Source organism: Polypterus senegalus, chromosome 5 (assembly GCF_016835505.1).
Source record: "Polypterus senegalus isolate Bchr_013 chromosome 5, ASM1683550v1, whole genome shotgun sequence".
NCBI lineage: Eukaryota > Metazoa > Chordata > Cladistia > Polypteriformes > Polypteridae > Polypterus > Polypterus senegalus.
This window is the reverse complement of record NC_053158.1, coordinates 145,568,095-145,712,273: the sequence shown is the minus strand read 5'-3', so window position 1 is coordinate 145,712,273 and position 144,179 is coordinate 145,568,095. Positions and strand designations below refer to the sequence as shown.

General features: G+C 39.1%; 1 protein-coding gene, 2 long non-coding RNA genes and 1 pseudogene across 4 annotated transcripts; 2 read left to right on the top strand and 2 right to left on the bottom strand.

Moving 5' to 3' along the window:
- Positions 1 to 3,542: 3,542 nt before the first annotated feature.
- On the bottom strand, positions 3,543 to 25,983 carry LOC120529560 (annotated as a pseudogene).
- Positions 11,907 to 29,187, top strand: LOC120529562. Its single transcript, XR_005633771.1, has 3 exons — positions 11,907 to 11,986; positions 22,351 to 22,725; positions 29,066 to 29,187. It is a non-coding gene; the product is annotated as an uncharacterized LOC120529562 (long non-coding RNA).
- Positions 29,188 to 32,410: 3,223 nt separating this feature from the next.
- LOC120529558 (leukocyte elastase inhibitor-like) lies at positions 32,411 to 113,037 on the bottom strand. 2 transcript variants are annotated; one of them, XM_039753455.1, is made up of 7 exons: positions 112,939 to 113,037; positions 55,516 to 55,700; positions 54,466 to 54,603; positions 52,147 to 52,264; positions 43,865 to 44,007; positions 39,820 to 39,987; positions 32,411 to 33,285 (listed from the first exon to the last, which is right to left on the bottom strand). In XM_039753455.1, exons 2-7 carry the CDS (start codon positions 55,678 to 55,680, stop codon positions 32,881 to 32,883), a joined length of 1,137 nt encoding a protein of 378 aa, XP_039609389.1. In that variant the 5' UTR covers positions 55,681 to 55,700; positions 112,939 to 113,037; the 3' UTR covers positions 32,411 to 32,880. The 2 variants fall into 2 exon arrangements, with proteins under 2 accessions (XP_039609389.1, XP_039609388.1); XM_039753454.1 differs by lacking the exon at positions 112,939 to 113,037 and adding an exon at positions 70,949 to 71,059.
- LOC120529559 lies at positions 111,315 to 129,708 on the top strand. The gene is made up of 3 exons (XR_005633770.1): positions 111,315 to 111,354; positions 113,721 to 113,784; positions 129,679 to 129,708. It is a non-coding gene; the product is annotated as an uncharacterized LOC120529559 (long non-coding RNA).
- Positions 129,709 to 144,179: the final 14,471 nt, after the last annotated feature.

Genomic DNA, 144,179 nt, shown 5'->3' with positions numbered 1-144,179 from the left:
AGCTAAATTTTTTAATTAATTTTTACTTGATAAAACGAGCGATGTCTTGCAATACAAGTAGTATGGATACACTTTGTCTGCTGAGCGTCATGTTAGCATAACTGAGCTGATGGTTCTTCTCTCTCGTGCGCATCTCTCCTTATCTCTCTCGCTCGCGCACGCATGTCTCTCTCTCTCTCTCTCTCTCTCCTCTTGAGGGCAATCATCTCCATGTCTTTGAACTGTGGGAGGAAACCGGAGCACCCAGAGAAAACCTACACAGACATGGGAAGTACATGCACACTCCACACAGGGAGGACCCGGGAAGCGAACCCAGGTCTCCTGCGAGGTAGACTACTGGACATATTTGCTTGCAGTCTGCTGCTTATTCATATTCTACAACGTGTTTATTAACTTCAGTCATTAAGATCGATCTGCTATTGGAAAAAGAACACGTTCTGCATTTTGGAATTGGAAGGGGACAAATGAGTTATATTGGGCCACATTCATTTTCATAATTTCTAAGACCAAACTGGGCATGCTTTTAGTGACTGTACAATAAATTATAACACGTGGTGGCTGAAATTTCAGTGACTCTGCTGGGTCACACTGTCGTGAATATTTTCTTCAATTTATTTAACTTCTACTTTTATAATGACAAACCTGTGGTCTGTTGTATTTTTGTTTGCCATAGCGTCTCAATCTCTCTTTTGTCATGTGTTTTTATTAGAGCTTGCCAAGCTGCTGATATCTATCTATCTATCTATCTATCTATCTATCTATCTATCTATCTATCTATCTATCTATCTATCTATCTAGCTGATGCCACCCCTTTTTTTATCTCATCTGGCCCACTTTTGACTCTTGATGCACAAAAGGCCTTCGACCAGGTGAAATGGGGATTTCTGCAGCAGGTAATTCACTTAATGGGGTTTGTGACAAGTTTCATTTGTACGATCAAGACTTTATATTCATCACTCATGGATGTGGTTCTTACAAATTTAAATATGGCTTGCCCCTTCCAAATCTTAAAGGTGCCAGGCAGGGATGACCCCTTTTTCCTCTTGCTCTTCAATCTTTCCTTTGCACCCTAATTAATAGCCTTAGTTAATCACCCCAATCTTGTTGTATGGCTCTCACTACAAAATATCAGTATATGCAGATGATATTCTACTTTTCCTGGATGATGCCCCTAGTGATCTCCCACACATTCCAAAATTACATTCAGCTACTTTCTTTCAGGTAACAAAATCAACTGTTTCATCTCTAAATTTTGTTAGTAAAGACTATTCCTTTCTCCCATACATGCCCTTTTTACAACTTCCCTTTACTACAAGACACCATTAATCTTAATTATGAACACTCTATAATGTGACAAAGTCTCTGACTTCATGGTCATCTATGTCATCATATCTAGAATATCTAGATTGTCTATTATTAAAATTAACATAGTTCTCCACCTCTGTTTTGTTAGTGCAATGCTTCCCCCAATCAAATACTTCCTCTGTAACAGAAAAAGACATTGAAAGGTGAAGTTGGAGTTTTTTGCTGGGTATTGAGCTATACCATTGGTTTTTGACACTGTGTCCAGTCTGGCAATGGATGTCCCCCTTGTCTAAAACATCCTCAAGGCTACTGCTAGAGTCAAACAGGGTATCTCAGACTTCTCTTCTCCCTTTTTCTGGTGTTAAACCTAGGACAATATATAGCTCACAGCAAATTATCATTTACCATTGTGGCTTCTAAAGTGTGCAGCTCTATTTCTAGAATATTACAATGTTCTAATCAAATCAGATCAAATGTTCCATTATGTTTAAGACTAGAGGGGTATGATGCATCGAAATATCCTTGGTATTGGTTGGTAATGACTTAAAAGTGCATCAGTCAAAGTACCATCAATTGAATTTACTTTTATAAAGGTGTGCTTTAAAAATATGTTTTAGAAGATAACAGTGCCTTTCTACTAAAATACATATTATAAAATTTCAGTATCCTGGATGTGAAAACAAAAATGAAAAAGTGTTCAGTTTCCATTAAAGCAGTTATGGTATTTGAATTTGTTTTATTTTTTGAATCCACAGATAAGGTACTCGCCTGTCATAATGTCAAATAAGGAGTGCATGGTATCATGCATTATGGAGATGTCTGATAACAAGTCTAGTAATAAACATCATTGTCATAGAGAACATGTAAATCTAGAAAAAATCAGCAGTGCCTACAAGAAAAACAAAGAACAAGATTCAGACGTGACTGCCATAAAGATTTAATATATGAGGGGGTGCATTAAAATTTAGTAAATCTGTGAAAGTGCAAAAAAGTAAACAGGAATTGCAAAACCCTGTTCAGAACAATTTGGTTCAGAGGGAAGGATGAATGTATCCTATTCATCAAAATGGAGTATATAGGTGGTATAAAATGACAGCACAGAACAGCTATTGGTAAGAAGGCTCATTAACACCTTTACTTCCTTAGACGTCCGATAAAACTGATTTCTCCATGTGTTCTCACTAACTTTTATGAGTGTGCAGTTGAGTTCACCCTTAGTGGCTGCACAACACCCTGGCTTATGGCACGTGCACGGGTTAAGATTGTAAAGTGCTAAAGATTTCAGATGGTACAGATTATTATTGTTCAGGACACACATAACACACACTGCCTCAGAAAGGGAAATTGGATACTGTATATTAAAGACATCGGACATTTTGTACGTTTGCTTTTCTCAATCTTTACTTATTACAAACAGAATAGAACCATTCAAATGTACAGATCTAATTTCAAAAACAGTTTCTATATACAGATTGTAAAATTACCAGACAGTCATAATAACAATTGCTCTACATGTTGTTCAATGTGTATATTGTATATAACTTTATACGTGCGGCTTTGTAAAGATAATACTGTATAATAAAAACAAGCACAAAAGGAGGACAGTATGTTTGACCAGAATATGACAAAAAATGAATGATCTCTTACCCTTTGCAATTCACTGTTTATATATTTCATGTCATTTAAAGTTGTGGATTTCTTTAGTTTGGCTGACATGACCTTTCACAAAGACACTCTTGAAAGGCTTGATTTTAAAACTTCATCTTCTAATAGTTATGATATCAAAAATGTGCGATGGGGGATTTCAGCAACAAAGTATCAGAGGCTTAGAACATCATAAACATAAAAAATAGAAATCATTTCCACCATAATGTAACTAATTTTATTTTTCATCAGTACAAACATGTCCACTAGTTAGTACATACTAATGATGACAAAAGGCTTAAAGTCTGTAAAACTACATAGACAAGAATTTATATGCAATAGGAGAATTACATTGTTTTAATTCAAGAAAACATATTTGCTATAAGTTGGACAAGCTTTAGTTAAAAATTAAAAAATGTTTATATATCTTTGTTTTATTGTAAAATGCAGTAAAATAATTAGTCAATAATTCCACATCTGTCTTTGTTACCTTCTTTTCATAAATGCATTTATCATTATAGTCCTGCGGTGGGTTGGCACCCTGCCCAGGATTGGTACATGCCTTGTGCCCTGTGTTGGCTGGGATTGGCTCCAGCAGACCTCCGTGACCCTGTGTTCTGATTCAGCGGGTTGGAAAATGGATGGATGGATTTATCATTATACACCTATAGGAATGAATTTTAACAGAATTTACCAAAAGGCACATTTGGAATTTCCAAAAGCCCATCAATTTTTTTTTAACATCCGTTACACACAGACAGACTCGACAGGATTAGGCAAATAGAAAATATTATATATAAACCCAGTATAACTTTAAAAAATCATGTTTCTGGCACTTTAAAATGTGGAATATTGATTATGCCAGAATTGCAGCACTGATAAAAAAGACATTTAGAGAAAGGTAAACATAGTCGTTCAGGGAGAGCAAACTCTGCCAGAGAAAAGAATGGAATTAGACTTATTGTGCCTAATAAAGAATATGAATGGGTGATCAGCTTTAAACACTTGTGGGTTAACACAACACGTGGGTTTTTAAAATTACGCCAGTAGCCGCGGCTGCAACAGTGCCTTCTTCATTCACATCCACAAAAGCCTTGTGAATCCCCTCTGACACGTATAAACCCTTCAGTGCTGGATATTCCACTCAGGTCACATTTACTGGTGTGAAAGACATCCGTCATACCCATACTTGACAGATATTTTTTAAGATTGTATGTTTCCTCCATCTTGAATCTTGGCAGGTACAAATTCATTTTGGTGTAATGTAAATTCTCCTTACTGGTCCACTTCATAAGGTTTTCATAAGTAAGTTGTTTTTCAATCTTGGAGAGAAAAAGCAAAAACACATTTGGCCCAAGAACAGCTATAGTACACTTGAAAATTGGAATTTTAAATGCAGGGTTTTAAGGTTGGAGACTTATTTTTCCTGACCCCTTTCTACTCATTAAAAAATACATTATTAACTTGTCCTTATAATTCTTTGAAAAAGTGTTACATCAGTGTCAATATTACTCAAAAGAGCAGGATAATGGCATCATGCATCTCTCCATCGCTAACCACTCAAAAATGGATGTAATAACTATTATGTCATTACATTAGCATTGCACTATAAATTATGCAACTGTATTATTAATGTAAAATGTTAAATTGTGTAAAGAGATAAACCAATCTAAAGCTGTGGTGCCTTCAATTGACAGCTTTTTATGGTCAGCTGTTAGTTTCAAGTCTACAATGGGACTGACCTACAGCATCTGGGAGCTCGACTGCATTTATTTATTAATTTTTCCCTGGAAGACACAGTTCATATTGTATAACCAATTAAATGAGTGATCCAAGTTAAAGACATTATAGAAAATAAAGCTGAAATCAAAACCAACATTGAAGAGTAGGTTAAGAAAAATACAAAAATCTAATTTTGTCTTGTTATATATTTGAATCATTTGATATATACTATAAATCCATGCAACCATTTTATGGATATGGTAAAGGGTCAGCGAACACCAGCCAGTGAGGTAAAAACATAAATTTAATAAAAATGAATGGAAATTGGCTTATAGGGAAAATAGAAAAGATGAATGTACCGTGAACTGGTGGCAAAACTTTTTACTTGACATTTTTGTTTCATCAAGATTAATTTTATATGCATTAATTATATATATATAGTAGTATATATCCCACTGTATATATACTGTATAGTATATACAGTATATATACAGTGGGATGCAAAAGTTTGGGCAACCTTGTTAATAGTCATTATTTTCCTGTATAAATCGTTGGTTGTTACGATAAAAAATGTCAGTTAAATATATCATATAGGAGACACACACAGTGATATTTGAGAAGTGAAATGAAGTTTATTGGATTTACAGAAAGTGTACAATAATTGTTCAAACAAAATCAGGCAGGTGCATAAATTTGGGCACCACAAAAAAGAAATGAAATCAATATTTAGTAGATCCGCCTTTTGCAGAAATTACAGCCTCTAAACGCTTCCTGTAGGTTCCAATGAGAGTCTGGATTGTGGTTGAAGGTATTTTGGACCATTCCTCTTTACAAAACATCTCTAGTTCATTCAGGTTTGATGGCTTCCCAGCATGGACAGCTCTCTTTAACTCACACCACAGATTTTCAATTATATTCAGGTCTGGGGACTGAGATGGCCATTCCAGAACGTTGTACTTGTTCCTCTGCATGAATGCCTTAGTGGATTTTGAGCAGTGTTCTGGGTCGTTGTCTTGTTGAAAGATCCAGCCCTGGCGCAGCTTCAGCTTTGTCACTGATTCCTGGACATTGGTCTCCAGAATCTGCTGATACTGAGTGGAATCCATGCGTCCCTCAACTTTGACAAGATTCCCAGTCCCTGCACTGGCCACACAGCCCCACAGCATGATGGAACCACCACCATATTTTACTGTAGGTAGCAGGTGTTTTTCTTGGAATGCTGTGTTATTTTTCCTCCATGCATAACACCCCTTGTTATGCCCAAATAACTCAATTTTAGTTTCATCAGTCCACAGCACCTTATTCCAAAATGAAGCTGGCTTGTCCAAATGTGCTTGAGCATACCTCAAGTGGCTCTGTTTGTGCTGTGGGCGGAGAAAAGGCTTCCTCTGCATCACTCTCGCATACAGCATCTCCTTGTATAAAGTGCGCCGAATGGTTGAACGATGCACAGTGACTCCATCTGCTGCAAGATGATGTTGTAGGTCTTTGGTGCTGGTCTGTGGGTTGACTCTGACTGTTCTCACCATTCGTCGCTTCTGTCTATCCGAAATCTTTCTTGGTCTGCCACTTCCAGCCTTAACTTGAACTGAGCCTGTGGTCTTCCATTTCCTCAATATGTTCCTAACTGTGGAAACAGACAGCTTAAATCTCTGGGACAGCTTTCTGTATCCTTCCCCTAAACCATGATGGTGAACAATCTTTGTCTTCAGGTCATTTGAGAGATGTTTTGTGATCCCCATGTTGCTACTCTTCAGAGAAAATTAAAGGAGGAGGGAAATTTACAATTGACCCCCTTAAATACTCTTTCTCATTATAGGATTCACCCGTGTATGTAGGTCAGGGGTCACTGAGCTTACCAAGCCAATTTGAGTTCCAATAATTAGTTCTAAAAGTTTTGGAATCAATAAAATGACAACGGTGCCCAAATTTATACACCTGCCTGATTTTGTTTGAACAATTATTGCACACTTTCTGTAAATCCAATAAACTTCATTTCACTTCTCAAATATCACTGTGTGTGTCTCCTATATGATATATTTAACTGACATTTTTATTGTAACAACCAACGATTTATACAGGAAAATAATGACTATTAACAAAGTTGCCCAATCTTTTGCATCCCACTGTATATATATATAAAACAGTGGTACCTCAGTATACGTCCTTAACCCATTCCAGATCCTTTGACTTATACCAAACAGGATGCATACCAAACAAATTGTTCCAATAAGAAATCAAGGGAAAATGATTAATCCGTTCCCATGAAAAAATATCCTATTGTTATTGGCATATTAAACATTGATGGGGTTGTATAAAATACTTTAAACACTGCTTAATACTAAAATACATAAAAAAAAGCAATTAGATGAAATAAATGAAAATTTAACCTCAATTTACTTTTTAATAACGTCTTTGTTTTTCATAATCCGTTGTTCTCGGCATACGGTATGCAGCAGCCATGTCCCACATACATATGCCACCTTCATACTTTTCAACAATCAATTCAAATTTACGCAAAAAAACACAAAATCACGTGAAAATTCACATAGAGTTATAGAGCAGGTTGTTCACTGAATGCTAGCAACTGGCGTACTGATGCTCGTGGGTAGTCGTGGCTTTGTCTCAAGAGAGGTAAACAAGTGTAGCGCGCGGGTTGTTCACTGAATGCTAGCAACTGGTGTACTGATGCTTGTGGGTAGTCGTGGCTTTGTCTCAAGAGAGGTAAACAAGGGTAGCGTGCGGTGTTCTAACATGCGAGTCGTATTCCAAACGAAGGTCGTATACCAAGCAAAATTTTTCGCGTCCAAACAGGACGTATACCAAGTTGGACTTATTCCAAAGCGGACATATACAAAAGGTACTACTGTATATATGTTTCACCGACAAAAGCGTGATAGACATATGAGCCCCGACAAAACCGTGCCGACAAACTCGCTAACTGGTTTTCGACAAATGCAAGCCGACAAAATCGCGACAACAAAATCGCAAGAGAGGCCAAAAGAGTGGGATGCGTACGTGCGCATTATGTACACATTATGTGCTATGTAATAACTATATTCAAAGATGCTAATTGCACTGAGTTTTGTTCCTCTGGAAGATGTTGGGTCTGCTTTCGATGAACTGAGCAAGAGTAGACCCAACAATCTCCAGAATGTTTATGATTACTTGGTAGGACAATTACGTTGGTCGATTGAGACGCAATCGTATACAAAGCGGAATTACCAGCAGTCAGGCAGCCAGCAAGTCTAAATATGCTCAACTATCAAGACGTCTTGCTGCAATTCTTCCTACATATGCAGGGCGTGATCTTAAGGACTATCTGCGTGCTGTGTCTCATAATATTGTCTTCTAAAATAAACATTATTATATATGCTTTAAACTACTAATTCATATTTAATGAAACTTTTGTGATTTTGTCGGTGCGATTTTGACGCTGCATTTTAATGGCCACTATTTTGTCGGTGCTCATATGTCTCTCGCGCAAATGTCGGGTCACTCATTTCTCTAGTAGTGTAGGAAACTGGAGCATATGGCAGGAGGAAACTATATTTCCATCAACAATAAACTTCTGTTTGTCCCAATCCCATGGACAGTCAACCATTGTTATAGCTTCTTAGATCACTGGAATTAATTTAATACATTATAACTTCATAGGCGTGTTTGTTCTTAAATTAATGCTAATGTTATGGTGAATCTTTTGGCATTATTTTCAGAAAGGCATGTTTCTGTTGCATTATCTCCGTAAAAATCTTTCTTTAATTAGGCATTTTGATGAGACTATCCCAGGTACACTTTCTCAGGGTAAAACTGTGGCTTTTATGATGTATGAAATGTGAGAATCCCCTTCTCTTTATATTTCTTTGGAGCAAAATGGAAATGGTGTTAACTCTTTTAAAGATTTTATAGCCACACATTGTCCCAATTCAATAACTGATGACCTCTGACCTTTGAAAGGATATGTTTGGAGGTATGGGGGAAAATAAGCATTGCGGTCTTTCAGAATGCACATACGTACATTTCTGCATTCTTTATTTTGCTGATTCTTAACTTTATTCTATTTTGTTAACATATATAATTTTAAGTTTGCTATTAATAAATTGCCAGCTCTCATACTGGTTATCTACCTGCTATCATTGTAATTAATGCTGAAAAGGTATAGTCCATTTTACTGTGGCCACACACTGGAAATTTGTCTTTGAGGTTCACACCCTTGGTCAGTATTCTTTAATAGTTAGGCTTTGAATTAAATGTAACACACCTTAAATTATGCTGTCTAGCCTCTGAGGTTTTATTCTTAAACACATGCTTGGAATGACAGTTAGCCCTTGAGGTTGCATATGAAATATTATTTATGCAAGTCACACAAAGATAGCTATATAGCCTCTGAGGTTTTATTATAAGCTCATGCTAGTCAAGCAACACTTAATGTCTGAGGATACATATAAAAGGTTATTAGTCATAGCTGTGTTGTTTACTAGGGATATAGATAGAAATTTATATAATGTCATTTGCTCACAGGAGGAAATTTACTTTTACATTTAAACTAAAGTTTTGCAGACAATAGTAAGTCAAGCTAACTCAAATATTACAGTAACTTATAACTAATTTATATCATATAAAATTGGTGTTTTAGACCAAAAGCAATAAATTACAGTCAGATAAATGGTCTGTGCTCCTATTCCGTCACTGATTTGGAGACAAGAGGCTGTAGTGACACTTGTGAGTAAGAACTTAACATTTGTCTAAAATCATGAGCAAATAAAACACCTACAGTAGATTTTAGAATTCTGTGATTGATATGTTTTACTGTATGAATGGAATCCTTAGGGGAATATTATGGATAGGCACATCAGATACCACTTCTCTACATTTTTATGTACAGCTTTTGTAGTGTGAATAAAACAAACTATACCAATTATTTCTAAAACAATTAAAAATATACAGTAGATGCATAAATCACATATATGATGTCCACACCAGCACAAAGACAGAACCTGTGTAATAAAGCATGAAGTAGTCCATAATGCATTCTCACCTCTTCAAGTCCAGTGGATTCATCTTCAATATCTTTGGGCAGCAGGACAAACATGCTCAAATCTCCACCAAGATATGGCAACTCAATAATTTGAGCATTTACATCAGGCAACAAAGCATAGTTGAATTTTGCTCTCTTATACATCAACATCACAGTCTTAGTGTCTTTCTGGGGAAAAATCACAATGAATATTAAACTTGTTAGTAAAGATATATGTAGTGATGAGAAAGTATAGCCATTAAATATTCAGAAGAAATATGATAAATATTTTAAAGACCTTGATGACTGTATCAGTAGTAGTGTAAAAACTTAAAATGTCTTCATTATAAGATCATCCTTTCAAAATAGAGGATTTAAATGTATTCTCCAGGTGATTCAGTTATTTCTCATTATTGCCAATGATAAGTGTCACAATATAATTTCAATTATTACTATGCTCTCTTTCCAGGCTTAAAGAGTAGCTGATGGGATATGAGAATTTAAATTATATTTGGGAACACATGGCTGATGTTAAAGCCACTAGATTTAGAGTATACACTGTATTGTACACCGTTATGTTAACAACAGTCCATGTATATGTAAGCACTTAAAAGACTTGTAACGTTCTCCACAGAGGATGATATAATCCCACAACTACCAAAACACCACATTTCTCACACCAGACAACTATTCCAGTATATTCTACCAATATGCTACTCCAATGGTCTTCTTAACTGGCTCTGAACCTTTAGGACCATATGTTACCTTAACAAAATTAAAACTATTAATAGGTATTAATTTTAGCCTGGCATTGTTGGCAAGAGTTTAGTAATTTTGTCTCAAATTCCAATCCCCACTGTATTATCAGGAAAGTCATTAAATTTAATTTAAAAATGTTGCTGCTTTACCTTGTTGAGTCTGAATTGTACTTCTTTTGTGTTATGAATTCTGAACTTTTTTTGCCAGTCCCCCTTGAAGTAAATTGCACTCACAAGAAAAAGTTTTGTCATTGGGTCTACAGCTCCTTCAGAGAGCATGTTTACAATCTTTCCTGCATGAAATTAACAAGTAATTAATTATTACAAAAGGTGTATTAAACAGAATATTTTAAATAGGACATGTTGAGATGATTAATTTCATTGCTTTTTCAAGAAAATATCTATTTCTCTATCCAAGCAAAAATGAGTTTATTATATTTACAATAAAATAATTTATAAGATTCACAGCTGCTTGCTAGCAGTATTGTCAAACCACCAATTAAGTCTTGTCTTGGTAACAAAGTCTAACTGATTTAAATTCAATTACATTTTCCCTCAATAAAAATGAATGTATTATGTTTCAGTTCTATCAGGGTTAAAGAAAAAGTGGGAAACACCTAACTTCAGATTAATGTGTAGTCTCCATTGTACAGTACAATTGTTTGTCATTGATGCTGAACTCAAAGCTAAACTAGCTTAGAAGGATCTAGAAGCCTACAGTGGCAGAAAGCTAGTACTCTAGACAATACACTATTACACCGGAAGGTACGAGTGCTAAATGCACATATCTCCCAGAATATATCTGAAGTGCAAAGACAGATTTAGGACATAAGCAAAAGCAAGGAAAGTTCTGTTTTTTCCCATTACTCCTTTGATGCAGGACAATACTACATCTCTTTGCTAGTGTAAGCTTGAGAATTTCCTTTCCATTTTCCTTTTCTTGAATGGAGAGAAGCTTACTAATAGATAGTCTTGGAAAAACAATTTTTTGCAAAAGAAAAAAGGAATAAATACTGTGTGCCATCCGTAAAGCGTCTTATAATTAGTTCATTCATACCAACAGGAATTGTTAAGCTTTGTTAACATATATATTGACCAATGAAACTTTTGAGAATTATACTAATATAGATAATAACTTATGATGGAGTTTCCCAAGAAAAGTGCTAGTGTTTTTTGACTGTTATAAGTAATTAAAAATGTTTACTTTAAACATAATTGTTTTATCAGTTTAAAACACAAGCTGAAGTACTGATTAACAGGATGTATTCATTTTGTTTATTTTTAAAAATATGAAAAGTTCAATGTATAGTTGTCAGTACAATAATGTACATTGTTATATTACAATATATATTGAAACCAATTGCTAGATTTTAGAGAGAGAGTTACATATTGTGAGAGAAAATACTATACCTTCTGTCTTTTTCTCCACCCAGGCATTAATGTTTTGCCTTGCTGATTCTGAAGAACTGATGAAGTCCACACCTTCAAGTTCAGCTTGGTACAACTTACTAGTTTCATCAAGGAAGCTCTGCATAAAAGGGTTTGAATTTAAATTTGTTATGTGATATATCCATTTTGGAAATGGTAAAATACTGTATGTTTGATTGGAAATTTAATAGACAAAATCTCAGATGACTTGCTGTAAAAAGTGACATATTTCTCTTACTAAATATTGCTTTACTGATATTTATATTTGTATGAAGCAAAACCCCTGTTTCTTCCTTCTTGGCCACTCTTTCTGAAAATTTGTATAGCTGCTAAATCATTAGTAATAACGAGACTGTGTTAAATATAAAAATGGTCAAAGTAGTATAATTATCAACCAAAATAATGACAATCATGAGTCTTTTCACAAACAATTAAGTCTGTGAAAAAATGTAAGTAATGCTAGCTATATACAGTGCATCCGGAAAGTATTCATAGCGCATCACTTTTTCCATATTTTATTATGTTACAGCCTTATTCCAAAATGGATTAAATTCATTTTTTTTTCCCTCAGAGTTCTACACAAAACACCCCATAATGACACATCCTTTGCAAAATACTTTCTCGATGAACCTTTGGCAGCAATTACAGCCTCAAGTCTTGAATATGATGTCACAAGCGTGGCACACCTATCCTTGGCCAGTTTCACCCATTCCTCTTTGCAGCACCTCTCAAGCTCCATCAGGTTGGATGGGAAGTGTTGGTGCACAGCCATTTTACAATCTCTCCAGAGATGTTCAATCGGATTCAAGTCTGGGCTCTGGCTGGGCCACTCAAGGACATTCACATCGTTGTCCTGAAGCCACTCCTTTGATATCTTGGCTGTGTGCTTAGGGTCGTTGTCCTGCTGAAAGATGAACCGTCGCCCCAGTCTGAGGTCAAGAGCGCTCTGGAGCAGGTGTCTCTGTACATTGCTACAGTCATCTTTCCCTTTATCCTGACTAGTCTCCCAGTTCCTGCCGCTGAGAAACATCCCCACAGCTTCATGCTGCCACCACCATGCTTCACTGTAGGGATGGTATTGGCTTGGTGATGAGCGGTGCCTGGTTTCCTCCAAACGTGACGCCTCGCATTCACACCAAAGAGTTCAATCTTTGTCACATCAGACCAGAGAATTTTGTTTCTCATGGTCTGAGAGTCTTTCAGGTGCCTTTTGGCAAACTCCAGGTGGGCTGCCATGTGCCTTTTACTAAGGAGTGGCTTCCGTCTGGCCACTCTACCATACAGGCCTGATTGGTGGATTGCTGCAGAGATGGTTGTCCTCCTGGAAGGTTCTCCTCTCTCCACAGAGGACCTCTGCAGCTCTGACAGAGTGACCATCGGGTTCTTGGTCACCTCCATGACTAAGGCCCTTCTCACCCGATCGCTCCGTTTAGATGGCTGGCCAGCTCTAAGGAAGACTCCTGGTGGTTTTGAACTTCTTCCACTTACGGATGATGGAGGCCACTGTGCTCATTGGGGCCTTCAAAGCAGCAGAAATTTTTCTGTAACCTTCCCCAGATTTGTGCCTTGAGACAATCCTGTCTCGGAGATCTACAGACAATTCCTTTGACTTCATGCTTGGTTTGTGCTCTGACATGAACTGTCAACTGTGGGACCTTATATAGACAGGTGTGTGCCTTTCCAAATCATGTCCAATCAACTGAATTTACCACAGGTGGACTCCAATTAAGCTGCAGAAACATCTCAAGGATGATCAGGGGAAACAGGATGCACCTGAGCTCAATCTGGAGCTTCATGGCAAAGGCTGTGAAAACTTATGTACATGTGCTTTCTCAATTTTTTTTTATTTTTAATAAATTTGCAAAAATCTCAAGTAAACTTTTTTCACGTTGTCATTATGGGGTGTTGTGTGTTCTGAGGAAAAAAATGAATTTAATCCATTTTGGAATAAGTCTGTGACATAACAAAATATGGAAAGAGTGATGCGCGGTGAACACTTTCCAGATGCACTGTAATACTGGTAGATTTAATGACTGACCAATGCAGGTGAAAACGAAATAGAAATAATTAAAAACGTCAAATGATGTTGTAAACAAATGCACACAAAGTCAAAGGCAACAAAAGATGCTTTGTATGCTGTGAGGAGCAGACTGAGAGAGCTGGCAAGAACAGATTTTGTGTTTTTAAATAAAAGATAAACACTACATTAGACGGAGTGGATTTGAAAATGTCTAGATGGATGAACAATGTAGTGTGTTATATGGCAATTATAGAGTATGAAGAGTCATAAAAAGAAAATCGAAACTACAGAGGGAGCATTGGTGAATGAAAGGCCAAGTGATTGTTGTCTTTACATTAATGGGTTTGGACTTTAATTATTATAGTAAAATATTATATTCTGTTTTCAACTTATATTCTGTTTTCAATTTTTACTTTACATTGACAACTTTACTACTTAACTGTACACCAATGTATTCACTGTCTGGAAGTTATTCTGTTATATTTACTTCCAAAGTTCACTATTCACATTAAACCCCACTATTGTGAATCTGTCTAATTTGAGCCTTGTGTGCTGTACCACACTTATCCTCCTGTGCTTTCAATCTACTGCCATACACTTGGCTCCTCAGTACAAAAACACTTGAAAAATTGATGACGATATTAAAAGGATGCAAAATCAAACTGAAAATGTAAAACATAAAGAAAGGTGTAAGAAAAACATACTGGGAAAAGAGTAACAAAAAGAGGAAATGCAATAAAGAGATGAGATTTACAATAAATAGATATTATATAACTGTAGAAAAGTAAGGCAAGAAGATATAGTACAAAATATACATACTGTAAGAGACTTGAGAGGCAGAACAGTGCCAGATATTGTGTTAAGTTTAAATGTAACAGAGTTAAAAGAAGAATTAAGATACTGTATGCAAGAAAGGGAAAGCTCACAAATTTACAGTATGCAAGCTTTAAATTGTTTTTTTTTAGGGGAAACAATAAAGACCCTTTTTATGATTATACAGAAACATTAAGAAAAGATAAATAAAATAGTTCTTGAATACATATAAAATGTTAAAAAAGGCTAATAAAAATGAAATGCCAGGAATGCAAAACTATCACAGACAATTATAAATAAAACTATGATATCGCCCAAGAATAAAATATGTAAAGACTACTATTTAAATATGGAGATTACAAATTATGTAATATGATAGGCAATAGAATTTGGCAGTATTTCCTAGACATAGTGCAGTGTCACAGGCTTAGGAATACTGCAATCCTGAGTCTGGGGAAGCAGACTATGATTACACTACAGAGCAACCATTTGTACTCTTCCATTACAGCAGAGGGGACTTTAACCTAAAGAAATGCTGCTGAGCCCGCTTCCAACCTTTGAAAAATCTCTAAAAACTTCTCACACAACTTTCATTGAAACTCATCCTCCAAATTGTGTCTTGTAGTTATGGGTTTATAGAGTTATTACTGTCACATGTACAAAGTACAGTGAAATTAGTGAGTCTACATGTTGTCTTCACATTCATTTTTCCACCTGAGCCCAAACAATGTAGGGCACCCAGATATCAGAAAATTGTCCAGGAATTACATCTTTGATGAAAACCCAAGATGTCAGGTAGTTGGATCAATGAGTGACATAGGTGCACTAGTATAGCCATAGAACAAACTTAACTAGTTCCGTTATTTGTTTATTTGTTTATTTTTTAACAATTGCCTCCATTCAGGATACCCAATCGTTTCTGACATTTTGGCTTTTTACTTTTTATTTATTAATTTTTTTAATACAAGTTTGTCAAATACATTTTCTATGTACTGTAAGCAAGTACAGTATGTGGGTGGCGTGGTGGAGAAAATTTACTACTTCTGCATTACAGCTCCAGCAGACTGCCAGCTTCGGTAAGATTATCGATGCTAACACACTTGTTACATAAGTAATTTCAAAGAATGCAACAAAAAAGTATACATAGCACTTGATTTCATATTTAACAAGTAATAAACCATCATAAATCCTGCCAGATCAAAATTGCTAACATCCACATAATTTGCTCTATTTTGACAGTAACTTCACACAAAGTCAAGTTACAACACAGCTTTGCTTTATAATGTGTCTGTGTACTTACTTTTGCAAAGTGAAATGTCTTTTCTCCAAATAAACGATTGGCCATGTGTAGTGCAGATGTTGATTCCTTGTTGTTTATAATGGACATCAGGTTGCTAAATTCAGAGTGTACAGACTCTTTGATTTTGCTCAAATGTAATACCTAAAATACAAACAAAAGATGCAGTGCCAGTTCACAATAAGATGATAAAAAGATGTAGAGGGCTCTTCAGTGAGATGCCATAGTGGAACCATTTCTGGTATCCAACAGAACCATCCACCTGAAAGTTCTATAAAGATAAATAACATGCTTCATAGATAATCATAATTTGATGGTAAAAGATTTGCAATAACCATCATGAGTTCATAGTTTTTAAAAGGCTCTTGCTGTATACAATAATGCAGGCTACGTTCAGGATTTATTGATCTATTAGTATTCTGCTGGTAAGCCAAAGAATAAAAAAATGTATTTGCAAAGAACCCTTCCCTGAATTAAATATTTCTTTGTCAAGCAACAGTTTTACCAGAAACCACACTACCCAGCAAAGTCCCATTAAAGAAGTATTGTATACTTTTTAAGAGTATATGTAAATATTGCATCATATACTAGCATATAGTACTGTACATTAGAAAGAGAAATGGTTAACAAAACAAACAAACACAGTATCAAGTATAACTACAACAGGACATTTTTTAAGGATTCCAAGTTACATTTTATATTTTCTTTTGTGTGCATTTTATTTATTATTTATATTGAGAAAATAATCAAGTATACACTTTTTGGTGTTTTTTTTTTTTGAAAAGGCTGATATTGTTTTCAAGACCGTTTAAAAATGATTTAATTCTGGTAATCTCAGCATTGAATGCTAGGCTGTGCCATGTAACAAAGGACAAGAGGAGGATAAATGCATGTCGTCTCAAAGTTTGTTTTAAAGTATTATTACTGCTGAGAATTCTGAATTTCAAAATACAAATTCTGATTCTCATGACTAAAAATGGGTTTATGTGCTAGCATTGAACATCCTTCATGCATACTCACCTGTTCCATCTGTGCGGCAGTGTTGCCTCCTGCCCCCTAAATGCACCATAGTAAGAGCAGTGGAGATGTTTAATGGTGAGAAGAAGACATTACCACTCTTGTCAATCTCACTTAACTTCTTAAACAGGTCCAGGGAGAACTGCAAATTTGCACAGCACAGAGTCTCCATAACTTGAGGTCACAGCTAATCTGTCAAATAATGCAACACAAAGAAACTTGTCAATTGTCAATTATTTATTTTTTTTTTGTTCTGTACAGTTTGTCAAAAATGCATAACAAAGAAAACAAACTCGGACATGTCTTAAAGTGGAAATCACTAACAAAGGCTGGATAAAAAAGAGTTAATTGATGAATTGTTCATGTTTGGGACTCACTGTGATAAACATTTAACTGACAAGGACATTGACAAATCTCTGTTTGGCTTCATAGAATGGCATCTTCATAGTGAATCTGCTGACACCATGAAATAGCTCTTCATTCCTGTGTACAGATACAGGAAGATATCCTGCAGTATCTTTTAGGAACTGGGTGGATGAACCAAGAATTATATACCCAAATAAAATATGCCATTAGTTAATTATGTACCAATACAGCACGTGAACAAATCATGACCAACTCATAGGAGGCTCTCCCATCGACTGTCCATTTGTTACCGACCTGCTGTGTAAAATATCAACACAATTAATGCTCAATTAATAATATCTAAGTTCTTACACTATCAATTAACATTTCTTATGTGAAAATAGTGTTTCTTTGAAAGAATTTACTTGATATATTATCGTGTACTTATAATATTTCTTTTAATTTTGAACACGTTAAATTTTCTAATAAACATCATTTAGTACTGTATCAGTTGCATTTTCACGGAACAAAGAGATTCAATCAGATTCTTGTTGACCTTTAAAAAAATAAAAAATTACAGAAGTGAGAAGTGGAGTAGTCAGTTTGAGAAAATATAACAGTTATAATATTTACAACTAAAATGAGGTCTACAATTACTGTAAAGAGTACTTATAGAGAATGTTGAAAAATGTATGTCATACATTGAATCAGAGTTTGTAAATGCTGGGTGAATTTAATGTTTCCTAAATCTTAAAAACCATATGTCTTGTGCTAGAAGTGTTGTAAAAGTTATTATGTTATAGAGATCACAGAATAATAGTACTCCATTCTGCATTATTCCAAAAAAGTGCTCCTGGACAATGGGGTTCTTTTGTAGTCATATTATTGATAAATCAATAGGCCAAAACACAAGTCCAGTAGTGTATGGACTAAGGGCATAATCAGAGCATGTGTCAAGAGGAAGCAAATGAAGACATTGCTTGCGATTAGTGTACATGTTTTTCAGGATGTCAATATAGATGTATGCAAAGTATAATGTATAGCTAAATTAGCCCTTGTCTGAAACAAATTGAACAACAGTATATTTTGTCGATTTAAAGCCTGAGGCTCTAACTGTAAGTCTACATAATAAAATTATAATTGTGTTGTCACCAACACTATAAGCTCTTTGTTTGGCTGGCAGGTTAAATATAGAGCTATACTAAAATCACAATGTATTTTTCATTAATCCATCCATACATCCCCTTCCGCTTATCCGAGGTCGGGTCGCAGGGGCAGCAGCTTAAGCAGAGAGGCCCAGACTTCCCTCTCCCCATGCCACTTCTTCCAGCTCTTCCGGGAGAATCCCAAGGCGTTCCAAGGCCAGCCGGGAGACATAGTCCCTCCAGCGTGTCCTGGGTCTTCCCTGGGGCCTCCTCCCGGTTGGACGTGCCCGGAACACCTCACCAGGGAGGCGTCCAGGAGGCATCCTGATCAGATGCCCGAGCCACCTCATCTGACTCCTCTCGATGCGGAGGAGCAGCGGTTCTACTCTGAGCCCCTCCCGGATGACTGAGCTTCTCACCCTATATTTAAGGGAAAGTCCAGACACCCTGCGGAGGAAACTCATTTCAGCCGCTTGTATTCGCGATCTCGTTCTTTCGGTCACTACCCATAGCTCATGACCATAGGTGAGGGTAGGAGCGTAGATCGACTGGTAAATTGAGAGCTTTGCCTTACGGTTCAGCTCCTTTTTCACCACGACAGACCGATGCAGAGCCCGCATCACTGCGGATGCCGCACCGATCCGCCTGTCGATCTCATGCTCCATTCTTCCCTCACTCGTGAACAAGACCCCGAGATACTTGAACTCCTCCACTTGGGGCAGGATCTTTCCCCCAACCCTGAGAGGGCACTCCACCCTTTTCGGCTGAGGACCATGCTCGGATTTGGAGGTGCTGATTCTCATCCCAGCCGCTTCACACTCAGCTGCGAACCGATCCAGAGAGAGCTGAAGATCACGGCCTGATGAAGCAAACAGGACAACATCATCTGCAAAAAGCAGTGACCCAATCCTGAGTCCACCAAACCGGACCCCTTCAACACCCTGGCTGCGCCTAGAAATTCTGTCCATAAAAGTTATGAACAGAATCGGTGACAAAGGGCAGCCCTGGCGGAGTCCAACTCTCACTGGAAACGGGCTCGACTTACTGCAATGCGGACCAAGCTCTGACACGGTTGTACAGAGACCGAACAGCTCTTATCAGGGGTCCGTACCCCATACTCCCGAGCACCCCCACAGGATTCCCGAGGGACACGGTCGAATGCCTTTTCCAAGTCCACAAAACACATGTAGACCGGTCGGGCAAACTCCCATGCACCCTCCAGGACTCTGCTAAGGGTGAAGAGCTGGTCCACTGTTCCGACCAGGACGAAAACCACACTGTTCCTCCTGAATCCGAGGTTCACTATCCGACGGACCCTCCTCTCCAGAACCCCGAATAGACTTTTCCAGGGAGGCTGAGGAGTGTGATCCCTCTATAGTTGGAACACACCCTCCGTCCCCTTTTAAAGAGGGGACCACCACCCCGGTCTGCCAATCCAGAGGCACTGTCCCGATGTCCATGCGATGTTGCAGAGGCGTGTCAACCAAGACAGTCCTACAACATCCAGAGCCTTAAGGAACTCCGGCGTATCTCATCCACCCCGGGGCCCTGCCACCAAGGAGTTTTTTGACCACCTCGGTGACTTCAGTCCCAGAGATGGGAGAGCCCACCTCAGAGTCCCCAGGCTCTGCTTCCTCATTGGAAGGCATGTTAGTGGGATTGAGGAGGTCTTGAAGTACTCCTCCCACCGACCCTAACGTCGAAGTGAGGTCAGCAGCGCACCATCCCCACCATATACGGTGTTGACACTGCACTGCTTCCCTCCTGAGACGCGGACGGTGGACCAGAATCTCCTCGAAGCCGTCCGAAGTCGCTCTCCATGGCCTCTCCAAACTCCTCCCATGCCCGAAGTTTTGCCTCAGCAACAACGAAGCGCGTTCCGCTTGGCCTGCGGTACCTATCAGCTGCCTCCAGAGACCCACAGGACAAAAAGTCCTATAGGACTCCTTCTTCAGCTTGACGGCATCCCTCACGCCGGTGTCCACCAACGGGTTCGGGATTGCCGCCACGACAGGCACCACCACCTTGCGGCCACAGCTCCGTCAGCCGCCTCAACAATAGAGGCACGGAACATGGCCCATTCGACTCAATGTCCCCACCTCCCTCGGGACGTGGTTGAAGTTCTGCCGGAGGTGGGAGTTGAAGCTACTTCTGACAGGGGACTCTGCCAGCCGCTCCCAGCAGACCCTCACAACACGCTTGGGCCTACCAGGTCTGACCGCATCTTCCCCACCATCGAAGCCAACTCACCACCAGGTGGTGATCAGTTGACAGCTCCCCCTCTCTTCACCCGAGTGTCCAAGACATATGGCCGCAAGTCCGACGACACGACCACAAAGTCGATCATCGACCTGAGGCCTAGGGTGTCCTGGTGCCAAGTGCACATATGAACACCCTTATGCTTGAACATGGTGTTCGTTATGGACAATCCATGACGAGCACAGAAGTCCAATAACAAAACACCGCTCAGGTTCAGATCGGGGGGGCCATTCCTCCCAATCACGCCCTTCCAGGTCTCACTGTCATTGCCCACGTGAGCATTGAAGTCTCCCAGCAAAACGAGGGAATCCCCAGAAGGTATGCCCTCTAGCAACCCTCCAGAGACTCCAAAAGGGTGGATACTCCAAACTGCTGTTGGCATACGCACAAACAACAGTCAGGACCCTTCCCCACCCGAAGGGGAGGGAGGCCACCCTCTCGCCCACCGGGTAAACCCCAATGCACAGGCTCCAGTGGGGGCAATAAGTATGCCCACACCTGCTCGGCGCCTCTCACCGGGGGCAACTCCAGAGTGGTAGAGAGTCCAGCCCCTCTCAAGGAGATTGGTTCCAGAGTCCAAGCTGTGCGTCGAGGTGAGTCCGACTATATCTAGCCAGAACCTCTCACCTCGCGCACTAGCTCAGGCTCCTTCCTCTTCAGAGAGGTGACATTCCACGTCCCAAGAGCCAGTTTCTGTAGCCGAGGATCAGACCTTCGGCCACCACCCAACTCACACTGCACCCAACCTCTGATTTTTCATTAATGTAGCACAGATTTGATGGAAAGTGCTCTATTCCTATGCCTGACTTCTTTTTTAAGGACATTCAAATATCTCATTGTATTGCTTCACGTTTCGCAAAAGGAATATTAATAACTCTGAAAGATGCTCATCTCATCTCTATTCACACAAAAATCCAGAATACATCAAATAACCATCTAAGACAAATACTTCCGTGAGCTATCTAAAGTGACTAATAATTATGCACTGTGTTCTATTGTTATTTTCACTATTATTTCCATCCATAACCCTGCCTCTTCCTGTCAAGACTGAATAAAATCTGGCACCACACAAGATAACAGTCAGTTTAGACTCATGTCTGAGAAGACGTTACTAAATAGCATATGCTGATACAAAGACTAGTCATTGTTTTTCCAAATTTTCAACATCTGTAATATATGGAGCTCACCAGCAGGTGTCTCAACACTCTAACTCTGTTGGTTCTTTTTCAAAAAACTGTGAAGTTAAAATGCCTGTGGCTGTGGATACTTGGAAACAAATTTGAAGTTACTACGCAATCAGCTATTTAGTCTGAGATTCTCCCTGTGTCTGGGAAGAGTTTACATGGTCAAAAGTAAAAACTGAATCTTAAAACTAGGTTACAGCCATGATTTAACCAAGATGGGTTTAGTTTTCTCAGCCTTTTCAAAACACCTCTTTCTTTAGTTATATGATGGTCTGCACATACACTGTGAAACATGCGTGAATGGGAGACAACTTCGGGGCTTGTCAATTGGTAATTCCACCTCAAACCAAGAGTTGGTGCTGTCTTGTAATACTTCTTCTCTCCTTCCCTTTGCAGATCCAAAAACCAACATCACATGGTATATGACATTACTTCCAGATGTGGGGCTCTTGGACCTCACCAGACTTCATAACTGGCACCACCACCATCTTTCTCCAGTCTAATTAAAGACTTGTGTATAAAGTTGTTCTACAAGGACACGTAATTCATGTTTGTTATTTTCTGTGCTACAGCTGGCCTGACAGTGTCCTAACCTTTTGTTTGTGTTCTTGTTTCTTTCTGCAACATGCAAGCTACAAAGGTATTATAAAGCAGAGGTGTGACAATGCATGCTCCCTCTTCTAATTTGGGAGCCTCTTGAACCTGACACTGTAGACAGTCATGACTGGGATGAGCTATACAAGTGAGGACACCACAAGAAACAAGGGGAAGGTGCAAAGTGCTTTTATTAAAAACAATCCAAAATCAAAGTATTCAGAAAATGTAGCGCTCCAAACTATCAATAAATAATCATAAAAAAAATGTTCTTGTGGAGGTTAAAATCACAATAAATAAATCCATTAAAAACGAGGTTAAAAACAACTGGCAGGAACAGTGCTTTTTAAAAACAAGCTCCCTTGCTTATCCAGTGCGGGCCTTACAGTAGAGGAGTCGCCCTAACAGCAGACGCAGCTGACCTTCCTCAGGTCTGGTTGCCTGCCGTCCCATGGCTATGGACAGGTTCCCTCGCTGGACCAAGACTTGGGTCCCAAACGGCCAGGGCTCTCACACTGGTGCTCTCCTTATATGGCAAGTTGCTTCTTTTACGCATATCACTCTGCTTCCCCAAGTTTCCCAAACAGAGTGAACACTCCTACAGCCCCCGGGCACCAACCTCTCACTCTACTTTCCAGCTGCCTGTCTTCTCTCCCTCGACCCCGCTCCCTTCAGCTCGCTCACACCAGCTTACCACTACTCCTTCCGCCTTCAGCCTTCTTCTCTCTTTAACTTCAGTTCATTTTCATTTCTCAATCCTTTTTTTTCTTTTTCACACTTGCGTTTCCCCTTTTAAAATGGGGACGTGGCACATCTGTGTCGATCAGTAGCTCCTGGCACCAAATAGGGTCACGGATGATCCTACACCTGTGCACTTAATGTAGAACTGCCCGCTCCCGTATCGCGCCCGGGAACTGCTCTTGCCACACTACCACGCTGCCTCCTACCAAGACGATTATTTATTTCAAAAGATGCCAATCAGCCAAGAGGCAAAAGTATTGACTTGGAACTCTGATACTTTAGGAACTACAGCTCGATCTCACTTGAGTGTGCTTTCTTGTCATGTACAAAAGGATTTAATGGAAATGGTTTATTTACCAATATTTTAGCAAAAAACTAAACATACTGTATGTTAGGAAAATTGTCAGCATATGACTGGATGCCTGACATTTGGATTATGCAAGACAAAATAATAATAATAATAATGATAATTTGGATTTGTTTTATGGATGTTTTGATATTGTCTCCAGTTACACAAAATGGGTACTCATTTAAAGCCCATTATATCAGGAATTTTGTTATGTCATTTCTCCAAGAAAAGATGAGAGTTAAAGTTTTTACTCAGCCATCAATACAAACAATGCGGGGGTGAGTAACAGATTCTTTCAATACTGAATTATGTACTTAAGGACTGAATTTTTTTCAGAAGCCAGAAAGTAATTCTTCATACAAAGGGTCATGCAAATCTAGTACCAAACTAACAAGTCACACAGTTGAAATAGAAATCTTGATTATTATTTCAAAGGATCTGGATGTGATTTTAGGTCAACTTAGCTATTAGCTAATTAAAAAAGCTTGATGTATGGAATGGTTTCCTCTAGTTTGTCAAACCACCTATGAGCCAGCAATACTCCCAACAGATTCAGGCCATACTTTTTTACTGACAAAAAAACTGCAGAGTTTTTGCTTTTGCTACCATTTTTAAATACTGTACATTCATTACAAATAGTAGTTGTATTAATACTGTTATTTGTACACTATATAATGAAATTCTGATCTTGGGATGTTTAAATTAGTTTTGCTGTGTGAAGCATTTACTTTAATGTGCAAAACGGGGTCACAACTGCCTGGGACCAAAGGCAAAATGTAAGCAATCTGGGCTGACAACAACAACCAACATTCATCAATTATGTTCAATTGTAATCAAAGTATAAATTAATCCTAATTTAGCATTCTTGTCAATAAATGACCAACACCCAGTTCTGGCATTGTTGCTTGAGGAAAAGGGCAAAATAGTTCTAAAGATCCATAACTCTCAGCAAATGCTCATTATGTTTTACATCTCTCAAGAACCCTCTTCCCGTGTATTTGTGTGGCTCCGTCTGAACTGACATAAAATTCCTACCTTAAGCCCTATTTGTCCTATCTGATTTTTTAATGTATGTGCCTTTATTTGTGTTTGTTTCAACAGTTCCTACATCCCTTACATTATGATTGTAATAATTTCACAATGTTGTCATGAAAGCTTGATCCAAAATAGATCTGTTTGCTCCCATTTTCCCATATACACTTCTTTGTAATTTTGTATTGTAACTATTTGAGTTTTACAGCTCCTATAGGTACAGTGATTTTAAAAGTTGTGAAGTCTACCTTGTAACATCCCAGGGTATTCTCTCAGTTTTTTAGTTATAGCTGAATTTGATTTTATTGTACTGACTGCAGTTTCACAGATTACTGTTATCTTATTTGTGCTGAAAACTTTGTAATGGTGGCATGAAAACAAGAAGTGACTGAAACAAATGAGCACTTATTTAGAGCACACTTTTGACACTTGCCTGTCTGTACACCATAAGATGCTAAAGTACATTTATAAAGCCGTCACTCGTAGTACAGTTAACTTTCGATTTGTAAAGACAAAATACACATTATTATTTAAAAAAAAATTCTCGTTTCACTAACCACTTTTTAAACATGCAAAACATTCTCAAAACCTCTTTATAAAAAGACCATGAAATTCGATGTGCAAATTAATATAAATTAATAGTGTTGCCCTGTACTAATTCTCTTTAGAAGCTGCAAGCTCTGTAAAGTTCACGTACAATCTGCTTATAGCAAACAAAAAGCAGCTCCCTCCCTTGTCAGTTTCTGTGGTCTTTGTGGGAGGGAGAGAAGGGGCACCGAAACGTGTGACGTTTACGAAACAGGGCGGGGTTAAACTGTTAACTCAGTCCATGTTTAAGCAGGCCCTATTCCGATGATTGGTCCGTAATTGCAGTCGAGTAAAAGTTCATGACGTCGTACACTGCAGCCTCAAGTAGATATTGCTGCAGCAAGATGTATTAACCTCCTAGCAGATGATGTTAACATTGCAGCCATAATGAGTAACATTTTTTAACTCTTTTTAATTGAAATAGAAACGTCTCATTTCTTGAAACGCATAGTAATAAATAAAAAGCTGAGCGCTTCTCTTTGACCGTTTTAAAATCATTTCGTAATGTTGCATGGATATAGTCAGTTTGATTTGTTAAAAATTACTTATATAATAGAAGTTTGTTAAAATGAACCACATGTAAGCATCCGTAAAACATGTATATACTTTTAAAAACGTACCAAATTGCAGAAATGCTTACAGCTGTGCACACTTTACCTCGGTCGATCTGTTCTGTGCGGTGCTCTCTCCTGTTCTCTCTCCCTCGCATTTGATGTCCGGCACAGTTGTGGAGTAACATGGCCACGCCTAGCGACGCATTAGACCATCCCACGGATTAGCGAAACCTATGGATGTTGCAAGAAACATTTCTGAGGTTTTTTTATTTCACATGCATTTATTCTCATGAACGGTTTAATGCGTGATGGATGCAATCGTTTAGTAGCACAAATACACTATAAACCGGAGCTGCGATTGCTGCACATCAATTTAGCAAATAATGTGGGCGAGGTGCAAAGGTCTTGCAACACAAGTCACATTGCTTATTTAGGACGAAACATAAGCGCTTAAGTATCAAAAGTTAAATATAAATTTGATTTCAGTTTATGTTAACAAGACTTTTTTCACTTTTGTATATACAGGTGTCTCTTTGTTCGACATGTAATTGCTTTCCGATTTTTTTGATCAAATAAAAAATTGATCACAAAAGTTGGAAGCCTGTATTTATTTATTGTTTCTTTTCAATTCCAGGTTTCAGAACAGCATATAAAAGGCCTTATTAATCCATGAGAAGCCTGTGAGGCTGCTTAATAACGTGTAAATTTACGTGCAGTGTAACCAGTGCCACCCCTAGCAAAACTGGGGCACTAAGTCGAATGTTCCTCACGCCCAGTGGCGGTTCCAGACCAAATATACCAGGGGGCCAGGGTGGAGCCAGTGTTTTTTCATGGGGGCACAGAACATCACCGTAAGTAATTAATAAAAATTTTACCTCGTCAGTACAGGGGCCATAACAGGGGCCAGGGCAAGTTCTACAGGGGCACTGGCCCCTGTTGGTCCCCGTCTAAAACCGCCTATGCTCACGCCCCACAGTAAATTCACTGCATTAGTATTTCTTATAACATCTTTAATTTGAACAATACATATGTAAATAAAGAAACAAGCACACGTCACAAACTTAACTCTAATTTTTACATCAAATACAAATACCATTTAAAATAAAAAAATCAAAAATTGAAAGTGAATGTTTAGGGGTTTCTTCAGTCTCTTTGTTGCATATCACAGTAGCACAAATCCATATTTTCTGAAGGCAAAATCATATATTAGGTCATTACATGACAGCTTCTGTACGAGTTCTGAGTTTATGCTGATGATCACTATGCTGCTTATACATTCTTGTGCCATGGATACCTCACGTATGTCTTAATGATATTTTGAAAAATGTTACTGGAATTGTTGCTGCAGTCTGGAGGACAACCCATAGATTTGGATTTCAATAATATTTAATGGCAATGATATACCAGTTTATTTGTTTTCTTTATAAATTAAGGCCTAATTAGTAATAATAATAGTAATTATAAATATCCAGGGTATCAATGTGCTGTTACTCTTCGTTTAGTTGATTAAACCAACAGTATTACTTGTGAAATATGGTACAACAACAACAAAAACAGTTTTAACACTGCTACTCATGCTACTATTAGTCGATGTACTACTACTACTAATAATAATAAAGATAATAATACAAAATACAACTATTACTAATATATATTAATGAATTAATTAATGAAAATGAAGCTGAATATTTAGATGTTAAAAATGAGCATGTGAATATATCACCTACACTTGTGAATTCACCCACACTTCATTTTGATCTTCCACTGACAGCAGATAGCAACACGACATTAACTAAATCAGTAATGCTAGCGGGCAATAAAATTAACCTACGGGGAGGTCAATCTAAGTTAATTTCTTTTTTTTTTTTTGTATATGTCAAAGTTACTTGTGTGGAGCTATCCCAAAAATTCTGCTAATAATGAACTAGTAAGCAAGAGAGCCAGTGTGTTGGTGAAATTAACAAATGTGTCCTCAGAGCACACTCAGAGCACTTCTTATGTCAGCCAATATTAGCAACCTTTAACAGCATGTATAGGTCCTGAGATCAATATGTCGATATTAAATAGTTCTCATGCATGTGACAGCAAGCTAATATTACTTCAGATAATGTCTGTTAAACACTCAACATCAAAATTTTTTACACTTAATGATACTTCATTACTCTGGTAAAGCACTAGCTTTATTGTAGCGGCAATTGATATAATATTAGCTAGTGTGAAGGGCACTGCCCAGGAACCTCACCCAGCCAGGATACCCACAACATGGAAGGACATGGTAAGACAACTTGTACACAGCCTTGTCTCCCTCAGGGTACTTGATGGCAGCCCCCTGGTTTGCGGCATCGCTACAGATTTACTAAGGACGCTTGGAGTTTATTGGCTCAGCCCTGTTGGGTTCTGTGGGTGGTGACTGGGAAGTCCTACTTCATGCAGTTCCAGCCTTACCTAGAAGTACTCCCAAGCTAAGCTTTGGGAACACCGGAAGTACATCTGGGGATTATATAAAAGGGCCTGCCTGCCGTAGCTCTGGGAGCCAGAGCCTGTAGGAAGGACAAAGCTTGTGGAGGGAATGAGGAGGAGGCAGGGACAGAAAGAGAGAGAAAGAGAAAACACAGAATGATGCTTGCTGTGTGCTATTTTGCTTAATTGTACTTGTGGCTGTGGCATGGGAAACACTTACAAGGGAGTAGTTTCCCACGATAGAAATTATTTGTGCCTTTACACGTGTGTTCGAGCCTGTGTGTGTCAGGTGTTTGAGTAGCTGGAGCGCCAACTGCTGTCCACACTAGCTTACAAGAAGTTAGAGAAATTTAGATTGCTAAATAGGACTAAAAGTGCATTATGAGCTGCTCATTAATCCTTTGAATTTTTTTTTTATTCTGTACTTCCAACTGGTGTTGACTTGAATTCATCTTTTTGCTTCTTAATGGAAAATTATTACAACTGGTGACTGTTAGATCCTCAAATGACTGTCTCCTTAGAATTCCAAGAGCAAAACTTAAAAGAAGTGGTGAGGCGGCCTTCTGCTGTTATGCACCTAAAATCTGGAATAGCCTGCCAATAGGAATTCTCCAGGCTAATACAGTGGAGCACTTTAAAACACTGCTGAAAACACATTACTTTAACATGGCCTTCTCATAACTTCATTTTAATTTAATCCTGATATTCTGTATGTTCAATTCATTTTAATAACTATTCATGGTGGCTCTAAAATCCGTACTGACCCTTACTTCTCTTCTGTTTCTTTTTCCAGTTGCTCCAACATTGATGGACTACAAACCAGACGTCTGCATGATCGTCATCAATGAGTCCTTCCATGAGAACCCTAAATACAAAGAGGACTGTTTCATTTATGTTATTTAGAATGCCCAGAGGGGAATGGGCGGTCTCGTGGCCTGGAACCCCTGCAGATTTAATTTTTTTCTCCAGCCGTCTGGAGTTTTTTTTTTTTGTTTTTTTCTGTCCTCCCTGGCCATCGGACCTTACTCTTATTCTATGTTATTTAATGTTGACTTATTTTAATATCCTACTATGTCTTTTTTTTATTTTTCATTATGTAAAGCACTTTGAGCTACATCTTTTTTATGAAAATGTGCTATATAAATAAATGTTGTATTGTATTGTATTAATGATAATTAATTAATTATGAATCATGAAATACATTTAACCCCAACAGAGGCAAGTTACTGACCTCCAGGGCTCCACTCTGTTTAGTTGTTTGTTGCTTTACATTATACATCAGTGATGTTTGGTGATACGCCTGGTTAAATTATGGTTAAGATTAGTGTTGTAGGAAGAGTTATCTGACTCAAGTCAAGTAAACCATGCAACAAAAACATGCAATGCACTTGGCTGTCTAGCAGAGCTTCTGAATTATAGAATTCTGCTAACCTCCAATGGGGCCAACGCTTCAGTCCTCTGATCACAGGCCCCACACAGATTGCATGATCTAAGTGTAGGATGGGTTGGTTCTGAGTGTTACACATAACACAGCATAATATTTTCAAATCTGATTAAATACTAGTCAGGGTCACAGAGTGACTGGTGTCTATCCTGGCAGCACAGAACCCTCTTGTTCACACATCCCAACGCTTAATGAGCCAGTTTAGAATACCCACTTATTGTATGTTCTTCACCTTAAGTGATTCCTTCACAGTTTTGTGAGAATGCTCAATGGTTAGGTTGATGACCTTATAGTTAATGGAGAATTTATTCAAACTTTCAAATTTCCTCCTTTGAATTCTCTTTGTAGTAATTTTTGTTGCATATCAAAAAAAATCTTTAAACAACATGAAAACAAAATCTTTAAAACTTATTGAATATGTAAAGTGGTGAGATTTGTAGGTTTTATCCTCCAGAGTTTATATGCATTCAATTGAGTTTAAAACCGGAATTCACCTATGATGTTGTTTCCTAGTTATGACTTTATGTAATGATTTTTCACTCCTTTTACTTATTTACAGGCATAGAAATGTGTTTATGTGTTACATGGGTTACAACCCAAATCTGTGTAGACCAAGGGGGTATTTTTCATACGTGGATTACTCGTTTAGCCGGACGTAATTGTTGACAATTTGGCATGATCCTGGATCTGTCAGTTTTTCGAAACTCTTGCTGGATGTGTTGTCATAGCAGAAGATCCAAATCCTCAAATCTGCTCGGAGCAGGTTTGTTCTGTGTAAACAAGGATTAGCTCACACACGTAATCAGTGTCCGTGCATGGAATTCATTCAGTCATGGCTTTGCTGTTCATAAATGAGCTACTAATTAATATCGCTGCGTTAATTATTAGAAGAAAATTTCATATAGAGAGGGTTTTGCGCGATCGGCAAGATACTTTATTGCGCCCGGAGGAAATTCTTTTTGAAAGATACCACTTTAGCTGAGGGGGAATATTGTACCTCAAACATTTATTAGCACCATATATTCGAAGTCAAACAAGGCGAAGTCGGGCTCTCACAACCACACAGACAGTATGCATTGCTTTGAGTTTTTTTGCAAGTGGCACTTTTTTTATATACTGTAGGATATGCGGAAAATCTATCTAAAAGTGCAGTTTGCCAGGCAATTCGTAAAGCCTGTCTGGCTCTGAAATATTTCCTTCAGGTTTTCATAGTTTTTCCTGGACACCTGCGTGTGCAGACAATAAAATAAGCGTTTCATGCCATTGCAGGTACACAGGCAAAAACACCCACAGTTCCATAAAGAATCTCACAATCAGCCTAACATTCTCATTACCCAGGATTTCCAAATGTCTGAAACTGGTCAGAGTGGAGTTTGATCAAACATTATTTGGAAAATGTACCTCTCCTCCTGATTAATAATCAGACAGTGTCTTCATAAAATATTTGACCTTCGGCAATATCTCGTTGGTCAGGCACAAGTTCTAGGCATATGATATTCCCTGCAACTCACCCAACAACAACAACAAAAAAAATCCCTTAGCAAAGAAACAGGGCGATGGGCATTTTGCTGGAGAGTCAACTCTTCCGCAGGGGTTAGGTCTGGACCGCGTGGACCTCCACCTGTTTTTTGCTTGTCTGCCTTCTTATTAGCTTTAAAATTAATGTTTTTTTTATATTATGCATGATTCTTTATGTCAACAATTCTTTAAATAGTTATATACCAACATTTACCAGTTTGAAGTATATTCTTGTACTTCACTTTAACCTGTTCCCATGTTCTCCTTGTGCTCACGTTTGATCTGGAATTATGACATATTAAATAATAATTAATCTGACACATAGGAAATGGAACGCTGCATTCAGTAAGTACAATGCACACTACTTAGAGTTTAATTTGTCGGCCACCTTTTGCCAGCCGTCTTTTCTGGTTTGGGCTGCTTTTGCAGTGTTACCCCTTGTGCATATTAAATCTTGAAATTCTTCATATCCTTCGAATAAAAGGTCCTGCTCCGCTTGTGTGGAAAAAAAAATGCGCCCGTTCTTTCATCATTTTGTTACAGCCTATCAAAGACTTGCTGATCATGTTTTCTAGACTCAATATATATATATATATATATATATATATATATATATATGGGCTTTTCAATCAGCACGGGCGCGCACATTCATCTCGGATGATTAGATCCAGCTAAACTAATGTACTACATGGCTGCATTTGAAAATCTGACTTACCCCGGATGAGCTTCACCAGCATTAACTCATCCAAGATGAGGCATCTGATCTCGGATGATTTAAGCGATGTACGGAAAATACCCCCCCAAGTCATCATAGAGGCAACAGAATAAAAGGTTGCTAATTGGGACATATCTTTATTTTTGATTTCAGGTAACCCCTTAACTCTTTTTTTTTTTCCAAACAGCAAAAACTTTTTTTTTGTACTTTGTTAATTAACCTTTTGCTCTCTCTTTTTACTTTGATTCTTTGGTTCTCATCTGATGGTTTTAGCCCTTGATTCATTGAATTCCCAACTTTCTCATCTTGTGCTATTTGTTTCCACCTTAGTATAACTGCCTTCAACACACAGATACCCTTATAAGACATCATTTTAAATTTCTATTTCCTAATAAATCAGAGTGGGTGAAGAGGTTTAGTAACATAAAATGAAAAAAACAAAGGAAGAAGGAGAAAAACTGATCATTCCCATCATAATGTCTTTGATTTTATTTTTCTTCAATTTAAACATGTCTTCTTATTAGTACATACTAATTCTGCAAAGGCTCAGTTTCTATAAGCTAACATCAGTGAGGAGTTATATGCAATAGAAGATATACATTGTTTTAATAAAAGAAAATATATAGAATATATGCAGTTGTTCTTAAACTATTGTTTTATGTTGACTGCAGAATATGATCTTAGTAATAAACCCATCTCTACCTGAATTGCCTTTTACTTTTAAACAGTTTCCAGAAATATGTTTAGCAGAATTTACCAAAATTCATTTTCTGGATTGTTCAAGAACTGAACAAATTGTTTTCAGTATTGTTAGGTAGTGATGGTTTTGACAGGAACAGAGAGATAGAAACAATAATAATATAACCTTGGAAAAACTTTAAAACAAAATGAACTTAACCAAATCATTGGAATGTACAATAGATGTAGTTGTTTACGGAGTGCAAACTTTTCCAAAGAAAAGAATGGAATTTGATGGGTTTTGCTTAATAAAAAATATGAATGGATGATCAGCTTTAAACTCTTCTGGGTAAACATAACACAGAAGTTTGAATTTCACAGCAGTAGCTGCAGCTGCAACAGTGCCTTCTTCATTCACATCCACAAAAGCCTTGTGAGTCACTTCTGACACGTATAAACCTTTAGCACTGGAAATTCCACTCAGGTCACATTCTCTGGCATGAAAGACATCTCTCATACCCATACTAGACAGATGTTTTTTAAGATTGTAGGTTTCCTCCATCTTGAATCTTGGCAGATACAAATTCATTTTGGTGCAATGTAAATTCTCTTTACTGGTCCATTTCATAACATTTTCATAAGTAAGTTGTTTTTCAATCTTGGAGAAGGAAAAAACACATTAGATCTATATACCACTGCAGTACACTTACAAAGTTCATTTAATTGCACAGTTTTGAGGTTGGACATTATAGTCTTAATGCTACACTATTATCATCTAACTACCATTCGGCTCATAGACCTTTTCTTCCAAAGCAAGTCAACTGTAGAGTGTTAATCCAGAGAAGTATGCCTGAACACTCCCAAGAATACAAACAGTTGTTCTTCTGATGATAACGTGTGTTAAAAAGGGTTTGTTTCTAGAGGTTAAACTAGTATTGAAGGCTATGTTAGTGATATTTTTCTTTAATAATATGTTTTGTGCTTGTTTATGGAAAAAAAATAGACTGGCAGATGTGGATATAGATAAAATACTTTTTTTACAATGTATATATTTTGCAAAATGTACGCAACATAAAGATAACCATGTGATAAAAAAATATGTGGTTTAACAATCATGCAGTTTACTTTTTGATATTAAGACCAGGGGCCTCATGCATAACGGCGTGTGTAGAATTCACACTATAACATGGCGTATGGACAAAAGTGGAAATGTGCTTATGCACAAAAAAAATCCAGATGCATAAATCTGTGCGAACGCCAGCTTCCACGTTCTTCCGATACATAAATCCCAGTCAGCATGAAAAGTAACGCATTTGCACGCACCTGCTGCCCCACCCCAACTCCTCCCAGAATTACGCCTCTTTGAATATGCAAATCAATATAAATAGCCCTTAAGCTCAGTGTTCTGTAAAAAGGCAATGGCAAAAGTACGGAGGGAATAGAAGAATTGCAGCGAATACCAATTGGAGGAAAGGAAAAACATACTATTTGTTGGTTTAAAATCTTATCATCAATCCTCTTCGTTCCTTGTGGGACATAAGGCTTCAATGAGCTCCCTCTATTGCATGCGGTCCTTTGCAGCATGTCGTGCTTCTCCCCATGACAGGTTCATCTTTTGAAGCTCTTGTACCACCGTTCTACGCCAGGTGTTTTTGGGTCTTCCAGTTTTTCTTTTTCTAGGTGGTGTCCATCTTAAGGCAACTCTTGGGATGCAGTTTTGCTTCATCCTTAACACATGTCCAAGCCATCTTAAGCATCTTATTGTAATGTCCTTGGTGATGCATTGATTGCTTGTTTTCCTGTATAATTGTTGGTTTGATATTTTGTTGGGCCAAAAGATCTGGCAGATTTGTCTGTGACATCTATTATGGAAGACCTCAGGTCTCCTCATGCCTGTACTGACCACACGCCAACACTCTGAACCATACAGGAGGACAGACTTTACATTGCTGTTATACGGGAGCATCTTTGTTTTTAGGCTGTACTGTTTAGACCTTCAGATGGAACGGAGTTGGGAAAAGGCACCCTGAGCCTTTCCCAGTCTTGCTCTAATGTCTTTATGGACAGCGCGGTCCTTGATGATAAGGCTGCCAAACTTGAGTGGTGCTCAATTCACTTGGATGGGTGCTGTGGGGATAGAGTTTATGCACATCACTTGGATTTTGGAGGTGTTGATGTTCATTCAGGCCTGTCTGGCATATTTGTGAAGCCTAACAGTTTTTGATTGCATGTTGGAGTGGTTTGTTGAAAGGAGAGCAAGGTCGTCTCAATTGGTCGTCTTCCAATTGAGAGGACAGGGTCCATTGGATGCCTCTGGGTTTATCTGCTATTGTGTTGGTTGTGATCCAGTCTATTGCAAGTAGGAAGAGGATGGAAGAGATGATGCACCCTTGTCTCACTCCAGACTGTACAGAGAACCATTCAGTGAGAGTGTTGCCCATAAGGAAACTACACTAAAATTTTTCATAGAAGATTTTTATGATTGTAATTATCTTATTTAGGATTCCATAGTACTGGAGTATCTTCCAAACAGTGTTATGATGGACATTATCAAATGCTTTCTTGAAATCAACAAAGTTGATGTACAGAGGTGTGTTCCATTCTAAGCACTACTCTAGGATGTTTCGCAGTGCAAAGATCTGGTCTATACATCCTCTTCTTTTCCTAAAGCCTGCTTGTTCTTGTCTAAGCTTGGAGGCAATGGCTGGCTCCATTCTGTTAAGGAGGACTCTGCAGAACACTTTGCTTGGAATGGACAGAAGGCTGATTCCTCTCCAGTTGTCACAGTTTTTGGTGTCACCTTTCTTTGGGATTTTGACAATGAGGCCCTTAGACCAGTCTTCAGGGATAGTATCACTGTTCCAGATGTTTTGGAAGAGATCAGTAAGGACTTTAGTTGATGTTGAAATGTCGGTCTTCAGCATTTCCGCATGGATTGCGTCCAGGCCACATGCCTTGCTACTCTTTAGGGATAGAATGGCAGTTTTAACCTCGGAAAGGTCAGGGGGATTGATGTTGATATCCAGGATGTAGTCTGTTGTTGTGATGTTGGCAGGTTGTTCTAGCTCAGGGTGATTGAGCACTTCCTGGAAATGCTGGACCCATCTGGCTGCTTACTCTCGCTCCGATGAGCAAATGTTGCCGTTCTTATCCCTAATATGGGTACTTTGGCTTTTGTGATTTCCAGAGACGTTTGGTGATCCTATATACAGTCCCCAGGTTCCCCAAGGCTGCGGCCTTCTCTGCTTCCTTTGCCAGGCTTTCTGCAAAGGTCCTCTTGTCTCTCCTTGCACTCCTCTTCACTTTGTCCTTGTTTTTATAGGACAGTTTGGCTTTTTCAATGAGTCGTTGGGACTTAAGACTCAATAGCTTTGCTTTTATCTGTTTTCTCTCCTCAATTTTCTGCCATGTCTTAGCGGATATCCATTCTTTGGCTCCTCTCCGTTTATAGCCTAAGACTTTTTCTGCTGTTTCAGAGTATGTTTTTAATGATGTATCATTTGTGGTTTACAGAGGGCTCTTCTGTTGCAAGGGTAACATCTAGTGTGCTAAAACATTTCCTCAGTTCCAGCACAAATTCCATATTTTCCTTTGAATAATGTAGCTTTACAATATCTAACACCTTCTGCCGCTGGCCTTGTGGCATCGACCTTTTCAGCTTGAGCTTGATGGTGGCATTGAGCAGGTAGTGGTCACTGTAGGCATCTGCACCTCGATATGCTCTCACGTCTTGTAATGACCTGCGCCACTTTCCATTGATTATAATGTGGTCAATCTGGTTGGTAGTTCTTCCATCAGGTGACTTCCATGTGAGCTTGTGGATGTTCTTGTGTGGAAAAATAGTTCCACCAATGACAAGGTTGTTGTTTAAACAGAAATAAACAAGGCGTTCACCATTGTTATTTCTTGTGCCATGCCCATGTGTCCTCATTGCCCTCTCATAGTTGGAATTGTCAGTTCCCATTTTGGCATTCATGTCGCCAGTTATCAGGAGCATGTCATGTTGGGGTACCTTAGAGACTACCATTTGGAGCTGTTCATATCAGTCCTCTTTGACCTCCTCCTCAGCCTCATTTGTTTGTGCGTAGCACTGCAAGATGGTGATTTTGCAGAACTTGGAGTTGAGGCGCACTCTGATCAGCCTTTCACTTACTGGTTCCCACTCCAGTAGGGTTTTGGCTTTCTCTTTGGAGATTATGATGGCTACTCCATGTGTATGGGTGCTCTCATGGCCTGAGTGGAGGATGATGGATCCAACTTGTAGAACTTGGCGTTTGAAGCCCTTACAGTGATTTTCATTAATCCCCAGGATGTCCAGGTGGTATCTCTTCATTTCACTGAGGACTTGTGCTGTCTTGGAGGTCTCAAACATGGTTCGGACATTGCATGCTCCCAGGCGGATCTTGGTCTTTGGCCCAAGCAGTCCCCCCATTGCACACCAGACTTCCCTTCAGCTTTCATCAGGGGTGGTCATACTGCCATAGTGGTGGAGAACTGCTATGGGCCTGTTGTCGATGGATTTGCTCATTGTAGTTTCTGTAATGGTAGCTTTTTACAGGGTGGCGTTGTTAGCGCCACGCCCAACCCCCAACCTGGACGACCAGTGTACTGCCTTTCATCTGGCTACTCGCCTAAGACCAATCTGGTAAAGTTGGACCTACTAGGAGCCAAAGGCTCCTCCCAGCATAGCTCTTAGGGTCTTTGAAGCACGCAAGCCTTTCCACCATGACAAGGCTACAGCACAAGGAGAAGATTTGTTGGTTTAAACAGTGGTATAAACAACAAAAGGAAGGTGATCGAGTGACAAAGAGTGTTGAAACTGGAAAGCTCAAGTTCACAAAGTCGCACAGTGTCCTAAATAAAAAAGAAGTTGTCAGATATTAAAGTTAGCGTGGAAAGGCGAGTCGTTGCCCACCATCGGAGTGTCATATGAAAGCTTATTAGGGTACAGAAAAAAAAAAAAATAATAGGCACACAGTGGGGAGAAAAGCACGAAATGTCAACTTTAATCTCGAAATTTCCACTTTAATCACATAGTTTATTTTGTCATTAAATTAGATCATACATTTCATCTTTAAATCATTTAATTTACTAGTTTCTCAAATCCCATCATAACTAAAGTAGCACGTTAAATGCTTTGTTTTGTATTTTATCTTCTATGTGCTCTGTGTGTGTGAATCAGTACTTGCTTCTTAAACAGCCTTTCTCTTCCTCCTACAGGACACAGAATCCATTACATTCGTGATATTACAGCTCTCTGATTAATTAAAATACTGAGATGTATACTTGATATCATTTTCATGATGATAGGAGTTAAAGCATGTTATTAAACATGGGAACATGGTGGCACAGTGATTGTTCATGCCTCACACAAGATGCTTGATGCGTTTTGCATGACCTTTGATGAAATAATTCCTGTCCTTACTTTTCCTTCTCCAAATACAGAGCTGATTGTGTGGCAATTGGGTAATAGATGTTAAGCCATCTGTAAGCTTAGAGCGCCGATTCTTCAAAACCTTTAGGGAACATTGAAATATCTTCATAGTACTTGTTAAACTATTCTATCCATCTATCCTTCCAGTGTCACGCAAGCCCCAGCAAGAATACAGCGCGAGGCAGGAACAATCCGTAAACGGAGCGCCAGCTCCTTGCTAGTGCTGCGGCACCGTGTCCTCACTTTTAATTATTAATAATATAGATTATTTAAATGAAGTTAAAGTTTTATCTGTATAATATAATAAACATATTTTGCTGCATTTCATCTTAAAAATGATATTGTCATCATATGTAAATATGCGCTTTATAATGTGGCTCAGGTTGTGCAATATTATAACTGTATTGCAAGTTTACAGTGAGGTAATTGTACTTATAAGTACAAAGCATTCTGGAAGGATCACTTGATGGACTGATGAGTGCATTTAGAGTTCTTGGGATGAAACTGATTCTGAACCGCAAGGAAAGGCTCTGAAGCGTTTGCCGTATGAGAGCAGTTCAATAAATAGCATGGCTGAGGCAGCGTGTGCTAGATGCTGTATACCGATAATTCTCTTTCCAGTCAGCTGCTGTAGAGCTGTGATTCCTCACTCAGATACAGTGATATAAATACTCTGAGTGGTGCAGGGAGAGTAATATGGAAAAAGATGATCCGCTGTGGCAAGACCTAATGGGAGCAGCTGAAAGAAGAAGAAGGTACAGTGAGAGGAACAACACTAAATCAGCTATGGTATTTAGAATAGTTTGACCATTCTGTGGACCATTATATTGTTACAGGTTAATTACAATCGGATGCATTAAACTAATAAACAATATGCAGTTAATTTCAGTGTTTTTATAAAGCCGCGTCAGGGATATGGATCTAAAAAAGAAACCACACTGGAACAGTAGCATTGCTTTGATGCTGGGTGCCGCCAGTTTGGAAAACCAAGCCGAAAAGTTAAGTATGCCAGGGTTGGAGCTACCGTGAAAATGTGCGTGGCTATATGGCAAGTTTAGGTTTTATACAGCGCGATTTGAGCGTGGAAATGTTTGTACGCAACATTTTTGTGTGTACGCACTATTTATACATGAGGCCCCAGGTGTTTCTGCAGATGTTTCCATGGCATAGGTAGTCATTTCCATCTGTGCCAACAGGCGTATATACTGAGGTCCACACACACGTTCTCCATCTGATGATCATCAAGGCCAGATTATAACCGAATAGTAGTGAGTAGGATATAGAGAGGGCTTCTTCTTGTATTTTCTGTATGTCCAGGAGGTCATACTTCAGTGGCATCCAAGTAAAAAGACTGATCTCCAAAAAAGGAATCTTTGCAACAGTGTTCAACTTTTTGGGAACCAGGAGGTGTACCTTACCCATCTTTCAACAAAGGTTGCTAATGCAACAGTGATTTACCCCACTAAGTCAAATAAAACCCTAACAGTTTTCTACAAAATAACTGATTCCTTTTGTAATACTATAATTAATACCTGCCACAATATAAATGTCTCTGGGGAATTTTATGGATATGTACATCAGATACCATTTGGTGTATTGTTTCTGTACAGATGGCCTATTGTAAATAAACTGTAACAATTGTTCCTAAATTTATTAAAAATGTATATTATATACATAGAGCACATTTATATTGTCTATATCAGCACTAAGGTTTTACTTGATAAACAAAGCATGAATCAGTGCATAATGCATTCTCACCTGTTCAAGTCCAGTGGAGTCATCTTCAATATCTTTAGGAAGCAGAACAAACATGCTGACATCTCCACCAGCATATGGCAGCTCAATAATGTCAGCATCTACATCACGCAACGAAGCATAATTGAACTTTGCACTCTTGTACATCATCATCACAGACTTAGTGTCTTTCTGGGGTATAAAACACATATAACATTGGCAATGTTAGTAATGGTCTACCTACTGATCACAAAGTATAGAAAATAACAGTTAATAGTAAAAAAAGGAGTTTTTTTAAAGGCCTTGACAAAATTTTCAGTAGTTCAGTAGTAGTGTAAAAAATTTAAAAATTTATTTATTTTAAGATCATCTTTTCAAAATAAAGAATTTAAATGTATGTTCTAAGTGAATTAGTTATTTTTTCATTATTGCTAATGATAAATGCCACACAACAATATCATGTACAGTAGACCCTAGTGAAGACTCAGTTGAGGGTTTGCAGCCTCAATCGTTTGCCGATTGTTTCTTAGAACTTAACTAATAATTGTTAGCGGAAACTGAAAATATCCTCAGAAAATTTATGGCTTTTTTCGTGGCAATACTGCACTGTCTAGAGAACAGGAAGCAACCATAGAGGAAAACATGGCTTGAAATGTTGAAAGTAGCCAATCTGAGAGCGTTGTACTGTACTAGGATTTGAAACTGTAGCTCCCAGCAGTCCCTGCAGTGGCTCTGATTGGTCTTCTGCTGAAGATGCAGGGGCTGTTGGGGTCAAAGGATGTCAGTGCTGCTTTTAAAAAGGGGGTTAGTGACCAAAAATTTTTGTAATTTGTATTTCAACTTCCTGTCTCTCTGCTTGCCTTCTACTGGGTTACCTGTACTTATTCGTTTTGTCCTGGATCGTTTCGTGGTTGGGGTCTGGATTGTCTGCCATCTGCCTGTGTGCATGAGGACTGTAAGTGGATTCATTGCCATCCTGCAAAGAAAGGAGTGCTCCTGAATCCATATTTACCATTTCAGGAACTACCGGTAGGACTATCTTTACATTCCCATTAAATGTGCAGATCTCTGGACTATTTATCATTACATTTCAGCTGTTGCCGTTTTTCATGGACTTCAGTTTGTGTGTTTTGTTGGTGCTTTGTTGTATTTAATGTATAATCTCCGTAAGGGGAACAGGGGTGGAATCGTTGTTTTCATTACTTTCTTTATTTGCTGTTTGATTCCCGGTTTGCTTTGTTTTTGTCTCTGTTTGTGAATGTCTCTGGGACGCGTCAAGGCTGAGTGTGTCCCTGGAATCTCCACCATAAAAATAAATAAAATCACCGTCTTCTCGATGGTGTGAACCTTAGCGGCACCTGACCACTACAGCATTATTCATTTATCCTTGCTGCTGATTGACTGCTGCCCTGTGACGCATCTCCAGCCAATTGTTCTCGTGTTTTCCGTTTTGTTCTTCTTAATCCTTAAACCGCTGCAACCGGCTATAGTCGTTTCCCAGTGCCATTTGCCAGCACGAAGGAGCCGAGTATATTCGGTGACGTACATTCATTGAACGCCGCAACTGACTATGGTCGGTTCCCAGTGCAATTTACCAGCACGCCGGAGCTGATCAGTCAGTGCTGTACATTCGTTGTGCAGCCAGCTCCAGCAGCACTGCAGCCTCACCGTCTCTGGGATTGAGCCGCTGCACTAGACTAGCCTGCCAGAGTCAGCGCTTACCTGTGTGAGCTTGCGGGCAGCCAGTTCAAGTGCAGTTAGCTTGGTGATTTACTGAATTTCATCAAGGGCATCAGTTGCACCTTGTACATATTATTCCAGTAGTTTTTAAAAATAGTTTTTACTGTTCGTTAGCAGTGTGTAAAATGATCAGTGTTGCAGTAATTGTGATTAATTAATTTCATTTTTTCTTTATGAATTGTGACTTTTACTTAAAAAGTGCAGCAAAAAAGTATTTGGCGTCAAGGGATGCCTTAACCCCAAAGTATGTGTCAGTTTAAGGGTTGAAGCCCCAAGATGCCGTCGAAACGCCCTGCACCTTCTAAGGCTTCTGGCAATGAAAATGTGCTTGCCTGAATTATAGTACATATGGTGGTAACATCAGTATTTTACATTCTAGCACTGCGGGTGACAAATCAGTACAGTACTATACAGTATGCAGGTTTACTTTGTCTTTTAGGTAATGAATTAAGCTGAGTTTGAAATTAACTTAAAGTGTGTTGGGGGCATATTTAGGGTTTAAACTATAAAAATAGGCATTTTTTTTAACCATGTCCATAATTTGCAGTTTTTCACAATTTGTGGGTGCTCTAGGAACGTAATCCCCTGCAAATTTTGGGGTGTACTGTATATATAATCTTCTTTTCTTTGTCTGCAGACCCGCACCAGAACCTGCTTCATAATGATGTCACTTCTGGCTCCCAAGATCCCGCCTGTTGAGGACACCACTTCCATTTCCAGTTCACTCAAGATCCCGCCTGTTCCTGTTCTTGTCATATAAATCCACCACCATTATGTTCCGCCTCAGTTCCATTTGAATTTGTTTCTGTAAAGAAGTTTTGCTAATTTTTATTTTTTCTTGAGGTATATGGGGTTTATATTCCACTTTATGCTTGTCACCGAGTCTCACTACCATTACAAAAAAGGGGAATCATACTAAGGTCACAAAAAAGTTCACATTGAAATTCAGAATTCACAAACATAAATGAGCGTTAAATAATCTGTTATTGTTGACAAGAGTTTGATGGTTTTATCTGAAATATCAAACCTGAAAATAATATCAGATGGTCATTAAATTCCATTCCACAGTACAATCCCTCTTAACTGGCCTTGCAATAACCAGCCGACAGATTAACCGGCCTGTTAAAACAAAATAAAATAAATAAATTAAAAAAAATGTAATCCTGAGTTCTTCTTTATATTATATGTATGCACTTCCTTCTTTCCTGGAAGGTGAGAGGTATTTTAAAACAAGCAAACAACAAAATGGTGTTCAAATTAAATAAAGTGCAGTGTATCAAAAGTCTTCTTTAAATAAATATTCCATTAAAACGAGTGAATTAGTGGAGATTAAAATCCATTAGTTAAAAAACAAGTCCTTAAACAACGCAAACAAGGTTAAAACAATGGCTGGAAGCAGTCTCTTAAAATCCAAAGCACGGTGCCTTCTTCTTTCTACCTGGCGGCTTCCCTGCTTCTCCCATCGGGCTTCGCAACAGGGGAGTCGCACTACCTACGGATGAAGCTGCCTTCCACACTGGTCCGGTAGGTCTCCAATCCCTGGTTACATCAGGCTCCATCCGGACCGAGACTTGGGTTCTTTCCCCAGCGGCCAGGGCACTCGCGCTGGGGCTAAACCAGCCCAAAGCCTCCACGACTGCCGCTGCCTTTCGACGGCCAGTTGTCTTCAATACCGGTCATTCCAGCTCCGTGATCGCTCAGCTGGAGCGACCACTTTCTTAAACCCCACAGAGAGTCAACCAAACACTCCTCTGCAGGGGTTCATCTCCCACCTGCCTACCTTTGCTCCATCGAATCTGCTCTCTCGCATGTTCTCATGCATCGGCTTTCCTCTGCCTGCTTCCTTCTCCATTAACCTCCCACTCTTTCCTATTCTCCCCCTAGCTGCCATGCGCTTCTATTTTTCACGGGGACGTGGATCAGATGTGGCAATTAGCAGCTCCTGGGAACAATTACGGATGTGGACGACTCCTCATCTGTGCACTTAAGCTAGGATTGCCCACATCACGAATTCTTCGGGACCACACATACCACTCCCCCTTGCTAATTATGAATTTAAAAAGTGGCTTTTTTGACTTGAGCTGTGGACCCGCTACACCACATTGTCCAGTCGTTGTACAAGAAAAAAAACGGTGTGTGAAATCGTGTATGAAGCCTTGTGGAGTTTCTTCAGGAAAGTTGAAGAGGTACAGTACATACCTTAGAAATATTTTTCTACATGAAAATAGGTATGTGTTGGATTAACAGGTCAAAATGGCAACTGGCCATGGGTCCAGTCTTGAGGTGGCCGGTTAAGAGGGATTGTACTATATTACATTTTATGCTTTACCTTGTTAAGTCTGAATTGCACTTCTTTTGTTTTATCCATTCTGAACTTTTTTTGCCAGTCTCCCTGGAAGTAGATTGCACTCACAAGAAGAAGCCGAGTCATTGAGTCTATAGTTCCTTCAGAGAGCAGGTTTATGATTTTTCCTGTATAAAATGAGTAACTCATTAATGATTTAAAAAGTGTACTAAACAGAACCTTTAACATAGGACATGTTCAGATGCTGTATTTATTTAGTGTTACTTCAAACAAAAATCCACTCCTCCATCCAAAAAGCACATTAATTACAATAATTTACAAGATTCTAAGCTTTTCTTAAACCACCAATTAAGTTCAGTTATTGTTAAAAAAAATAAATAAAAAATTATGTGAATTCAGTTAAATTTTTCTGCACTAAAAGAGTAGACATCGGTTTCAATTCTATCAGGGTTTAAAGGTAGGGGTGTGAAAGTCAAGAAGCATATTCTTGTATATAGTCTACTCTGCACAATACAAGTACTTGTCATTAATGCTGAACCCAACGCTAAACCACCTCAGAAGGATACAGAAGCCTAGAAATAGACAGAGAACTAGTACTGCAGTAGCAGAAAATAGCTACTAGTCTCTTGTACACATATATAAACTTTAAGAATTGCCTGGTTAACCATCTGTGAAAGTGGACACATATTAGAATAACACATTGCTCCTTACATCATGACAGATATAGAAATAAGGAAAAGATACTGTATATGAAAGTGTGCAGCCACTGGTGTCATAGTTCTTTTTAGTTATGTTAAACTAAAAATATGCTTCTTAGTTGCAATTGATGAGTGTTAAATTCTTCATAAACATATTTTCCACAAAAAATATGTAAGGTGTCATGCATTCTCTCTCTTTTTTCTGATCCATTAAAGCAGATATATATTTATAGGGTCCATTCAGAAGCCTGGCAATCCTTGTGTTTAATCTGTGTAAATGTAAGGGGGGATCCTCCCCACCAGGAGCTGCACCAAAACTCTACCAAATTAATTCAAAGCCCCTCTGGTTTGGAATTTCTGACTTGGACGCTGTAATAATGTACTATCCTCTGTGCTAGTACAAAGCAGCTGCTATAGGAAGAAAGCTCCCATTCCGGTCTACCTGTCCTTGGAAAAAGAATAGTTAAATAATGGACAATTTTGGAAAATAATAATTAAAAAAATAGCAACAGAATTTATAGTACATTCCTTCACTCAAGTCTAATATGATTAGTTCATTCACATCAACGATAATTGTGCTGCTACAGCAGCCCGTGTTAATATTGTTATTAAACTGTTTAGTACGTTCCTACCTCCACCCCCATTTAATTAATACATTTGGTATGTCCCTAGCTCCCTTTTGCTATTGGCGCCGCTTTCGTTTTTACTTTAGTTCCCACCATATTGTATTTAGGTTAAGGAAATTATTGTCCTTTTACCTTCAAGTTATCAATGGTTTTACGTCCTAATACTTGTATTACTTATGGCAAGAAATCTACATTAAAGTATACGGACTCTCAGCCTTGACTTCTTGGTGAGTAAACTATCTGTCCACGTTCACTACAACCAGTTGGGCGACGCACACTCCGTACAGATTTGGTCTTGGGAGAGAAGCCTCACTAATACGGCGTTCAGGGACAGAATAGTAAAAGGATGGATTTCTAATGCCTGATCGTGTCAAGCCCGGGGCTAAGCAAAGAACTGTTCCTTAAGTACTTGTCATCGTTATACCTAAAACGCTGAACCCTTTAAACGCTACTAGTCAAGGACAGCTAAAACGGAGACTGTTTTTGTCTTCGTTCAGTTTACTTAGTAATTTTACTTTCAATTTCCATGCAGTTTAAGGGCTCTGTACAAATATCATTGTTTATTGACTCACTGCGTAGCGAAGGAGCTGGAACTTTCGCGCGAACACTAGTGATGGGTCGTTCTTGAACGATTCGTTCATTTTGAACGAATCTTTAATGTGACTCGGGAAGAACCAGTCTCGTAGGAGTGATTCGTTCAGTCGCGCATGCGCATTTGCGCAACTTCCTATAGTTTCTGTATTGGAATTGATTCACTTGTTTCGAGTCTTCGGGTTTTTCGAGTCGTTCATCACGTGACAGGCCCATAAGCTTAACCTATGCAGTCTGAGCCGGAAACAGAATTGAACGAAATGACTCGAAAAATGATTCGTTCATTTTGCTGAACGTGACTCAAAGATCCGAGTCGGTAAAATGATCCGAACTTCCCATCACTAGCCGACACCACTGCGCCGCTGTTTTGCTGAACTTTCCGTGACCCCTGCGTGCTCGCTCTCGGCTCGGCCCCGCCCAGTGCTCCTCATCGCTGTATGTCTCAGCAGGAATCAGCGGATTCACTAGAATTGGAGTCCCAGGAAGCAAAAGGTGAATTACTCCCACCTGAAGATGATATTGGGATAGAAGGTGAACTGTCTGCCCGACCTAAATGCACAGTTAAGCTGTCTTTAAAAATCAGAGAAGGGTTTGAAAGTCAAAGGATAGAAATGTCAAACAGACTTTTAGATTTATGGAGCAGAACTATTCATTGCATTGCCATTGCTGATGATGCCAGTGACAGTCCAGAGCAATTAAAGGACTGGTTTGCAAGATTTAAACATACCTATGATAACTATAAAAGACATTTTGAGAAGTATTATGCCTTTTTGTCAAATATAAACATGGAAGAAGCATTACAGGAGTTAAATAGCATTACTCTCCTTGATCAGCAAAGGCACATCACATTTCTTGAAGTCAAGTCAAGGTTAAAAAATAGGATAAGGCAGTTTAATGATACTGCATCCTGCTATTCTGTCTCGTCTAGGCACTCTAGAAAATCATTTAGATCTCTACGATCAAATTCCCAGAGATCAGACTTAAGCAACCAACTGGTTTTAGCCCGTGCAGAAGCAGAGGCAGCTAAGATTCAGACTACTTTTATTAAAAAGGAAGCAGCCCTTCAGGCAGAAGCAGCTTGCATGCAAGCAGAGGTAGAGGTCCTCCAAACGCAACGAGAGGAGGCAGCAGCTTTGGCCAAATTGAATATTTTGGAAGAGGCCATAGAGGAAGAGGACGAAGTCAACCATCCCCTCAGGTTGACCACCACAGAAGATCCCGTAAAACGAACTTCCCAGTTTGTCTTAGATCAGAATACTGACAATGCCTTTAAGTCCACAATAGAAAGCGTTACATACAATACCCCAGCACATAACCTGCCAGAAGATGCCACACCACCCAGTAGGGAAAACCACTCTAATCCACACCCCATTGCGAGTACCATGAATTCCCGCAAGTATTCAAAACTCATAACACCTACTGATGCACTGCCAAGACCTTTCCCAGATATAGATAATCAGAATTTAGTTAAACCTCCCAGGAAATGCTATATGCTTCCAGAAATTCAGTTTTCTTTAATGAGTCATGTCGTAAGACACCCGGGCTTTGGACAACCTGAGCTGAATCCATCTGCAACTCCATTTACCCCACTAGTACCTAAGCATGATCCAGATGCCATCAGCTACAGTAATCCGCAAGGAATACCTATAGGCATGAAATCAGAAAGAGCTGAAATATCAGACTTTGCAAGGTACATGATCCGCCGAGAACTCATCAATACTGGTCTCACAAGGTTCAATGACCTCCTAGAAAACTATAGGAGCTGGAGTTCCACATTTAACACAGCAATCCACGACTTAGACATCTCACCCATGGAAGAACTAGATCTACTGGCGAGATGGCTTGGCCCGCAATCGACAGAATATGCTAAAAGACTTAAAAATGTCCATATAAAAACAGTCCATCCACAGGCCTCACCCTTGTCTGGGAGAAACTAAACCAAACATATGGAAGCCCTGAGGTCATTGAGCTTTCCTTATTCAAAAAACTACACGACATTCCTAAACTGTCCAACAAGGATGACTACAAGCTTTTGGAACTTAGTGACCTTCTACTTGAACTTGAGATTGCTAAAACAGATCCACATCTACCCGGTCTCAGTTATTTAGATACTGCTCATGGTGTTAACCCCTTGGTGGCAAAACTGCCATATCATCTTCAAGAGAAGTGGACTTTGGCGGGTTCCAAGTACAAGCAGCAGCATCAAGTATCCTTTCCACCTTTCTCCTTTTTCTCAGAATTTGTTAGACAGATTGCCAAGGCCAAAAATGATCCAAGCTTCTCAATGAACAAAGCACACGTGCCAAGCTCAACAACAGCAAGGTATGAGAACTAGAGTGCTAGACACAAGGACCTAAGGAGCACTATTTCCGTTCGTAAAACTGGAATCTCAGACAACACATCAACTGCCAGTAAGGATGTGACAGAAGAGAAAACTGACGATCCCAACCATTACTGCCCAATACATAAAAAACTGCACCCTCTAAAGAAGTGTCGTGCTTTCAGAGAGAAGCCCATGCAAGAGCTCAGGGAATTTCTTCAAAGGCATGAAATCTGCTACAGGTGTTGTGCTTCAATGGAGCACTTTGCCAGAGAATGTAAGGCCACTATTCAATGCTCTGAGTGTGGCAGCGACCAGCATGTTACTGCGCTCCATCCAGATTCCCAAGAGGACTCTATCCCCTTCTCCAGGCATGGCGGGGAGAGCTCTGAACAAATGCCAAGGCCAGTATCATCTAAATGTACCGAGGTATGTGGAGAAGGACTTTGTGGAAGATCCTGTGCCAAAATATGCCTTGTAAAGGTGTTCCACAAGGAACAACCAGAGAAGGCCATTAAAATGTATGCTATTTTAGACAAACAGAGCAATCGTTCACTTGCAAATCCAGAGTTTTTTGACCTGTTCAATCTAAAAGGGGAACTCTTCACCCTATACCCTAGGCACATGTGCAGGCCTAGTGAATGCTACAGGAAGAAGAGCAGATGGTTTTATTGTGGAAGCGGTGCGAGGGAACAGTTTCCACTCCCTACGCTGATTGAATGTGACCAGTTACCAAGTGACAGGGAGGAGATCCCCACGCCTGAAGTAGCACGGTGCCATCCTCACCTGAAGCATATAGCCAACTATGTCCCTCCTCTTGACAAGAATGCTAACATCTTGCTTTTGCTGGGCAGAGACATTCTAAGAGTCCATAAGGTACGTCAACAGTGTAATGGCCCAAATGATGCCCCTTATGCCCAGAGACTTGATTTAGGTTGGGTCATTGTGGGAGATGTCTGCATAAATAAAACACGCAGACCTTGTAGCATCCATTCTTATAAGACAAGTGTGATTGGAAAGGGGCGCGTCTCTTACTTCAGACAATGCCCATGCCACTATTTCGTGAAAGAGAGACCTAATCTGTACACACAGGTATTTGATAACATACAAGAGCTCGGTATGGTTATGCCTGAAGACGATCTTGGTCATACAGTTTTCCAGACCACCAGCGACGACAACAAGGTAGCTCCTTCTGTTGAAGATAAGGAGTTCATCAAAATTATGGACCAGGAATTCTGTAAACATAGTTCTAACAGTTGGGTAGCTCCATTACCCTTCCACAATCCAAGGCCCATTCTTCCCAATAATCGTGAGCAAGCGGTATCAAGATTTGCTTCACTTAAGAGAACACTGAAGAACCAGCCAGAGATGAAAGAGCATTTCATAACATTCATGCAGAAAATACTGGACAACAATAATGCCGAACCAGCTCCACCATTGAAGAAAGGTGAAGAATGCTGGTATCTTCCATCCTTTGGCATATACCATCCTCACTAGCCAGGACAAATTAGAGTAGACTTTGATTCAAGTGCACAGTACAGAGGCATATCTCTCAACAACGTACTTTTAACAGGTCCGAACCTAACTAACAACCTTATCGGAACGCTTATACGGTTCAGGAAGGAACCTATTGCGGTGACAGCTGACATCCAACAGATGTTTCATTGTTTCATCGTTAAGAAAGATCATCGAAACTACCTCAGGTTTCTCTGGCACCATAACAATGACATCAGTGATGAAGTCATAGACTACCGTATGAGAGTCCATGTTTTTGGAAACAGCCCATCCCCGGCAATAGCAACATATGGGCTTAGAAGAACAGCTAGAGAAGGAGAGGAAGAATATGGCTCAGATGCCCGAGAGTTTGTAGAAAGAGACTTCTATGTAGATGATGGACTTAAATCCTTGCCAACAGCCGAAGAAGCCATCGATTTGGTCAAGAGAACCAAACTGCTCTTATCTCAGGCCAACCTTAGGCTTCATAAGATAACCTCCAATAGCAACAATGTGATGAAGGCCTTCCACCCTGATGACCATGCAAAGGATTTGAAGGACTTAGACCTAAGAGTGGATGTACCACCTATCCAACGAAGCCTTGGCCTACACTGGGAAGTGACTTCTGACACTTTTACTTTCCAAGTTTCACAAACCGAAAGGCCATTTACCAGACGTGGAATCCTGTCTGTAGTAAACAGCCTGTATGACCCCCTAGGTTTTGTGACTCCTGTGACCATTCAGGGAAGGGCAATACTTCGGCAGCTCACTGATGGGGAGAGAGATTGGGATGCACCATTACCATTGAACATAAGGCCAAAATGGGAGATGTGGAAGGAATCCCTAAAGGATTTAGAACAGCTTCACATCCCATGTTGTTATTTCTCTGCTTCACTGACATGTCAAAATAGAGAAATCCATGTCTTTTCAGATGCATCCACAGAAGCCACAGCTACAGTGGCCTACCTTAAGGCAACTGATCCTGAAGGACAAACCCATGTAGGGTTTCTGCTGGCAAGGGCCAAACTGGTTCCAAGACCTGCACATACCATCCCCAGACTTGAATTGTGTGGTGCGACATTAGATGTAGAAATGGCCGACTTCCTATTGAATAAGATGGACACTAAAATTGATGTTATCAAATTTTATACAGACAGTAAAGGTCGTGCTGGGTTACATATATAACCGCACCAAGAGATTTTATGTGTATGTTGCCAACAGAGTAGAGCGTATAAGGAAGACCAGCAAACCAGAACAATGGCAGTATATTCCGTCTGACATGAACCCTGCAGACATTGCTACGAGATCAGTCCCAGCTGTTCTTCTCACCAAGTCTTCCTGGTTCTCGGGACAAGAGTATCTATACCTTTTACAAGACCGCAGAAGATGGCAAGTACAAATACCTAACCTTCAAGAAGGGGATTTGGTCTTACTAAAGGATCACCAAGCTCATCGGATCGATTGGCCCATGGGTCTCATTGTAAAGACCATGCCCAGTGATGACGGAAGGGTCCACAAGGTTGAAGTAAAGACTGCCAGGTATGGGACTGTCAAGACCTTCTTCAGACCAGTCACCGAAGTTGTCCTGTTACTTCGTCACAAAGACCAATTCAGTCCCACCATGGCTGATGTACCGTTAACTTTCAGGAGGTCACACCAATCTCTACCATCTTCAGTTATAAAGGTTTTACTTGTGACTATTGAATCTGAGAACTCATTTAAAGGTTTATTGTTGATTGTGGCTGTTGTTGTAATGTTAATATTCAAGATTAATGGTGCTATCTGATGATACCAGACGGGGAGTGTGCTGCTACAGCAGCCCGTGTTAATATTGTTTTTAAACTGTTTGGTATGTTCCTACCTCCACCCCCATTTAATTAATACATTTGGTATGTCCCTAGCTCCCTTTTGCTATTGGCACTGCTTTTGTTTTTACTTTAGTTCCCACCATATTGTATTTAGGTTAAGGAAATTATCGTCCTTTTACCTTCAAGTTATCAATGGTTTTACGTCCTAATACTTGTATTACTTATGGCAAGAAATCTACATTAAAGTATACGGACTCTCAGCCTTGACTTCTTGGTGAGTAAACTATCTATCCACGTTAACTACAACCAGTTGGGCGACGCACACTCGTACAGATTTGGTCTTGGGAGAGAAGCCTCACTAATACGGCGCTCGGGGACAGAATAATAATGCTTCTTTAATGTGGCTATCATGGCATTGCACACGCTTGATCTGGTAAGGCTTTGCTAACACAGAGAATATCTGTGTTAACACATAATTTGGGAAATTATACAAGTGTAGATTCTAATTTAGGATTTCATTAAAAAAGGTGCTAGGGATATTCAATTGCTGTAAATTATTACGTGTATAAATTTCATATTTTCATCATGTTAAAAGACCAAATCAAGTATGAATTAATAGGAAATATTTGTTTTCTGTTGTTTTTAAACATTAGGAAAATTAATTCTATAGTTGTCAATACAATAATCTACTTTCAAGCTCTTATATTACAAAATATATTTTATTCAATGTCTAGATATGAGAAGGAGGTGGTTGCTATCTATACCTTACCTTCTGTCTGTTTCTCCACCCAAGAATTGATGTTTTGCCTGGCCGACTCTGAAGAAGTGATGAAATCTACACCTTCAATTTCTGAATGGTACAGCATCCTAGTTTCATCAAGGTAATCCTGCATGAAAGGGTTGGTATTTCCATGAGGTATATGATATATCCATGTTACAAGTAAAATAAATTTGATTTAAGACACAAAACCTAAACATTATTTTTTTGTAATGGGTGACATTACTGATACCCGTATTTATATAAAATAAAATCAATATGTTTCATGCAGCTCTTTTTGACTTTTCTCTGCTCACTTAAAAAGTCCTGCTGTTGATAAAACTGAATTTATATTTAAAGATGTTGAAAGACAAATCCAAATTAGAAATTCGAAAGTAAGTAAAAATAAATAAAAAACATCAAATGGTGTTGTAGGCAAACACACAACCAGTGAAAGACAACATAAGATGAACTGTACCTGGTAAGAAGAAGTTGGAGAGAGTATAGGTTATTTCATGAAGCTAGCTTATGAAGGCAAGATTTTACTGAGTAATTCCTGCTTCAATTAGCCTCGTATCACAAACGAGTGTCAGTCAGTTCCACAAACCCCAGGTATTTCTGGTTAACTCATGATGGCATAGGTATTCTACAGTTACGTGAGCATTAATGACATTATGCAGTCATGACAAATGACTGTGGAGAACATCTGTCATGACTCAAAAAGCACAGAGGAGACTAGTACATCCACAGATTTAACTCCATTGCTAGACATATTCGTTATGACAATATTAAGCCAAAAAAAAAAAAACAAAATGACTACGCAAATATGCACAATGTTTTACATTAAAGTTTTGTGGTTCCAGTTACAGTATCTAAAATATTACTTCCCTGCTTTGGGGAAATTGGTGTATATGAAGAATGGAATAAATCTGAAATGCACCCAATCTTCTACACAGTCATTCCAAGTACATCTTACTGCAGCCCATGGAACGGGGAGGGCCTAGACATTAGTGACACACAAATCCCAGTGTTTCTTATTTCCACAGATGATGCTGCTGCAATTAGATTAGGTTCTAATTACAGGCTACTGGCAGGTTGTGGCTTAACCAGTAGACTGCAATAAGCTTACAGATATAAATGCTTTACTTGCTTCATCCAGACACATGAATGGAGCCGTCATCTTGGAGCAAACACCTTCTCATTTTAAAGGAGCACAAGCTGTGTCAATTTTACCTGTGTCTTTTTAAATACCTCAGAACTGTGCAGCCTGTAAATAAAAGAGGAAGAGGAACATGCAGACCAGGTAGAAAAGGGCCATTTTTCACAACTGTGTGTGTTTTACGTTTATTACTACTTTTGCATTTTCTATTAACAGTATTCCTTGGAATAGTTGTCAGACTAAAAATAAAGGCAAAAGCAGCAGTATACTTATATTTGGATTTGTATAAAATGTATTCATGCCAAAATAGTTATTAAAGATTCATTGTCTATAAAGATTCATTGTCTATTGTGTGGACATTATAATAACAAATAACATTTTATTTTTAGGTCCTGATACAGCTGAGCTCTGTTTTTTAGTGTTATCATATATATTTACATATTATCATTAATATGTGCAAAAGTATATTGTTTCAAGGATTATTAATAGTTACAAGATTGGAAGAGATTGTATTAAAATTACCTGCTCAAAGTGTAGAGTGACATTTTTATATCATTCAATAATAGTTCTTACAATAGATTGTAATGACCCAGGGGTGTCAGAGATGGAGGAATGATTTTTGCTCTTTGGACAATGTTGGTTATAATTAGCCCCGAATAGGACCACTGGTTTTTTCAGTGGCTGGACCCACTACTGTTATTATCAGCTGCTCCTCCATGTTGCAAATGTTTGCTGTGACTCAACATGCTCTAAGCTCTTTAATCCGTATGCCTGCGCATACTTGCTGTCTCACTTGGGGTTGCAAGCAGTCAGTTTGTCACACTAACACAAGACCAGGGTCCGCAACTGAGACTCACCAGTGGCCACACACAGACCGATGGACTTAACAGCAGGGAGATGCATCTTAAGTGCTTCTTTAAGTGCTCTGTCTGCTGATTAGCTTTTCTAAGAACTCAGATGCTAACACACTAGTTACATTTAAGTGTGTTTAAGAAATGCAAGGAATAAGTATGACGTGCACTTGACTTCTTACTTAACCAGTAATAAGTTATCATAACCTCTGCCAGATAAAACTGCAAACATCCACATCATCTACTCAATTTTAGCAGTATCTTCACACATAAAATCAACTTACAACACAGCTCCAGTTTATAACGTGTTTATGTACTTACCTTTGCAAAGATTAATGTCTTCTCTCCAAATAAACGATTTGCTAGGCGTAGTGCAGATGTTGAATCCTTGTTGTTAATACTGGAGAGCTGGTTGCTAAATTCAGAGTGAACAGTTTTGATTTTGCTGAAATGTAACACCTAAAAAACAAAAGAAAGAAAGAAAGACAGACTGTCTGTGGGTAATAAGATGAAAAAAAATTAAAAAGATGTAGGAATGGAAATAATATAATAATAAACTTATTATTTCTAGATCCAATGCATATTTGTGACAACAAAAGGGAAGCATGGAGAACAGTTTTCTTTTATCGAAACTCAAAGAGAATGCATTCACTAAGTTTTTATATTTTTATTTTCTGTTGGAGCCCCATGACACAGACAGGACTGGCTATGATGTTTTTTTTTTTAATTTATACAAAACGTTTCACTTTACAGCACAATTGTGCAAAGCAAATGATCTTTGTAAAGGAATTACCAACTTAAAAAATATCAATCATATCCTTTACGAATAACTAAAATAGGTTTAAACAGGAGCTGCGGTCAGGAATACACATTGCAGTTTACCTTGTCTTTCTTTCTTATGAACTGTATTTAGTCACTCAAAAATTAAGCAGAGTAAATTTCTTTTTGTAAGATATTGCTATCAAGACCTTTACTGACATTGATTTCCTTCTGATACTTCTAGTACTGATTGGTAGGCTGTGTCACATAACTAAGGACCAGAGGAGTAAGCTTTATGTAGAATAAAAGGCCTATTTTGTTAAAGTTTGTTCCAAATTCATATCATTACTTAATTACAGTCATTTTGAATTTCAAACAGTAAACTCTTAAATTAAAATCAAAAACATCATAAACAATAAAATGAAAAGAAAAAAATGCAAACAAAAAGCCTAATACAAAAAGTAAAACAAAAAACTGTACAATTCACACAAAGAAGGCAGTTACAGATAAGAAGATAAACACAAATCAAAATGTACAAGAAAAGTGACAACACTTTAATGAATTATATATGCTTTTGTATCAACACTGAATACATCCTTCATGCATGCTCACCTGTTCCATCTGTGCAGCAGTGTTACCTCGTGCTCCTAAAAGAACCATAGCGAGAGCAGTGGAGATGTTTAATGGTGAAAAGAAGATATTACCACTGTTAGTCTCACTTAACTTCTTAAACAGGTCCAGGGAGAACTGAGAATTTGCTTCACTCAGAGACTCCATAACTTGGGGTTAGAACGAATCTGTCAAATAATTTAACACAAAGCAATGTGTCAATTGTCGCTAAATTAATTATTTGCTCTGCACAGTTTCCAAAAAAATATATTTCAAAGAAGCAAAATAATAACATGTCTAAACAATGCAATTTGGTAATAAAGGCTTCAAAAAAAGAAAAAAACTTTTTAAGAATAAAGGAGTTAGACACTTTTAGAAAATAAAAATGTTTGCAATCACTAAATGTCATCAACAGTTTAAAAAAATGCAAGGAGTGCTGGTTGAGAATGTATAAAAATATCTTCCCTACATTGAAATTCAGTTGTTAAATGCCCGATGAATTTAATTTATTCTTAATTTCAAGTAATACTATAAATTTCACAGTAGTGTGGTAAAGATGATCATGTTAGACTGGATACAAAGCAATAGTCCTCCATCCTTCATTAATCCATAAAGATCTTTAAAAAAAAAAAAACTAGCAACTTTTTTTAACAGCAGTATTGATTAATCAAGAGGCTAAAACAGGAGTCTGGTAGGGTATTGGTCAAAGACATAATGGAAACATGTGTCATGGGTAAGCAGGCATTTGAAGACATCTCCAAGATACATTTTTGCCAATAAGACAAAAACAGATGTGTAACATACTGTATAACTTAATTAGCCCATATCTGGAAAAAAACTTAATATATATATATATCCATTCAATGCCCGTTTCCTGTACCCTCTAACTGTCATTCCATATGGAGCCAAGACTTTCATCTTGTGTCACCTAGATCTACATTCACTTTCTCTTTCTTTAAAAATAGATGTCCCAGCTTTATGAATGGAAAACCTCCTCAGGGAATCAGACAGGGAAGCCTTACCAAATTTGGGAGGAGATGGGGGTGCTATTGCTGATGCAACATTTCTTCTCAATTTAGAAGGACGTCAGCTGGATGATGAACGACCTTACTTCCGGCTCTCCGTCATTAAACCCCACCTCTTCCGGGAGCCAGTACGTTAAAACTGCCAATGCACCCGAAGGAGCCAATTAATTAGTCTTGGACTTGACAGCAGTTGAATTAGTTATACTCAGGAGCGCACCTTCCTTTTCTGTTTTAGTACACATTTATTTTTTCTCTTTTGACAATTATCAACTGCTGGGCTTAAATGGGAGTTTTGTTTGACTCCTGCATTTTATTCACAGTGTGTCTGTAAGAAACAACTTTCCTTTGTGTAGACTGGTTTCATTTAGAAAAATTCTATGCTTAAGAAATGTGAACTACAACTAGAAACAGACTCTTCAAAACCAAAAACAGCTTGAAATTTGGTGTTTAGGTAAATAATTTCAGCCATCAAAATTATATTTGGGTTTGGTTTTTACCAAGAGGTTATTATAAAATTCTATAAAAAAACAAATATATTACTTTGTGTACTGTACTAATACAAACCGGATTCCAAAAAAGTTGGGACACTATACAAATCGTGAATAAAAACTGAATGCAATGATGTGGAGGTGCCAACTTCTAATATTTTATTCAGAATAGAACAGAAATCACGGAAGAAAAGTTTAAACTGAGAAAATGTATCATTTTAAGGGAAAAATATGTTGATTCAGAATTTCATGGTGTTAACAAAGCCCAAAAAAGTTGGGACAAGGCCATTTTCACCACTGTGTGGCATCTCCCCTTCTTCTTACAACACTCAGACGTCTGGAGACCGAGGAGACCAGTTTCTCAAGTTTAGAAATAGGAATGCTCTCCCATTCTTGTCTAATACAGGCCTCTAACTGTTCAATCGTCTTGGGCCTTCTTTGTCGCACCTTCCTCTTTATGATGCGCCAAATGTTCTCTATAGGTGAAAGATCTGGGGCCTCATGTATAACGCCGTGCGTAGAACTCGCACTATAACATGGCGTAAGCACAAAAGCCAAATTGTGTTTACGCACAGAAAAATCCAGATGCAGGAATCTGTGCGTACTCCAACTTCCACGTTCTTCCGTTACATAAATCCCGATCAGCGTGAAAACTAACGCCGCACGCCGCATTATGTAACGCCCCAAATCCTCCCAGAATTACGCCTCTTTGAATATGCAAATCAATATAAATCGCCCTTAAGCGCAGCCTTCTGTGAAAAGACAATGGGAAAAGCACGGGGAAAATAAGAATTTCAGCGAATACCAAGTGGAGGCAAAGGAAAAACATACTATTTGTTCAAATAAACCGTGGTATCATCAACAAAATGAAGCTGATCGAGTGACATAGCATGTTGGAGAAACTTGAAAGTTCACATTCACAAATCGCACAGTGCCGGAAATAAAAAAAGAAGTCACATATCAAAGTTGCCGTGAAAAGAAGAGTTGTAGCCCACTGTCTGAGTGTCATATGAAAGTTTATTAGGTACAGAGAAAAAAGGCACACGGTGGGGAAAAAGCACGAAATGTCAACTTCAATCTCGACATTTCCACTTTAATCACGTAGTTTAATTTTGTCATTTAGTAGAACATTATAAACTTCATCTTAAAATCGTTTAATTAACCAGTTTCTCAAATCACATCGTAATTAAAGTAGCACGTTAAATGCTTTGTTTTGTATTTGATCTTCTACTCATATGTGATCTATGTGTGTGAATCACTACTTGCTTCTTAAACTGGCTCTCTTCCTCCAACTGGACACAGAGTCCATTACATTTGTGATATTACAGCTCTCTGAATAACTAAAATACTGAGATGTATACGTGATGTCATTTTCATGATGATAGGAGCTAAAGCACATTATTAAACATGTGTTTCATGAGCCTCGTGCTCATGACACAAGCATTTATCTTTTGTCGAAATTTGTCGCTGCGTTTTTAGCTGTGTTGTTATTTTCTCTCTCTGTTTTATATTCAATATATATTGGCGTAGCCGTCACTGCAGTCAGTGCTTTTCTTTCCCTAAGTAATCGATCGCCATACAATCAGCTCTGTAATAGACGTTAAGCCATCTGTAAGCTTAGCGCCGATTCTTCAAAACATTTAAAGAACATTGAAATATCTTCGTAGTACATGTTTAATTATTCTATCCTTCACGACACTCCCAGTGAAGAATATAGATTATTTAAATGAAGTTAAAGTTTTGTGTATAATTTAACAAACATATTTTGCTGCATTTCACCTTAAAAATGATATCGTCATCATATGTAAATACGCGCTTTATAAAGTGGCCCAGGTTGTGAGATATTATAACTGTAGTGCAAGTTTACAGTGGGGTGATTGTACTTATAAGTACAAACCGTTCTACAAGGAGCAATTGATTGAGTGCATTTAAAGTTCTTGGGATTAAACTGTTTCTGAACCGCGAGGTCTGTACAGGAAAGGCTTTAAAACGTTTTGCAGTGGCTGAGACAGCGTGTCCTTAAAGCTGTATACCGATAATTCTCTTTCCGATCAGCTGCTGCTGTGATTCACACACAGATACAGTGATATAAATACTCCGAGTGAGAGTGCAGTGAGAGTAATATGGAAAAAGATGATCCGCTGTGGCAACTCCTAACGGGAGGAGCTGAAAGAAGAAGAAGAAGTAGTGAGAGCAGTTATGGTATTTGGAATACTATGGCTGTTCCCTGGACCATTATATTGTTACGAGTTAATTACAATCAGATGCATTACACTAATAAACAATATGCAGTTAGTTTCTGTGTATTTATAAAGCTGTGTCATGAAAATAATGAGTAATCACACAGGAACAATACCATTGCTTTGACGCTGGGTGCCGCCAGTTTGCAAAACCGAGCGGAGAACTTGCGTACGACAAGGCATGAGGTACCGTGGAAAAGTGCGTGGCTTTACGCCAAGTGTAGGTTTTATACATCGCGATTTGAATGTGGAAAAGTTCTTACGCAACATTTCTGTGCGTACGCACCGTTTATACATGAGGCCCCTGGACTGCAGACTGGCCATTTCAGTACCCGGATCCTTCTCCTACGCAGCCATGATGTTGTGATTGATGCAGAATGTGGTCTGGCATTATCTTGTTGAAAAATGCAGGGTCTTCCCTGAAGGAGATGACGTCTGGATGGGAGCATATGTTGTTCTAGAACCTGAATATATTTTTCTGCATTGATGGTGCCTTTCCAGACATGCAAGCTGCCCATGCCACACGCACTCATGCAACCCCATACCATCAGAGATGCAGGCTTCTGAACTGAGCGTTGATAACAACTTGGGTTGTCCTTGTCCTCTTTGGTCCGGATGACATGGTGTCCCAGATTTCCAAAAAGAACTTTGAATCGTGACTCGTCTGACCACAGAACAGTCTTCCATTTTGCCACACTTCATTTTAAATGATCCCTGGCCCAGTGACAACGCCTGAGCTTGTGGATCTTGCTTAGAAATGGCTTCTTCTTTGCACTGTAGAGTTTCAGCTGGCAACGGCGGATGGCATGGTGGATTGTGTTCACTGACAATGGTTTCTGGAAGTATTCCCGAGCCCATTTTGTGATTTCCTTTACAGTAGCATTCCTGTTTGTGGTGCAGTGTCGTTTAAGGGCCCGGAGATCACGGGCATCCAGTATGGTTTTACGGCCTTGACCCTTACGCACAGAGATTGTTCCAGATTCTCTGAATCTTCGGATGATGGTATACACAGTTGATGATGATAGATATAAAGTCTTTGCAATTTTTTGCTGGGTAACACCTTTCTGATATTGCTCCACTATCTTTCTGCACAACATTGTGGGAATTGGTGATCCTCTACCCATCTCAGAGAAGCTCTTTTAATACTCAATTATGTTGCCAATTGACCTAATTACTGTTTATTGGTCTTCCAGCTCTTCGTTATGCTCAAATTTACTTTTTCCAGCCTCTTATTGCTACTTGTCCCAACTTTTTTGGGATTTGTTGGTACCGTGAAATTTTGAATCAACATATTTTTCCTTTAAAATGATACATTTACTCGGATTAAATGTTTGATTTGTCATCTACGTTCTATTACAAATAAAATATTGACATTTGCCATCTCCACATCATTGCATTCAGTTTTTATTCACAATTTGTTTAGTGTCCCAACTTTTTTGGAATCCGGTTTGTACATGTAATTACATTATATTATCACTGAAATTTTTGAATAAGAACCAGTGTTTCAAAAATATTTAATGAGCAAAAATGTGATCACTGTCTTTGCTAAAAATTAAAAAAATCAAAACACTTCAGCTTTCAAAACTATATATATTATGCAATGTGTACATCTTCTGACTTTTGTTTCTCAAAATACTGATATCAATTCTGTTTTTCATATTCCAATAAAAACTGATAGCATTTCTGCTCTGCAGTAATGTCTCTAAGGTAGCTGTGGTTTATTTACACTTGTGACAAGAATGACACTTAGACATCATAAAGGTTTGGGTCAGCCATCCGTATAATGTGCCTTGGCTTCAAAAAGGTATTTTACTGCACATGTGGAGTCCAAAACAGAACTGCAATATTGATTAAAAAATGGCAGCTTTAAAGGCCAGTGAAGGAAGTGAGGTCATCAGGGCCAGAAGTGAAAACGACATCATCAAAAGTGTGGATGGAAGTGACGTCATCAACAATGCCGGAAGTGAAATTAATGTAATCAGAGGAGCCAGAACCCTGTGGGATTCCCCGAGAAAGGTCTGCAAGGGACCGAGAAAGACAGTTAGTGCACCCCACTGCCCTGGAATTGCCATTATTCAGGCCCTTTAGTTGACTCCTACTTGCACATGTGTGACACACTATAACTGGATGGAGGATGCTCTAATTGAGACCCTGTTGATGTCTCAACCAGTTTCCATTCTATAATTTACCACAGATGACAAGACTGCCGCAGAAGAATTGTTGCTCTTAGTGCCGTATTTAAAGGCATTCTTTCATAGTACTAGTAGTAGCATTGTCAGGTGTACAAAAAAAAAATTATTTACTTACTTTTTTGGCCCAAATAAGGGCATGAGCCGATACAATAATTCCATCAAAAAAACTCACATTGACAACAAAACCTAGAAGAAGCCCCACTCTGGACAGATACATAGACAGCTTCCAACATAGGGTCAAAACTGGCATCCTGGACTGAGAGCAGAGCCAGGTATACAATATCAGTTTACAAGAAAAGCATGCCATACATTCACTTAGGGAAAACACAGAGATCATTGTCAAACCAGCCGAAAAAGGGGGTGCCTTAGTAATTATGAACACATCTATTCAAGGCCAATATTACATCTTCTCCAGCAATGAAGAAGCAGAAAAGGAATTAAGTAAGCTGATCCTGACACTTTTTTTTAAATACAATAGTGAGTCACATCCTGTCATGGAATGGCAAGAAGATATCACCTACTGTCTGATCCACTTGCAACGATATGGGTACCATAATTATTCATCCTTTTCTCTTCTCAGACACTTTTTATGTTTTAATTACAATTATATGCGTATGTGCGGAAGAAATTAAAGTAGTTTTTTTTTTTTTACTATTCTAAAGGAGACTGTTTAACATCATACCTTTGGTTTATTGTTATTGTTGCATTAGGGTTTACTATGCTTATCCAGGACCACTTTTTAACACCATTCCCTGGGTTTATTATCTTAATATTTCAAGACTGTTGAAGATTATATATCCATATAGTATTTAGACTTTATCGGCAATAGATATCTGTACTTTTTAATCCTCAAACGCCGCTGCTGAGGGGCTTGCTTTGTTTTGGATGTGCTCTGTCTCTAGGTATGTCAGAGGACCGAGACTTTGTGAAGTGGGTTCCAGTCTCACGTGGAGAGTCAAAATGGGGGGGTGGGGGGGAGCAAACTATATCTAATCCATCCTTTTAATCCTTATAATTATAACTTCCAAAGTAACAATAGGCTGCATGGCAATAACTCATGGGAAAATTGGAAATTAAGGTTAAAGCTGTCTCACTTCCAGTTAAGTCTACAAAATGACATCAAAAATTCAGAATCAATGTCTGCATTATGGGACAGTTAACTTTGTGAGCTGGAATGTTAAAGGCCTGAATCACGAATTAAAGAGAAAGAAAGTATTCTCTCACCTAACAGGTTTAAACGCTAAAATAGTATTTTTACAGGAGACCTACTTACTAAGTAAGGATCAGTTCCGGCTGCAAAAAAAACTGGACTGGCCAAATGTTCCATTCCAGCTTTACGAAGAAAACTAGAGGTGTGGGAATTCTCATACATAGAGCAGTTTCATTTGTGGTATCAAATGTAGCATCTGATACTGAAGAGAGATATGTGATTGTCATGGGCAACTTACTTAACTGTAAAGTGATTCTGATAAATGTTTATGCACCCAGTCTCGATGATAAGGAATTAATGCAAAATGTATTTGCATCCATTCCCAATATGAACACTCATAAAATTATAATGGCTGGGGACTTTAATTGTGTTTTAAATCCACTCTTAGATAGGTCTCCTGTCACGGGGGATGACATCTAACACTGCAAAGACAGTTACACAGTTCTTAACTGACCACAACCTATCAGACCCCTGGAGGTTTCTAAACCCAAACTCAAGAACATATTCCTTCTACTCACCAGTGCATCATTGCTACTCAAGAATTAATTATTTCTTTATAGATAATTTCTTGCCTGCGATTAAATCTTGCAAGTACGACGCTATTGTTATTTACAACAATGCCCCTCAGATCTTGGAGCTAAAATCATTATGCCCCACACACTCATCTTACAGATGGCATCTTAACCCACTTCTATTAGCAGACGAGAACTGTACAGAATTTATATCCAAACAAATCAGTTTATTCCTAGACACAAATACATCCTCAGAGGTCTCTGCAGAAATATTCTGGGAAACTCTAAAGGCCTTCTTAAGAAGACAGATTATGTCAAATCTTTCCCACAGAAATAAATTAAAAACCAAGAAAGTATCAGAGCTAAGAAGCAAAATTACTAGAATAGAAGAAGAACATGCCAGGTGTCCAAGTGAGGCTCTTCATAGGAAAAGACAGGCTCTTCATTCAGAGCACAACCTCTTAATAACCAAAGAAACTGAACAACTCATTTTTAAACAAAGACATCATTACTATGAACATGGAGAGAAAGCTAATAAGCTCTTAGCTCAACAAATCCACAAGCAAGAAGTTTGCAAGGCAATCACAGCAATCACCAACACGAATGGAGACAAAAATCATTGCCCATAAAAAAATAATGCACACATTTAGAGACTACTTATATTCTGCCGAGTTTAAAGACAACGCACAATCTAATGCATTTCTGGATACATTACAGATACCACAAATTGATACTTTTAGTGCAGAGGAACTGGATAAACCGCTGGCGCTATCAGAATTACTAGATGCTATAAAGTCACTTCAAACTGGGAAAGCAGCAAGCCCTGATGGCTACCCTGTAGAATTTTATAAGAAATTCTCCACTCAGCTAGCTCCCCTCTTATTAGCAACATTTACAGAAGCCAGAAGCAATAAAATTTTACCTCAAACTTTTTGCCAAGTATTAATCACTGTCTTTCCTAAACAAAATAAGGACTTATTACAATGTGCATCATACAGACCAATTTCACTTCTGAATAATGATGTTAAGATACTCTCAAAAATCATAGCTAGAAGGATGGAGAAAGTGCTGCCTTCGGTAATATCACAAGATCAAATTGGATTTATTAAAGGCCGACACTTAGCTTCCAATCTTTGATGCCTGTTTATAAGTAATATATTCTCCAGCAAAGTCAAACACCCCTGAGGTATTATTATCACTGGATGCAGAAAAAGCATTTGACACGATTGAATGGAACTACCTTTTCACTACATTAGAGAAATTTAGGGTTGGCCCGAACATTTGTGCATGAATCAAACTACTGTATACCAATCTAGAAGCTTCAGTTTGTATTAACATTTGTTCAGACTACTTTAAACTAGAATGTGGTACCAGACAAGGATGCCCCTTGTCACTACTGCTATTTGCATTCGCCATTGAACCACTGGCAGTTCGCTGTCGAAATGCTTATCAGATAAAGGGGATTATCAGAGAAGGACTAGAACAGAAAATTTCTCTATATGCAGATGATATGGTACTGTATATATCAGACCCACAAAATTCTGTGCCTACAGTCCTAACAGCGCTTACAGAATTTTAAAAGATCTCTGGTTTCAGAATTAATCTGAATAAAAGTGTGCTCTTTCCAGTGAATTCTCAAGCATACAATATTAGATTGGACACCTTCCCTTTTATCATTGCAGGTCAGTTTAAATATTTAGGGGTAAATATCACAAGTAAATATAAACTTCTTTATCAACATAATTTTGCCGTCTATGGAAAAAATTAAGCAAGAATTGCATAGATGGTCAACTCTAGCTAGAAGAATTAATGTTGTTAAGATGAATATCCTTCCTAAACTTCTCTTTTTATTTCAAAACATTCCAATATACATCAATAAATCATTTTTAAGCAATTAGATTCAACCATAACCTCATTTATTTGGAACCCAAACCATCCACATATCCAAAGAGCGACTCTACAAAGACCGAAGGCAAAGGGTGGCAAGGCTCTGCCTAACTTTCAGTTTTATTACTGGGCCGCAAACATACAAGTTATAAAAACCTGAACACAAGTAGATGAACATACACAGGCTTGGTCCACAATAGAAATTAAATCCTGCAGTACTTCTTTATATTCCCTGATTTGTGCCTCAATAAATGCAAAGTTATCGCCAATACACCAATAACCCAATTGTGCTTCACTCACTCAGAATATGGAACCAATGTAGAAAGCATTTTAAGATGGAGAATCTTTTATCTGTAGCACCTCTGCATGAGAACCCCATTTTTCAACCCTCACAAACATATGCAGTTTTTAATATCTGGAAAACATTTGGGATTAAATTACTTAGAGATCTTTATATAAACAACATCTTTGCATCCTATGAACAATTACATTCCATATTTAACTTTACAGCAACACATTTCTTTCACTATCTTGACATTAGAAACTTTGTTAAAGAGAACCTGCCCGATTTTCCTCATATCGCACCCTCCTCTATGATGGAAAAATTTTTGCTCAGTTTCTAGGACTCAGATGGCATTTCTGCAATATATAAAATTATTTTACAGTCCCTCCTTTTCAAAGATCCAAGAGTACAATGGGAAAAAGATCTCTCACTCTACAAATCAGAAAAGGAGTGGAAGGTAGCAATGCATAGAATTCACTCAAGCTCCATATGTGCTAAGCATACATTTATTCAACTCAAAATTATATATCGAGCACATCTGTCTTGCTTAAAACTGTCCAAAATGGTTCCAGGGCAAGATCCAACCAGCGAACGATGCAATCAAGTTCCAGCCTCACTGGGTCACACGTTTTGGGCCTACACCAAATTAACATCATTCTGGACAAAAAAAATTTTAAGTACCTTTCAGACAGCCTTGGTATCACAATCCCTCCTAACCCATTAACAGCTGTGTTTGTTATTCTTCCAGATGGGCTTAAAGTCCACTATTGCCATGCAGACTTATTTTGCTAAACTGGAAGACTCCCAACTCTCTTCTTTTAAGTCAGTGGGTAACTGATGTTTTATACTATTTGAAATTAGAAAAAATCCAATTCTCAGTTAGAGGATCTGTGCAGAACTTTTTCAAAACCTGGCAGGATCTAATCAATATTTTAGGATAAGCTCTTAAAGCACTGAGGAAGTAATTCTCTTCGCATTTCTTTTACTTTTCCATTCATCTTTACCCGCCTATTAAACACGTCAATTTACATATGTTTACAAGCTTTAAGTTTTACTTCGTTGGCCACACTCTCTTTCTCAGGGGGTGGGGGATTTGGTTGATTTGTTTTCAATCCTATTTTTTGTGAAAATTGATCTATTTGTATGCAATGATTACAATAAAATCAATAACATTTTAAAAAGTAATCATGAGCACATCCGATTATATAAAAGAGGCACAGAGTCAGCTTTCTAATACCACTTATTACTGCAAACTACAGTAGGACCCCACTGATGTTTACATGAAAGAACTGAAGAAATTGTTAAGCAATTTATCTGTTAACATCAAGGTCCACATCAGCAGTTGAATCCCTGAGGATCCAAAAGTGGGATACTTCTACATGATCCCCAAAAATCCATAAAGATGGGAACACAGGAAGGCCAATAATCTCAGAAATTGGCACACTGATGGAAAATATTTCAGGATGGGTTGAAAGCATTCTCAAAACCCTTGCCAGAACTACACCCAGCCATGTACAGGGCACTACCACCTCCTTAAAAAAATTGCTACCCTAGACACCATCTCTGAGGGAGCCTTCCTTGTTACAATGGATGTGAAGGCATTATACACAAACATTCCCCATGATGATGGAACTATGGCCTGTCGGACGTACCTGCAACAACATGGCTTAAAAACAGAGCCAGTGATACAATTGATAAAATTCATATTAACTCACAATGTGTTTTCTTTTGGTCAGGACATTTACTTACAACTAACGGGAACTGCAATGGGATGTCGCAAACTTATTCATGGCAAGATCAGAACAGCACTTCTTGTCAACATGTGCGATACAACCAATGCTTTACCTTTGCTACATAGATGACATTCTTATAATCTGGACTGCAAGCGAAAAAGACCTTTTTTGCTTCCATAGGAATCACCATTCATTCCAGCCCAACATAAAACTTTAATTATTCACAAACAGAAATCAGCTTTCTGGACACTACCATTCACATAAAGGACGCTACCCTTATCACCTCTTTTTTTACAAACCAACAGACAGACGGACATATCTAAGAAATGACAGTTTCCACCCAAAGCATATATGAAACTCCATCATCTACAACCAAGCAATATGTTATAATTGTATTCGCTCAGATCCAATGGATTGGGACACACAACTACAGAAACTCAGGACAGACTTCATCAAACAAGGATACACTCCCAAATCAACAGACCTATAAATCAGGAGAGCTACAGCTATACCCAGAGAAATCCTTCTGGAATACAAAGGCGCAGAAACCAAGAACCAGGTCCCACTAGTTGTAATTTATCATCCACATCTAGAAACACTTCGCAAAATTATGAAAGAGATTCAACCCATGGTACAGAAAGACAATAAACTGAAGGATATACTCCCAGAACCTCCCCTCCTTGCATACAGACAACCACCAAACCTCAAACAACTGATTGTCTGAAACTCTATGTGTGGCTCAGCAGCAAGTGGCACATCTCCCTGCCAACAGAACAGGTGTGGCACCTGTGCACATATCTACACGACATATCAAGTAGTTATACCACATTGCCAGCAGGAGCATAAAATAAAGGGTTTGTTCACATACAAATCTGCTAATGTGGTCTACCTATCATGTGCATAAGGTGCCCCAACTCTGGACTGTATGTAGGGGAAACTGGCCAGACACTGTGCCAGCGAATGAACTCACACAGATTTCATATTAATCAGAACAGTATTGATCTTCTGGTGGCAGCACAGTTTAACAGTAATGGCCACAGCATAAAGGATTTGAGGGTCACTGTGCTTATGGGTAATTTCAAGACCCAACAGGGGCGGAGAGAATGGGAATACAAACTATGCTTAAATTCAACACTTTACAAAATGGTCTGAATAGAGACAAGAGTTTTACGACTAGATATGTGGACTAACAGACTGAGTGACCAGCTGACTACATCAGAAGCCTATCTTACAGACAATGCACTCCAAAAAAAAAAACCTTACTGGACGTTCTCTAGAGATGGTTATCTTATCTCTACATTTTATTAGTTCATTGTTCTTTTCTTTCAGGGTTAGTTCATCTAAGGTTTATTAATTTCACTAACATTTGAACAAAAAGGTTGTCAAGATGAAAGAAAAAAAATCACTTTGCTGTCCCAATATAAACTAGATTATTTTTCAGTTTCTTTGTTACACCTTGCCTGATGAAGGGGCCTTAGCTGCCTTGAAAGCTTGCATTTGTAATCTATTTAGTTAGCCAATAAAAGTTGTCACTTCACCCTACTTTCTCATGTACCTAGGGACCAAAAAGAAGATGTGAGCAGTTTGGGCTGAAAATGATGTTCATTGTGATTAGTAAACCTCATGCTGTACAAATAAAGCGTTCAGACCAATATCAAATAAGTATGGAGATACTGGCATCTTCCATAGTGTAAGACGATGCTGAGATAAAGCATAACAGCTTTAACAAGCATTGGAAATAACGAGTACTGTAAAGTTCACTGTACATATCTTAGATGTAATAAAATACAATAATATTCATCACTTAGGTTCAAAGTAATCAAAGAAAAATTAACTCAGAATTCACTTTTTTGTTTGTAACTGACAAGCACCCAATTACAGAAACAGTGCTTTAGAAAATGATGAAACACTCATTAAGGTTTGCGGCTCCCAGGAACAACCCTCCTGTATCTGTTTGGGTGAATTGTCTGTGTTTACAATACATTCACACTTTAGGGCCCGCATGACTTATTATACAGTACTTTAAGTTTCAACTTAACTTCCCCTTTTACTGGGATTGTAACAATGTGATAATGCTGCCATGAAAGCTTGACACAGAACCTATTTCTCTGCTGCCTTAAATATGCCCCACTTTTTTTCCATATGCACATCTTTGTAATTTCATAAAGTAACAATTTTATTTCTACCTTTCCAGTATGTACATTCTTGTAAAATGTGTGAGGTCTACTTCTTGTCATCCCAGGATATTCTCTCATATTGTTTATTTATATTTGCTGTTTTAAATTGTATCGTACTGACAGTAATTATATGTACTGTATATGTGTTTATTCAGAAAAGCACGGTCTTCAGAAAACTAAAACGAGGTTGAAAGAAATAAACTTATTTTATACAATATTTGTAACACTTGTCTATTAATGCACATTGTCACATTAATCAGCTAGAGTGTTCTCTTCAAGAGACTCCAAAAACGTACTTAAAAAGCTGTTCACATTTAAAACTTAACATTTTCAAATCCGTTCATTCCAATGAATTATGCGACTTCCAGGTGTGAAGAAATGTAAACGAAGTGTGTCCCGTGTCGACGAACCTCTTTTCTAATTTAAAATTACTATTTAAGGTGTGAATACATACAAATAATTGTCTTATATCCTCTTAATTATTTCAGATACTTAAACTTACAGTGTAATGTATCTACAACGAACAAAAGCAGCTTTTGCCATTGCCTGTTTCTGTATTCTCTGACGTGAAGTTTATACTTGAACGTGTGGGAGGCACCAAACTCGAGACGTATTAAAAGAGGGCGGGGTCACACGTATAACTGCGCCCCACGGTTAAACACGCCCCATTCTATCGCTGCAACTTGCAGCTGTGGGCGTCGTAAGTATTGTTGACTATTGTCTCCCTCTGCTGGCAACGATGTTTATTTTTACAGCCGTGGTAAGTGAGAAAATTTGACTTTGAAATTGAAACTTCACATTCCCTGAAACGCATCCATAAGTTATAGATAACAAATTCATTAAAAGTTATTTTTCGGTTACAAATTGCACCTAAGCGACCAATGTGAAAAAGACTCGATTAAATAAGAAGCTTTGCGATCCGCTTTGATATCATCTAAAGCAGCGGTTTTTGATTCAATCGACTTCTATTTTTAACTGCGCTCCTAGCCCGAGTATGCAAGTAAGTGTTTACTAGCGCCTGTGTTGTTTGGTCAATGAAGAAATTACAAAGCCAAGATTGGAAAATTGCATGTGTGTGTGTTATATAGGATTAATTTAGTGTGTGCATGTGTGTTTTAACTTGGTTTTTAAAACTATCATCATCAGAACTATTTTCAATCTGCTTGTCCAAGTATTCTGGTTATTTAATTCATTATTCACTAATGAGCACGTCAGGGAGTCTGATGATAATGGCAGCTGCATTTGTTGTTTGGCTGTCTGCGCTGCTCGTTATTTGAAATTACTAAGATAAAATTTGGGGATCAAACAGTGTTAAGACAATTGCATTACTAGGAAAGCAACAAAAAAGAGTTAAGCGTGTAAAGCTATTGCAAAAACAAATTAAAACATGACTTATAAATCTAAAAATCATACTGATGTGCTTTTCTGAATACAGAAAGGGTAGCAAATTAAATGAGATTGACTAGAGACAACATGAGACCATTAGGGGGGAAAAAACCCTGCAGCCACATGGGGTCCCCAGGACTGAGTTTGAGATCCGCTGTTCTAAAATAATTTTGTAAAGTTGATTCGATTCAGCCTATTTATTATACACGATTTGCTCAATATTATTTGTATTATAACGTTTGTTGAAATAAAATACACGTAAGAAACAATAAAACATTCAGGGTATATAGTTTTAAAAGGTACCAGAGTACGGAAGTCTTCACAACTGCCCAGCCTCTTTGGTTCGACTGCTCTACGCTGTGTTCTCCCTGTTGTGGTTCTGGCTGTTGATGTCCGGAGCAATTTGAGAACAATGACCACGCCCGCCACATGATACAATGCAAGGAGTGTCTTCCCATGCTAAATTACGGAAAAGCGAGAAACCTTTCTGCGACACAGTATTTCATTTACAGCAACAACATTTATTTATATAGCATATTTTCATACAAACAAAGTGCTTTTAGATGCATTACTTCTTGTGGACGATTCTAAAACGTGATTGCAACCTTTTAATAACAGAACCTCCCCAATGGTGCAGCAAAGAAATACAAGCTCAACGCGGAACTGCATTTGCTGCATATCTGTCTAGCAGGTAGGGAGGGCAATGCGAAAATGTCTTACAAGACGTTCAAATTAGGCATAATGGGGATTGTTTTAAACATAAGCAGTAAAGTGTCAACAGCTAAACACTGATGAAATTGTTGTTTTCATTAAGAAGAATCAGTATGCCCTGGTAATTTACAGTTCGAATTTGAAACTTCGAAAGCCTGCAAACATTTGCTGTTTCTATTAAACACGTTCAGGTGGAGCCTGCAAGCATCCTAATGTGGGAGCTCTTGTAAGTGGTGTTCTTAGGAACTAATCAGGCATGTTTTGCTACTTCTTCCCACGGCGGTTTAATTTATGCTTAATAATTTAGGTGTGGGTGCATTTGATTCTGCATTTGGAAAAATAGCATGAAAATATTTTTCACAGTATACGAGCAAGTTGATCAGAATATCTAAACACCATATTACCAAGAGTACATTACATTTTACCACCCCAGCATATAAACGACCTCATAAGGCCACTGAGACCGCTGACGTTTATGTGCGTCAGGTAACTCCTAGAGTTATGTACAGTGCTATGCATGATTTAACCTAATGTTTCAAATCCAGGTCAGAGTCACTCAGCGTCTACTGCTTGTCCTGGTAATACAGGGCACACTCATGCATGTAACCACACTCATCGAACCAATTTAGAAACGCCAGTTATTTAAACTTAAATTGTAAGTTCTTCACATTAAAGTGATTTCTTCTCAATACTGTGGGAATGCTCAGAGATCAGGTTAATGACCTGAAGAGTCCAGGACTCTTTATGCAAACTCTCAAATGATCATCCTCTTGTTATAAATAAAAGGAGTTTTAAAGTCACTTCTTGTTAAAAAAAAAAAAAAAACAAACAAACTACCTATTATGAAAAATGTGACATGGTGGTGCAGTGGTCAGTACTACTGCCTTACAATTCCAGAAGATTGGAATTTAATGCTAACCAGGGTTATTGTCTTTGCCAAGTATGGATGCTCTCCTAATGTTTTTGCAGGCTGCTCTCTAGGTATTCCAGATTCTTCCCACATCTCAAAGACATGGTTTAAGTCAACCGGCGACTCTAAATTGGTCTGTCGTTAGTGAGTATTGGTGTATGTGAACATGTGTTATGTGAACGCACTGGACATCCAGTCTTCTGTTGGTTATCACTTTATTTCCAATGTTGCCAGTCTGCTTTATTGATCTTATAATCCTTCTCTTCATTAGTATGTACTATATGAATCTTTAAAGTTGTAAGTGTATGTAAATAATGCACAATTATGTGCATTTGATTTTGGGAAGCTGGTCTCTATCATTTTTATTACTTTTTGTTTTGTGTACAAAGAACTTTTAAAGGCAGCCTTTTCATTCATTGTTAGAATTGCCCTCTATGCTATTTAATGGGCAGTCGGTGGTACACATGTTAACACAGCTGTCTCACAGACATTGGAAACTTGAACCCCAGCCAAGTCACAGACTACAAGGAGTTTGCTCATGCTCCCTGAAATCTTTTTCCTCCTGTTTACCAACTTTTTCACTCACATTCTAAAGATGAGCATATTAGGTAAGTTGGCAGCTCCAAATTTTTCCAATAAAAGTAGCAATAGGAGTGTGCGAAAGTGAGTTCATAAGCTTATATCCAATCCAGAGATGTTGTTTGCCTTGTGCCTTATACTGCTGGTATAAGGTCCAGCTCAACCTCCCACTCCCTGAAACCTGAAACTGGCTTAACTGCATTCAGTGAATGCACTGAGGTTGTAGAGGCATGTCTTGTTTCTTTGTAAATATCAAGCCTTTTGATGCAGCAATGATGGAAACATTAAGAGAGACACTGGTTATTCTAACAACATAACCTCAAAAAACATGTAAACGTTTTAGTATTTAAAAGTACATATATTTGACATTTACATTAAAATGTAGTTTTATAAAAATTGATGGACTGAAATTTTTTTAAATATCATTCAAGAAAATTAATATTCTTTATTTAAACATTCGGTGCCTGGTTATTTTGCATCCTAAGCCAAGTTTAGTAGTGCGCCAATCAGCTGCTTAGTAGATACCCGTTTGGCTGGGGTTTCCCCACCCCCTTATGATCCGCGCCCTAAAAGAATGCATAATTTGTGGCCTTGATGCCATAGTTACAGAATTGTAGGCTGAAATGTTACATTTTGCTTTCCAAAAATATTCAGTACTTTGTGAGGCATTTCCTGTGACTAATCCATTTCGCAATACTTCTTTGTAGCACATTTCACAGTAATTCTGCTTTTAACCCAAAGGCGGTTCAACTTATACCATAGTATTAGGCAATAATAATATTAGGAAGCAATTTAGGGTGCTGGCAATTTAAGGATAACTTTAAAAACACAGCTTTAAGTATATAAAACATAACAGGAAGGTAATAGAAACTTCTTGGTTGATTGTGACCAGCTTGATCACAATCTGACGTGTGACAACTTGGATAAAACTAGAAATTCATAAACAATTTTACTCAGAGGTCTTTAATCTCTCATGTCCCCAAATATGCGCAGGTGGCAACTACAAATTGGTTGCATGTGAGGGAGTATGTGTGCATGAGTGGGCCCTGCAACAGAGTGGGGCCACATCCAGGGAGGATTTCTGCATTGTGCCTGATGTTGCAGCTGGCTTCCTGCAACCCTGAAATGTAATTAACAGACCTAACAATGTCATGTGATGTTCTCCTAATTTACCTTTAAAAACTGGATACACAATACAAGTACAGCTTTGAATATATTATGGTTATAATTTTTCATATTTGTCTAGTAAATGTAGTTTTTTGTTTTTCAGCTTAATACAAGTTTGTAATGTAATCCAAAATCTGAAATGTATCAAGACCCACCAAATGGTTTTAAAGAAGATTTTCTAAGCAGATTCCTCCATGGGTGAAAAACTGCATGGAGTGATATATCATGTATGTGTGTGTATATATAAATATATTGTCACACATGAGCAAAGAATGTGTCTCACTGTTATGGGTCCTGGTTCCCACTGGGAGAATGCAAGGTGTGTTAGACTGTCATTAAAACAATTTCCATTTTCCCTAGAATGGATGGAAAAATTCCTGAAGGATGACTGATGTAATTTTGGCTGAGAGGTCTTCCTTTTCCACCACATAGTCTATCAACTTCATGACCAGAAACACAGGAAGTCAGCATACATGGTCAGACCTATTTTGGAAAAGAATGGCGCTTCTTTATCTTTCTACATAGAACATTAAACAAGGTGTCCTGCTGGAGCACCAACTCTTTTTCTCTTATCTTTTCCCTTTTTACTATATACTGTATATTAATATATTATGTCAAGCTTTGGTCACAAAGTTGCACAGGAGAACACAGAAGGGTTTCCAAGGAGTAGAAGCTTTATTGCAGTTCTGGCAGATACAAATACTACAATCTTTTAGAAGTGGCCTGGCCACACTTGGAACAGCTGTCAAAAGTGACACCTCAACCCCGATTCCTGGTCAAAAGAACACAAAGTCTTCTTCTTCAAGGGGGTACAGCGGCTCGGAAGCAGCGACCGGAGCAGAAGAAGTCTGGGGGAGAGAGGACAGGAGAGTGAGACATCAGGATGGCCGCGGCTTAGTCTTTTGAATTGTTGAAGACCCTTGCTCAGTGAGCAAGCAAGCCTGCAGCTGATCCCTCAAAGAGGAGATGTAAGAGTGTATCTGTTTCCCATTGGAAAAACTGTTTAAGAGGGAGTTTCTGAAGAGTGTCCAGGTTCCCCTGTGGCAGTGGTCACAATATATATACTTTCCAACCACTTTATTAGGTATACCTTGCTAGTACTGGGTTGGACCCCCCTTTTGACTTCAGAACTGCTGTCATTCTTCATGGCATCCTGTAGATTCAACAAGGTGCTGGAAACATCCCTTAGTGATTTTGGTACATATGGACATGATAGCATCACACAGCTGTGACAGATTTGTCAGCTGCACATCCATGATGAGAATCTCGCATTCCACCTCATCCCAAAGGTGCACGATTAGATTGAGGTCTGGTGACTGTGGAGGCCATTTGAGTACAGTTTACTCATTGTTATGTTGAAGAAATCGGTTTGAGAAGATCTAAGCTTTGTAGCATGGCACATTATCCTGCTAAAAGTAGCCATCAGAAGGTGGGTACACTGCAGTCATAAATGGATTATCATGGTCAACAGCAGCAGAATGTAGGATGTGGCATTTAAACAATGCTCAGTTGATATTAAGGGACCTAAGGCATGCCAAGAAAATATCCCTCACACCATTGCACCACCACCACCAGTGTGAACCGTTGATACAAGGCAGGATGGGTCCATGCTTTCATGTCATTGATGCCAAATTCTGACCCTACCATTTGAATGTGATGGCAGAAATCAAGACTCCTTTGACTAGGCAATATTTTTCCAATATTCTGCTGTCCAATTTTCTGTTCTTAGCTGACAGGAGTGGTACCCGGTGTGATCTCCTGCTCTTGTAGCCCATATTCTTCTTCGATATGTTGTGCATTCAGAGATGCTCTTCTGCGTAGCACAACTCTAATGAGTGGTTATTTGAGTTACTGCTGCCTTTCTATCAGCTCGAACCAGTCTGGCCATTCTCCTTTGGCATCAACAAGGCATTTTAATCCCGAGAACTGCCGCTCACTGGATATTTTCCCTTTTTTGGACCATTCTCTGTAAACACTAGAAATGGTTGTGCATGAAAATTTTATCCAATTTTTTGATTTTATCCAATTTCAAATAGTACAGAACATCAGTTACCCACTGACTTATAAAAGGTGGGTTGGGATTTTTCAGTTACACAAGATATGTCTACATGCTAGTAGTGTAGTATAGGCGATTACAATCAATTTGCTCTTTTCCACTTTATGCCCACCCTTGAGTACACCAAATAGAGCTGTTAATAGGTTACAAATGATTATGACACCAAGGCTGTTTGATAAGAATTCAAACATTTTTGTTCAAAATGATGTTAACTTGGTACACTTCCAGAATATTTGACTCAGTGAAGCTGGAGATAGATTGCAAAGCTCGCAGTTGGATCTTGCCTGGATACATTTTGGACAATTTTAAGTGAGATAAATATTATTTTGGAAACATTTTAAGCTTAATTATTGAAAGTTTGAATACTAGAGTGTATTCTGTGCATGGGTGCCTTCCACTCCTTTCTGAGATGTTAATTGAAAGATCCTTTTCCCACCTTACACTAGGATCTTTGAATGGAAGAGACTTGGAGATGTTTTTATATATTGTTGAGATGCTTTCTGAGTCTGCAAGACTGATCATTATTTGTTCAAGAATAAAATTGGGCAGGTTTATTTTTGCAAAATTTCTGATATGAAAGTACTAGAATAATTGTGTTACTTGGTAGTTAAATTTGAAGCATAATTGTTCATAAAATGCAAAAACATTATCTATTTGCAGTTCTCTAAGTGTTTTACTGCCAGACGGTTTGCAGAAATTAAAAACTGCGCAAGTTTGAGAAGGTTGTTAAAGGTGATTATCGTGTAGAGGAGCAACAGATAAAAGCCACTCTGCCGTGAAATAGATCTCGCATTAGTTCCTTATTCTGAATAATTAATGGACAATTGGATTATTGGTATATTGACAATAATTTGTATTTACTGGGGCACAAAATAGGGCATTTAAAGAAGAGATTTCTGGACTGATATAAAGTAATTTCATCCATACGCATGTATCTGGGCTAAAATCTAATTTGTACAATGTGGTGAATAGGCAGTCCCATTTGATTCTTTTACAGGCTTTTTCTGCATCCAAAGATGATAAGCTCTCTGGTTTGTTAGATTTTATGGGTGAGTATATTACATTAAACAGATGCTGGTCATGGCTGTCCATCAATCCAACGATGACGCTGTCCATCCATTTGTACATCTACGTCACTTCCAGTCTTTTGTGTACACTGGTGGGAGAGTAGGCTAATTTGGGGAAAGGTAGGTTAGGCAGCCCAATGGGCAAGGGAAATACTCCCCAGGCACAGTGTGTTGGTTTCAATGGTGATGTCTTGCATTCCCTTCTCGTCTTTGTGATAGATAATTGTTGTTCGAACTGATGGACTCTTTTAATTAATGTTCCTCTCCAGAGTGGGAAAAACAAATGTACAGGTTTAAATCGCATACAAGTAGCTGCAGCTGCAACAGTGCCTTCTTCATTTATATCCAGAAAAATCCTTGTGAGTCACCTCTGACACATACAGTATACACCTTCAGCACTGGAAATTACACTCAGGTTACAATCACTGGCGTGAAAGACATTTCTCATACCCATACTAGACAGATCTTTTCTTAAGTAGTAAGAGTGACAGCAAGAAGGGTGCTTGGCGTGACATCTGGACAGAGGAAGGAGGAAAAGGAAACCTGGTGGTGGAATGGGGTAGTACAGGAGAGTATACAGAGGAAGAGGATGACGAAGAAGTGGGATAGTCATTTAGATACAGAATAAGACAAGAGTACAAGGCGATAAGGCTCAAGGTGAAGAGAGAGGTGGCAAAGACTAAAGAAAAGGCGTATGATGAGTTGTATGAGAGGCTGGACACTAAGGAGGGAGAAAAGGATCTGTACTGACTGGCTAGACAGAGGGACCAAGCTGGGAAAAATGTGCAGCAGGTTAAGGTGATAAAGGATAAAGATGGAAACATACTCACATGTGAGTAGGGTGTGTTGAGTAGATGAAAAGAGTAATTTAAAAGGCTGATTAATAAAGAGAATGAGAGCGAGAGAGAGAAGGTTGGATGATGTGGAGATATTAAATCAGGAAGTGCAATGGATTAACAAGGAGGAAGTAAGGATAGCTATGAAAAGGATGAAAAATGGAAATGTCATTGGTCCAGATGATATAACTGTGGAAGCATGCAGGTGTTTAGGAGAGATGGCAGTGGACCAGATTGTTTAATGGAAGCTTGAAAAGTGAGAGGATGCTTGAGGAGTGGAGAAGAATTGTGCTGGTACCAATGTTTAAGAATAAGGGGGATATGCAGAGCTGTAGTAACTACAGGGGGAGAAAATGTATGAGCCACAGCATGAAGTTATGGGAAAGAGTAGTTGGAGCTAAGTTAAGAAGGGAGGTGATGATAGCAGCAGTATGGTTTCATGCCAGGAAAGAGCACTATAGATGCAATGTTTCCTCTGTGTGTGTTGATGGAGAAGTATACAGAAGCCCAGAAGGAGTTGCATTGTGTCTTTGCGGACCTGGAGAAAGTATATGACCGGGTGCCTCGAGAGGAGTTGTGGTATTGTATGAGGAAGTCGGGAGTGGCAGAGAAGTATGTAAGAGTTGTACAGGATATGTTACGAGGGAAGTGTAACAGTGGTGAGAACTGCAGTAGTAGTGACGGATACATTCAGCGTGTAGGTGGGATCGGCTCTGAGCTCTTTCTTATTTGCAATGGTGATAGACAGGTTCACAGACGAGATTAGACAGGAGTCCCCATGAACTATAATGTTTGCTGATGACATTGTGATCTGTAGCGAGAGTAGGGAGCAGGTTGAGGAGACCCTGGAGAGTTGGAGGTTTACTCTAGATAGGAGAGGAATGAAGGTCTATAAGAACAAGACAGAATACATGTGTGTGAATGAGAATGATGTGGTGGGCTGGCGCCCTGCGAGGGTTTGTTTCCTGCCTTGTACCCTGTGTTGGCTGGGATTGGCTCCAGCAGACCCCCGTGACCCTTTAATTAGGATATAGTGGGTTGGATAATGGATGGATGGATGGAATGAGAGGGAGGTCAGGGGAATGGTGAGCAGAGTTGGTGAAGGTGCATGAGTTGAAATACTTGACATCAACAATTCAGAGTAACAGGGATTGTGGAAGAGGTGAAAAAGAGAGTGCAGGCAGGGTGGAATGGGTGGAGAAGAGTGTCAGGAGTGATTTGTGACAGACAGGTATCAGCAAGAGTGAAAGGGAAGGTCTACAGGACAGTAGTGAGACCAGCTATGTTATATGGGTTGGAGACAGTGGCACTGACCAGAAAGCAGGAGACAGAGCTGGAGGTGGCAGAGTTAAAGATGTTAAGATTTGCACTGGGTGGGATAAGGATGGACAGGATTAGAAACAAGTACATTAGAGGGTCAGCTTAGGTTGGAAGGTTGGGAGACAAAGTCAGAGAGTTGAGATTGTTTTGGTTTGGACATGTGCAGAGGAGAGATGCTGGGTATATTGGGGAAAGGGTGTTAACGATAGAGCTGCCAGGATAGAGGAAAAGAGGAAGGCCTACGAGAAGGTTTATGGATGTGGTGAGAGAGGACATGCAGGTGGGGGGTGTAACAGAGCAAGATGCAGAAGACAGGATGATATGGAAGAAGATGATCTGCTGTGGCAACCCCTAACAGGAGCACCTGGAAGATGAAGAAGAAGGTCCACTACATAAGATTTTCATAAGTAAGTTTTTTTTTTTCAATCTTGAAGAGGGGAAAACACATTACACCTATGTACCACTGCAATACACTTGCAAAGTTAATTTTAATTTCACACTTGTTTAAACATCTTAATGCTGCACTACACTCTAACTACCACTTGGCTCTTGGACTTTTTCTTCAATAACAAGAAAAGCACAGGCAGCTGTAAAGTGTGTATCGAGAGAATTATACCTGAACACTCCCAAGAATACAAAGTATTGTTCAGCTGATAATAAAGTGCCTCCTTTACATGTGTTAAAGTTAGTTTGTGGTTAGACTAGCACTGAAGGCTATTTTAAGGGATATTTTCTCTAATATTAGATTTTTTTTTTCTTTTCCTAATTGTTAGTCTTTATATCTGGAGAAAATAGACTGGCAGCTGTAGATACAGCTAAAATAATACCTTTTTCACAGGGTGTAAGTATTTTGCAAATTGTATGGAACATACAATAAAGATGAGTATGTAATTAAAAAAATATGTGGTTTAGCAGTCCTACAGTGTAGTTTTTGATATTAAGACCACATGTTGATGCAGATCTGTTACCCATGGCACATGAAGCAGGTGCATATACACACTTTCTCCATTTCTGAGTCCTAGCAAGCAGGATATAGAAATTACATCCTCATCAGATTACAAAGTACTTCTTGTATTTTCTGGATGTCCAGGAGGTCAGTCTTCAATGGCATTCCACAAAAAAAGCCTGATCTCCGAAACAGAAATATTTGCAACAATGCTTAGGTTTTGGAAAACATGAGGTGCACCCTACCTACCTTAGAACAACAGAGGCTAATGCAACAGTAATTTACCCCAGAGAGCTAAGAAAAACACTTGTAATTTAGCTGAAAATAGTTTATGCATTTCATGTTGTAGAATATTTTATAATACAGTGGTTCCACATACTTTGAACTTAATTCTTTTCAGGAGACAGTTTGAACTCTGAATTGTCTGAAGTCCGAATTCGTTTTCCCCATTAGAAATAATGAAAAGTGAATGAATCTGTTTACAGACCTTAAACAGTACCACCGATCCATCCATGATCCAACCCACTATATCTTAACACAGGGTCACGGGGGTCTGCTGGAGCCAATCCCAGCCAACACAGGGTGCAAGGCAGGAACTAACCCGGGCAGGGCGCCAGCCCACTGCAGTTAAACAATAGCCATTCCAATAAATATAAACAGCAAGTACACATAATTTAAGGTAACAAATAACACAATTAAATGCTCTGAATAATAAATTAAAACCTGAAAACAATAAGTAAAATATGTAAATACAGTACTGTAAAATAAAATTAAAATTGCATTTACTATACCTTACTGAGGAGTGTGATGTCCCGTGTGGATGCCATGGTTAATAGATAGGGGTTACATATACATACGTTTCAAATTCCATTATAGCGAATACCCAAGTAATAACATTTTCAGAACAACAAACACTTTTTATAGGCCCAGGTAAATGTTCATACAGTATCATACAATAGTAGGTTTTTCCTTGTCTCCACTTCACTGAGTAGGACTTCCACTTCACGTTTGTAGAAATTCTTGTTTTTATATATGCTTATGCCATTTTCTTTCAACAAAACACTCAGCTGATTATTTGTATTGATTTGCATATTCAAATATGCAAGGTTCTGGGAGGAGACAGGGTGGGTCAGCAGGCGCGTGCACGTGCATTAAATTTCACACTCACTTTATGGAGCAGAAGTGCATGGAAGTTGGCTTACGCACGGTTTTGTGCATCTGAATTTTTTTGTACATATGCATATTTCCACTTTGATCAGTAATCGCTTTAGTGTGAATTCTACTCACTGCATTATACATAAGGCTCCAGGTCAAGTATGGATTAATAGAAGGTATTTGTTTTCTATTATTTTTAAAAGTTAGGTAATTTGATTCTGTTTGTTAGTATAATAATCTACTTTCAAGCTCTTATATTAAAATATATATTTTGTTCAATGTCTAGATAAGAGAAAGAGGTGGTTGTTATGCCTTACTTTTCATCTGCATCTCCACCCAAGAATTAATGTTTTGCCTAATCATTTCTCAAGAAGTGATGAAGTCTACACCTTCTAGGTGGTATAACTTCCTAGTTTCATCAAGGAAATCCTGCATGAAAGTGTTGGTATTTCAATGAGTTATGTGATATATCCATGTGTCAACAAGTAAAATACATTTGATTTAAGAAAACAAACCTTACATGACTTATTTGTAATGGGTAACATATTACTTTCCTGATACCTGTACAGTATTTGCATAAAATAAAATCAATATGTTCTTTTTGGCCTTTCTCTCCGCTTACTTAAAATGTTCTGCAGAATACAAATGCAAATAATTAGGACTTTGAAAGTGACACTAGTATATATATAGGGTATACAGTAATAGTGTAGATTAAAAACAAAAATGAAACAGGTAAACAAACCAAAACATCAAATGCTGCTGTAGGCAAACACATAAATAGTCAAAGACAATATAAGAATAACTTTATATAGTAAGAAGAAGGTGGAGAGAGTAGGAGCTATTCCATGAAGCTCAAAAATTGGCTTAGTAATTCTTGCTCCAATAAGCCTCATCTCACAAATGTGGCTTAGCCAGTTCCACGAACCCCATGTGTTTCTAGTTAACTCAAGACGGGTGTAGGTAATCAACGGTTATGTGTGCATTGGTGACATTTAACGAGTTCTAACAAATGACTGTGGAGAACATCTGTCATTATTCAAAAAGTACTGAGGAGAGTATAACATCTACAGATTTAACACCATTGCAAGACTCATTTGTTACTGACACATTAAGCCAGAAAACAGAAGGCTACACAAATATGCACAATGTTTTACTTCATTATCTAAAATATGACTTCCCTGCTTTAGGAAAATTGGTGTATATGAAGAATCTGGAATGATTGTCAAATGCATCTAATTTTCAACACAGTCATTACAAGTCCACTTCACTGCAGCCCGTGGCACGGGGAGGGCCTGGACATTGGTGACACACAAATCCCAGTCTTGGTTATTTTCACAGATGATGCTACTGCATTTAGATTCTTTCCTCACTGTGGCTCGACCTGTAGGCTGCAGTAAAATACAGATATAATATATAGATGCCTCCTTCACTTCATCCAGATGCATGAACGGAGCCACCATCTTGAAGTGGTCGGCTTCTCATTTTAAAGGACCATTAGGTGCATCAATTTTACCTGTGACTTTCACAGAATACCACAAAACTGTACAGCCTGTAAATGCAAGAGGAGGAGGAACCTGCAGACAAGGCAGAAAGGGTCACTTTTCACAACTGTGTGTACGTTAATTTTATTACAAGTCTGTATTTTCTGTTTTTGTATGTCTCTTACCAGTAATCCCTGGAATAGCTGTCAGACTGAAAACAAAGGCAAAAACAGCGATATACTTGAAATTGAATAAAAGTACTGCATTCATGGCTAAATATTATTTAAAGATTTGTTGTCTGTTGTGTGGACATAAATAACATTTTATTTTCAGATTCTAATACAGCTGTGCTCTGGTTTTTAGAGCTATCACATATATTTACATATTATCATTCATTTTTGGACACACATTTTTGTTTCAAGGGTTTTTAATACTTAGGAGGCTGGAAGGGACTGGTATTAAAACTACCTACCCAAAATTTAAAGTTGATCATTGGTCATTTTTATGTCATTCAGTATTAGCTGTTACAATATACTGTAATGACCCAGGAGTGTGAGAGATCAGGAATGGACTTTGCTATTTGGACAATGTTGATGGTAGTTAGCCCTTCTTCAGCAGCTACACCCAGTACTGTAATAAACAGCTGCTCCTCCACATTGCAAAGGTCTTCTGTGGCTCCAGATTCTCTTAGCTGTGTCATCCCTATGCCTACACATAGCTACTGCTGGCCTTATCTATATCCACGCATCTAAGGTCACAAGAAACCAGTCTGCCTCCCTTGACCCAAGGCCAGATTCCACAAACAAGACTCACTAGTAGTGACACATTCAGACTGGTGGACTTAGGAGCATTTGGTCAGGAGCAGAGAGGTGCACCTGAAGTGAACAGCCCCTTTAAAGTTCTCAGGAACTGCTTTTATGGTCAGCTTCTTCAGTTAGCCTTATCCTTTCAAAGAGCCCTGATTATGGTGTCCAATAGGAACACACATCAAAATGTCTATGCAACGTGCCTCATCCCTGTAACAAAGCACTACTAACTCTTCACATACACTCACATGCCGGTCCATGCTAGCAAGTGTGCAATGTTCCTTCCTATCCACTACTTAGTAGCTTTCTAACCTAGTCCTGGGCCCTTTCACTTTGTCCTGGTAACAATTTAAGCTCCCTCCTTAAATGTGGCAGACTAACACCTATATCATGGTCCCAGTTTATCTTGAGGCATGTGTGTGCGAATGTAAAGCCTATAAGCCTCATGCACACTTTTTGTGAACCTCAAGCAAAGCATGTCTTCATGCCACCATGGAACTGCTATCAGTGAAGTGTATCCCCATTTCTACAGGCAAATGCACTCTTAACTATTTGCAAAGTGTCTCTGTCTAAATTAACTTTTTATGCTTCCTTGTGGAGTGGTTTCCTCCTTAAAGAAAAAAATCAAAGTAAAATGTTCATACCACATGGTAAATTTATTATTTCCCTTTTGTTGTCACAAATATGCATGGAACGCATGTTTTCTTTTATTGCAAAACAAAGAGGACATATTTAGTAAGTTTTTATGTTTTTCTTTTCTTTTTTTTATTATATTTTTATTCATTTTATTGCAATCCATACAAATCAATCAAGTTTTTACAAAAAGAAAAACTGAGTTAAGGACAAATCGATCCCCAGCCCTGAGAGACAGTTCAAGGCAAACGGTGTGAAATTTAAAGCTTGTAAACATACCTAAATTAATAAATTCTCTGTGCTTTATGAGCTTATTTTAAAATATTACTGATTAGATCCTGCCATGTTTTTAAAAAAATCTGTACAGATCCTCTAACTGAGTATTTGATTTTTTCCAATTTCAAATAGTATAACACATCGGTTTCCCACTGACTTGAAAGAGGAGAGTTTGGGTTCTTCCAGTTTATCAGAATAAGTCTGCGTGCCAAAAGTGTAGTAAATGCAATCACAGTTTGTTTGTCTTTCTCCACTTTAAACCCATTTGGAAGAACCCCAAACACAGCTGTTAATGGGTTAGGAGGGATTGTGAGACCAAGGCTGTCTGAAAGGTAATTCAAAATTTTGGTTCAGAATAATGTTAATTTGGAGCAGGCCCAGAACATGTGACCTAGTGAGGATGGGACTTGGTTGCAGCGTTCGCAGGTTGGATCATGCCCTGGAAACATTTTGGAGAGTTTTAGACAAGACAGATGTACTCGATATATAATTTTGAGTTGTATAATTGTATGCTTTGCGCATATGGAGATCGAATGAATTCCCTGCATTGCTACTTTCCACTTTTTCTGATATATTCTGATATATTAATTGAGAGATCTTTTTCCCAGTGTCCTCTTGGATCTTTGAAAGGGAGGGATTGTAAAATGATTTTATATATTGTAGAGATTGTGTCTATGTCCTTGAGACTGAGCAATATTTTTTCCAGCATGGATGGTTCTGTTTAACAAAGTTCCTGATTTGAAGATAGTGAAAGAAATGTGTAGCTGGAATGTTAAATTTGGAATGTAATTGTTCATAGGATGCAAAGACGTTGTCTATATAAAGATCTCTAAGCAAGTTAATTCCAAAGTTTTTCCAAATATTAAAGGTGCCACAGATAGAAGCTTTTCCGTCTTAAAATGCTTTCTACATTGATTCCATATTCTAAGTGAATGAAGCACAATTGGGTATTTAGTATGTTGCCGATAACGTGTGTTTATAGGAGCACAGAGCAGGGAATATAAAGAAATACTACAGGATTTTACTTCTATTGTGGACCAAGCCTGTGTATGTTCTTCTATTTGTGTCCAGGTTCTTATCGCCTGTATATTTGCTGCCCAGTAATAAAACTGAAAGTTAGGTAGAGCCATGCCGCCTTCTGCCTTTTGTCTTTGTAGGGTCGCTCTTTGGATGCGTGGATGTTTTGAATTCCAAATAAATAAAGTTATTGATGAATCTAATTGCTTAAAGAATGATTTATTAATGTATATTGGAATGTTTTGGAATAAAAAAGGGAGCTTAGGAAGAATGTTCATCTTAACAGTGTTAATTCTTCCAGCAAGTGTGAGATGAAGGGTTGACCATCTATGCAAGTCTTGCTTAATTTTTTCCATGCAGACGGCAAAATTTTGTTGATAAAGAGCTTTATGTTTACTTGTGATTTTTACCTCTAGGTATTTAAACTGTTCTGCAATGATAAAAGGGAGGGTATCTAATCTAATATTATATGCTTGAGAATTCACTGGGAAGAGTACACTTTTATTCAGATTAATTCTGAGACCAGAGATCTAGTAATTAAGCACAATAAGCACAATAAAACATAAACAGATAGCGCCCTAGTAATAATGAGAATATATGATGATAAAAACCCATATTTTAAACAAATAGATCAGACAGTAGATTATTAATCCTTGCCATATCATTAACGGCCATGACTCACTATTATGTATCAGAATAGTCCCGGGATCAGCTTTCTTAATTCCTTTTCTGCTTCTTCCTTGGTAGGGAAGACATAGAATTGACCCTGCAATTCCACTTTCAGTTTGGCTGGATACAAGAGGCTGTATTTGACATTGGCTTGCCGTAACCGCTGTTTAATGTTGTAGAAGGCTGCGCGTTTAGTAGCTGTTGCTGGAGAGAAGTCAGGGAAGATACGAATGTGGTTGTTTTCATATATAATCTCTTGCTTGTTTCTGAGGAGTGCCATCACCTCTAGCTTAAATGACAATCTTTCAAAGCGAATAAAAAAAAATCTATGTCTAACGGTATTTGATCCACGTACACGGTAAGCCGCTGCTATCTCAGAATTTGCTTTAAAGTCCTCCCCGATTATTTTAGTAAAGAGTTCACCTGCAAATTTCACAGGGTTTGGACTTTCTTGATTCTCAGGTAGCCCTTCAATTCTGACATTATTCTGCTTCCATCTTCCAAAGCAGCCAGTCTGTCTCTGAGTTTTTTGCATTCGGAGCTGACATTTACTGCTTTTTCTTCAGCACTGGCAGCTAATTTTTCGGCTATTTCAATCGGAGTCGTGAATGTCTCATTGAGATCCTCCAGTTGATCAGTAAGCATGCTCAGTTTAACTGAGTTCTCCTGAATGTGCTCTTCAATTTTACCCAGCACCTCTCGCAGCTCCAGTTGCAGCTCCTGTCGCAGTCTTTCATTTGCCTTTACCCTTGCTTTCTCATTTGCCTTCTCGCTTTTCTTTATCTCTTGCATGATCTCAGCATCACCTTCAGTTCAGACAGTTCAATTGTGCTTTCTTGCACCGTAAGTGAAGCGGCAGGCTCTATTGTAGCCGGTGTCCCCGCTGTTCCTGGCTTGCATGGAGTAATTGAAATCGCAGACTGCAAGGCCTTTTCCAGTTTCAGGTGATCTTCTCCAATCGGCGAGCTATCGAGACCTGCTTTACTCACACTCGTACATTCGCTCCCCATTTCGCTCTTAGCTGGCAACGATGTGGCGGACCGTGGTCATTTGATCGAGGTCAGTCTCTGAAAGGCCGTATCTTGAACTAGGGCTTATGTTTTTATTTTCTGTTGGAACCCCCTGCCTCATAGGTTCCATTGTAAAACACCAGGGGCCTCATGTATAATGGCGTGCGTAGAATTTGCACTATAACATGACGTGAGCACAAAAGCCGAAATTTGCTTACGCACAGAAAAATCCAGATGCAGGAATTTGTGCATACTTCAACTTCTGCGTTCTTCCGTTCCATAAATCTAGGTCAGCGTGAAAAGTAACGCTCGCGCATGCGCCTTATGTCCTGCCCCAACTCCTGCCAGAATTACACCTCTTTGAATATGTAAATCAATATAAATCGCCCTTAAGCTCAGCCTTCTGTGAAAAGACATTGGGAAAAGTACGGGGGAAAATATAAGAATTTCAGCGAATACCAAGTGGAGGCAAAGAAAAAGCATACTATTTGCTTATTTAAACCGTGGTATAATCAACAAAATGAAGTTGATCGAGTGACATAGCGTGTTGGAGAAACTAGAAAGCTCACGTTCACAAAGTCGCACAGTGCCGGAAATAAAAAAGAAGTTGTCAGATATCAAAGTCGCCGTGAAAAGGTGAGTCGTAGCCTGCCATCTGAGTGTCATATGAAAGCTTAATAGGGTACAGAGAAAAAAAAGGCACATAGTGGGGAAAAAGCACGAAATGTCAACTTCAATCTCAAAATTTCCACTTTAATCATGTAGTTTATTTTGTCATTAAAGTAGAACATCATAAACTTCATCTTAAAATCGTTTAATTAACCAGTTTCTTAAATCACATTGTAATTAAAGTAGCACGTTAAATAATTTGTTTTGTATGTGATCTTCTATGTGCTCTATATGTGTGAATCACTACTTGCTTCTTAAACCGGCTCTCTTCCTCCAACTGGACACACAATCCATTACATTCGTGATATTACAGCTCTCTGAATAACTAAAATACTGAGATGTATACGTGATATTTTCATGATGATGGGAGTTCAAGCACGTTATTAAACATGGGTTTCACGGCGCAGTGGTTGTGCGCAACCTTCGATGAAATAATTTATTGCAGCAGTACTCATGGGCGGCTCTAGGCTTGTGGCGGCCCTGGGCAGAAAAAGAATCGGTGGCCCCTTCGCCCACCAATGTCAATATGGTATCTTATGCACGGTGGATGGCCACGTCCGTTGCGGACACTGCATAGCCGCCTCGTGTTAATGACACAAGCGTTTAACTTTTGTCAAAATTTGCCACTGCTTTTTTAGCTGTGTCGTTTTCTCTTTCTGTTTTATCTATACTAATAAAAGGCAAAGCCCTCACTGACTCACTCACTCACTGACTGACTCACTGACTCATCACTAATTCTCCAACTTCCCGTGTAGGTAGAAGGCTGAAATTTGGCAGGCTCATTCCTTACAGCTTCTTTACAAAAGTTGGGCAGGTTTCATTTCGAAATTCTACGCGTAATGGTCATAACTGGAAGCTATTTTACTCCATATACTGTAATGGAGTCGAGTTCGAAAGCCATGGGGGGCGGAGATTCCTGTGACATCATCACGCCTCTCACGTAATCACGTGAACTGACTGTCAACGCAGTACGTAGAAAACCAGGAAGAGCTCCAAAAAGCACTGAAGAAAACATGCATTATATAATTGAGAAGGCAGCGAAACAATAAGAAGCAAGCGAGTGACATATACAACCATATTCATGAGTGCTGCTACTTCGGAAACAAAGCACGGTGTAAACCTAAAGTTTAAATTAAGTTCATAGACAGGCTGCCGCTGGCGTTTGTCATGCCCACGGTAATGCGGGATACAAGTTTAATGAGAGGACGCAGGATATAAACGAGAGTTTTGATCACTTTGTAACTAAGTTAAAATTGCAGGTGAAGGGCTGTGCTTATGCAAATTTCGAGAGACTGTGTTTGTGGGAGATTGACAGTTAAGGCGGGTGGGTGAATCACGTCATCATCTCCCCTCCCATTCACCTCATTTCGCTCTGAGCTGAGCTCCGTAGCTAACGCAGTGTTACAGAAGCGACTTTGTGACGCTGCCACCAAATACTCATAGAAAAATCCACAAGTTAATACACACGCTGTCTCTACAGATTCTACACACTGAATCCTCCAGGCACTACTTACAAAAGGTTACATTGACAATCGTGTTCCGTTATTTTTAAAATGTTTCCTTTTCTTAGCACAAGCACAGCTGAGAAGCTTCGATTCATGTGCTCCATAACACGTTAAAAAATCACGCATTTAATCACACTTTGCATTAAAAGCAAAGGGGAACTTCTGTCAATGCATGATTTCCTGGTACACCGATTACATTGATCAGCGCTTCCCGATTCATTTTACCCTCGCACCCCCTTGGTTTGAGAAGACGTATGAAAAAATATGAGGTTAACACAGAAAAACAGATCACCAATTGAAGCTTTATGAATAATCGATTCACCATCAATAATTGTTTTGGTAAAGCCATACTCAGTATAATCCTCCTTCCATTTTATAATTTTTCCATCACTAGCCATGATTAAATGAATGGTAAAAAAGTAAGAGCGAAGGAAAAGTGACTTATTCAGGCAGGCGACAGCTCAATAGCTCGAATTTGGATATAAGTAGGTTCTATTTAGTCGCCAGAAATATCTTTGTTAGGAATGGAAGTTGAATTTAGTCTTAAAATTTTAATGGTAAAGAAAAATTATGCAATGATGACTAAATTTAACTATATAAAGTCAAAATTTGTATATATAAAGTCATTCCCGAATATATAAAGTCAAAACTTGATTACATAAAGATGGTGTTGGAATATTTCGGAATATATAAAGTAAGAGCTGGAATATATAAAGTCAAAACTTAAATTTAGAAAGTCAGCGTTGGAATATATAAAGTCAGTGCTGGCCAATCCCAACACTGGGAGCAAGGCAGGAACCAATCCTGGGCAGGGCACATGCATCATTTTCAAAACATTAACCGAACAGTGTTTTTTTAATTTATTTTTCTGAATATGCTTTTGTTAACTTAGTTCAGTTCAGAGTCATTTCAATCAATAGATTTTGACTTTCACTATATATATTTAGGAGTGAGTTTATATACTCCGATGTTGACTTTATATAATCAGGAATGACTTTATAAATTCCGATGCTGACTTTATATATTCAGGTTTTGACTTTATATATTCCAGCGCTGACTTTATATGTTCAACTTTTGACTTTATATATTCAGAAACAAGTTTTGACTTTATATATTCAAGTTTTGACTTTATATATTCAGAAAAAAGTTTTGACTTTATGTATACCGACGATGACTTTATATATTCAAGTTTTGACTTTATATATTTGGGAATGACTTTATATATTCAAGTTTTGACTTTATATATTCTGACGCCGACTTTATGTATTCATAAAATCAATGTATTTGCCTGTTTGGCACCCCATAGTATATATGTGTGTGTATATATGTACACATGTATGTATATACACTCACCTAAAGGATTATTAGGAACACCTGTTCAATTTCTCCTTAATGCAATTATCTAATCAACCAATCACATGGCAGTTGCTTCAATACATTTAGGGGTGTGGTCCTGGTCAAGACAATCTCCTGAACTCCAAACTGAATGTCAGAATGGGAAAGAAAGGTGATTTAAGCAATTGTGAGCGTGGCATGGTTGTTGGTGCCAGACGGGCCGGTCTGAGTATTTCACAATCTGCTCAGTTACTGGGATTTTCATGCACAACTATTTCTAGGGTTTACAAAGAATGGTGTGAAAAGGGAAAAACATCCAGTATGCAGCAGTCCTGTGGGCGAAAATGCCTTGTTGATGCTAGAGGTCAGAGAATGGGCCGACTGATTCAAGCTGATAGAAGAGCAACTTTGACTGAAATAACCACTCGTTGCAACCGAGGTATGCAGCAAAGCATTTGTGAAGCCACAACACGCACAACCTTGAGGCGGATGGGCTACAACAGCAGAAGACCCCACCGGGTACCACTCATCTCCACTACAAATAGGAAAAAGAGGCTACAATTTGCATGAGCTCACCAAAATTGGACAGTTGAAGACTGGAAAAATGTTTCCTGGTCTGATGAGTCTCGATTTCTGTTGAGACATTCAAATGGTAGAGTCAGAATTTGGCGTAAACCGAATGAGAACATGGAACCATCATGCCTTGTTACCAGTGTGCAGGCTGGTGGTGGTGGTGTAATGGTGTGGGGGATGTTTTCTTGGCACACTTTAGGCCCCTTAGTGCCAATTGGGCATCGTTTAAATGCCATGGGCTACCTGAGCATTGTTTCTGACCATGTCCATCCCTTCATGACCACCATGTACCAATCCTCTGATGGCTACTTTCAGCAGGATAATGCACCATGTCACAAAGCTCGAATCCTTTCAAATTGGTTTCTTGAACATGACAATGAGTTCAGTGTACTAAAATGGCCCCCACAGTCACCAGATCTCAACCCAATAGAGCATCTTTGGGATGTGGTGGAACGGGAGCTTCATGCCCTGGATGTGCATCCCACAAATCTCCATCAACTGCATGATGCTATCCTATCCATATGGGCCAACATTTCTAAAGAATGCTTTCAGCACCTTGTTGAATCAATGCCACGTAGAATTAAGGCAGTTCTGAAGGCAAAAGGGGGTCAAACACCGTATTAGTATGGTGTTCCTAATAATCCTTTAGATGAGTGTTGTAAAAGGAAGAGACTTGACACACATAAAAAAAGGTTGGGGCAGCCACCCGTATAATATTCCTAGCTGCAAAGGATTTAGCTTTATGCAACAATGAAGTTGACTGTCGAGAGTCCAAGACTGAACTGCCGAAGGTTGTGAGAAATGGCGGTTTTAAATGGTCAGACAGGAAGTGATGTTTCACGCACCGGAGCCGGAAGTGACATTCCTCTAGGGGCCGGAACCGGAAGTGACATTCTTCTAGGGGCCGGAACTGGAAGGGACGCTCTTCTAGGCGCCGGAACTGGAAGGGACGCTCTTGTTTCAGAAAGGTTTTTCCGCGGCTGGTCTGCAATGATAGTAGGAGAAGGTTTAATGCACTCCGCCCCCCCTGGCCTGGCGTGGAATTACCTTTACTTGGTCCACACAACGTCCTCCTATGTGCATGTGTGTGAAATGGCCCCCCCCTCAGCCCAGACCCATCGGGTCGGGCGTACCGATCCGAGAAGTCGTGACACCTGGAAAGGGCATCGGCATTGGCCTGCAGAATACCCCGGCGATAAACGACTGAATACTTACATAGCTGGAGATCCAAAAACCACCTTGTGACCCGCGGATTGGACTCCCTGTGCAAGGCCATCCACTGTAAGGGTGCATGGTCTGTCACAAGAGTGAATTCACGTCCCAAGAGGTAGTATCTCAGCTGAGTAATTGCCCATTTAATAGCCAAAGCCTCCTGCTCCACTGCCGCATACCTAGTTTCCCGATCCAACAGTTTCCGGCTCAGGTACATTATGGGGTGTTCAACTCCATCGATGCTCTGGCTCAGCACGGCTCCAAGACCTGTGTCCGAAGCGTCCGTCTGGAGAATAAAAGGTTCAGAAAAATCTGGTGCTTTTAATATAGGAGCTGACGTAAGGGCCAGTTTCAAGTCACTGAATGCAGCTTCTGATATCTCATCCCATACCACATGATTAGGTCGACCCTTCTTTGTGAGGTTCGTCAAGGGCATAGCTCTCTCGGAAAACCGAGGTACAAACCGGCGATAGTAACCCGCCAAGCCGAGAAATGCTTGTACTTGCCTCTTGGTTATCGGACGGGGCCAATTTGCAATAGCATCAATTTTGGAACACTGTGGTCTCACCATACCCCGGCCCACTAGATAGCCTAAATATTTGGCCTCGACCAACCCAAAGAAACACTTTTTCGGGTTGATACGAAGTCCAGCTTGTGCTAGTGTCCGCAACACATCTCCAACCTGCTGTATGTGTTCCTCCCAGGTGTTGGAATAGATGACATCATCCAAGTAGGCAGCACTATATGAATTAGGAGGACGGCGCACTTTATCCACCAGATGTTGGAAGGTCGCAGGTGCCCCATGTAATCCAAATGGAAGGACACGATACTGCCAGTGACCACTAGGGGTGCTGAACGCTGTCTTTTCCTTAGCGGAGTCCGTTAAGGGAACCTGCCAGTACCCCTTAGTCATATCTAAGGTAGTCAAAAATTTGGCATGTCCTAGCCGCTCGAGGAGGTCATCCACTCGTGACATTGGATAGGCGTCAAATTGGGAGACTTAGTTAAGCCGACGGAAGTCATTGCAAAACCTCCAACTTCCATCGGTCTTACTGACCATAACGATAGGACTGGACCAGGGACTATATCTTTCTTCAATCACACCTAGCTCCAGCATTCGTCTGATCTCCAACTCCACTTCAGCCTTTTTTGCCTCGGGAATTCTGTACGGACGTTCTCGGACAATAACCCCAGGTTTCGTCACAATGTCATGCGCAACCAGGGAGGTCCGACTTGGCTTTTCACTGACTACCTCAGGGACAGACAGAATAGCTGCTTAGAGCTCCTGACATTGTTGGCGAGTCAAATTATCTCCGAAATTAAGGTGTAATTGACGAGCGAAGAGAGAGCGTAGCTGTCCGGAGGAGGGCTCGGAATCCCTATCCTTCCACGGTTTCAGCAGATTGATATGATAAATCCGCTCACTGGGTCGACGATTCGGTTGTTTCACCAAATAATCGACCAGCCCCTTCCTCTCCTTAATTTCATAATGGCCTTGCCAATGGGCCAACAATTTGGAGTGTGAGGTAGGAACTAAAACCATGACCCGGTCTCCCGGGTGGAATTCCCGGAGAGACGTGCCACGGTTATAACATCGGGCCTGAGCTGCTTGCGCCTTTTCCATATGTATTTTCAATATTGGTCTAATTTTTTCAAATCTATCGTATAACTGCGCGATATATTCTAACATATTTGTTGAAGGGAGGGCCTCTTCCTCCCATCCTTCCTTTAGGATGTCTAATATGCCCCGGGGTTGTCGTCCATATAGTAATTCAAAAGGTGAGAACCCCGTGGAGGCTTGTGGGACTTCCCGATATGCAAAAAGGACGAGGGGGAGGAGCTGATCCCAGTTCCTTCCGTCCTCATTGACTACCTTACGCAACTTCTGTTTGAGAGTTTGATTAAAACTCTCCACAAGACCGTCGGTTTGAGGATGATATACCGAGGTCTTTAAATGCTTTATTTGAAGTAGCTTGGCAGTCTCCCTGAACGTCTGCGAGGTAAAAGGAGTCCCTTGATCCGTCAGGATTTCTTTAGGGATTCCGACACACGCAGATACTCCCACTAATTCCCGTGCGATAGCTTTTGAAGTAGCGGAGCGCAACGGAACAGCCTCTGGAAATCGAGTAGCATAATCGACCAGAACCATTATATATTTATAACCTCTGGCTGAGGGTTCCAGGGGTCCCACCAGGTCGACCCCTATGCATTCAAACGGGATATCAATTAAGGGTAAGGGAACTAGAGGAGCACGGTCCCTCCTAGGAATTTGCCTCAATTGACATTCCGGACAGGATGTGCAAAAGCGGCGAACCTCCTCGTTAATTCCGGACCAAAAAAAATCGGAGCTTAATTCCCTCCAGTGTTTTTTCGGGGCCCAAATGGGCTCCCAGCAGATGGGTATGTGCTAGTTCACAGACCTGTCGCCGGTAGGTTCGTGGTACTAACAACAGTGACCTTATCTGCCCCTCATGTTCTGCTACTCGATATAACGGATCATTATTAAGCACAAAGTGAGGACCTTGTGGTATGGGATATGACGTGCGTTAGCCATCCATTTTTTGCAAATTTAAGGGAATCGTCATTCCATTGTTCCCTTTTAAATGAAGCCGGCGTCTGCCTGAATTGAAACTGCAGACGTGAGAGAGGATCGGATTCGACCTAATGGGGCGGAGTTTCGTCCCGAGACGTCGGAGTGCTTACTGATGACGTTTCAGGCTGTGACGTCCCGGGTCTTTCGTCGTCATCACCAGAGGCCGAAGTCTGCTCCTCAGCCGGCTGTAAACACGGCATGGAGGAAGTTGAGGGCGCTGAATTTGCGTCCGTGACTAGACCTAGTGATCGGGGAGAAGTGCCTATATTACCGCTATTTATTTCGACCCAATCTCTTGCTAGTTTCGCGGGGAAGGGCGGATCATCCATCACTGCCACCATTATTTTTTTAATGATGCCGTCTTGGCACATAAAACATTTGGCGGATCGATAATACCGGACATCCCCGTGAATGCGGTTCTTATTCTTACACCATTGTCGCGGTAATATTAAGTGGCAAGCAACAATGGAAATGTTACTGCCGGAATCAAAGCGGTTACTTTAATTCCATTGACTAACACTTTTCCCGTATGTGAACAGGCCAGCGGAATAGCGAGAGCACACCGCACCTTCTCCCACTTCACCCCGCAGACCCCTTTGTTGCTTCGTAGAGTCTGCCGGCGCGTCTCAGGGTCCACCCGAACATGCCTCAGTTTATAGCCGCGGGACTCTGTATTAGGGACGCAAGCACACCCGGGTTCACACGAGCCCCGTTCTGACTCTCCCAAGCCTGTTTCTGCCCTAAAGTGTTCTATGATCTCCGCTAAGGCGGTAATATCCGTATATCCCTAGCCCGGCTGGGTGAGTTTTCCGGGGAGGCTTTTGAGTAATAAGGCACAGGCCACCTGCTCTGCTATTTGGTGACTGGTATTTTTATGAGGCTGTAACCAACCAACCACCTTACCCCATAAAGCCATGGCCTACTTCTTAGTTGCCTTGGCAGTATTAAATTTCCAGGCCATTATGGTTTCCACCTGCCAGCCTGGGTTTCTCCCACCTTTATTAAAGGGCTTGCCCTTCGTGGGATACGCTGGGGCAGTCCCCACACCCGGGATGTCATAATAAGCACCCGATGCGTTCTCTGACGTACCTGGCTCTAGCCTGTGGGTCCCGGAGCTATTTGTCCCCGGACCTTTAACAGGATGATGGGTTGAGGCACATTCCAGTTTTCCCCAACACGCCCCGACTGACGTCCACTCGGCAACTCGGGAGCGGTACTTACCCATCTGATGATTTGTTGGTTTATAAACGTGTGTATAGTCAAGGTTCAAGTTTGCCTTCCGATCTCTCCAGGAGGCCATCATCCTGTTCGACTACGCCACTGCAAAAGGAAGAGACTTGACACACGTAAAAAAAGGTTGGGGCAGCCACCCGTATAATATTCCTAGCTGCAAAGGATTTAGCTTTATGCAACAATGAAGTTGACTGTTGAGAGTCCAAGACTGAACTGCCGAAGTTTGTGAGAAATGGCGGTTTTAAATGGTCAGACAGGAAGTGATGTTTCAGGCACCGGAACCAGAAGTGACATTCCTCTAGGGGCCAGAACCAGAAGTGACATTCTTCTAGGTGCCGGAACTGGAAGTGACGCTCTTCTAGGCGCCGGAACTGGAAGTGACGCTCTTCTAGGCCCGGAACTGTAAGGGACGCTCTTGTTTCAGAAAGGTTTTCCCGCGGCTGGTCTGCAAAGATAGTAGGAGAAGGTTTAATGCACTCCGCCCCCCCGGCCTGGCGTGGAATTACCACATGTGTGACAGTGTATATATATATATATATATATATATATATATATATATATATATATATATATATATATATATATATATATATATATATATATATATATATATATATATATATATATATATATATATATATATAGAGATAGATAGATAGATATACATATGACAGCAACACTCATATCAATAACAAAACAATTACATTGACAATCATGTTACGTTATTTTCAAGATGTTTCCTTTTCTTTTTCATTACTTCTTTAACACACTACTTCTCCACTGCGAAGCGCGGGTATTTTGCTAGTATTCAATATACTGCTCACAAAAATTAAAGGAACACTTTAAAGAAACACATTAGATACATCAGATCTCAATATGAAGTTGGATATCTATACAAATAACGACAGGGCAATGTCTTAGGAACAAAAGGATGCCAAGTCTTTTAATGGAAATAAAAGTTTTCTGCCTACAGAGGGCTCAATTGTGTAGACACCCTAAAATCAGAGTGAAATGAAGATGTGGCAGGCTAGTCCTTTTTTTCAAAAACTTAATTTCTGCTACTCAAAATGCTTTTCAGTATCTTGTGTGGCCCCACGAGCTTGTATGCATGCTTGACAACGTCGGGCATGCTCCTAATGAGACGACGGATGGTGTCTTGTGGCATTTCCTCCCAGATCTGTATGAGGGCATCCTTGAGCTGTTGTACAGTCTGAGGAGCAACCTGGCAGCGCCTAATGGACCGAAACATAATGTCCCACAGATGTTCTGTTGGGTTTAAGTCAGGGGATCGTGAAGGCCATTCAATTGTTTCAATTCCTTCATCCTTCATCCATTGCCACATGAGGCCGGGCATTGTCATGCACCAGGAGGAACCCAGGACCCACTACACCAGCGTAGGGTCTGACAATGGGTCCAAGGATTTCATCCTGATACCTAATGGCAGTCAAGATGCCGTTGTCTAGCCTGTAGAGGTCTGTGAGTTGCTCCATGGATATGCCTCCAAGATCATCACTGACCCACCACCAAACCAGTCATGCTAAACGATGTTACAGGCAGCATAATATTCTCCACGGCTTCTCCTGACCCTTTCACGCCTTTCACATATACTCAGGGTGAACCTGCTCTCATCTGTGAAAAGCACAGGACGCCAGTGGTGGACCTGCCAATTCTGGTATTCTATGGCAAATGCCAATTGAGCTCCCCGGTGCTGTGCAGTGAACACAGGGCGCAGTAGACATTTGGGCCCTCAGGCAACCCTCATGAAGTCTGTTTCTGATTGTTTGGTCAGAGACATTCACACCAGTGGCCTGCTGGAGGTCATTTTGTAGGGCTCTGGCAGTGCTCATCCTGTTCCTCCTTAACCAAAGGAGCAGATACTGGTCCTGCTGAAGGGTTATGGACCTTCTATGGCCCTCTCCAGCTCTCCTTGAGTAACTGCTTGTCTCCTAGAATCTCCTCCATGCCATTGAGACTGTGCAGGGAGACACAGCAAACCTTCTGGCAATGACACGTATTGATGTGCCATCCTGGAGAAGTTGGACTACCTGTGCAACCTCTGTAGGGTCCAGGTATCACCTCGTGCTACCAGTAGTGACACTGACTGTAGCCAAATGCAAAACTAGTGAAGAAACAGTCAGAAAAGATGAGGAGGGAAAAATGTCAGTGGCCTCCACCTGTTAAACCATTCCAGTTTTGGGGGTCATCTCATTGTTGCCCCTCTAGTGCATCTGTTGTTAATTTCATTAACACCACAGCAGCTGAAACTGATTAACAACCCCCTCTGCTACTTAACTGACCAGATTAATTTCCCATAAGTTTCATTGACTTTATGCTATACTCTGATTTAAAAGTGTTCCTTTAATTCTTTTGAGCAGTATATTGCTTTTCTTTCTCCAAGTAACTGATCGCCACACAATCAGCTCTGTAATAGACATTAAGCCATCTGTAAGCTTAGAGCGGCGATTCTTCAAACCGTTTAAAGAACATTGAAATATCTTCGTAGTACATGTTTAATTATTCTATTCTTCACGCCAGTCCCAGTGAAGAATATAGATTATTTAAATGAAGTTAAAGTTTTAGCTGTATAATATAATAAACATATTTTGCTGCATTTCATCTTAAAAATGATATCGTCATCGTATGTAAATATGTGCTTTATAAAGTGACTCAGGTTGTGCAATATTATAACTTTAGTGCAAGTTTACAGTGAGGTAATTCTACTAATAAGTACAGATAGTTCTACAAGGAGGAATTGATTGAGTGCGTTTAAAGTTCTTGGGATGAAACTGTTTCTGAACCGCCAGGTCCGTACAGGAAAGGCTTTGATACGTTTTGCCATGGCTGAGACCGCGTGGGCTTGATGCTGTATACCAATAATTCTCTTTCTGATCAGCTGCAGCTGTGATTCCTCACTCAGATACATTGATATACTGTAAATACTCCGAGTGGTGCAGTGAGAATAATATGGAAAAAGATGATCCACTGTGGCAACCCCTAACGGGAGCAGCTGAAAGAAGAAAAAGAAGAAGATGGTGCAGTGAGAGTAACAACGCTAAAGCAGTTATGGTATTTGGAATACTATGGCTATTCCCTGGATCATTATATTGTTACAAGTTAATTACAATCAGATGTGTTACACTAATAAACAATATGCAGTTAGTTTCAGTGTATTTATAAAGCCGCGTCAGGAAAATAAGGTGTAACCACACAGGAACAGTAGCATTGCTTTGACGCTGGGTGCTGCCAGTCTGCAAAACCGAGCGGAGAACTTGCGTACGACAAGGTATGAGGTATCGTGGAAAAGTGCATGGCTTTACGCCAAGTGTAGGTTTTATACATCGTGATTTGAACGTGGAAGTGTTCTTACGCAACATTTCTGTGCGTACGCATCATTTATGCATGAGGCCCCAGGAATGGGTATGTATTTTTTTAAATTTATGTAAAAAGCTTAATTTTACAGCACAATTTTGAAAAGCAAATGCAGCAATACAATCTTTGTAAAGAAATAACAGACTTGAAAAATATCAAACGTATCCTTTAAGAATAATTAGAATAGGTTTACACGGTAGCTGCTTTCAGGAATACGTGTTACAGTTTACCTTGTCTTTTGTTTTTGTATTTAGTCTTTACATTTAGAAATTAAACATAGAGTACTTCTTTTTGTAAGATATTGTTATCAACACCTTTATTGACAAAGACTTACTTTTGATACTCCTAATACTGATTGGTAGGCTGTGTCACTGAGGACCAGAGGAGTAAGCTATATTTAAAATAAAATACATGTTCCAAATGAACATCACTACTTAAAATCACAGTCATTCTGAATTTCAAAATGTAAACTTTTAAATTAAAAACAAAAACTTCATAAACAATAAAATGAAAAGAAAAAAAAATAAAAATGCAAACAAAAAAGCCTCATACAAAAATTTTAAAGTAAAAAAAAAAACTGTACAATTACATCCTACAAAGTAGGCAGTTACAGATAAGAAAAACACAAATCAAAATGTACAAGAAAATTTACAACAACAAACTGAATATGTTTCTGGGGGGTATTTTTCATACGTGGATTACTCGTTTAGCCGGACGTAATTGTTGATGATTTGGCATGATCCTGAATCTGTCAGTTTTTCGAAACTCTTGCTGGATGTGTTGTCATAGCAGCAGATCCAAATCCTCAAATCTGCTCGGAGCAGGTTTGTTCTGTGTAAACAAGGATTAGCTCACACACGTAATCAGTGTCCGTGCATGGAATTCATTCAGTCATGGCTTTGCCATTCATGAATGAGCTACTAATTGATATCAGTGCACAAATTATAAAAAGAGAATTTCATATAGAGAGGGTTGTGCGATCGGCAATATCCTTTATTGCTCCCGGAGGAAATTCTTTTTGAAAGATACCACTTTAGCTGAGGGGGAATATTGTACCTCAAAGATTTATTAGCACCTTATATTCGAAGTCAAACAAGGTGAAGTCGGGCTCTCACAACCACACAGACAGTATGCATTGCTTTGAGTTTTTTTGCAAGCGGCACTTTTTTTATATACTATAGGCGATGCGGAAAATCTATCTAAAAGTGCAGTTTGCCAGGCAATTCGTAAAATCTGTTTGGCTCTGAAATATTTCCTTTGGATTTTCAGTGTTTTCTGGACACCTGCATGTGCAGACAATAAAAGAGAAATGTCATGCCATTGCAGGTAGGTAATACCCAGACAAAAACACCCACAGTTCCATAAAGAATCTCACAATCAGCCTAACATTCTCATTACCCAGGATTTCCAAATGTGATTGGGACACATGAGACTGATCAGAGTGGAGTTTGATCAAACAAAATTTGGAAAATGTACCTCTCCTCCTGATGAATAATCAGACACAGTCTTCATCAAATATTTGACCTTCGTCAATATCTTGTTGGTCAGACAAGTTCTAGGGATATGACTTTCCCTGCAACTGACCCAACAAAAAAAAAATGCCCTCAGAAACAGGGCGATGGGCATTTTGCAGGAGAGCCAACTCTTCTGCAGGGGTTAGGTCTGGACCGCATGAGCCTCTACCTGTTTTTTGCTTGTCTGCCTTCTTATTAGCTTTAACATTAATGTTTTTTATATTATATATGATTCTTTATGTCAACAATTCTTTAAATAGTTTTATACCAATATTTACCAGTTTGAAGTATATTCTTGTACTTCACTTTAACCTGTTCCCATGTTCTCCTTGTGCTCACGTTTGATATGGAATTATGACATATTAAATAATAATTAATCTGACACATAGGAAATGAAACGCTGCATTCAGTAAGTACAATGCACACTACTTAGCTTTTAATTTGTTGGCCACTTTTTGCCAGCCGTCTTTTCTGGTTTGGCCTGCTTTTGCAGTGTTACCCCTTGTGCATATTAAATCTTGAAATTCTTCATATTCTTCAAATAAAAGGTCCAGCACCGCTTGTGTGAAAAAAATGCGCCCGTTCTTTCGTCATTTTGTTACAGCTTATCAAAGACTTGCTAATCATGTTTTCTAAACTCAATATATATGGGCTTTTCAATCAATGCGGGCGCACGCATTCATCTCGGATGATTAGATCCAGCTAGACTAATCTACTACATGACTGCGTTTGAAAAACTGACTTATCCTGGATGAGCTTCACCGGCATTAACTCATCCAAGATGAGGCATCTGATTTCAGATGATTTAAGGAACGTACGGAAAATAATCCCCTGTACATCCTTCTATACATCCTTCATGCATGCTCACCTGTTCCATCTGTGCAGCAGTGTCACCTTGCACTCCTAAAAGAACCATAGCGAGAGCAATGGAGAAGTTTAATGGTGAAAAGCTTAAAACTTAAACCTTTCACATCCCAACCCACAACTGTTACATCAGGTGTGCCACAGGGCTCTGTCCTGGGGTCCCTCCTTTTCATTATTTACCTCCTTCCCCTTGGCAATATCTTTCATAAATATAACATTAGCTTCCACTGTTATGCTGATGACACCCAGCTCTATCTCACTAGCAAACCTACTGCTTCCTTTCCACCCTCCTCACTTACTGATTGCATAGCAGAAATCAAATCCCGGTTTTCTTCAAATTTTCTTAAATTAAATAGTGACAAAACTGAGGTTCTTCTCATTGGTACAAAATCAACATTATCCAAAACTGATCATTTTTCCTTTGTTATTGATAATTCCTCTGTCTCCCCTTCCCCACAGGTTAAGAGTCTGGGTGTCATCCTTGACAGTACTTTATCCTTTCAGTCCCACATCAGTAACATCTCCCGGTCTGCATATTTCCACTTGCGTAACATTAATCATATTCGCCCCTCCATTACTCCCCACACCACTGCTATCCCTGTTCATAGCCTTGTCACTTCTCGTCTGGATTATTGCAATTACCTTTTCCTTGGTCTTTCTCGCAAATCTCTTTATAAGGTTCAACTCGTGCAGAATTCAGCTGCCCACATCATTATTAGAACCCCCTCTATTCACCATATCACTCCCGTTTTGCAGCAGCTTCATTGGTTTCCAGTTCAGTTCCGAATTCAATTCAGAATTCTTCTAATAACTTTTAAGGCTATCCAAATCTTGCCCCTCCATATCTGTCTGACCTCCTCCATGTTACCATTCCCTCCTGTACCCTTAGATCCTCTTCCTCCATCCACTTGAATGTCCCCTTCATCAGTCTTACCACTATGGGGAGCAGAGCATTCAGTTGATCTGCTCCCTAGCTTTGGAGCTCACTGTCACCTGAGCTTAGAAATATTGAATCATTTTCACTTTTCAAATCTAAAGTTAAAACTCATTTGTTTAAGACTGCTTTTTCTCTTTGATTACAATTGCTCTGTTTGATTTTAACTTTTGTATTTTACTTTTGTTTATAATCTGTATTTTGTCTATTGTTCGGTGTCCTTGAGTATTTAAAAAGGCACCTACAAATAAATAAAATGTATTATTATTATTATTATTATTATTATTATTATTATTATTATTATTATTATTACCACTGTTAGACTCACTTAACTTCTTAAGCAGGTCCAGGGAGAACTGAGAATTTGCTTCACTCAGGGACTCCATAACTTAGTGTTGGAAACCAATCCGTCAAATAATAACCACAAATCAATTAATCAATTTTCATTAAATTAATTTTTTTCTCTGTACAGTTTGCAAAAAATATATTCCAAAGAATCAAAATATAACATGTCCAAGCAATAGAAGTCGGTATTAAAGGCTTGTAAAAAAGAGAGTTAAGTATGTAAGAGGATGATAAGTGGGTAAGAGGGTAATAAATGTTGAACAGGTGCTGACATTGTAAATATATTAATCATGAATCTGCCAAGGCATGAAAAATTATTTTGTATATCACTTCATTCTGGAGCAGATATCCTGCTCCTTCATTCAAGAAACAGCTGGATGATACAATGGAATAAACCAACACTTGCTGTATATAGTCAAATAAAACATGCTATTAGTTATTTTGTTTTTATTGATTAAACAACAAAAATGAGTCAAAGATAGTTGGCCAGTTCATATGAGGTTCTCAGTGTTTAACTTTATTGCTAATTTGTTACAGACCTGTTGTATACAAAATCATGCAATTAATGCCCAATTAACAATATTTAAGCTCTTACACTAACAGTTAACATTTCTTACAAGAAAAGACTGTTTCTTTGACATGATTTGTTCTATTACTGTAGCATACATTTGTAATATTTTGTCATTTATTACATTTCATAATAAACAAATTTTGAGTTATTTTTGAGTACTGCACAAGTTATTTTTTTACAGAACACAAGAGCTCTAATCATATTGCCCTTTCCATTTTTGATAAAATGTAAACATTCACAATTTAGAAAGCATTTGATAAGGTGCCACATGAGAGGTTGGGCATCAAGTTAAAAGAAGTGGGAATTCAGGGTGATGTTTTTAGATGGGTGCAGAATTGGCTCAGACACAGGAAGCAGAGGGTGATGGTGCGAGGAACCTCGTCAGAACTGGCCGATGTTAAGAGTGGTGTTCCACAGGGGTCAGTGCTAGGGCCGCTGTTATTTTTAATATATATAAATGATTTAGATAGGAATATAAGTAACAAGCTGGTTAAGTTTGCAGATGATACCAAGATAGGTGGATTAGCAGATAATTTGGAATCCGTTATATCATTACAGAAGGACTTGGATAGCATACAGGCTTGGGCAGATTTGTGGCAGATGAAATTTAATGTCAGTAAATGTAAAGTATTACACATAGGAAGTAAAAATATTAGGTTTGAATACACAATGGGCGGTCGAAAAATCGAGAGTACACCTTATGAGAAGGATTTAGGAGTCATAGTGGACTCCAAGCTATCAACTTCCAAACAGTGTTCAGAAGCCATTAAGAAGGCTAACAGAATGTTAGGTTATACAGCACGATGTGTGGAGTACAAGTCCAAGGAGGTTATGCTCAACCTTTATAATGCACTGGTGAGGCCTCATCTTGAGTACTGTGTGCAGTTTTGGTCTCCAGGCTACAAAAAGGACATAGCAGCACTAGAAAAGGTCCAGAGAAGAGCGACTAGGCTGATTCCAGGTCTACAGGGGTTGAATTATGAGGAAAGATTAAAAGAGCTGAGCCTTTACAGTTTAAGCAAAAGAAGATTAAGAGGTGACATGATTGAAGTGTTTAAAATTATGAAGGGAATTAGTACAGTGGATCGAGACTTGTATTTTAAAATGAGCTCATCAAGAACACGGGGACACAGTTGGAAACTTGTTAAGGGTAAATTTCGCACAAACATTAGGAAGTTTTTCTTTACACAAAGAACGATAGACACTTGGAATAAGCTACCAAGTAGTGTGGTAGACAGTAAGACGTTAGGGACTTTCAAAACTCGACTTGATGTTTTCTTGGAGGAAGCAAGTGGATAGGACTGGCGAGCTTTGTTGGGCTGAATGGCCTGTTCTCGTCTAGATTGTTCTAATTCTAATACTCAGGAGCGCACCTTTCTTTGTACTAGTACTATTTATTTTCTCTCTTTTGCTGATTATCAACTTTTGGGTTTAAATGGGACTCCTGTTTGACACCTACATTTTATTCAAAGAGTGTCTGGAGGAAACAACTTGGCTGTGAGTGGACGGTTTTTATTGTGCACTTACTGTTTGAGGAAATTCTTGGAGAACAGTCAGTTTTCATTTATGTATCTTGATTTAAGAGCACTGTAAACATTATTGAAATTTCAAAAATTCCCATTTAAAAAAACGTTGACTAATTTTTAAAATTGGTCTAAATTTAAGATGAGACTCTTTCTGTGGAAGGTAATTTTTTGGAAAATTTACTCTTTCAAATTCACCCAAAAGCCGCTATGGATGTCAACACAAATTCCTATTACAAGTTGCCAGCAGTGCCTCAAACATTGCTGGAGTATCGTAGTCACATCAGCTGCGCATGTGCACGACAGGCTTTAATTAAACTCCATATTTGGTACGTCTTTCAAAATTTTATGCTTAAGAAATGTGCACTGCAACTAGTCTTCAAAACTATCAACAAGCAACAGTTGGAAATATGGTGCTTAGGTAAGTAATTGTAGCCACTGTCACACACGTGTGACTAGGAGTGAGCTGAATGGACCAAGTGGAGGTGATTACCCGCCGGGCCAGGGGGTGGCGGGGTGCTCTAAACCTGTTTCTGTTAATTCCGCAGATCCTGCCTGATTCAATGTCGCTTCTGGTTCCGGCTCCCAGACTAACATCACTTCTGGTTTCAGCTGCCAGACTGAAGTCACTTCCGGGTTATGGACTATAAATCCGCCAAATTGCCAGACCGAGTCAGTTCATTTTGGGAACTCAAACCAGCAACATCAATTCTGCTCTCAAAGATCCTTTTGCAGCTAGGAACAATATACGGGTGGCTGCCCCAAACCTTCTTTTAGTGTGTTGAGACTCATCATTTCACACCACCTAAATTAAATTTGGATTTAGTTTTTAAAAAGTGGATTTTGTAAAATGAGATGTATGTATTTTGTGTACTCTACTAATACATGTAATTACATTCTGTTATCACTGTTATTATTGAATAGAGATTCTGAATAGAGAGTTTAAAAAATCTTCAATGAGCAAAAATGTGATCTCTATCTTTAACAAAAATACAATAAAAAATTCAAAATACTCCAACTTTCAAAACAGGTAGCTACTGAAGCACCTGAATGTTATTCAATGTGTACACTTTCTAACTTGTTTTTTCTTAAAATGCTGATGTCAGTTATGTTGTTTTTTTATATTCCAATAAAAATATGATAGCATATTTGCACTGCATTAACGTGTCTATGGTAGTTGTGGTTTATTTACACTGGAACTGTGAGACTGACAGACCACTTCTGAAATATGATATTAAGTATACTTAAAACAAATTCTCAGTTAGGTATTGTCTACTTTTTTTATGCTATATTTGGGCATTTACTATACAACATTAGCACTGAGTCTATATAAGGCTACAACAACATATCTTTTTGGTCAATGAAGCAACTCTCCATTCTGCCTACATAATCTACAGGGTGAGCCAAAATGAAGTACCACATTTCTCAAGGTCATTGTGCAAGGTACTGGCAGCTGAGTGGATTGGGTCCAGTGCGCACCATGCTTTCGCTGATGAAGCGTTCTTCAAAAACAAAGAATCCATCATCACTATGCAACATTTAGGGCTTCAATTTTGCAGTTTGGGGGCAGCACGGTGGTGGAGTGGTAGCGCTGCTGCCTCGCAGTTAGGAGACCCGGGTTCGCTTCCCGGGTCCTCCCTGCGTGGAGTTTGCATGTTCTCCCGTGTCTGCGTGGGTTTCCTCCGGGCGCTCCGGTTTCCTCCCACAATCCAAAGACATGCGGGTTAGGTGGATTGGCGATTCTGAATTGTGCTTGGTGTGTGGGTGTGTTTGTGTGTGTCCTGCGGTGGGTTGGCACCCTGCCCTGGATTGGTTCCTGCCTTGTGCCCTGTGTTGGCTGGGATTGGCTCCAGCAGACCCCCGTGACCCTGTATTCGGATTCAGTGGGTTAGAAAATGGATGGATGGATGGATTTTGCAGTTTCCTAAACATTCAGCACCCAAACATGCTTCTTCCTGAGGCATTTCCAACACGTCTTTGAGGATATTTGAAATGTGGCACTTCTTTTTGGGACACCCTGTATAATAAAACACTAAGGTCTGTGTCTACTGTATGTCCAGTTCCTCAGAGCAATCTAATTGGTCAGTTTGGCTTTTGTGTGATTGGTTGGTTTGACTTTGGTAAAACGATCAATACAGGAAGTGCAGACACACGAAAGAATAAATGCATAGGAGGCATTGCTGGCAGTCATCCTCAACATATAAAAGCTGACAGCAGGCAATCAAGATGCCTAAAGAATAATGACATGGTCTGTGAATTGGGCCTTACAGGACTGTGCTCAACAGTGGGAGCACTGGTCAAAAGAGGTTTAGACACATGAGGATACTGTGGAAGTGCACTGAAGTGCCTTATATGTAGGGAAAAGAATATCAGATATTTGTATTCTATTCCTTGTCTTAGGCAGGTAATATAGCTTGTTTTCAATAAAAAGTCATTTTCTAAATAACTATTTTATTCATATAAAAACACTGAAAAGGGCATGCAAATTTGAGTAGAAAAGTAATTTTGATTGTAATAACATCCTAACAACAAATAAAATATCAGAGTGGCAAATAAGATTGTGTTTAATGAAATTCAGTAGAATGTACCAATTTAAAATTTCTTCAGAACAAGACAGAAAAGCACATTCAAGCTTAACTGAAGTTTTGAATTGGAGACTTTCCTGTTGTTACCTATATCAGAGGTGTGCTTCACCTCTGAGGAAACAGAAAACTCGCTTAGTCATTAATAACACAAGCGGGGCCAGCACGTCAGCAAAACGAAACCTCATAAAAAAGACAAAGTCGCTTAGCTGCCAACATCAGCAAAACGGCATCCCTTTTACTTTTCCTCCTGCTGCTAATACACAAGTGAGGTGAGCAAGTCGGCAAAACGAAACCTCTGAAGAAAGACAAATTCGCTTAGCTGCTAATGTTGGAAAAACGGTATCCCTTTTACTTTTCCTCCCACCGCTAATACACAAGCGATGCATGTATGTCAGCAAAACGAATCCTCCTAGGACAGAGATGCCCAAAGTAGTTCCTTTCAATTACCAGACATCTCTACATTTTAGGTTTTTTTTTTTTTTCTGACGATTTCAATAGTTTTTAGGATCCCTGGCTTTTTACAGCACGGGCTTACACAGCCAGTATTATTATAATTATTTCTGAATAAATTGTCATTTAGATTAGTTGGCTTCATTCCTGAGTGGAAAAATGTGAACATATGTGAGTCAGGCCACCCCAGAATCCTTTTGTGAATCAAAATGTTGAGGAGTGCTCTCATATTATAGTAAGACTAACAGTTATTTGACAATATTTTATAAAAAAGGCATGTTTTTGGAACATTGTCAGAATTGGCTGGGTACCTGATTTTGCAACATGAATAATTCCAAGATTTTTAAAGGTGTGTTAATATTGTTTGCTGTTGTAGAAATGGTGCCCCCATTCAAGACCTTTCATTAGGAATTCTGCTTTCTCCAGTCTAAATGAAAAGATGTGATTAAAAATTGTTCTCAGCCATAAATACAAGCAGATATGAAAATTACCATTTTGGGGTGAAGTATTCCTTTAGTCTAGATCTTCAAAGTTCCCAATATTCATCCACCAGAAATTTTTAATTAAAACATCGAATCACATAAAAAGACACCAGTGGAAATTAAAGGGAACTGAATTTAAGTCAGAAGCTGGGAAACAATCCTTCACAAAAAAGGGTTGTGCAAATCTGGATCAAAATAACATGTAATTTAGTAGCTGAAGCTGAAACAATGACAATTTTTAAAATTTATCTGGATCAGATAAGCCTTTGGCTACCAAAACAAACTGAATGGATGGAATGGTTCCCTTATGTGTTTCAAACCCATAACAAGGCAGCTAAACTACTGTTGGATTAGATTAAAAAAAGAAAAAAAAAACTATTTGTTCTCAATTACTCTAGTAACAAATATACTTTGGAGCCAGCTTGTTTTTGAATATGGTGTTAGTTATAAACAATTAATTAACAACGCACAAATCCAATAGCAATTCATTCAGATATGTGTCATCAGCCAGATTTTGAGCTTATGTACTTTGCCATAATTTTATAAATTTCCCTATTACACTAACACAAGCATTATATTACAAGGCTGCATGCTACAAGTTCAGAATTCTGCAGCAAAAGGGCTGAAAAAAAACAAAATCTCTGATCACATTAACTCTAAATCTATGAAATATGAAATATAATCAAATGTCTGAACCTGATAACTTATTTTCTCCAAATTGCATTCATTGTGACTGGAATTTCCTTTAAATGTCTCTAGCTCATCAATCTTCTTCCTCTTCATTATTATTATTATTATTATTATTATTAGGATCTGTACATAGTAAATAAAATTTTATTAATTGCAGAATTGTTTTAGAAGTGTTAATTTGTGTATAATGATTATAGTAATTTAAAATTCTTTTAAGTGTCAACATAATTTCAACATGATTTCATATTTCTTGATTGAATAATGTGTTGTTTGGATAACTTGATTGTTTAGGAGGGTGAGACAGAAGAGTGTGGAATGTGTTTAAAGTTCCAGTTACGATGAAGGTAATTTTATAGAAACAATTATCTGATCACATACACATACAAATATAAACACAATATGAAACAACAATATAAAAAATAATGCAATTCCAAAATATTTTTGCACCTATTCAAACGTATTTTGGAATTATATTTTTGGAATCACTAGAATGGTGACAAAATGGATTCGGTGTGTTTAGATTTCATTCTTTTTACATATATAAAATTAATTGATAGATAATAATAGTTTATATTTTTTTTACTCCTATATTACTTTATGAGGTGGATTTAAAAAATCTTATAAATGATTAAATTACGGATTATGGAAGGTCTTCATAGTGAATAAAATAAACACTGCGTATCACCTTATTCTGAAAAGCAATTAATTATAAGTAAAACACAAATTACTACACGATCACCTGTTTTAAAGAGTTACAACAATAAATAGTCCGATCGGGGAATGAGACATAACTATGTGGGTAAAACAGTAGAGGGGTACATTTATTATGCAATACTACAAAAAAATAAAATACAAATCGTCCCACTTCTACTTCAGTATAAATAATTGTAAATTATGACGTAATAAAGGCTAATTTTGTCTTGTTAAATACTATTATTAAACAGCACATTAATCACGAAACTACGATTATACGTGGATATCTGATTTTGTGAGACAGTTTCACTGTGAAGCTCAGAGTACACAAGTAAAAAAAAAGATTAAAATCACGTGACTTAAACACAGTGGAAGTGCGCATTTTATCAATCGAAGAGGCTGTCACGGCATCGTACGTCAACGTCGCCGCCATATTGCGAGTGGCACTGCTGCGGAGTGACGTAATGAATAATGTGTTGCTTGGGATTGTACAAACCGCTGTACGCTCCAAACCAGATCACGGGGGATTAAAATTCATAGATAAGGCTGAACATTTTTTTTTGGTTATATTTGGCCAATTGAAAATCCCGTTTCATAATCTTAGCACTCAAGGTCACCTTACAATGAAATGAAACAACATTAGTAAAATTAAAACAAGAGAATGATAAATCAAAAAGCAATAATTAGCAAACAAACAAAGATAACTGGCAGTAACAGTGCAAAATCCGAAATTGCTATTCCATTTTGAAAAGATAAGTTTTGATGGTATATTTAAACTGTGTTATTAAATCGAGCTGACGTATATGAGAGGGAAGAGAATTCCCGAGTTGAGGAGCACTACGAGAGACGCTCGAGCTCCCATAGCACTGAGTCTGACGTGTGGTACAGAAAGTAGAGCTGCAGATGAGGATCTGTGTGAGCGAGAGTAGTGTAAGTCTGTAGGAGATCAGTGAGGTTGTGGAGAGCTTTAAATGTTAAGAACAGTATTTTGCATTGTATTCTGTAAACGGGGAGCCAGTGACGTTGAGAGAGAATAGGTGTAATATGTTCGGTGGATTTAGAACAAGTTATTATCCTGGCAGCAGAATTTTAAAGAAGTTGTACGCGATGGATAAGTTTTTGTGGGATGCCGGATAGAACAGCATTACAGTAATACGTGAGGTGACTGTGTTGCGTAAGAACAGAACGTCTAGAAATGTTTCGGAGATGGAAGAAGGCAGTCCGAGAAATGTTACTTATATGGGAGGAATTATTTAATAATAATAATAATAATAATAATAATAATAATAATAATAATAATAATAATAATAATTACTGTTATTATTTGATAATTGCCATTATTAGTGTATAAATGGATAGAAATAATTGCATGTAAACGATTCGCCAAAATATGTTTTATGTAAACGATACTGTTTTAAACGTTATTGTTTTTTCATTAGAAAACCCGGTTTCCTCGTCTACCAGTATTAGTTTAAATGGCACTTTTGCCACTCGCAATAGGGCGGACGCGCTGACGCATCGTGTCGACTGGGCAACACAGTGAATGCGGCGTCTGTCTATATATGTCTATGGTCACGGCAACGAAGAACAAAGAATTATGGGATATCGAATTGCACAGCCCCGCCCATTGTCCCGCGCTAAATAAAATATATTTGCATATTGAGAACTTGAAAATGAAAATGTAAATTCAGTGAGCAGCAGGTGGCGCCTGTGCTTATTTACGTTTTACTATTCATTTTTGCAGCTTCATTGCTGTTCAAGCTGAAAATAAAATTGCAAATAGTGTTCTTTCATTTTATTTTTAGGTTTTCATTCATTCTTGCGCTTAGACTTCGAATAATAAACGGCAAAAGAGAGACTGCATTTTCATTTCATTTATGGCAGAAAATACCACACTTAGTGTTGTTGTTGGGTCAAAGAAAAAATACAGTACAAAGCTAAGATTGGTAAATTGTAATTAAAATGCACCAAGCTTTTGCGTAGGTTATGTTGGATTAATTTAGCGTTTTTTAACTTTGTTTTCAAGATTTTCATCATCAAAATGATTTTCATTCTTCTTCTTGTCCAGGTGTTCTGGTTATTTAACCCATTATTTACTAATGAGCACGTCATCTGGTGATGATGTCAGCTGCAGTCTTTAAGTAATTTTACTGTTTGGCTGGGATTCTGCTCTGCTCGTTATTTGTCATTGTACTGGGTTAGAAATAACGGACCAAACTATACAGAAAAAAATAAATGAAAGGGAAAGCAACAAAAGAGAGCTCAGCATTTAAAGCTATAGCAAAACACATTTGAAAAATGTCTTATAAATGAAAAAATCATACCGCTGTGCTTTTCTGAATACAGAATAAGAGAAGGGAATATAGAGCGTCTAATTAAATAAATTAGATCGACTCGAAACAAAATGACTCACTGATTGTAAGACTAGTTGGGGAGGAGAGGGGGTCTGCAAAAAAGTTTGTTAACATAAAAAACAAGTAAGCAACAAACAACGTGTATAGTTTTAAAAGGTACCAGAGTATTGGGTCTTCACAAATGCCCAGTCTCTTTGCTTCGAGTGCTCCGTGCTGTGTTCTCTCCTGTTGTAGCTCTTGCAGTCGATGTGCGGTGCAGCTTGAGAAAAACAACCACGACCGTCACATGGCACTATGCCAGTGGTGCATGGCGTCTTCCCATAACTGACGACAGTTGCGAGAAACATTTCTGAAACACAGTATTTCTTTCAGATGTCTTAGGCCTTATAGACGATTTTAAAACGTTAGTGTAACCTTTTAATAACCATGTACGAGCCCACAGCTGTACATCAATCTCAGCAGGCAAGAAGGGCGATACGATAAGGTTCACACTAGCCATTTGGTGGCAGTGTTTTAAAAATAAGCAGTAAAGTGTCAAAAGTTAAAAAAAAACCTTAATGTAGAATCGCAATGTGGGAGGAGCACTCGTCAACTGTGTTCTTTTAGGAACTAGTCAGGCATGCTTTTATTTTGCGAAACTGATTTAGCATCATTAAAATTTTGGCTGTTTTACAGCCAGATACCCTTCCTTACATTAACCCGGTCTATTTGTGCAGGCCTGGAAGCGGTATTCTGTCGAATCACGCAACATACCGAAATGCACGTGCAGTATTTATTCTAAAACCAACAGTCAATAAATACGTTACTTAAAGAAATAAATGTAATTAATTGAAAACAGACCCTCTAACATTATTATTTGACGTTTATGCCATTAGGAGCAAAGATATCCAATGCCTCAATCCAATGCCTTCCCCAGTTTAATCTCCGTTTTTTTTTTTCCAGTATTGTGATTATAAATCGAACTTGATTGGTTTGTACAACCATAGAAAACAAACGTTGGCTTATGGTGAGTAATACCATAAAAATCTTATGTTCATTTCACCATTTTGACTTTCAGATGTTGTATTATTGTAATATTTCCCTCTACTTACCCTATATCTATTTTCTTCAAGAGTAAGTGTACTAATCAGATTCGTTACTGGGTAGATCCACTGTTGCACCTTAAGATTAATACATGCATACATAGCAATACGCATACACACAGAAACTCAGTAGTGCCCTATTAATGACACACACACAGATGGTTAACTTCTAGCATTTTAAACCACACAAGTGCCTTAGGAATAACACTGCCTGTCATTGTCTCAGCACTTCATGAGATTTACTTATTATTGGCACTGTATCAAAGGACCATTTTATCTTTAGTATGTTCAGGACTTATAGTGTTCACTTCGGATCAGGGCACTGGCAAATGATGCAGAGAATTCCACACAGCAGCTTAGATTGAAATTGAACTAATTTATTTGGAGATATACACCTATATTCAAATAGGTATAGGTGTATTTGTATGTGTGGTCTACAATAAAAAAGAATACATAAAACTTATTGATAAAGTACCCAAAGTCTACTAGATGGCAGTATTACTGAAATTAAGCACTAGCTTACCAGCAGTATAGAATCCAAATCAAAAACGTAATCAGTACATGTAAACGATTTTACATCTTAACATATAAAAACATTAAATACAAGTAAATGCAAACGAACCCACCTCTTGGCATCAACGCACACTTATCTTAACTCGGTACACTACTGATTCTTACTTATATCAAACAAATGCGGAATTGACTATTGCGGCACTCATGCACCTTCTTCGCTTTTTTAACATCCCATAATAGACACTCTCGTGCATGCTGGGAGGTGCACCTTTAAATGTGATCCTTGTCTCTTTATAATTGATATCTCTCTAACATTGCCGCCCCCAAATATGCTATGCATATTTGCTATTTATTTCAAACAGAAAAAAAAAAATATGAAACTTCTGATTTATTAGTATCAGAGTCCTGATGTTGAATGTCCGGAAGGGGAATAAGACGAGCAACAGGCCTAGTATAGAGCCTATCCTTCATCTTCACCTCTACAGCTCTTACATGACCATCTGGGCTGGGGAAGGTTCTAACAATTCGGCCTATTAACCAAAGTGCTTGAGGAAGCTGAGGATCAACGAGCATGACTACCATTCCTTCTCGTAGGTTTTGAGGCTCCTTATGCCACTTCTGTCTGGCCTGTAAACTGGGTAGATAGTATTTGACAAAACTTGACCAGAATTGTTCAGTAAGCACTTGACTCTGTCTTCATCTCCGCCGCCCCATCAGCTCATTTACGGGATAGACAACCTGTGGTAGAGAACTATCAGGCTGCCCCATCAGCAGGAAATTAGGTGTAACTGGGTCCAAGTCGGCAATGTTTGATGACACATACCCAGAGGCTTACTGTCAAGATTCCCTCTATTTCGATGAGAACAGTTTTAAGTACTTCTTCAGACACCGACTGTGAACCTATTGTAGTGTAAAGGGCCTGCTTCACAGACCGAATTTCTCTCTCCCATGCACCACCAAAATGTGGTGCTCCTGGTGGGTTAAAGCGGAAATTGATTTTTTGCTTTGCAAGCAATTTCTGAAGCTCTGATCTAAGGGTGGAAAATGTTTCTCTTAACTCCCTCTCTCCACCATGGAAATTTGTGCCTTGGTCAGGCAGTAGCTCGTAGGGTGTGCCCTTTCGAGCTATGAACCTTCGGAGTGCCATTAGGAAGGAATCTGTGTCAATATGAGAACATCCAAATGCACACATCGGGTAGTGAGACACTTAAAGATAATGGCCTACCTATCTTAACCTGAAACGGTCCAAAGCAGTCCATGCCAGTGCTGAAAAAAGCAGGTTTTTGAAGCCTCAATCTTGCTAGGGGTAGGTCTGCCATCTTAGGGATAAGGGGCTTTGCCTTCTGGAATCGTGCAAGTATGTTGGAACTGCTTCTCTGCCTCTTAAGATCCAGACATTTCTCCTTAATTCGGCAAACACTCTCTCGGGACCTGGATGATGAAGTTTGGCATCATATTCTTGAATAATTAATTTAGTTACTGGATGGTGAGGGTCTAAAACAATAGGATGAATTGATGACTGCTCAATCTCTTCAATTACGCAATCGCCTCCAACTCGGATAAGCTGACATGATGTGTCAAACTCTGGTGCTAAAGTAAGAAGTCAGCCGGTGGCAGGAACAGGCTTTCCATTCTTCAGCAACATATATTCCTCAGGAAAACTGTCTAACTGTGAATTTTGAAAGATAAGAAATTCTGACATTCGATAGTCTTCAGCAGTAGGACTGGTTTGATCACCCCTTCTTTGAACTACAGCTTCTACTAGTTCCCTCCATGTATGGTATTCCTTAGGGTTAGGAATTAGAGGAGACGTCACCATACTACCACAAAAGACACTCTTCCGTTGCTCTGCTTCAACTTCTGGAACTGTAATATTCGGCCTTACTGGCCATTCTGACTCAGGTTCATAAAGGAATAATGGGCCTTGATTCCATCTGTGTGGTACAGACAATTCAGCTAGTGTTCGACCCCGTGTGATATCATCTGCTGGATTCCTGTTGGAGTCCACATACCTCCAAGAATGGCGATCTGTTAATTCTTGGATTTCGGCTATTCTGGTTCCCACAAATACTTTAAAGTGGCAGGATTCAGACTGAAGCCAGGATACCACAGTTGTGGAATCAGACCACAGAACCACTTGGTTTATTGTTAAAGTAAGCTCATTTTCTAAGAGTTTAGCTACCTGTGCTCCATTTAATGCAGCACACAGCTCTAGTCTTGGTATGGTTTGTCGACGCTTTGGTGCAACTCTAGATCTGGCCATAATGAAGGTAAGATGAATATTACCATCTTTATCTTCGGTTCTTAGGTAAGAAACGGACCCATAAGCTTGTTCAGAGGCATCACAGAATATGTGAATCTGTCTGGTAATAGGGAATAAGTCCATATCAACAGGCGTATAACATCTTGGGATACTAATATTATCCAGAGCGTGAAGTTCTCCTTCCCATTCATTCCAGGCTCTTAATAGATCTTCAGGCAACATAGGGTCATCCCAATCTCTTTGTTTATCCCACAATTTCTGGACCAGGACTTTGCACGTGTGGTGAATGGAAGAATATACCCCAAAGGATCATACTGACTGGCGAGTACTCTGTATATGTCGCATAGTAACAGTTGTCTTCTGCACTGGATGAGACTTGTACTTGAACGTGTCTGAGGAACAATGCCACTTCAAGCCTAAAGTGGATTCTGTGGAATCTGACCGATCCTGAGACAACCAGAGTTCTGTACTGATTGAACGAACTTCTTGTGGCAGATGTTCTAGTATCTTGGGAAAATTGCTAGTCCATTGACGAAGGTCAAATCCACCATTTAACAAAAGATCTCTTAGTTTGTCTATCAGTTGCTTTGCCCTCTGGGTTGATGGTAGACTCTGCAAATAGTTGTCTACATAGAAGTTCCTTTCAACTAAGGATCGGATCTCATCCCCTGATTCAGTGTTGTCCATTACATGTCGTTGAAGAGCAAAAATGGCACAACAAGGACTACAGGTGGTGCCAAAGGGAAGTACTTGCCATTCATAGATAAGGGGGGAAATGCTACTTTCCAAATTACGCCATACAAAACGGAGAAGAGGTTTATCTGCAGGTAAAAGGCGGATTTGGTGAAACATTCCTTTAATGTCGCTACCTACTGCTACAGGATGTTCCCTAAAACGTAAGAGCACTCCTAATAGGGACGGACTGAGGGCTGGCCCAGGGAGCAGGTATTCATTCAGGCTATGTCCATGATATTTAAAGGAGCAATTGAATACAACCCGGTTCTTACCATTATGCTGAACCAGATGGTGAGGAATAAACCAAGATTCTTCAGAGGAGGTGATTGTTTCTGCTGGTAACTTAACAATATCCAGCCTCCTCCAATTTTTTAATTTCTTCATTGTATGCAGCTGCCTTTGTAGAGTCCTTTGACAGACGTCTTTCAATGCTTCGCAAACTCAGCATAACAACTTCTTGGTATGCTTGTAGACAAGGCATATCTTTCTTGCGTAACAGTGGTGTGGCATAGCGGTTTACACCATCTACCATTACCTTTATCATTTTCGCATGCAGTAGATCTATGGCCTCTTGATCTTGTTTAGACATTGTTAGGAGTCTCTCATTTCTGTAAGGTATGATGTCTGTTTGCCAGAGTCTTTCAACATTTCTGAAAAGTTCAGACATTGAAGGGGTGAGGGTAATATGAAGGCATTGCTGTGGTTGCAGGTTCTCCTTAAGTAGTTGCGCTGGACCTTGTAATGTCCACCCTAATCTGGTCTTAACTGCTGCAGGACCCCCTGGTGGTCCAAGGCACAGGTGCAATAGGGTGATCAAGTGTGGATGATCAGCTCCAATCAACAAGAGAGGGAATGCTTTATGAACAGGTTGTAGTGGAAGACCCTTTAAGTGGTTGTATCGTTGCTGTAGGTCTGCTATTGGGTATGAGTGTTCTGCCAGACTCAGTTGATCAGCTGTAAAGGCTCTTGTGATAAGATAATTCTTGTTAGGTTGCGAAACTGAAGCTATTCTGAAGGATACTGAAGCACCATGCAGTGTCTTCACATCTTGTCTAATGGTCCTTAGTATTAGATCCTCTGGTTCTCCTATCAGACCTAATTTCTGGGTAGCATCAGATAACAGGATTGTTCTCTCTGATCCATCATCAAGAATAGCATAAGTGTCTAAAACTTTATCTTGAAGTTGTAGACGAACTTTGATTATTTTAAGGAGGACATGGCTGGAGCCTTCGGGTTTATCTAGGTACAGAGTTTCACTTGTAGAACTGACTAAACAAATTTCTTCCTTTGGTGATCTATCGTTTACTTCATGCAGGATTTGAAGATGCTTCCTGTTACAGAGATGACATTTTTTCTTCAGTGTGCACTGAGCAGCTTGATGGGCTCGTCCACACCTCCAGCATCTATTTTTAGTTTTAATCCAGTTGATTATCTGCTCCTTATTAAGCTGTTGAAATTGAGAGCATTGACTCAGGTAATGCTCAGTGCTATCACAGTATGGGCAGAAAACTTTGCTCTTCTCAGGCTTCTTACTTGTAGACTGTGACACGGATGCTGATGATGTCAAAGTAGGTGACACTGAAGATTGCTCTGTGCCATGAAAGATAGTGGTCTGTCGGGTTTTAGCTCCTATATCTCTTCTGTTGTCTGGTCTGTGCATCGCTCGATCCTTGTGTCCTTTGCCTCTGGTCTGACCTTCATAGTTTTGGCACCAAGATTCAAATTTAAGCCATTTTGCTAGATCCAGAAGGGTATAAATAGTGCCCGGTTGGTAGCACATTTGTCTTCTAAAGGATGATCGCAACTCCGAAGGTAATTTGGTTAGTAAACGAGCGACATGTGAGCCACAATGTAATTCAATATCACCTTCTGGACCTAAAGTTTGGAGTAGGCCCACTAAGGCTTGTATCTGAAGGGCAAACTTTTCAAATCCTGCTGCATCACCAGGTTGAATATCAGGCGAGTCCATAACTGTGGCTATTTTGCTCAAAGCTAGGTGATGAGGTTGTCCAAATCTTTCTGTTAATGCTGCCATTGTGTCTGTATTGGGAGTAGCCAAGTTCAGAAATGAGTCAGCTATTAGACGTGCCTCTTCTAGCTTCAAATGATCCAACAACACCTGATATTTAAAGAGCTCGATGGCATCTTCTGGTAGTATGTTCACCAGAGCTAATCTGAGACAGACAAACTCACTGGGATCCCTATAACTGAAATGTGGGATTGTTGATTTTGGACCTCTATACGTCATTTCTTGCTTAATAACCCTGTGCTGCTGTCCTGTTTGAGCAGAGTGCAACATGGGAGGATAAGAACAGTGCTGTTCGTGAGGTATTGAATAGGTTTGAGTCAGTTCTAGTGGCTCCGACTTCCGAAGATCTTGATATTGTCTAATAGGAGTATGCAACAAATAACTTGGTTGTGGGGAACAATGGTTTACAGATCCATACATAGGAGAAGATTCTTCACATACGTATTGAATGCGTGGGGGTTCTGGAACCATAAGAGCTTGCTGCTCTCCTGATGGTCTATGATGAATGAAGTTTCGGCCCGTACTAGGTTCACTGTCATCAAGAGAGGTGCTTTCTTGTTTATCTGCCACTTGTCTATGCTGCGGAGCGGGTAGTGGTGGAGTATTTCGATCAAAGGCAATTTTCTCTGCTGATCTAATACGAGTTCTAGGTGCAGGCACAGGGGGAACTTGATCTTGGGTCAGTTGCCTGTGGGTTGAGGGCAGTTGTTGATTTATTTTTAACTGCTCTTGAATGCCTACTTGCATCTCCCATAAACGCCTGATCTCCTCTCTCATGGACTGTGTAGTCTGTCTTAAATGTTGATTCTCAAGTTATACCTAATAACTAAGTTGTATCTCAGTTGTAAGAAATCAGCATCTTCTGTTTGAAGTAAAGGTGTTTTCACATCTTGTACATCCCACCGATCCACTGTAGTGTACAATCTATTCTCTCCTCCATAGGAACTGTACTGACTGGTAGGAGATGAGGCTGCAAAGTGATTTGTTGACTTCATTGGGATGTAGTATTTATTGGTATATCTTTCCTTATCAGGTGATGGGCGTGCTGCATGGGCCACAGATGGTAAAGGAACTTGACCAGGATACTGAACTTCAAATTCTTTAAGATAGGCTGGTGGACGGGTCAAGCATCGAGGACGGTCACTGTAGGACTGATACTCTGACATCTTTCTTCTGTTGTAAACACACTTTCCGGCTCGAAGGACCAAATTTTGTATCAAAGGACCACTTTATCTTTAGTATGTTCAGGACTTATAGTGTTCACTCCGGAGTGTCAATCAGGACACTGGCAAATGATGCAGAGAATTCCACACAGCAGCTTAGACTGAAATTTAACTCATTTATTTGGAGATTATATATATATATATTCAAATAGGTATAGGTGTATTTGTATGTGTGGTCTACAATAAAAAAGAATACATAAAACTTATTGATAAAGTACCCAAAGTCCACTAGATGGCAGTATTACTGAAATTAAGCACTAGCTTACCGGCAGTATAGAATCCAAATCAATAACGTAATCAGTACATGTAAACGACTTTACATCTTAACATATAAAAACATAAAATACAAGTAAATGCAAACGAACCCACCTCTGGTCATCAACGCACACTTATCTTAACTCAGTACACTACTGATTCTTACTTATATCAAACAAATGCGGAATTGACTATTGCGGCACTCGTGCACCTTCTTCGCTTTTTTAACATCCCATAATAGACACTCTCGTGCATGCTGGGAGGTGCACCTTTAAATGTGATCCGTGTCTCTTTATAATTGATATCTCTCTAACAGGCACGAACAACATACAATGTTTTAAAGATACCTCAGACCTAAATATTACTTTTGGCAGAGGCAGATTAAGGTGGTCATGGTCCCCTAGGTTACTCTTTGTGCGGGCCCCCTGTTGCAGAGGATATAGACGTCCCTGCTTACTTATAATGGTTTACCAGAAAAAAAAATTATTTAATGCCATGTGTAATAGCATGCTGGAAATATTACATAGCTGAAATGCACCCACTCGGGGTGCACTAGCATAAACAAATATCCGTAGAAGGACCTTGACAGCCTTTACTATATATAGCAACTCCATAGATAAAAGGCATTAACAGTGGATCTGCAAGTTAATAACTGCTTTCAGCTTTCTAAACCAACAGGTGCAATAACGGCAGTAGTATACAGGTCACACTATATCACTGAGGCAATATCACACATATCAAATAAAACAAGCCCCATATAAATACAATACAGTAACACAAAGTAATAATGGAACAGCATCACAATCATACAGCAAATACACATTTTCCTACCTTTAGAAGATTTACTTCCTTGTTTTCCTGACAGAGATGTCAGTGAGTCAGTGAGGTTGGTAAAATCCAGTTTGTGCAGAATATCACTTTCAATGGACACCAGAGACAGGTGATTCAGTCTGTTTTGGCCCATTGTGAATCTCAGTCTGTTTTTCACTAATCCCAGTTTTGAAAATGAACGCTCCCCGCTAGCATTTGTTACAGGCAATGTCATAAATATCCGCAGTGCTTTATCTACATTTGGAAAAACTGACTGTAATTTTCTTCCTCGTATAAGATGTAGCAGTGACCTTGCTGAGATGTCCTTGTTTTCTTTAATAAATTCTCTGAATTGACAAATTTCATATACAAAATCTTCCTCTACATCACCCGCATATTTCTTCTGAAGATTAGCCGCTCCAGATAGAAGCTCTTCTACAGAGATGGAGGGAAAAATTTTTAAAAATTCTAAATGTCTGCTCAGTGTCTTTGTAGGAGTAATACCTCTGATCCATTTTGGCTACGAGTCGGTCTATGACAGCGATAAAAACTGTTGTTTTGAATTTGTCTCAGCCTGATCACTCACAGTCAGGTTCAGTGGATTCATCTGCTTGTTTTTTTTCCTTTTTCTGTGCCTCTGTGTGTTCACTTAGTAGTGTTGGGACATAGTTGGTGACATGTTCTTTGCACCACTCTCAAAGTTGTCAAAATCATCTCGCAGGCTGGCTACATAATTCATCAATGAGCTAATGAGATCAACAGCGTTACATAAATCCAAATCAACTACCTGCAGAGCAGTGCTAGTCTTGTAAAAGCATTGCAGTATGCGGTGCCACATGTTACACAAAAAGAAAATCTCTAGTTTGTCCATCTTCGCGTAGAGTGTCCTGGCTTCATCCCAAGCAGTAAGGGTTTGGTTTGGGTCATCAGCTAACTTTTGCAGTGACTATTGAATTCTGGCGTAGTTCTGATACCGTGCTTTTATTGCTAGTGCATGTGCTGATCGTCTAGTGTCTGAAAAGCCTTTCAAAGCCTCTATGCTGTGGATCAGCATTTTGTTGCTGACTGAATGAAGATTCAACATTCTTGAAATATCCAGTCAATTTAGGGATTTTCTTTAGCAGTTCTTGGTTACACTGCTCTTTCAGTCATTGTGCTTTTCATTTTTGTGCTCCGCTATCATATTTTCTTTTGGGAATTTTGTGCATATGCTGTCCAGTTACCCAGAATAACACAGTGGTGTGGTATTCACTCAAAACAAAATTAACTTTAACCGGGTCACATCTACCCAATCAGCTTTTTAAATTTAAAATGTTTCTTATTGGCCAATGGGCATTAGGGAGGTGGTTTTCCTTTATTAAATTAAAAAAATAACTAAAAATAGTTATGCCAATCTGAGGCCCCTGCACATGAAGGGCCCCTAGGCTGCAGGCTAGGCCAACCTGTGCATTAATCCGTGCCTGACTTTTGGTCTCCAATAATACATTTAAACATACAAAGGCTCAGCAATCTTGACTATAGGCCATTTATCAGCCAAGAGTGCTTTACTTAACACACTGTTCCCTACAATGGGGTGGAGCTCTCACCCTCAGCCTTAATAAACCTCGCAACACAGTGGTAATGGCAAACTTCTGGCTGCACTAGGTGCTCAAAGAAATCTACTTTATTACTTCAGTCACTCTAAACATTAAAACAAAGCATGGAAAGGTAAAAGCAGCATGGTATTTATTACAGGAATAATAATACCACTGGAACAAAGAATAATAGAAAATAGGACAGATAGTAAAGTCTGGATATTTGTAGTCTTTAGAAAAAGCTTACGTTAAAGTAAAGATGATAAGGATAAATGTTGCAGGTGGCTTGTTATCTAGCACTTGTAGTTGTTCATTAGATACTTTTCTGATGACCAGATGGAAACGGCCGCATGTTGATGTTGCTCTGTTATCTTCTTCTTCCCGATGTCCCTTTTCAGCTGAGCCATATTTATTATAAAATTCTACTGGGGGGTTTTGTAAGATGTGATTGTTAGATACACCTGATTGGCCGGCTGTCAATATGATGGAGGAATTTTGCTCAGATTCTTTAATCTTGAGTACGTCTGCTTTTCCCAAAAAATAAAACTTTTGATGTTGCTTAGTACTACTGGCATGTCTTCCTTTCCCATGTAAACCAATTTAGCTACTTGATGCCCTAGATGCCCAGGTTATAAACTAATCAATATCTTTAGACACCAGCATGTCTCCTTTCTTTGATGGAACAGCTGTTTTAAAAGTGAGGTACAACTGGGAAGAGAATATACTTTAATGTGTCCTGCATTTAGTTCATCTGTTATTGCCTTGAGCAAAATATAATGAAAATACAGAACAAAGTTAATAGATTTTGTACCCCACAAAAGATGTGTAAATATTTTCATGTATTGTATATTTCGACAAGGTAGCACAAATTGCCAGAACACCAACGCAAGTTGAGCTGGTTTAACCCACAAAGGTGGCTAGATTTTAAGTTGCTGTACGGTGGAGCAAATAAGTAAGGGAGAAATGTTGCAGGTATAGTAGTATCCAAAGAAGTAAAAGTCTTATTTGTGTGACAAAGAAGAGTGATAGGGTGATGAGTGTCAAGCTGGGCCATGGTGAGAATTTAGTTAATATTATTTGTGTATATGTTCCTCAAGTGGGCTGTAAAGCTGAGAAGTTGGATGTTTTCTGGTTACAAACAGATTAAGAGCTTAGGTCAATGCAAGAGAGAGAAAAGGTGATTGTTGGTGGTGATCTAAATGGGCATGTAGGAAAGAGTTGAAAGATGACAGAGAGGGTAAATGGAAGGTGAAGAAGACTTCTTCATTGGTGTCCGATGTCACTCCTTTCAACGAGCGTATTATGTAACTCAGTTTAGGGCACCGACTGCGGTGAGTGATGTCACGGCGAGGGAGACATTTTATTCACAGCTTTGCTTGGTGGTTGATGGGTGCCCACGAAGTGACACTCCTCTGGTCATGGGTGACTTCAGTGCAACCACTGGCACTGACAGGGCTGGCTATAAGGATTGTCTCGGTCCCCATGGGTCTGGTGACCGTGGTGAAAGTGGTTCCTTGGCTTTGCAAAAGGAATTCTGACCACAGACTTCTTGTTGCTACTCTTAGGATCCAGCTTAGGTCCAGTAGGTTACCGCCTACTAGGAAAATGAGCCTGGACTTGGCCAGACTCAAAGACCAGGCTGTTTCTAACGAGTTTGCACTCAGTTTGTGTGAGGAACTTTCAGATTTGGGTACAACTGCCGATCCTAATGTGATGTGATGACAAGACCCTGAAGGTTGCTGAGGGCTGTGTTTGTGTTACTGGTGTTCCCAGAAGGAGGTGTTTCATCAGGATATCATTGAGAGAAGTCGCAGCGCACGGCTCAATGGCAACTCTGGTCTGTACCGGGAACTGAGAAGGACAGCTGTGAGGGCTCAGAGGGCAGATAAAGAGGTATTTGTTAGAGGAGTCTGTGAGCAAGTGACACACCATCTGTGGTCTAGTGACCCATGTCCTGCTTACAGAGGAATTGAAGCATTACGCACATCTGAATCTGTTCCTCGGAGAGTTGCAGTCAGGGCAGCTGATGGAACAGTCCTTACGGATGACACTACAGTTGTGACCCGCTGGCTACTTTGAGTAGTTGTTCAAAGCTGATCCTCCGGCTAGGACGTTGGATATCTCTGGGTCCATGGTTCTTGAGGCTGATCCTCCAATTAGCTGTGAACCACCCAATCTCACTGAGATTGCACAGGTGGTGAACCAGCTGAGGGGGGGAAAGGCTGCAGGGATCTGTGGTATCTGGGGTGAACTTCTCCAGGCTGGTGGTAAGGCTGTCCTCCTGTCATTGCAAGCAATCTTTGCTTCATTTTGTAAGACTGGCATCATCCCAACTGACTAGAAAATGGGACTTGTCATCCCAATCTGGAAAAGGAAGGGTGATCGCCTGGATTGCAGCACCTACAGGGGGATAACGCAGCTCTCGGTGCCGGGTAAGGTCCTTGCTAGGTAGGGTCATCCTCAATTGGATCCATGACCACTTGCTCACCTACCAGCAACTGGTACAGTCTGGTTTTACGCCTAAGAAGTCTACCATTGACCACATCCTGGCACTGAGGGTTCTCATGGAGTGCAAATGCGAATATCAGCAGAGTTTCTTTGCAGCCTTTGTCAATATTTGCAAAGCATTCGACTGTTAATTGAGCTGCCCTGTGGGACATCCTGAGGGTTTGCGGGAACCCCTCGAGTTTGCTGGATATCATGGCCGGCCTGTACACTGGTATTTTGAGTGCTGTGCAGAGTGGAGGCAGGACCTCTGCATTTTCCCCAGTTGATTCTGGGGTTCATCAGGGGTGTGTTTTTGCTCCTACTCTGTTCAGTGCTTGTATGGACTGGGTGTTGGGCAAGGTCATGGGGTCAAGTGGCTGTGGGGCATCTGTTGGTGAAGAAAGATTCACGGATCTTGATTTTGCTGATGATGCTGTGATCTTTACAGAGTCAATGGAGGCTCTGATTGGGGCACTGAGTGAGGAGTCTGAGTGTCTGGGCTTGTGAGTGTCCTGGATAAAAACCAAGATCCAGGCCTTTAATGACCTCTTGGGCACGGCCATCAGCAGTGTGTGTGTTTGCGGAGACAGTGTTAACCATGTTGAGAGGTTTTCTTATAGTTGTGCTTAAAAGTTTGTGAACCCTTTAAAATTTTCTATATTTCTGCATAAATATGACCTTAAACATCATCACATTTTCACTCAAGTCCTAAAAGTAGATAAAGAGAAACCAGTTAAACACATGAGACAAAAATATTATACTTGGTCATTTATTTATTAAGGAAAATGACTAAATATTACATGTTTGTGAGTGGCAAAGTATGTGAACCTTTGCTTTTAGTATCTGGTGTGACCCCCCTTTGCAGCAATAACTGCAACTAAACGTTTCCGGTAACTTTTGATCATTCCTGCACACTGGCCTGGAAGAATTTTAGCCTATTCTTCCGTACAGAACAGCTTCAACTCTGGGATGTTGGTGGGTCTCCTCACATTAAATGCTCACTTCTGGTCCTTCCACAACATTTCGATTGGATTAAGGTCAGGACTTTGATTTGGCCAGTCCAAAACATTAACTTAATTCTTTAACCATTCTTTGGTAAAACGACTTGTGTGCTTAGGGTTGTTGTCTTGCTGCATGACCCACCTTCTCTTGAGATTCAGTTCATGGACAGATGTCCTGACATTTTCCTTTAAAATTCTCTGATATAATTCAGAATTCATTGTTCAATCAATGAAGGCAAGCCGTCCTGGCCCAGATGCAGCAAAACAGGCCAAAACCATGATACTACCACCACTATGTTTCACAGATGGGATAAGGTTCTTATGCTGGAATGCAGTATTTTCCTTTCTCCAAACATAACGCTTTTCATTTAAAGCAAAAAGTTCTATTTTGGTCTCATCCATCCACAAAACATTCTTCCAGTAGCCTTCTGGTTTGTCCACGTGATCTTTAGCAAACTGCAGATGAGTGGCAATTTTTTTTGGAGAACAGTGGCTTTCTCCTTGCAACCCTGCCATGCACACCATTGTTGTTCAGTGTTCTCCAGATGGTGCACTCATGAACATGAACATTAGCCAATGTGAGAGGGGCCTTCAGTTGCTTAGAAGTTACCCTGGGGTCCTTTGTGACCTTGCTGACTATTATACACATTGCTCTTGGAGTGATCTTTGTTGGTCGACCACTCCTGGGGAGGGTAACAATGGTCTTGAATTTCCTCCATTTGTACACAGTCTGTCTGGCTATGGATTGGTGGAGTCCAAACTCTTTAGAGATGATTTTGTAACCTTTTCCAGCCTGATGAGCATCAACAACTCTTTTTCTGAGGTCCTCAGAAATCTCCTTTGCCCGTGCCATGATACACTTCCACGAACGTGTGTTGTGAAGAGCAGACTTTGATAGATCCCTGTTCTTTAAATAACACAGGGTGCCCACTCACACCTGATTGTCATCCCATTGATTGAAAACATCTGACTCTAATTTCACCTTCAAACTAACTGCTAATCTCATTTCTTTAACTGGTTTCTCTTTATCTGCTTTTAGGACTTGAGTGAAAATCTGATGATGTTTTAGGTCATATTCATGTAGAAATATAGAAAATTCTAATGGGATCACAAACTTTCAAGCACAATTGTACCTTGGCAGTGACATTCATGTCTCTGGTGACTCTTCCTATGAAATCAGTAGACGGATTGGGAGAGTATGAGGGGGGGGAGGGGGGTTAATGAGGTCGCTGGAAAGGGGTGTGTGGTGCTCCCAATTTCTGTGCAAAAAGACGAAGGTCCAAATCTTTAGAGTCCTGGTGCTTCCTGTCTTGCTATATGGTTGCAAGATATGGATGTTATCCAGTAACCTGAGATTAAGACTGGACTCCTTTGGTACTGTGTCTCTCCGGAAAATCCTTGGGTACCGTTGGTTTGAATTTGTGTCGAATGGGCGGTTGCTCATGGAGTCCTGAATGAGGCACATTACCTGAATTGTGAGGGAGCGTCAGTTACGGCACTATGGCCATGTGGCGTGTTTCCTTGAGGGTGATCCGGCTCGTAAGATTCTCATTGTTGGCGACCTGAGTGGCTGGACCAGGCCAAGGGGTCGCCCACGTAACATCTGGCTGCGGCAGATAGATGGTCATTTCTGGAGGGTGGGACTGGACTGCGTGTCTGCCTGGGGGGTTGCCAACTGGGATCCCGAGTTGTTTCGTCGTGTAGTGGGTGCAGCAACGCACTGTACCAGTGTATGCTTCGCAACTTGACTTGACTTGGTGTTAGTCAAAAAGCACACAGCAGGCTAGCAAGGTGCCTTAAGATGACTGAGTCCAAGAAGCAGGTTATACTGGAACATAATCAAGAGAGGAACTGCCAGGGAAGAGAGGTTGAGATACACAAGGATAAAGAGGAAAAGCATAGGAGGAACGCAGTACATACACATGTGGCATGCAAAAATGCCGAGCATAGGTGCAGGGAGAATGTTAGTTTTCAATTTATTATGTTACCTATGTCTTTGACAGGTAAGTCAGGTAGTACATTTAGTTTATATGTACTAAAAAATAATTGACAGTAAAACCACACTGTACATATTTTTTTTTCCAGGAGAAGCAATGCTGAGCATTGCATTACTGTGAAATTTATTTACTTTGTCATTGCTAGCCTTTTTTAACAAAAGAATGGATGATGAGTTTTGTGGGTACCTGAGGACGGTGGTGTTATTGTGTCCATATCAGATTTTAAACTTCTAGATATTGCATTTATTATGATTGACAGTAACATTTTGAGAACAAGAGAAATTATCTAGCTTCTCTAAGAAGATTTGGCGGGGAATCGTCAGTTACCAAGAAGGGCAAACCAAAGCACTAACCAGAATTCAAGTCAGAAACAATATAAGATTCAAAACTAGAAGTACAATCGTAGAATAAAAAAAATAATTATTGTTGGTTAATCCTTCCACAAGACAGGCATAAATGTTCATATATTAAGCTGGGAGTACTATTTTGTTTTTATTTTTTATGTGCAATTGTGCCAAGCCATGGGTTTGTGGAATTGTATTATGTACAACTGATTCCTGCCTTTAGTTTGATAAAATCAGCATAAGCTTTAGTATAAAACAGACATTACTACATGTATATTTTTTAATTTTATCTGCATTCTCTTTTGCTCTCTTTTAAAGGTTTACAGTATGGAATCACTTTGTATTACAAACTGGCACTTAAGCCTGGATCTGTTTAAAAAAAGTTAGCGAGGCAATAAAGAACAGTAATGTCTTTTACTCTCCCTTGAGTGCTTCTTATGTATGTGTTATATACTGTATATATATATATGAATGTGCGCTGTGGTCTTATGTTGTGTGTTGTGTAGGTACTGACCCCTACTCTCTTTTCTGTTTCTTTTTCCGGTTTCTTTGTGGTGGTGGCCTGCGCCACCACCACCTACTCAAAGCTTCATGATGCTCAAACAATGATGGACGGATTAAAAGGCAGAAGTCTACGTGACCATCATCATCATCAAGCCCTTCCGTGAGAATCCTAAATCCAAAGAGGACTGTTTCATTTATATTAGGTAGAATGCCCAGAGGGGACTGGGCGGTCTCATGGTCTGGAATCCCTACAGATTTTATTTTTTCTCCAGCCGTCTGGAGTTTTTTTTGTTTTTTCTGTCCCCCCTGGCCATTGAACCTTACTCTTATTCGATGTTAATGTTGATTTATTTTGTTTTATAATTGTGTCTTTCATTTTTCTATTCTTTAATATGTAAAGCACTTTGAGCTACTGTTTATATGAAAATGTGCTATATAAATAAATGTTGTTGTTGACATGGTTCCAGCGTTGGGGCAATTTTGTGTTGTGCATCTTGACAGTATTTTTGAAAGAGTACAGATATATACAGATATTCATCCATTATCCAACCCACTATATCCTAACTACAGGGTCACGAGAGACTGCTGGCGCCAATCCCAGCCAACACAGGGCACAAGACAGGAAACAAACCCTGGGCAGGGCGCCAGCACACCGCAGGGCGCACACACACACACACACACCAAGCACATACTAGGGACAATTTAAAATTGCCAATGCACCTAACCTGCATATCTTTGGACTGTGGGAGAAAATATAATTTATATATTCTCTATATATATCTATATAGAAGATATCATCTTCAATATGACTTTTATTTGTAGTTTTCCTCTAATGGAGCTTATAATCAAAGGTTACGTTTTTCTTTATTTTTTTAATTCCATTAATTTGCACTGCAAACATGTATAAAGCAAGGAAACTCAGTCAATGGATGGCATTATGGATTCTTTAATTTATACCATTCCTGTTTTAAGTTACATTGAAAAGTAACTTTAGTTTCAGGCTGTTATATTTGAATATGTCTGCAAAATAGGTTCAAAGCCTGTAAGGAATAAGAATATTCATACTTTTTGAGTTACAGTATATGGTCCTTTTTCAGCTATAGAGTATGCCTCAATTGTGTTTCAGATATATTTGTCCTACTTTATAAAACTGCATGGCCCCTTTAGGATTTCAGCCAACTACCCCAATTTTATTTTGATGCTTTTGGCAAATTAATTTGCATCTATTTGGGGGGAAAACAATTTGCTTTTGGGGAAAAAATACTCTTTAGGTAATTTTGCACAAATATCTCTGAAATTTAACCTTTCTTATCCTGTATTGATATGTTTCACACTATCGTGTATCCAAACCTTGTGTTATATTAATGTAAGTTCTATCTTTGGTTTTTGACAATATTGATTTATAAATAGTGTTCAATACATCTATTTTCTTTCTCAATTTATTTTCAAATGTTGCAGAAAATTTATGAACCTCCCATTGTATTCCTGACATCAGTTGCTTGGCAAAATAGTAGGTGATGTTTTATCATATTAAGTGTTCAAAACAATGCTTTTGGTGTCTTGGCAGAAAAAAATAAAAACTTAATTCCTGAAGCAGTTATAGACAACACAACAAAGATTCTAAAAAACACCATCTATTTCAAAGAAGAGTGCTTGAAGACGTTTAAGAAGATCTGAGCTAAGGAAATGCCTTTTAGAATCAATAAGGTGAAATTTTATTTACCATATAAAATATTTTCTTAAATATTTATTACATTAAAGGTTAAATAGAGTGATTTTCTTTTTTCTCTCTCTCATTTCTCATTAATGGTGGATCACTTTGTCACCACAGTTACTTTGCAGAAAACAACAAAAAAAAATTTTCCAAGTATAAATTTTAACTATAGAAACAAATGATTATGTTACCCAAGTACACTTTAGCTCTTACTAACATGACCAGTACTAAGCACATGCACTTTTTACCTTTCAAATATGTGATTTTATTTGACTGTTAACTCAGTTGGTGGAAGAAAACAAGTCCACATGATGCAGTGTATAGACTACCACATTCACTCTCTTTGTAAGGTGGATATAAGTAGAAATTTTAGGAGTACAGAGCATAGTAGCAGACATCTTGGAGTCATTTATTTCTCAAAATACTACAACTGGTATATGTAAACTGCTCAAAAAATCTTAAAGGAACACTTTGAAAACACATCAGATCTCAATGGGAAAAAAAATCTTGCTGGATATCTATACTGATATGGACTGGGTAATGTGTTAGGAATGAAAGGATACTACATCGATTGATGGAAATGAAAATTATCAACCTACAGAGGTCTGAATTCAAAGACACCCCAAAAGTCAAAGTGAAAAAATGATGCGGCAGGCTAGTCCATTTTACCGAAATTTCATTGCAGTAGCTCAAAATCGTGCTCAGTAGTTTGTATGGCCCCCACGTGCTGTATGCATGCCTGACAATGTTGGGAAATGCTCCTAATGAGACGATGGATGGTGTCCTGGGGGACCTCCTCCCAGATTAGAGCCAGGGCATCACTAAGCTTCTGGACAGTCTGAGGTGCAACCTGGTGGCATTGAGTGGACTGAAACATAATGTCCCAGAGGTCTTTTATTGGATTTGGGTCAGGCAAGCATGGGGGCCAGTCAATGGTATCAATTCGTTCATTCTCCAGGAACTGCCAGCATACTCTCGCCACATGAGATAAGGCATTGTTGTGCACCAGGAGGAACCCAGGACCCACTGCACCAGCATAAGATCTGACAATGGGTCCAAGGATTTCATCCCAATACCTAATGGCAGTCAAGGTGCCATTGTCTAGCCTGTAGAGGTCTGTGCGTCCCTTCATGAATATGCCTCCCCAGACTATCACTTACCCAGGTCAGAGTGAACCTGCACTCATCAGTGAAAAGCTCAGGGAGCTAGTGGTGGACCTGCCAATTCTGGTATTCTACGGCAAATGCCAATTGAGCTCTATGGTGCCGGGTAGTGAGCACAGTGCCCAATATAGGACGTTGGGCCCTCAGGCCACACTCATGAAGTCTGTTTCTGATTGTTTGGTCAGAGACATTCACACCAACAGTCCACTGGAGGTCATTTTGTAGGGCTATGGCAGTGCTCATGCTGTTCCTCCTTGCTCAAAGGAACAGATACCGGTCCTACTGATGGGTTAAGGACCTTCTGCGGCCCTGTCCAGCTCTCCTAGAGTAAATTGCCTGTCTCCTGGAATCTCATCAGTGCCCTTGAGACTATGCTGGGAGACACAGCAAACTTTCTGGCAAGGCACTTATTGATGTGCCATCCTGGAGAAGTTGGACTACCTGTGCAACCGCTGTAGGGTCCAGGTATCACCTCATGCTACCAGTAGTGACACTGACCATAGCCAAATACAAAACTAGTGAAAAAACAGTCAGAAAAGATGAGGAGGGAAAAATGTCAGTGGCCTCCACCTGTTAAACCATTCCTGTTTTGGGGGTCGTCTCATTGTTGCCCCTCTATTGCACCTGTTGTTAATTCCATTAACACCAAAGCAGCTGAAACTGATTAACAACCCCCTCTGCTACTTGACTGACCAGATCAATAGGCCAGAGGTTTAATTGACTTGATGCTATACTTGGATTAAAAAGTGTTCCTGTATTTTTTTAAGCAGATCATATATATATTTGAGTCTCTGCGTGTGTGTGTCTTATGTGAGTAATATGAATCCTAAAGGTTTAGACACAATCCAAGAAAAAGTAATTGAATCCTTATCCAAGAGAAAGTAGAAGAATTTCAAATAAAATAATATTATTGTCAAGAAAATGTAAAAACAAGAAAAACGACTCTTGCAAAGACCACACAAACAGTGACTGAGCTAATATTCAAACTTAATTTATTGTAATCAAGAGACAAGAGAATTGACAACTGTACCACTGTGTCAACAACAAATCTGATCTGATGAGATATACTTTATTAATCCACAAGGGAAAATTCAGGGTCATGTAGGGGAAGTTCAAATGATAAGCATGTATTCATACAATATAACATACACAGAAGTACTTATCAGCTCTAGAATGTCCAAATTGCCACTGCCACCTTTATCATTGTCCTAATTAAAATGTAGTCATAGAAAACCCTAATCTAAATTGGGACAGTACAGAAGTGTGAGGAAATTAACCTAAAACATCTATGTAATTCAAATCATGTAAAGGACACATTTGTAGAATGTGTCTCTGTGTTTTCAACTGAAAGTGACCAAATGCCTGCATCACTATCAGCCAACTTTTGTTTGGGTCATCCCTATGTTAACAGTTTTACATTCTCAGTCTTCTATCCAATCTTAAGTATAGATGATCATATTTAAGATACAGCTGAACTGATTTTCCAGGGACATCGAAATCCTAAGAGCTTTGAAAAGAAGAAAGAGAGCATGTTCTTTTCTTTGCTGGCCATCAGTGAAGGTAACATGTCTTCCAACCAACCAAATACTTTAAAATGTTCAAAATATGTTAAACAAAATACGTTTATGTGCTGTCTTCATTAAAATAACGAATAGGGTGGATTTTGGATTTTTTCCCTACTGTGATTATATGTTGTTAATTAATCCATTGCTTCAGTTTTGATTGAAAATAAATAAATAAAATGCATGTAGAGAACAAGATAGACATGCAACTTAAATAGTGAGATGTGGCTAATAATGTCAGTGTTTTTATAGGAAATAACTACATGGACTGTTTTGACTGTGCTGAATGATGAACTCCTGATTATAGATTTTCACACAGTGATGAGAAAAGTGTCATAATTACAATGTTTTGAATTATTGTTCATAATCTTAGCACTATACAAGACAATGTTAATATTTTTGTTTCCTTCTATTCAGCTTCATTGGTTTTACCTAAAATTACGTAATCAATGAGACCATTTCCTTGTAAAACCTTTAGAAAAACCTTTAACATGTTTTAAAAAGTATTTGCTAATGAAAACTGTTGTTTGCAAAATTGTACATATGCTAGCCCTTGGAAAGGGTTGACATTTGTTCATTAGTGTTGCCTCACATTCATGAGAAATAAATGTTATATTATGGAATAAAGGTAACATCGTTAGACTTTATAAACTAAACCTCAAAGTAGACCGCTGAGGAAAAAGGATTATGTTACAATAATAGCCGCTTCAATTACGAGTATAAGAACATGTCATCACATCAAATTTTCCATATAATGTGTGATGCCAATTAGTAATATTTCTCTATCTATAACATCCGTCCATCCATCCATTATCCAATCTGCTATATCCTAACTGCAGGGTCACGGGGGTCTGCTGGAGCCAATCCCAGCCAACACAGTGTGCAAGGCAGGAAACAAACCCCGCGCAGGGCGCCAGCCCACTGCAGGGCACCCACACACACAAACACACACCCACACCAAGCACACATTAGGGACAATTTAGGATCACCAATGCACCTAAACTGCATGTCCTTGGACTGTGGGAGGAAACCCATGCAGACACGGCTAGAACATGCAAACTCCACGCAAGTAGTCATTTTTTTTCTTGGGAGGCATAGTAGTGCTGTGCATAGTGCTGCTGCCTTACAGAGCCAGTTTTCTGGGTTTGAGTCCCACACTTAGTGTTTGTCTGTGTAGTCTACACGGTCTCCTCACGCCTGTGTCAGTTTCCTTTTGAAAGTTCAGTTTTCCTCCCACAATCCTCGAAGTCCATTTTTCCTCCCACAAGACTTGGCTAATTAGGATGACTGTTGATTCCAAATTCATAGTGTGGGTATGTACAGGCATGAGTGGGTACTGCCCTGTTCAAGGCCTTTGTCAACCTTGCGCCCATTTGTGATCAAGAAGGAGTGTCAGAGATACCAATATGGCAAAGCGAAAAGAACAACTAGAAATTGCAGTCAAAACAAAAACATAGTTCAAGTTTCTAAATTATTTTTTAAGGTAGCTGATTCTTTTCATGAGAGTCTTTCATTTATTAAAGTTTGGATGTCATGTAATACACACAGGCATGTTTTACTGGGACAGTTTCATGACATCCAAGTTGCAAACAATGTGACTAGAAATGGGGAGACCAGCACATACGATGGGAGAGCTCATAGAAAAATGGGAAGATGAAATGGTGTTGTGATGTTAAAACCAAAACAACATGAGAAAAACATCAATTTCTCATAAAAAAATAATTATGCCCAAAAAAGCATCTTCAGTCTACTGCAATTGAGTAGGCTGCAAGAACTCCAGAGGACAACAACTTGCCAACTTAGAATTGTTAAATGTTTTACAATTTTTTGAATACCCTGATTCTGTAATTTTTAATTGTAGGCTACCAAAAAATATTCCACAATAATATCATAAGCAGAGGTGCAACTGATTTCAGGTGTTTCATAGACGGTTTTAGATAGGGGCCAACAGGGGCCAGTGCCCCTGTAGAACTGGCCCTGACCCCTGTTATGGCCCCTGTGCTGAAGACACCATGGTTTCATGCCTTGATTATAAAACCTTCCCTCTGTCTCCCTCCAGTAGCATTTAAGCCTTCCTCAGCTCTCTAAAATATTGATTGTTTCCTCCACCCCTGTGAAACAGTGAAAAGAAGACTTCAAGATGCTGGCCTTCGAAAACAGAGAGAAGTAGTTGGATCTGAAGCTGGAAAATAAAAAGAAAATGGTAAAATGGGTAAATCCACATAGTTACTGGATGATAAATGACTGGAAAAGAGCATTATGGCCAGCATCCCAGAGTCATATTATCATTGCAGATGGCAATGGTATTTGGAGTGTTATTTAAATATAACATTTTGACATACAGTACATGCACCATCTTCAGGTGTCTGTGAAAATTACAATGCATAAATAACTTGATCCTGAAAAAAAGAAGTTAGATGCTGGTACTGTCAAATTAAGGTTAGAATATTCATACTAAAAATAAGCAACTATTTCTCTCTGCCTCTAAGGCCAGCATCCTGAAGTCTTCTTTTCACTGTTGCACAGAGATGAAGGAGACAATCAATATTTTAGAGAGCTGAAGAAGGCTTAAATGCCACTAGAGGGAGTGAGAGGGAAAGTTTAACTCATATGTATTAAAACATAAAACAATACAAATTCTATAATACTTTAGGTACTGCTAAAATACATCTGTTACACACTTACTCTTAAGTAAGAAAATGTTAACAATGCCTTCTTTTGTTCTTCATAACACTTGCAATATAAAACATCAGTAGATAAGTTATTTATCTCTGTGCAGAGTGGCATATGGACATGATGGTAAAATTACGTTTTAATATGTAGGATACACATGTCTTATACTAAATATGTAATATCAAGAGAAATGTGTCTAAATTAAGCCATGTAAATTATTAAAGGCTAATTGTGGAAGTCACGTGAAAAAACAGATCTGAAAAATAAAACAGTACTGTATAGTGTGTCTGGAGTAACACAAAGCCAAAATTAATGTGAATTAAAATAAGCAACTTTTGTTTTTTAATAGAATGCCAGCCTTTTCAAATACATTAGAATTATTTTTGAAAATATAACATTTGCTATGACAGCCCTAGCAGATAGCAATATCTAGGACGGAAATATCAAACACATGGCATTGATGTTCCTATATAAACTACTGGTCAAAGATTTGGGATCACCCATAATCTTTTATGTTTTTGATAGAAATTGATAATTTTTTTTGTAAGGATACAATTAAACTGATTTACTTTTATAGCCAGGGAATAACTAGTGTGCATAATGGGTATCACTGCTTGAAATGACTGATTTTAATTTATTATTCACATATGGTTTCAAAGCCCCATTTTATGCAATAGTTCCTTCAGTGGCCTAACATTAACTCCCTTAGCTTATCCTTAATTAGTCACATTTGCATGCTAATTGGTTATTAGAGAAACCTTTGTGATTGCATGAGCACCACTAAAACCTGTTATTTTGTTCACTTATTTTGCCAGGTATTTTCATTCCTAAAGTTCAGTTCTGGGTTCAAAATAGCCAAAATTAAAAGCTTTCTCAAGAAACATGTCAGTCTATTATTTTTTGCAGAATGAAGGCTATTCCATGTGATACATTGCCAAGAAACTGAAGTTTTCACACAAAGGTATCAAGAGGGCATACTGGACCTAACTAGGAAAGAAAAAGAAGGGGAAGGCTCAAATGGGCAACTGCATAAAAGAATAAGGACATCACATCAGATTATGTGGTGTGAGAAGCAAATACCTTAGTGGTCCTCACTTGATTCTGGGATGCTGACCTTAGAGGCAAAGTTTCAAAGAAAAAGATACAGTATATGTGAAACTGGCAAGTAAAAAGAAAAGGCTAAAATGGGCAAAAGAACACAGCCATTGGACAGAAGATGACTGGAAAAGTGTATTATGCTCAGCATCCTGGAGTCGGGTTTACTCTGTTGCAGATTTACCAAGGGGCACAACCTGTTCTGAAGATCATGCTCAAATCACTGGAAGGACAAACCACTAGAACTTGCATGGGAAAACCTGAGTCACAACTTCACAAAACTGGTGAAACACTGGCTTAGAGTATAAGACTGGCACCCATATGTATTGGTAGTGAATATAAGCTATTTATGTTTATTAGAAATAAAGCATGCAAGCTGCATTTCAGATATTATTAAGTATTCATTTAGAAAGTCCTGTACTCCGGGTGTGGGAAGAACAGTTTATTTTCTGCTCCAAATGACTGCAGGTCAGTTGCTCTGCAAATATTTTCTTTTAGTGCTTTTATTACCTTTCACTACTGCTCTGCTTGGGAGACCAAACATTGTATCTCAGAGGTGTTCATATTTATGGTCTAAACTTTTGTTTTGGCATTTATTTGGAGGAACAGAGATTAAAACATGTTTAAAGGAATTTTACTTTGAGTAGTGAGAAATGAATATCAGCGGTGCCAAGATACCAAAGACAGAAGAATCACTAGAAATCAGAGTCAAAACAAAGCCAACTTCAAGTTTCTAGATATTATTTTAAGCTAGTCGATTATTTTCATGAGTGCCTTTTCTTTACTAAGTTCAGATGCCAGGCAATGTGTGCCACTATCATTTATAAGTGCAGTGTGGTGACATTATAGCTCACAAACCACGTGAATAGCAATGGGGTGGTGGTCACCGCTATAAACAACATGGTAAAAGTGATGAAATCAGAAAAACAACATAAAGATAAATATAACAATTACACCAAAATATAGACTTGACGAATTCCTAATACAGTTCTTAAAATAAAAAAAAAATGGTATATTTACCAGATGGTTGCATTTCTTGTTGAGATTTATTATGCCTGTACTTCAGCTGGAAAATTAAAGACATAGTTTTAATTTGCCTATAAAATAATACAGCAAATATTTTTAAAAAGCTTTCATTTTTCAGATTGAGATACAAATTACTTATGGAAATCTTTGGGGACAGACCAGCCAAAAGATCATGCATTATACCGAAATGGATTTGTCTATGCCAAAAGTTACACTAGAGGAGAGCTACAATATCCAAGAGTTTCTTCCTAACATTGAGTATGGTGGACGCCTTTGACTGCAAAAAATGTGATGTCTCTGGAATATCTTCCAGTAAAAGGCTCCTTGTGTCAGATGTGATTCATAAATCATTTGTAAAGGTGAATAAAGGCGGCACAGAGGATGCTGCAGCTACAGGGGTTCTGTGCCAAGTTCACTGTTTTGTAATACCAACATACTTTAGCGCTAACCACCCACTTTTATTTTTCTTCCATTATCCAACCCACTAAATCCTAACTACAGGGTCACGGGAGTCTGCTGGAACCAATCCCAGCCAACACTGGGAGCAAGGCAGGAAACAAACCCCAGGCAGGGCATCAGCCCACCGCAAACTTTTATTCTTTATTAAACAAAAACAGAACAATGCTATTATCTTTATTGGTACATTTTGTACTCCTTAAACTGTTATTCCAAATGAGCACTTTTTATACTTTATCACTAAAGATGGAAAATATAGTGGGAGAATTTATAAAAGCTACTGGTTGGAAGTTTGGTGTATCTGTTTGTTTTATGGTTTTGAAAAAACTTTTATTCAATGCTATAGCTCTCTATTTCAGAATGAAATTGATTTGAGCATACTTTCACTCTTTCATTATGTAATGTAATATTTTTCATTAATTATGTTTTAATAAAATACAAAATAACCTTTCATTTTGGTGGTGGTGGCTTTACTACAAAAAAACTGTACTATGTAGCATATGATACAACTGAGTAACTTTCCTTAAACACAGAACTGTGAACAGAACTGAACACAGTAAGTTTACAGCCACAGATCTCCTTTCACAACTGAATTTTAATATATACATACACTACCAGTCAAAAGTTGTAGAACACCTCAGTTTTTTCAGTTGTTCTTCAAATTTAATCAGCTGAAATGCAATGACTGAGGTATAAAGGTAAGCATTAAACTGCCAGAGGTATAAAGTTCAAATTAGCAACAACTAAAATAAAGGAAATTTCAGAATATTTCAAATTGGCGTTCTTCAGGGAATAAATAATAGATTACAACCTACAGATGTTCTGCAGCAATTAAAGTAAATTAAGCCTTGCAAGTTGAAACAATTTCCACATGTCTCCCAACATCTGTCGATTACTTAAAAACTCTCTGTCTATCTTAAAGCTGGAGTTGGAACAGACTGTATTACTAGTCCCTCTGAAGTACTACTTGGACAATATTCCAATGATAATTTGTAGATGCCAATTACTAGGTAACTCAAAACTGTCCTTATCCAATTAATTTGTATACTGCAGCTAAAATTGGCCCCTACTCTCCACATCTCTATAAAATCCAATATTTGTCTGTCTGTTTGCTTTTCATGAGAGAATTACTTCATGGATTTAGATCTGGTTTTTTTTCTAAAATTTGCTTGAACATTCCAGTTGATTTTGCGGCTTCTCTCACTGCGCGATATATTCACTCTAATCCTAGAAAGAGGCTGTGGGCCAAGGAGAGGGGGAAGTGTGACATCAGGAGTGGGAAGCCAGGCAGGGGCCCTCCTCACTCATGTGCCAGCCTCCGTTCGGGCCGCTCTACCTCTGCGTGTTGGAGTGTACTTTACCTCTGCTTAGCTAGAGATACCTGCATGTTTATTGGTTTTTAAAGTTTGTCCTATTGTTCACTGCTACATGGGTGGTGCCCATCAGAAAAATGATTAAGTTTCTGCTTGTTGGCTACTGTTGGGAGGAATCATTTCCAGGCTTCAGAAGCAAAAGGTGCAAAGTTACGGTAAGTTCTGCTGCATCACTGGAACTTGTCAACTACTTTTGGCAAAAATGGTAACATCATGCCACAAACCTTGAGGTGAATAGACCTCAGTGCACATGTGGGTGCAGTGGTTATGGGTTCAGGGAGTAATTGTGTAGTACAGGATCCTACTACAAACCATCGAGGAAGGTTACAGGGGGGTTGGTTTATGTTTTTGTGAAGGACGCAGTCTTGGAAATTACCATTATCTGTCATCTGCCTTGCCAATTTTTGCTTGAGGTGCTAAGTGTAAAATAGGCATAACTTAATGAAGGGCCTCTTGAAGTTTTTGATTTAAGAATCAAAGTCACCCCCCCAAAAAACATAGATCATGAGCTGCATGTGTTGTGCAGTTTTTGAAAATTCCTGATATTTAGTTTCACTCCATGTAAAACCATAATAAATTCTAAAGATTGGCAGCTCTCTGTACACTTAAAATAACAACAACAAGAGTGTACTTCCTTATGGAATTAATTCCTCAGGAAGCATAATACACATATCTTTTAAAGAATAAAAATTTAGTACATTTACATGAATAATTTTAAAATTACAAGCACAAGCAATGCAATTATTTTATTAGGGTCACTCTATGACCTGAGACGAAGACTGTACTCCTTTGGTACTGTGTCTCTCCGGAAAATCCTTGGGTAGTGTTGGTTTGACTTCGTGTCGAATGAGTGGTTGCTCATGGAGTCCCGAATGAGGCACAATACCTGCATTGTGAGGGAGCATCACTTACGGCACTATGGCCATGTGGCGCATTTCCCTGAGGGCTTATAAGATCCTCATTGTTGGGGACCCAAGTGGCTGGACCAGGCCAAGGGGTCACCCACGTAACACCTGGCTGTGGCAGATTTCCGGAGGGTAGGACTGGACCACATGTCTGCCTGGGGGGTTGCCAACTGGGATCCCGAGTTGTTCCGCCGTGTAGAGGGTGTGGCAACACACTGTACCAGTGCATGCTCCCCAGCTTGACTTGACTTGGTCACTCTATACACCAGAGGCAAGTATTGTACCATTAGTACACTGCATTCTTCCAACTGACAACTAATTTATAAGTTATAACTTGAATTACAATGTAATGTGTGTCTTGGAAAAAGAAAATATATTTTTAATTTTAGCCAAGGTCAAAGAAAAGCTTATCCATGAATTGGTGATTCTGTTGTTATTGAGTGTAACAAATGAGTTACACTCACGTCTGATTCAGTTAAGCATGTTTCAGCACAATTGGGACAACTGCTAATCTTTTCCAAAGTTTCATGGAATACTCCATTATCTACTAACCAGTGAAACAGCTTCTCAAAAGGGTCTGCTAAATGGTCTTCACATGCTTGGAAGATTTTATAACTTATGCCTGCTGGGTGATCTAGGTTAATTGTGATCTGTCAGCATCAACAGTTGCTAGAATATATTTAGAAGCTGGAAATATTCTTTGCTTTGTTGAAGGCTTTACCTGTCACAAAATAAAATCACTGAGATCAAACCTGAAATCGACAATATTTAGATGATTTTCAAAAGAAAAAGTTCATTTTCAACAGTGTCTCTTAAGTTTATTGCTATAAATGATAGTAATCCCTGTCAAGCCTTGTTTGCATTATTCTTAAAACATATACAGTAAAAACCCTAAATACACATAATACATATAACTTAGAAGGGCAGCACATTAGCAGAGTTGTTAAAGCACTGCCACAATACTTCAGAGTCCAGAATAAGATGCCCAATCCCATCACTGTCTATGTGGCTTTCGCATATAGTCCCCCTAACTGCATGACTCCTCTTCCTCCTTCCCAACCCCAAGTATTCCTTTTTTCCACCCACATTCCAATAAAAGGTGTGTTGATTGCTTACTCTGAATAAGTGTTTTGTGGGTTAGGGTGTGAGCATTTGAGTAATGGACTGGCAACAAGTCCAGGGCTGGATTCTGCAGGCTTTCTTTTGATTTTGTTCCTCATAATGCTGAATTGGATTAAGCAGGTTTAAAAAAGAAATGAATGAATTTACATACTGTAATTTCACAAATTAAAAGAAAAAAACATAATAATTAGGTTTTTAATTATAAAAATGAAAAGAAAGCACAGTGGTGTACTGCTAGCACTTCTGCTTCACAGTAAGGAGACCTGAGTTTATATCCTGGGTCCTCCATGCATGGAGCTTGCATCTTCTCCTACTGTCTGTGTGAGTTTCCTCTTACAGCTCAAAGACATGCATGTTAGGTGGATTGGTGATGCTAAATTGACCCGTGTGTGTGTTTACTCTGCGATTTAGTAGCACCCTGTCCAAAGATTTTTACGGCATTGTGTCCCATGCTTGCTGGAATAGGTTCCAGGCCCTCTGTGACCCTACTCAGGATAAAGCAGGTTTAGAAGATGGATGAATGGATTATCCAACTGAATGTAGAGAAAAAAAACATCTGAGTCTCAGATTTGAACAGTCCTGTTTCACTTGTTTTCACAGCTCCACAATTGGCACCATACAATGTATCACAGCACTGGGAAAATGTTACTGATAATTGTGCTTGTAAAAACTGTACTGCTGTATCCTTATTTTGTGGGAAATATGCATCCTGCTTTTACTTTCAATAAACATATTATTCAAAATTCGAAAGCACAATTAAGTTAATCACCTTGTATTAATTACAAAAATAAAAAGCATGAATTAATGCAAACCACCCAATTTTGGGATGTTCATAAAAAATGTAATGATTTACTTCAGGAAGTAAATCCTGAAGAATGGTTGCATTATATATTTGAAATATTAAAATGTGTCCACCAGTTTAAATGCTTAAAGTCTACATTTTCTCAATTGTAAAATAAATCTGCAATTTCCCCCATCTGATTGAGCCCATAAAGGGCAAGATCCCTAGTACAAAGAATCAAATATAACATTACATTTATAATTACTGAACTTGAAATAGTCTAAAATGATACCTCACGTTCTTATGTTTAAAAATGGTCAGTCTTAACCTTCTGGGAGTGGTCCTTAGAGGGCTAGGACCAAAGAATCAAATATCAAAACGATCATATTCGTGATCAGTCAGTCAGTCAGTCAGTCAGTCTTTGTCCAACCCGCTATATCCTAAACACAGGGTCAATCCCAGCCAACACAGGGTGCAAGGCAGGAACAAACCCCGGGCAGGGCGTATTTGTGATCAGCAACCTCGAAATAGCATAAAAAGACACACTACTATATTACCGATCCCAATTTTTATTTTGTGAACAGGAATTATTTTTTCCCCTCGTATCTCATTAGGGAGTGAACCCCTAATGCCTGTTGATGAGGCATGCAAATTGATTTACTGTTTATAAGGGTGGAATTTCCTATACAAACTATTGACCAAATGTCGCCTAAA

Bases quoted from the DNA above. Each gene is read 5' to 3' on its own strand.
- LOC120529558 (XM_039753455.1), bottom strand. From the start codon at position 55,680: ATGGAGTCTCTGAGTGAAGCAAATTCTCAGTTCTCCCTGGACCTGTTT. The intron at 52,265-54,465 runs GTAAGTACATAA...CCTTTCATGCAG, and splicing joins AGACATTAATCTTTGCAAAG to GATTACCTTGATGAAACTAG. The intron at 33,286-39,819 runs GTGAGAATGCAT...TCCTTCTCCAAG, and splicing joins ACTCCACTGGACTTGAACAG to ATTGAAAAACAACTTACTTA.